This window comes from Chelonia mydas, chromosome 20 (genome assembly GCF_015237465.2).
Source record: "Chelonia mydas isolate rCheMyd1 chromosome 20, rCheMyd1.pri.v2, whole genome shotgun sequence".
In the NCBI taxonomy this organism is placed as follows: Eukaryota; Metazoa; Chordata; order Testudines; family Cheloniidae; genus Chelonia; species Chelonia mydas.
In genome coordinates this window covers 13832710-13955089 of record NC_051260.2, presented here as the reverse complement: position 1 = coordinate 13955089, position 122380 = coordinate 13832710, and the positions used below count along the sequence as shown (strand labels likewise).

The 122380-nt window shown below is 52.0% G+C and overlaps 3 protein-coding genes across 7 annotated transcripts; 1 reads left to right on the top strand and 2 right to left on the bottom strand.

The window, feature by feature from the left end:
* The first annotated feature begins 19950 nt into the window (after positions 1–19950).
* Positions 19951–47324, top strand: LOC114018516 (adhesion G protein-coupled receptor E3). The gene is made up of 20 exons (XM_043533208.1): positions 19951–20063; positions 20664–20720; positions 22001–22138; positions 22808–22963; positions 24677–24832; positions 27511–27645; positions 37285–37416; positions 38445–38521; positions 40197–40301; positions 41029–41206; positions 41714–41946; positions 42270–42300; positions 42735–43129; positions 43298–43492; positions 44033–44268; positions 44886–44952; positions 45733–45824; positions 46093–46261; positions 46378–46485; positions 47011–47324. The coding sequence occupies exons 1-20, from the start codon at positions 19997–19999 to the stop codon at positions 47014–47016; spliced, it is 2733 nt and encodes a 910-aa protein (XP_043389143.1). The 5' UTR covers positions 19951–19996; the 3' UTR covers positions 47017–47324.
* Positions 47325–79092: 31768 nt separating this feature from the next.
* LOC114021616 (hepatic lectin) lies at positions 79093–93863 on the bottom strand. Of its 2 annotated transcripts, XR_005223666.2 has the most exons (7): positions 93556–93774; positions 92816–92905; positions 91793–91855; positions 90006–90151; positions 87302–87408; positions 82427–82719; positions 79093–80614 (listed from the first exon to the last, which is right to left on the bottom strand). XR_005223666.2 is itself a non-coding variant. In XM_037888104.2 (6 exons), the coding sequence occupies exons 1-6, from the start codon at positions 93632–93634 to the stop codon at positions 82575–82577; spliced, it is 630 nt and encodes a 209-aa protein (XP_037744032.1). In that variant the 5' UTR covers positions 93635–93863; the 3' UTR covers positions 79093–82574. The 2 variants fall into 2 exon arrangements, 1 of the variants encoding a protein (XP_037744032.1); XM_037888104.2 differs by having other exon boundaries at positions 79093–82719; positions 93556–93863.
* A 3654-nt stretch (positions 93864–97517) lies between these two features.
* LOC102930454 (C-type lectin domain containing 17A) lies at positions 97518–116213 on the bottom strand. 4 transcript variants are annotated; one of them, XM_037887697.2, is made up of 12 exons: positions 116057–116213; positions 114827–114961; positions 114401–114436; positions 113927–113980; positions 113491–113544; positions 112544–112669; positions 110629–110691; positions 102525–102590; positions 100549–100644; positions 99903–100054; positions 98677–98786; positions 97518–98590 (listed from the first exon to the last, which is right to left on the bottom strand). In XM_037887697.2, exons 1-12 carry the CDS (start codon positions 116130–116132, stop codon positions 98458–98460), a joined length of 1101 nt encoding a protein of 366 aa, XP_037743625.1. In that variant the 5' UTR covers positions 116133–116213; the 3' UTR covers positions 97518–98457. The 4 variants fall into 4 exon arrangements, with proteins under 4 accessions (XP_037743625.1, XP_037743627.1, XP_037743626.1 ...); XM_037887699.2 differs by lacking the exon at positions 99903–100054 and having other exon boundaries at positions 100553–100644; XM_037887698.2 differs by lacking the exon at positions 113927–113980.
* Positions 116214–122380: the final 6167 nt, after the last annotated feature.

Below are 122380 nucleotides of genomic sequence, written 5' to 3'. Positions count from 1 at the left end.
AAAGGGGAAAGGAACCTGGCAGTAATATGGGAAACCCCACAACCAAAATTCAAAAGCTTGTGACCATGAATAAGGCAAAGCTATTTTTAGTAAAAATCACGGACAGGTCACAGGCAATAAACAACAATTCACAGAAGCCTGTGACCTGTCCTGACTTTAGCTAAAACTATACTGACAAAACGGGGAGGCGGGTTCATCTCAGGGCCCACTGCTCCTGGAGCTCCGGGGTCCCCCACCGCCGCTGCAGTGAATGGGAGCTTCGTAGTCCCCTGCTCCCCATGGCAGCTGAGCAGTTGTGGGGGGTCCCATCACCTGCGGCATCAGGGAGCTCCGGTTCCCCGCCACCTGCAGCAACTGGGAGGTTTAGGGTCCCCCACTGCCCACGGGAGGCTGGGCTGCTGTGGGGTCCCCTCACTCCCTGTAGTGGCTGAGAGATCGGAGGGGGGGGTCTCCCCTCTTCCCGCCGTGGTTAGGCAACTGCAGAGGGTCCCCCGCCATCCGTCGTGGTGGAGCTGGGGATACTTGGTAGTGGAGACGGCCTTTCCCATCCATGCCGGCACGCCCCACGCCGCCCCCTTCCATGGCATCAAGAAGATCAGCATCGCGGCCCAGCCCCTCCAGGAGGAGACGGGTCCAGGCAGCGGGGCCTCGCCAAGTAGGGCCCATCGCAGGCGTTGGGGGTGAGGTGACCGGTGGCCTTCCTCCCCCATCAGGCTAGGGAGCTCCCTGCCCCCTGATCAGTTCTTAGGTGGGGATTATTGGGGGGCAGAGCTAATTGGAGGGGAAAGGCTCAAGTCCGTGACCTCCGTGACATAATCGTAGCCTTAACCATGAGCAAACTCCTACCCCAGAATATATTGGGCAGTGTCCTTTGCCTCAGTTTCTCCCCGGCGGTGTGAAAGTCCAACAAATTCTCCTTTAACCTGCCTTTGCGCTTTCCCTCCCCTGCACCCCACTCACAGCTGCTGTCCTTGGTCGGCGAAGGCTCAGCGTTCAGAGCATTCATGTGAGTTCAACTCCCGCCGGAGGGGCGGGAGGTGGGGAGATGACGTCGAGAAACATCTCATATGCTGCGGCCCCCACCGCGTATACAACTGAGGTCTGCTCTGACCTACAGACCTACGTCGGTATAACTACGTCGCTCCAGGGGGTGAGAAAACCGCCCCCCCCCGCCCCCTGTGCGATGTAGTTATCCCAGCCTGACCCCCTGTGTAGACACCGCTGGGTGGGCAGGAGAGCTTCTCCCATCGACACAGCTACCGCCTCCTGGGGAGGTGGATTAACTACACCCACGGGAGAAGCTCTCTCCATTAAAGTGCCACGGTGGCCTCGGTGCAGCTGTGCCGATGCAGCGTGTTCAGCGTGGACGTGCCCTAAGGCTCAGCGGCTAGACCTGGTTCTCAGTGATTTCAGCTCTAGCGATCGCCTAACAAAACAAAACAAAAAGAACAGGAGGACTTGTGGCACCTTAGAGACTAACCAATTTATTTGAGCATAAGCTGATGAAGTGGGCTGTAGCTCACGAAAGCTTATGCTCAGATAATCAGAGCACCTGGGTTTAAAAAGGAGCTCACTTCAGTTTGTGATGTGCGTGTGAGGAGCTGGGAGCAAGAGGCACTAGGAGCTGAGAGTGAGAAACGCGGACTGTTGGAGGACTGAGGTGTACAAGCGTTATCAGACACCAGGAGGAAGGTCCTATGGTGAGGATAAAGAAGGTGTTGGGAGGAGGCCGTGGGGAAGTAGCCCAGGGAGTTGTAGCTGTCGCACAGCTGTTCCAGGAGACACTCTAGACAGCTGCATTCCACGGGGCCCTGGGCTTGAACCCGGAGTAGAGGGCGGGCCCGGGTTGCCTCCAAATCCTCCCAACTCCTGGTCAGACACAGGAGGAGTCGACCTGGACTGTGGGTTCAGAAAAACGGCCAAGCTGAGGGCTGCCATGAAGCTCCAAGGCGAGCAAATTCGCCAATAAGTGCAAGACCCACCAAGGTAGAGGAGGAACTTTGTCACACCTGTTATGCTTTTGGCCTTCACAATTCCCTTTGTGAGTTTTAAACCTGCTGCCTAATAATTTCCTTGGACAACGCCTGGTTCTTGCAGTGGGGTAAATAACACTTCCCTAGTCACTTCCTCATGATGTCACAGCCCTCTATCATATCCCCCCAAGTGTCTCTTTTCCAAGCTGAACAGTGCAAGTCTTTCTAATCTGTCCTCATACAGAAGTTGTTCCAGCTCCCTAATAATTTCCATTGCCCTTCTCTGCATCTTTTCCAATTCTAATATATCCTTTTAGAGATGGGGCACTCAGAATTGCATGCAGTATTCAAGGGGTGGTCGTACCATGGCTCTAAATAGAGGCACAATGATATTTTCTGTTTCATCATCTAGCCCTTTCCTAGTGGTTCCTAACGTTCTCTTGGCTTTTGCGACGGCCGCTGCACATTGAGTGGATATTTTCAGAGAACTCTCCACGATGACGCCAAGATCCGTTTCTTGCGTAGTAACAGCTAGTTTAGACCCCATCCATTTGTGTGTGTAGTTGGGATTATGTTTGCCAATGTGCATTACTTTCCACTTGTCACCACTGAATGTCATCTGCCATCTTGTTGCCCAGTCACCCAGTTTCCTGGGATCCTTTTGTATCTCTTTGCCGTCAGCTTTGGCCTTAACTAGCTTCAATAGTTTTGTGTTGTCTTCAAATTTTGCCACCTCACTGTTCACCCCCTATACTCACACCAGGAAATACTGTGTGATGCTGCCACTGGGAATCTCTTCCCTTGGGGGCAGATTGGGAGCTCCATGGCTAGGGACATTTGCCTAACCCATATGGCCATACCCTGTCTCCCTGCAGTGGTGGGACCCCAGAGGGATGTTTATGAGCCTGCTACTGCAGTGCCTCTTTTAGCTCAGGTCGTAGCAGCTCACCCCAGAGGTCCAGGGTTCAATCCCTGATCCCGACGACCCAACCGGTTATGCCATATTTAAAACTAGCCTGGGGAGAATAGTCCTGCTCTGGGACGATGGACCAGATGGGACCTAACAGAGCTGTTCCCTCTTTGACACTGTGACTCACTCAGGGTCACCACCGCCCGACGCAGGAGGCAGGGTGATGGGGCGGGGCCCTGACATTGCCCACGCAGGCCTCACCACAGGAGCGCCTGAGTCACCGCATGTATAAGACACCCTCTTACGGGGCAGGAAGCCCAGTCGGAGCTAACAGCAGAGCACACGGGGCACCCACCCAGCCCGCTACCCTTGGCCCCAGAGAGGAAGATGCCTGCATGACTGAGTGATCCGAGAGGACCCAGAGCAGATGCCCAACCAGGCTGGAGAACCTCAGCGGGACCAGGAGGACCCAGGAACATGGGCTGGGGGTCTGTCCCCTCCCCACGGTGAGACATGGCAGCTCCTTTGCTGGCTGATGAGGAACCTGCTGCTCCGTGTGTTACTCATTCTCTAGGGGTGGCAGTCTGGTTCCCGCCCTTTTTGCTCCTTCGTGGTGCTGGAAGAAAGTTCAAAAAGCAGTTTGTTTTTTTTCTCTTTTCAAAAACAGATCAGAAATGGGGGTCTCACCTACCCTGCCATCCATGGAAGCCCCGGGGGTGACTGGGGAGCTGGCAGGACTGACAGCATCACACCCTGTGCAGGGGAAACCTCACTGCCTGGCAGGGGACATGATTATTTGCCGACAAAGTTTTAGAACCTATTTGATCCAACATCGGCTCCCATTTACACCAGTGTAAATCCTGAGTCACACTATTGCCTTCACTCTAGATTTACACTGGTGTAACTGGGAGCAGAGTTTGACCCTTCAGCTTCATCCTTTTCATTTTTGCGGGTGCCCTTTTAATTCAAATGCCTGAGACACAGCAGGGAGAAAAGCTCTTTCAGCTAAAGATGCTACACACCGATCCCTGCCCCTTTAATTATTGTCAGGCTTCATCCAAAGTGCGTCCTGCTCAGTGCTGGGGGAGGGTAAGAGCCAGGGTGTGGTCAGGACAGGGTTATCAGTGCCATTTCCCCCCTTTTCAGATCCCCCCTCTCATGAACTGGTCACCCCTGAGCCCCACCCTAGTCATCATGGCCACCAAATTGCGCCCGACAGTGCTGGGCCTCCTCGTCCCTGAGGGTCCAGCATGAGCCAGGCGCTCGAGATGTTCTGGTGAAGGGCTGGGGACTTTGTGAGACCAGGTCGCCTTTGCAACATGATCTGAAGAGCTAGAGATTATTATGGGGTGCAGGGATCTGAGGTGGCATCACCTCCTCCCCAAATCCTGTTCTTTCCTGCCCCAAGGAGGCAAGAGCCCACCCCCCCTTGCGTAGAGCCCAGGTGGGCCATGGAGAGCCCTCCACACACACACTGAGATTCCTGCCCAATCCAACTACAGCAACAACCATAATGGACCAGACCGAGGCGCGGCCAACCCACCAGCTTGTCGAACCATGTCCCATCAGCACTGACGTCCCCGAGGCTGGCAACGTCTGCTCAGTTGCACTGGTGGTCCCTGTCACGGAGTCCCTGGGCGATGCTCTGGAACTGCTCCCCATGAAGCCAGTCAGGACTCTGGGGCAGTCGCCTTTCTGTGAGCAGCCTGTCTTCAGGACACACAGCTCACCTGGCTTCCACCTTCCTGGATCTGACCTGGGAGCATTCAGCATCCTCTGCCCCTCCGTGCGCTTCCCACAGCCAGTCCACCCAGGCTAGGGGCTCCTGGGGAAACCAGAGGGTCCTGCCCCCCAACTCCGCAGTCAGACGGGACTCTCAGCCAGCCAGTAAAACAGAGGTTTATTAGATGACAGGAACATGGTCTAAAACAGAGCTTGCAGGTGCAGAGAACAGGACCCCTCAGCTGGGTCCATTTTGGGGGGCAGTGAGCCAGACAACCACGTCTGCTCTTCACTCCATGTCCCAGCCAGCCCCAAACTGAAACTCCCTCCAGCCCCTCCTCCTCTGGGCTTTGTTCCTTTCCCGGGCCAGGAGGTCACCTGATTCCTTTGTTCTCCAACCCTTTAGCTCTCACCTTGCAGGGGGGAAGAGCTCAGGCCATCAGTTGCCAGGAAACAGGGTGTCGGCCATTCTCTGAGTCCAGACTCCTGCACACACATGCCCTCTAGGGCTCTGCAATGATCATACACCCTTATCGCACCACCTAGATACTTAAGAACTTCATAGGGGAAACTGAGGCACCCCCACACTATTCAGAGGAAACATTAAGAACAGTCCCACTTCGTCACAGTCCCCAGCCCCACACCTGATAGGAGCCTAATGGGTAAGATCAGGGCCGGGCAGTAAGGGAGGGGTAAGTGAGGCCAGATCTTCACTGAAAAATGAGAAGTAGCTACATCAGCACTTGTCCCCCCGAGCGCTGCGGTTAGGTCAAGCTGACCCCCAAGGAGGTGTTCTCTGGGCTTTTATCGTACGTTCCTGGTCTTCCTCTCCTTAATGTCCCAGGCTGAGAACAGGGACAGAGCCCACATGGGTGTGGGCAGGGGATGAGCACCCAGCTGGGATGGGGTGCTGCAGGATACCCCTCTGGTTTAGGGGTGCAGGGCTCTGGGGGAGGATCAGGCTCTAGATGAGCCATGGGATTGGGGGCAGGAGAGTCTCGCTCTGGGTTCAGGAGTGCAGGGCGGTGGGGAGCTATCACAGCCCACCGGCAGCCAGGCCTAATGGTCAGAGCCAGGGTGCTCAGGACCCAGAGGTGGGAGTCAAGCCAAGGATCAGAGCCACAGTCAGAGTCAGGAATAGAGCCTGGAGCTGGAGTCAGCAGCCAGAGGATCTGAAACAGGGCAGGAGGGAAGGGACCGAGCGGACCCAGGAGGCAGGTACAACATGGCAGCCAGCCAGGGACTCACTTTGATTCTCCCGCCGCCGCCTCCTCGCTTAAATAGCTCCTGGGAGCCAATGGGAGAGGCCGGAGGCCACCACCAATGGGGAGCCTCGTGGGCGGTGCCTAGGTGCGCGAGGGTCCCGGCGGCGGCCCAAAGAGCCAGAACCGTAGCGGGTGGGGGCGGGGGGGTGAGTGAAGGGGGCAGGCTTGGCTGGAGACACAGCGCTTGGGGCCAGCTGAGGAAGCACCTGGGCGGGATCGGGGGCCGGGGCTGCTTCCCCCCCCCGCCCCGTGCTACAAACAGGCAAAGCCTCCCCAGCTGGTCCCGCCTCCTCCCCCCCATCACGTGATTCCTCCAGGGGGCAAGAAGCCATGGGGAGAGTGGAGAGGGGAGAGTGGGGGGGCGTGGTGGGCTCGCCTCCTGCCGCACGCAGAGCTCAGGGGCCAGGCTGCTGGAGCCGGGCCCAGCCGGGGTTCCTGCGGGGTCCAGGCTCGTGGGGCCCGGCCGTGGGCCGAGAACAGCCCTGGGGGCCGCTGCGCGGGTCGCTGTCTCCAGCGTCACCCGGCCTGTTCCGCGGCAGCAATTTGGTGAGCGGGGGCTGGTGCTGCGGGGCCTGGCGCGCTGCCCTGGGCGCCCCGCGGGCCTTGCCCCTAAGGCGGGAAGAGATGATGAGCCCAGGGGACACTTCGGGGGGGTGGAGGGGGGCTGTTGTCTCGCGCTCCCTTCTCACTTCCACACCCATCAGTTGCAGCAAAGACTTTTCTCTTCAGGAGGAGCCTTTCTAAGCAACAATCCACCTTTTTCTTGCTCTACAGAAGCATCGCTCTGTGGAGCCACAACAAACTCCCTCTGTGTTTTATTTACATCCAGACTCATCTCTGGCACATTAAGAGGATTTTCACATAACCCCCTTTAAGGCAAGCTGCTAAACTCCAGGTGTGACAGGTTTGGTCACAGAAACCCCCTTAAGACAGTCACTAGATGTGCTGGGATACCACTGAGAACATACGCCCCTGCCAGAGAAGGCTTTCCTCTACTCTTGTCTTGCTGAGTAAGACACTCCAGTCAATTACAGCACAGAGCAAGAGGTTGGGCCACGCCCCCCTGCAGTTCACTGAAACTGAGATCCACTCAGCTCAGGGGCTTCTTCGTTAACAGAGACTTTCCCAGCACCCAGTATTCAGTCTTTCTGGGAGCCTAAACCCCACATGAATTCATTTTACTCTGTATAAAGCTTATACAGGGCAAACTCATAAATTGTCCACCCTCTATAACACTGATAGAGAGATGTGCATAGCAGTTTGCTCCCCCAAGAGTTAGTCACAAACTCTGGGTTCAATAATAAGCAAAAGTGATTTTATTAGTACATTAAGAAACTGCATACAGGTAAATCTCACCCTTAGAGATATTCTAATAAGCTTCTTTCACAGACTGGACTCCTTCCTAGTCTGAGCTCAGCAATCACTCACACCCCTATAGTTACTGTCCTCTGTTCCACTCTCTTTCAGGCATCTCTTGGGAGTGGAGAGGCCATCTCTTAAGCCAGCTGAAGACAAAATGGAGAGGCTTCCAGGGCCTTTTATATTCTCTCCCTTGTGGGCAGAAACCCCTTTGTTTTCCTGTGCAGTCACAGCAACAAGATGGAGTTTGTAGCCACCTGGGCAAGTCACACATCCAGGAATGATTCAGCTTTTTGCAGGCCGACACCATTGTTTACATGTTAGTTTGAACGTTCCCAGGAAAGCTCAGATGTGGATTGGCGTCTCCCAAAGTCCATTGTCAGCTAAGTGTTTCTTGATAGGACTATTCTCAGTAAGTGCCCATTCTCAAGAAGCTGACCAAATGCTTCACTAAGGCTACTTAGAATCAAACATATTGAGATACAAGTATGTCATAAATATAATGGGAAAGGTAACGACCTTTATGTATGCAGTAACGTCAAATCCCTCCTGGCCAGAGGTCCAGAATCACTTCACCTGAAAGGGGTTAAGAAGCTCAGATAACCTGGTTGGCACCTGACCAAAAGGACCAATAAGGAAAGAAGATACTTTCAAATCTGGAGGGAGTGGGAGAGTGGTTTTATTTGTGCTCTCTTTGGTTGCTCCCTCTCTGGAAAAAGAGAGAGATCAAGCAGGTAAACCATCTCCTAAAAAGATATCTGAAATGATACATCTAAAATTACTTGAAAACTAGGGAAGTTTTCTTTTTTTAAGGACACTTTTTTTTCTTTTTTTTTAGCTGAGAGCAGCTGGAGTTCTTTTTCTTTGCCTGGGGGCAGAGTAGTTAAGTTCCTGCAAGGGAATTCACAAGCTGGGTTTCTGGGTTTTTTTGACAGATGACAGAAATTGAGGTCCAAAAGAAACTAGAATTAGCCAGATTTGAAGCTGAAGAGAGACAGAAAGAACATGAAAGACAAATGGCCTTAAAGTGCTTGGAGTTGGAAGCAGAGGAGGGGAAAAAGGCAAAACGCTTGGAGGCAGAAGTGAAACGCTTGGATACGGAGTTAGAGCTGAAGCGCTTAGAGCTGGAGAGGGCTAAGCTGGGTCTAGCAGATAACCCTAACAGTCCTTCTCCAGTTTATTTGAGCATGAGCTTTCGTGAGCTACAGCTCACTTCATCGGATGCATAGCATATCGTGGAAACTGCAGAAGACATTATATACACACAGAGACCATGAAACAAAACTTCCTCCCACCTCACTCCCCCGCTGGCAACAGCTTATCTAAAGTGATCCTCAAGTAGAGCAGAAACTTTATATGGGCAAAACCCACATGTGTGCAGTGTTTTTTCTCAGCGGAAGGTTGATCTATTTGGAGGAAGCATGTTTATGACACAGATTGGACCAGAGCTATTCCTCTAGGTCCTATTCCTCTAGGTCCTTCTAGGAGCCACAAGAAAAGGGAACCTGGTTAGATCCACACATGAGAGTGATCATAGGGGGAGGAGCTTGAGTGTATTTCTCTGCCTCTCTTCACCTTGAGCTCACAGACAATAGGATGGGAGGACTGGAGACCCCAAGTCCTGATGTTCTGTCTGCATCTCCAAGACGACAGCTGCAGACAAGAGCTACGATTACACCTGTGACTTGGACAACACCATCTCACGCATAAAGAGCCACACTGTGATCTGGATAAAGATCTGTTCTTTTGCTTGTTTTTTGTTAAGAAGAGCTACGTCTCAGAAAATGACTTAAGCATTACAACTGCACCACCTTAGAAGACTACCTACAGCAGTAACTGCATTGGGAGCGATAGCTCAGTGATTTGAGCATTGGCCTGCTAAATCCAGCATTGTGAGTTCAATCCTTCAGGGGGCCATTTAGGGATCTGGGGCAAAAATTGAGGATTGGTCCTGCTTTGAGCAGGGGGTTGGACTTGATGACCTCCTGAGGTCCCTTCTAACCCTGATATTCTATGATTCTAACCCCAGGACACTGACACCTCCAACCATTATGTTCGCAACCAACCACTCAGTATGGGCACCTCTTAAGTTTCACTGAATGCAGGATTTAAAAGGTTGTGACCAGATACTTCACACCAGTTAATTTTAATGAGGGGGATGGAACACTGGCCAGAACAGGGAAATAACAGATAAGTTAACAGATTAAGAATATTTAACTAAGTTAGATCTATGCAACTCGGCAGGGCCTGATGAAATTCACCCTAGAGTACTTAAGAAACTAGCTGAAGCAATCTCCGAACCATTAGCAATTATCTTCCAGAACTCATGGAGGATGGGTGAGGTTCATAACAAGGGCACACTTCAAAAAAAGGTAAAAAGGAGCTCTTAGAGAAGAATAGACCAGACAGCCTAACTTCAACACCCAGAAAGATAGTGGAACAAATGATTGAACTATCAATTTATTAAAACATAGAGGATAATAGGTGATAAGTAATAACCAACATGGATTTGTCAAGAACAAGTCATGCCAAACAAACGTAATTGCCTTCTTTGATTGGGTACCCAGTCTAGTGGATGGGGGGAAGGGGATGGGGGCTGGATTGTTTGACCTCCTGAGGTCCCTTGCAACTCCACATTTCTGTGTGAAGATTGTGTGAAGTGATGCTACGTCCTCTGCACCGTGGTTAGTATCCCCCATAGGTACTCAGCAAGGTAAATGATTATGGGGCTGGGAGAAGTGGTCGGGCAGAAGGAAGGAGAGCAGGGCATGCTGAGAAGACAGTGCTCTCATGTGTGCAGTACTGTTGGTTGATACGATATAATGCAACAGGACATGAGTCGACTTGGCTTCCTGTCTAAGTTCTTGAAGATAAGGAAGTTGCAAAGCTCAGAATCCTCAGAACTCGACCTGCCCTGACAGCGTCTTAGCCACCATGGGAACCCGAGGTGACGTGTATCCATTGGGTGAGTGGAACAAAGTCCTTGGGCTGAACTCGGTTGGGGCTAGGAGAGTCCAGAGGGGCCCACGGGTCGGTCTGCAGTGGGGCTGGAAGGTGACTGTTCCAGCTCATGAAGACATAGTCGCACTAGCTCTCATCTAGCTAGAAATAGAAGTGTTGCCATGGGGGCAGGAGGGGCTGGATGGGATCGTAGTCGGGGCAGGGAGCCGCTCCTGTTGCTTGCCCAAGCGTGGCCACACTTCAATTTTTGGCATGCCAACTAGGTCAGAGGATGCCCGGGTATGTCTCCTTGAGCTAGAATTTACACCTAGGTGTAATGCGCAATTTCCTCTGCTCCCTCCAATGCTTATGTTACACCAATTGAGACTCCATCCAGATTCACTGAAACACCCTTAGATTTACCCTTAGATTTACCTGGCCAGATTCCTGGGGCTGGCTGAGATGGGCTCATCTGAGATGGGCTCACTATGAGACCAGAGCATGGAGGGGTCCCAGATGGCTTTCCACCACTTTCACAGGTACTGAATCCCAGGGGATAACTGCGGATCAGTCTGGTCCCTGGAAGCAGAGCAGCCCAAAGCCTTCCCTGATTCATCCTCAACCCTCTGTAGTCCCAAGGAACCATTCCAGCAGCTGGCAATAGCCAGAGTGTAGGACTACATTGGCCATACCGCTCACCTCTGGGAATGCCCACTGTGCCTGGGGGTTGTAACACAGAGTCATTACACAAGGGGAATTTCCAGGTAGTTGGTTGAGCCAGCTTTCTGTCATGGCACAGAGCTGGGGTTCCGAAATATTACTACAGGAATAATAGTTCTTAATGAAAGAATTGACTTCATTGGATTTACACCAGAATCACAGTGGGGTAAATAAGCAAAATTTGGTCCATAGACCTGGGCCAGGAGACACCATCTCTCTCTCTCTTTCTCTGTTGCTTGTTTCTGTGTATAACATTTTTAAAACACTTATTTTTTTATTTCTCTCAAGTATTTCTCCTCCTCATCCTGTTCCCCGCTCTACCACCAGGGAGCACTCAAGTGTCATTCGTTAAGTTCCCAGGCTGGCAGAACATAAGGCTGTATGCGTTACCTAGGGAGGTGGTGGAATCTCCTTCCTTAGAAGTTTTTAAGGTCAGGCTTGACAAAGCCCTGGCTGGGATGATTTAATTGGGGATTGGTCCTGCTTTGAGCAGGGGGTTGGACTAGGTGACCTCCTGAGGTCCCTTCCAACCCTGATATTCTATGATTCTATGATTCTATGTGCCGCGTTTGTGCCAATCATGAGAGTCCCACACAGAATGTGTCTCTGCCATGAAGCTGACACAGGCTTGGCAGCTCTCAAAGGGGTTATCAGCCCTGTAAAGAGGGATGGGGTCATTGGATCTGGGTCCTTAGGACTAGCTGAATTGTTTAGGTGGTGGTTAAATCTATTTCTGAAGTGTTCACCCATATATGCCAGGCTAATATATCACATGATCCCTAGGTATGATTCACATTACATATATTAATATGGATAGTATGTGCTTAATGCATATAACATTCTTTTGTATATAAACTTCTAGCAGTTACATGGCCTGGAATGGTGGCCTGTGTCTTTCTATAGTCTTGTTCACCTTTGCTAAGTATCCCATGATATCTCGCATTAGCCAGGAAACCTGTCAGGATCAGCACATATGTAGTAACAGGCAGGGAGTTACTCTCATTGGAATGTCCCAAAAATAAGGACAATATATACGGGACAAGCCTAGGAGGTGCATCACGCTCTTGGTACCTGGAATTCCTGAGTCCAGAACAAAGAACCAAGGGGTACCGTATGGTACCAGAAAAACAAGGTAGAAAGATGGTAGGTTGAGACTAGCCTCAGAGGAGGCATACAGTACCTCTTTCCTTGTAAACAGGTTGAGTATAAAAGGGACAGCTTTAGGGGTGTGACTTTGGACGCAAGCCTTTGTAAGGTGAATTCAACACTGGTGCAGGAGACGGGTTCCCGGAAACTGGAGTTGTCTTGAACCTCTGTTCCGGTGATATGATATTACTAAGGCTATGTTTTAGTCACAGGTATTTTTAGTAAAAGTCGTGGACAGGTCACGGGCAGCCTGTGACCCGTCCATGACTTATATATATACCCCCAACTAAAACTTGGGCCGGGGGTCTGTGGGTGCTCTTCGGTGGTGGCCTGGGGGCACCATGGGTGCTGGAGGGACATGGCCCGGGGCGAACCATGGGTCCGGGGGGGGCAGCCCGGGAGGCTGTTGTAGTTACTGGTGGGGAGGGAGGGAGATGGTAGCAGATGGTCCAGGACCCCTAATGGTGCTGGGCAGAGGGAGGGTTGGCGGGGCTAGCCGGAGCGGTCCCTTCAGCTCCTATGGGGAGGGAAGGCTGGGGGACTCCACATGCTGCCCGTCCCATGAGCACCGGCTCCACAGCTCCCGTTGGCTGGGAACTGCAGCCAATGGGAGCTGCGGGGTCAGTGCCTGCAGGCAGAGGTAGTGCACAGAGTCCCCTGGCCCCTCTGCCTAGGAGCTGCAGGGACATGCTGGCCGCTTCCGTGAAGCCCCCGCCCCAAGGTAAGCACCGCCCTGCACACCAACCCCCTGCCCCAGCCCTGAGCCCCCTCCCACACCCAAACTACTGCTGCTGCTGGGGAGTTGGGGGTATGTGGTGTACCAAGACTGCCCTAGCCACTTCAGAAATCATGAGTCATGGAGGTCACGGAAAGTTACGGAATCCGTGACTTCTGTGACCTCCGTGACAGTCACTCAGCCTCAGCTATTACAGACTTTTAAGAATAAAACAGACCTATATTGGTTATTTGGTCTCTTCAGCATACTGCATAATGAATCAAAGTGTGGATGAGGAATTGACCATACGGTTTACCAACAGAAGGGAAAACCCAGAGGTGACGCTACGCCCCGTATTCTTCATAGGATATTGTTATGATATCCATATGGCATAACAGATGTGTTCTATGCAAGATGCGTCATGCAAGGTATCATTGGAAAGGTTATGATTTACTGCATATGATTACCCTATTTGTATGCATCTCTCAATTCTGAATCTGAAGTTAGGAATATTGACTACGTAACAATTATAAGAGGGTTTACACCTGGGGAACAGCCACCGGACAGTAGGCAATCAACTTTAATGGACCATTGAAGACGGACAATAGAACTTGGAAGATGCTAATATCCCACCTTCCTGAGAAGCTCCAGCCGTCGGAATTATGACACCTACGGGTAGATTACATGATGCATGACAGAAAGGGGCCATGACCGGGATCCATTGCAGTGCAGGGTCAAAGTGAAGGAGCTGTGGAACACCTACCACAAGACGCAGGAGGCAAACCGCTGCTCCAGTGCTGCGCCCACGAGCTGCCGGTTGTACAAAGGGCTGGACGTGAAACTCGGCAGCGACCCCACCTCCACTGCAAAGACCACTGTGGATACTTCGGTGGCTCGCGTGCCAGTCGGAAGTGGACCGAGCCAGGAGGAGGAAAGCTTGGACGAGGCTGTGGCGGGTGGGGGGACCCAGAGGCAGAGGATGACTCGGAGGTCAGAGAGCCATGCAGCCTGGGGCACTTTTCTGTCCCGGAGGAGGCTAGCCAGTCACAGCTGTCGGATGTTGGCGAAGCACAAACAGGAGAGGTGGCCCCGGTAAGTGGATTTAATTTTGGGACTCGCTGAAACGAGTTGTTGGGGGAAGGACGGCTGCAGAAAGCAGGCTTGTCTCCCCCACATGCCTAGTCTGAGCAGTGGAACAGGCTGTTGATTGACTCCCTCACTTCACGGGAATCTCCCTGAGAGATCTCCAGGAAACTCTCGTGGAGATACTGGGCAATCCGCTGACACAGGTTCTTCAGCAGAGCTGCTTTGTTTCTTGCCCTACTAATGGTAACTTTCCTGGGCCACTGAGCCGTCATGTGGCTGGGGGGGACCATAGCTGCACACAGGTGAGCCGCATAGGGGCCAGGTTGGAAGGCACAGTGTTGGGGAAGACCCTCCCTTGATCCCCAGCCCCTGTGGTTACTCACCATTTTGGAGGTCTTGTGGCTCACATGTGCTTGCCTGGGGTCAGCCAGTTAGTGACAAGTGTGTGAGTACTGGCTGTGTCTTAAAGCACTAAATCAGTGTTCTCTCTGTTGCAAACAACACTACTTCTCTAAACTACTGTGTTTCGTAGAATCATAGAATATCGGGGTTGGAAGGGACCTCAGGAGGTCATCTAGTCCAACCCCCCGCTCAAAGCAGGCCCAATCCCCGACTAAATCATCCCAGCCAGGGCTTCGTCAAGCTGGGCCTTAAAAACCTCAAAAGAAGGAGATTCCACCACCTCCCTAGGTAACCCGTTCCAGTGCTTCACCACCCTCCTAGTGAAATAGTGTTTCCTAATATCCAACCTAAACCTCCCCCACTGCAACTTGAGACCATTACTCCTCATTCTGTCATCTGCTACCACTGAGAACAGTCTAGATCCAGCCTCTTTGGAACCCCCTTTCAGGTAGTTGAAAGCAGCTATCAAATCCCCCCTCATTCTTATCTTCTGCAGACTAAACAATCCCAGTTTCCTCAGCCTCTCCTCATAAGTCATGTGTTCCAGCCCCCTAATCATTTTTGTTGCCCTCTGCTGGACGTTTTCCAATTTTTCCACATCCTTCTTGTAGTGTGGGTCCCAATACTGGACACAGTACTCCAGATGAGGCCTCACCAATGTCGAATAGAGGGGAATGATCATGACCCTCGATCGGCTGGCAGTGCTCCTACTTATACATCCCAAAATGCCATTGGCCTTCTTGACAAAAAGGGCACACTCTTGACTCATATCCAGCTTCTCATCCACTGTAACCCCTAGGTCCTTTTCTGTAGGACTGCTGCTGAGCCATTCGGGCCCTAGTCTGTAGCGGTGCATGGGATTCTTCCCTCCTAAGTGCAGGACTCTGCACTTGTCCTTGTTGAACCTCATTAAATTTCTTTTGGCCCAATCCTCCAATTTGTCTAGGTCCCTCTATATCCTATCCCTACCCTCCAACATAGCTACCTCTCCCCCCAGCTTAGTGTCATCTGCAAACTTGCTGAGGGTGCAATCCACACCATCCTCCAGATCATTAATGAAGATATTGAATAAAACCAGCCCCAGGACCGACACCTGGGGCACTCCGCTTGATACCGGCTGCCAACTAGACATCAAGCCATTGATTACTACCCGTTGACAATCTAGCCATTTCTATCCACCTTATAGTCCATTCATCCAATCCATACTACTCTAACTTGCTGGCAAGAATACTGTGGGAGACCATATCAAAAGATTTGCTAAAGTCAAGGAATAATACGTCCACTGCTTTCCCCTCATCCACAGAGCCATTTATCTCATCATAGAAGGCAATTAGATTAGTCAAGCATGACTTGCCCTTGGTGAATCCATATTGACCGTTCCTGATCACCTTCCTCTCCTCCAAGTGCTTCTAAATGGATTCCTTGAGGACCTGCTCCATGATTTTGTTAGGGACTGAGGTGAGGCTGACTGGTCTGTAGTTCCCTGGGTTCTCTTTCTTCCCTTTTTTAAATATGGGCACTACATTAGCCTTTTTCCAATCGTCCGGGACCTCCCCTGATCACCATGATTTTTCAAAGATAATGGCCAATGACTGCAATCACATCAGCCAACTCCCTCAGCACCCTTGGATGCATTAGATCTGGATCCATGGACTTGTGCACGTCCAGCTTTTCTAAATAGTCCTTAACCTGTTCTTTCGCCACTGAGGGCTGCTCACCTCCTCCCCATACTGTGCTGTCCAGTGCAGCAGTCTGGGAGTTGACCTTCTGTGAAGACCGAGGCAAAAAAAGCATTGAGTACTTCAGCTTTTTCCACATCATCTGTCACTAGGTTGCCTCCCACATTCAGTAAGGGGCCCACATTTTCCCTGACCTTCTTCTTGTTGCTAGCATACCTGTAGAAACCCTTCTTATTACCCTTCACATGTCTTGCTAGCTGCAACTCCAATTGTGCCTTGGCCTTCCTGATTATACCCCTGCATGATCCAGCAATATTTTTATACTCCTCTCTAGTCATCTGTCCAAATTTCCACTTCTTGTAAGCTTCCTTCTTGAGGTAAACTCCCCAAAGATTTCATTGTTAAGCCAAGCTGGTCGCCTGCCATATTTGCTATTCTTTCTGCACATCGGGATGGTTTGCTCCTGCACCCTCAATAAGGCTTCTTTAAAATACAACTAGCTCTCCTGGACTCCTTTCCCCCTCATATTAGCCTCCCAAGGGATCCTGCCCATCAGTTCCCTAAGGGAGTCCAAGTCTGCTTTTCTGAAGTCCAGGGTCTGTATTTTGATACTGTCCTTTCTTCCTTTTGTCAGGATCCTGAACTCAACCATCTCATGGTCACTCTGCCTAGGTTGCCACCCACTTCTACTTCCCCGACCAATTCTTCCCTGTTTGTAAGCAGCAGGCCAAGAGTAGCACAGCCCCCAGTTGGTTCCTCCAGCACTTGTACCAGGAAGTTGTCTCCAACACTTTCCAAAAACTTCCTGGATTGTCTGTGCACTGCTTATGTCTCTCCCAGCAGATGTCAGGGGGATTGAAGGCCCCCATTAGAACCAGGGCCTGTGATCTGGAAACTTCCGTTAATTTTCCAAAGAAAGCCTCGTCCACCTCATCCCCCTGGTCCTGTGGTGTATAGCACACGCCCACCACGACATCACCCTTGTTGCTCTTGCCTCTAAACTTAACCCAAAGACTCTCAACTGGAGTTTCTCCAGTTTCATACTGGAGCTCAGAGCAATCATACCGCTCTCTTACATACAGCGCAACTCCTCCACCTTTCCTCCCACGCCTGTCCTTCCTGAACAGTTTATACCCATCCATGACAGTGCTCCAGTCATGTGAACTGCCTCACCAAGTTTCTGTTATTCCAGTCACATCATAGTTCCTTGATTGTGCCAGGACTTCCAATTCTTCCTGCTTATTTCCCAGGATTCTTGCATTCGTGTTCATGCACCTAAGATAACTAGCCAATTGCCCTACTTTCTCAGTAAAAATCAGGAGGCTTCCCATCTTGTACCCTCCTCCTTGTGTTTCCTCCCAGTATCCCACTTCCCCACTTACCTCTGGGCTTAGGTCACCATCCCCCGGCAAATGTAATTTAAAGCCCTCCTCACTAAGTTAGCAAGCCTGCCTGCGAAGATTCTCTTCCCTCTCTTCCTTAGGTGGATCCCATCTCTTCCTAGCAATCCTTCTCCCCGGAACAACATCCCATGGTCGAAGAATCCAAAGCCCTCTCTCCGACACCACCTGCTTAACCACACATTCACCTCCACAATTCGACAGTCCCTCAGTCCCTACCTGGGCCTTTTCCTTCAACAGGGAGGATGAATTTGTCATAAATATAAAGGGAAGGGTAATCACCTTTCTATATACAGTGCTACAAAATCCCTTCTGGCCAGAGGCAAGGTCCTTTTACCTGTAAAGGGTTAAGAAGCTCAGGTAACCTGGCTGGCACCTGACCCAAAATGACCAATGGGGGGACAAGATATTTTCAAATCTGTAGTGGGGGGAAAAGGCTTTTGTCTGTCTGTGTGATACCTTTGCTGGGAACAGATCAAGGATGCAAGCCCTCCAACTCCTGTAAAGTTAGTAAGTAATCTAGCTAGGAAATGCATTAGGTTTTCTTTGTTTTGGCTTGTGAAATTCGCTGTGCTGGAGGAAATGTGTATTCCTGTTTTTGTGTCTTTTTGTAACTTAAGGTTTTGTCTAGAGGGATTCTCTATGTTTTGAATCTGACTGCCTGTAAGATTATCCTCCATTCTAATCTTACAGAGTTGTTCTCTTATCTTTTTTTGTTCTTCTAATAAAGTTCTGCTTTTTAAGAATCTGACTGGGTTTTTTGGGTCTTAAAAATCGAAGGCTGGTTTGTGCTCATCTTGTTTATTCTCAAGCCTCCCTAGGAAAGGGGGTGTAAGGGCTTGGGGGGATATTTTGGGGAAATAGAAACTCCAAGTGGTCCTTTCCCTGTTCTTTGTCTAAATCACTTGGTGGTGGCAGCATACTGTTCAAGAACAAGGTGAAATTTGTGCCTTGGGAAAGTTTTTAACCTAAGCTGGTAAATATAAGCTTGGGGTGGGTTTCATGTGGGTCCCCACATCGGTACCCTAGAGTTCAGAGTGGGGAGGGAACCCTGACAGGGTGAGAACACAACTTGTGCCTCAAATTCCTTTATCCTTCTTCCCAGGGCCACAGAGTCTGCAGTGATCTGCTCAAGGTCATTCTTGGCAGTATCACTGGTGCCCACGTGGAGAAGTAGGAAGGGGTAGCGGTCTGAGGTCTCAATCAGTCTCGGCAGAAACTCCGTCACATCCTGAATTCTAGCTCCAGGCAAGCAGCAATCTTCTCGAATCTCCCCGTCTGGTTAGCAGATGGATAACTCCGTCCCCATTAGGAGGGAGTCCCCGACCATCACCACCCGTCTCCTATTCTTGGGAGTGGTGGTCATGGAACCCCCATCCCTAGGACAATGCATCCTATGCCTTCTGGCCGATGGGGTCTCCTTCTGATCCCTTTCCTCAGAGGGCTCTTCCAAATCCTTCTCCACAGTAGTACCTGTGCAGAGAGCCTGAAAACAGTTTCGCACCTCTATCTGCATTGGGGGTACATAGGTTCTCTTCTTTTTTCTTCTGGAGGTCACATGCTGCCAATATTCTTCCCCGTTCTGCACTGCACGCTCTCGTGCTTCCAGCACCAAACACTGACTTCTATCCGGAAAATCTTCATATTCTCTGATGCAATGCAGAATTGATAATTGGTTCTCTAGTCCTTTAAGCTTCTCTTCCAATATGCAGACCGGCTTGCACTTCATACAGACGAAGTCGCTTCTATCCTCTGGGAGAAAGACAAACATGGCACATTCTGAGCAGGTCACAACAGCTGATCGCTCACTATCCATGTCTGTGCGAACTCCCAGGCAAACTCCCTCTGTTTTTATAAGGCTGCTGGCTCGAACCAGCTGGCCCGGCTCAAAGCCTTCCCTCCAATCAACCACTCAGGGCCCACCTGGAACAAAGCACTCCCAATTCACACTTTTCAATCAAACACCCACACGGTCAAACAGTCACACTATTCAAACAAACAAGCGCACGGTCAAACAAATGGTCACAGCAGACAGACACTCGAATATTCACCCCACCAGCTCACAACACAGCCCCCCTAATGCAGTACTCACCTTAGCTCCTCTCGGAGGGTTCCCAGGCAAACGCCCTCTGTTTGCCTGTCCTCTGTTCGGTGGTTCTTCACACCAGTGTGTGGTTAATGACTAAGAGCAACAGGCTATAAATAAACACCAGCATGAGAGGGCGGATCTGGGGTGATACCTAAATGAAAAGCAGATCAAAAACAGCCTGTTTTGTCTTTTTGCCCTATACCCCCTTGGTGCTTCCCCTTTCCAAGTGGGTTTGTCCATTGAATGGATGCACTGGGTGACCTTGGGTAAGTCATCACCCCTCGCCGTGCCTCAGTTTCCCCATCTGTAAAGTGGAGAGAATGCTCTTCCCTTTGCCTATTGCCATGAGCCTTTTGGGTCACAGACTGGCCCACTGTGTGTCTGTGCAGCACCGAGTGTGATGTGGCCCTGATCTCGGTTGGCTCTGTGCAGCACCTGGCACAATGGGGCCCTGATTTTGGTGGGCTCTGGGCGCCTCCTGGCACAATGGGCCTAGGGGCGCCGGCATTCTATGGGGTGCCTAAAAATTCAAAGTTTTTTCCTCCCAGGTCCTAGCAGGGGGCAGGGCTGGCTGAGGGGGAGACAGCCCCATGCAGCCCTACTGCTGGAGCGCTCCTCGCTCCGCCCGGCAGACAGTGTCACCTCCCAGGGGGGCCAGTGAGTGTGGGCCGGGGGGCAGGGCTTGGGAGAGTGGGTCTCTGGGGGAGTTCATGGGGCAGCTCTGGGCAGAGGGGGTGGGGGGCGCTGGGCAGTGGGCAAGGGGGTGCTGGGAGGCAGGGCACCTAAAAGTTAAAAGTGGTGGAGTTCCCCTGCCACCCGTAGCAGTTAAGAACTTTCCGGCAGCAGGGGTACCCTGCCGCTCCTGGCCGCCTCCAGGCAGCAGGGCCCCCGGAGCTCAAAGCCGGGGGGGCGGGGAACACCGCTGAGACCCTACACCTAGGGGCGCCCTAAGTATAAATCCAGCCCTGACAATGGGGGCTCCTGGTCTTTGTTGCTAATACACACAATAAAAGACCCAGTTGCCCTGGCCCAAAGTCCAGTTCCCAACTGGAACCAGTTAAAAATATTAACAGGGATCCCAGCTGGGGCTGATTTCCCAGAGCACCAGGTGTCTGCATTTTTAATTCCACCATCATCAGGGCACTGACTGGCCCTTGGCCCAGGATTGGCAGGACTGGGGCGGCTGGGGGGGCGGGTGCATCTGAGTGGTGGTTATCATCTGTCCATGGTGCCTTACCCTGTCTCTTTGCCTTCCAGGGCTCTGCATCGCCCTGTGCCTGTGGGGCACCGTGGCCCAGAATAATGGCGTACAAGGTAAGGCCGACTCCTCCTGGCTAACCTTCCTGAGCGCTCCCATCTGCCCGGGGTCTCTGGCCTCCACCCCCTCCGGTCCCTTCCCTTGTGGAAGGTGAGCAGAGTCAGGGGTCTGGTGAGCCAGGAGCAGCCCCTTGGCGTGGGCGTCTTCGGGTGGGATTATAGAGCACGGAGTGTACATGCAGGGGAGAGGAGAAGGCGCCCTGTGTAGCCCTCACCTTCCCATCCCAGCCCCGTGGCCAGCAGAGAATAGACACTGGGGCCCAGGGCTCTACACTGGGGGCTGGAGTGAGGGGCAGATCCCCACTGTAGCCAAGGGCCATGTTATTGACCAGCCCAAATCAAAGCCCCTGATGGCTCAGATGTTAGAAGTGCCATTTGTACGTGCCCCCCTCCCTCTAAAATCAGGCTGAATTGAAACCTGGAATCCATGTGCCCAGCTGGGGGTGGCGTCTGGGATCAGGACTCTGCGCCCCGAGCCCAGCTCTGCTGCGAATCCCAAGATGGGATTTGGGCAAATTCCCATTGACCCACTGGGGTCCCCCGGTGCTGCACCCACCCTGCTCCGTCTGCTCCCATCCCAAGCCCTGCAGCTGGCTAAGCTGCACTGGGATCCTTCCCCTCACGCTGGCCAGAGGGACGGATCCCAGTGGAGCCCCCAAACACCGGGCAGCTAAAGGATCCAGGAGCGCCCCCCGTAGGCCGGTCACAATCTGGGTCATGGGAGGCAGCTCAGGATCCAGACTAGCCTCGCACCTGATTCCGCTCTCAGTCAATCCAGAGCAGAGCCGGGCAGGAATTTCCCAAGGAACCATTTTTTGCCAGAAAATGCCAATTTGGTTCGGCGGAATGTTTGGTTTTACTCGGGGGGGGGGGGGGAATTGCACTCGGGGAGAGATGAAATAATTTTCAAAACGAAAAATTCCCGTTTTCCGGTTCGAAGCGAGGTTTGGGTTTGAAATTGACGCTAATCAGAGTAACGACGACAGCAACAAAAAGGAGACAAATTGGGTGAGATTGAAAACGTTTCACTTGAACCAACACCCGGCTCCGGCGGCTCTGCCTGTCTGTGCCGGGGGCACCCCCGGGGAGCCAAGGCCTCCTGTGTAGCCGAGGGCAGCTTGTTGCCAGGCGGTGGATGGCGTCGGAGCTGTTTGCCAGGCGCCCAGGGACGAAAATCAGCGAATGGGGCATGTGAAAGGACTCGATCCCACTGTGGGGGGAGGCGGGGGGGCCGCTCTGCACTGGCTGACCCTGCCCAGCTGTTCCCGCCCCTGCAGGTACCACTGAGGACTGCAACAACCATATGTCCTGCCCACCAAACGCCAAGTGTGTGAACAACACCCACTGCACCTGCCTGGATGGGTACCGGCCAAGAAAGTATCGCTTCTTCACCAACACAACGGAGACCTGCAAAGGTAATGGGGCTCCCACGTTGTCCTGCGGGGGGCTGGGACAGAGCAGGGCATTAAGGGCCAGAGCCGCCAACTCCATTGACTCCAGGGCCTGTGGAGGGTGCTCAGCCCGGCTGGGGAATGAGTGGGGGCAGGAGCGAGGATCCTGGGGATCAAACCGGGGGCCTCCAGAGTGAGCAGCAGGAGCTGCAGCAGCAGGAGCCAGGAGTCTTAGGCTCTGTGAATTGGGCACAGGGTGGGGGCCCCACGGATCCCTGCCCAGAGGAGCAGAATGGGGCAGCCCTGGCTACCCTCTCACCCACACCCCGCAGGGATCCAAGGAGGGAGGGGGCAGAGGACAGGCAGCTTGTCATTCCCCAACCCCAAAACACAGGGAGCCTGGAGCCCCAGGGGGACGTCTCCCCACCCTCCCCTCACATGGGGGATCTGGGTGTTTGTGGGGCCGAACCCCGCCCCTTCTGCCCCTGTACCTGGGACTGGAGGCTCAGGGGGCTGTTTATGACATTCCAGCAGCAGAAATGGGTAACTGAGAACCACGGCCTTAATCACTAACTGCTCAGGGCCCCGGTCTCCTGGGTCCCATTACCCAGCTTAGTGCAGGGGACTCGGAGGTGTGATACAGGGAACGTCTCCCTGCCAGGACTGTACAGAGCGTCCCCTCTTGCATTACAGATATTAACGAGTGTCTGTGGCCGAGGCCGCCAGACTGTGGACGCAATGCAATGTGCATGAACACGGCTGGGACTTACTACTGCACCTGCATCGATGGCTACAAGCTCAGCTCTGGGAAAACCAACTTCACAGACGCGAGTGAGAACACCTGCCAGGGTGAGCGCTCCCCTGGCCCCCACCTTCTGAGACCCCCCACACACACACAAATGCTCGTTCCAGGCCTGGCGCTGCACTGGGGCTGCTGTTGGCTTTGGCAGTGGCCTGGGGCCGTCTGCGAGGCTGTGATGAGACGTGGCCCTCACCTGCTCCCGCAGAGCATGGGGCACTTGGACAGGGAATAAACCCTCGGGGTTAGAAACAGACCCACGGAGCAAACTCCTCATGCTGCAGAGATGCGCGGGGGAGAGAGGAGGGGACCCTTCTGGCCCCGGCATGCAGCATCTGAGCGGCTAGTGCCCTGCGGAGCCTGGGAAGTGGCCCCGGGAACAGCTCTGGGAACTCGGCTAAAGCGTTCTTGACTTGGCCCCCGGTCCCCTATTGCTTGAGCTTCCGCTGGGGGCAGGCAGCCATGCTCTCCTCTGGCCTCTAGGGGGTGCAGCTGCTAGTTCGAGGGACCCCAAGTTCCCTGCGTAGGCAGCGCTGTGAGGGGGCATGTGCTGTGACTGGCATTGCCAGCCCAGCCCCGGGCTTCCCTGAGGCACCCTGGCTTCCAGCGGCATGGCTCGGAGACACACGGGCTGGCCAGCTCCGCACTCAGGGACATACGGGCTGGCCAGCTCTGCGTCGCTCCCCTAGGGCAGGGAGTTTGCCCAGGGCACAGACCGAGAGGTCTTTCTGAGCTCACAGTCCAGTGGATTTGGAGACCCCTTTGCATTGGTGAAGCTGGCGCATGCACCAGTGCAAGTCCCGTTGCAGGGGATACCCACATGCTGGTGTCTCCACCGGGGGACGCTGGAACTTCCAGCTGCTAAATCGCTTTGTGCTGGTCCCTGTCTGTGCTCCCTGAGGCCCCGAGTCAGCAAAGCACATGCTTAGCTCCATCCCTGCACAGCTACGCACTTAATTCGGCTCCAGTGGATCTTAAGTGCACGGCTGAGCTCGTGACGACAATCCCAGGCATTAAAAGAAAATCAGATTAGCTTAGAAAATCGCGAGCTTTAGAAAGACCAGTGAGCAAGGGGGCAGCCTGTGGATTAAACTGAATTGAAAAAGGGGAAAATTCAAAGCAGATACAAGGAAATACTCCTCCTCCACCCAGGGCAGCATTAGCCTCTGGAACTCACTGCTACCGGGGCATGGAGGCTGTGAATATGTTGGGTTTTGAAGAGGGACTGGCTGTTTCTATGGGGAACGACAATGCCTGGAGCTGTGCTAGTTAGAAACAAAGCATCACATCCTCTCCCTGGCAGCCTGCAGCTTAACACAGGGTTATTCTTAGAATCCAGAACCCTAGCACACGAGGACCCCAAACAGAGAGAGACAAAGCAGGCTGCTCCTGAAGGCAAACAGGCACAACTAACCCCACTATGCTCTAGGCTGGCTCTTTGGCAGACACACTGCTGGAAACCCCAGATCACCTGCTTGTCACCTGAGCCCCCGAGCATGCAAGAAGCTCCGGGAAAGCCCCTTGCAGATGTAAAGTGAGAGCTTGTGATGCTAACACAGTTTTCAATACACCATATTCTCGAGTGGCCGTTCCGCTGCCGGAGCAGCCTAGCGTGGCCAGAGCATAGCTGAGAATCAGGCCTGTGATTGTTAAGCTCCCAGGGGCCCGGTCGCCTGGGTCCCATCACCCAGCTCAGTACAGGTGGATGATACAGGAGCGTCTCCCTGCCAGGACCGTACAGAGCGTCCCCTCTTGTGCTGCAGGTATTGACGAGTGTCAGGGCCCGAGCCCGGCAGACTGCGGACCCCATGCAAACTGGACCAACGTGCCTGGGAATTACTCCTGCACCTGCATCGATGGCTACGAGCCCAGCTCTGGGAAAGCCAGCTTCACACACGCGAGGGAGAACACCTGCCAGGGTGAGCTCTCCCCTGGCCCCCACCGCACCCTGCTCAGTCCCCCTGCACCCCCCACACACACCCCCGCGCTCGTTCCAGGCCTGGTGCTGCACCAGAGGCTGCTGCTGGCTGCAGCAAAGGCACCTGATCCACTCACCGGGGCTGTGATCAGCCGTGAACCTCAACTCCTGGGGCCAGGATCTCCCCTGCCTCGGTGTTTGGATTGGGAATAAACCCCTAGGTTTGCGGGGAGGCGCCGGGGAGACCGGTGGGGACCCTCGCTGTCCCCAGCACAGAGAATCCAGGCTGCTGGAGCCCCCTGAGCCTGGGAAGGGACCTCGTGTATGGTGCACACACAGCCCAGTGCGCTCTGCCCCTATGGGCCCTGGGGAGCAGGGAATAGCCCCAGCCCAGGGCACCCCGGCCACGCCCCCAATCTGCCCCCTCCCTCACGGCTGGGAGCAGAGCCTTTTCCAGCTCCACACTGACAGAGAGCCCCCTGGATGGGAGGGTGTTTCCTTAGGGGGCCATTATGCCCCCTTAGGCAGCCAGGGCGTCCTGACGGGAGAAGGGGCCAGGGGGTTCCAAGCCCTCATTTGCGACATTCAGCCGGTAGTTAGAGCTTGTACCAAGTCCCAGCCGGCCGTTCCCATGGGAACTGCCCTTTACATCCCCGTTGGGGGGCGCAGAGCCCCGGGTCGGTAGAACTGGGAGAACTCAGGAGCCCATTCGTTCAAACGCTTCCCCTGGCAGAGACCTTGCCCAGCCGTTCCTGCACCCAGCCCCAGCCCGCGGGGGATAACCCCAGCCAGTGTCCTGGGGCGGGTCGAGGCACAAGAAGAAGTCAGCGCCGCAGTTATCTCAGCCAGCGTCCCGGGGATTGTCCGGGGATAGCTGGTATCGGGAGCCGTGGGGAGAATCCCTAGGGCTTGCCCCTGGGGGGAATTGATCGCGATCGCTGTTCTCTTTGGAAGTGCACTGATTATTCCAGACCAGAGTGTCCAGATGGGGAGCTATTCCACAGGAGTTGTTACTGTCAATTTCCCCGTGTACTGAAGCCCCTGGAGACACCCAGTCTCAGCTCCCTGCAACTCGGAGCGAGTCTGGAAGCCTCGGGACACCCGTGTGCCTGAGGGAGGGGAGAGCTCTGGCCACCCCACCAAGAACCCAGCGCATGGCGCCCCGTCTTCAGCAGACAGAGCGTGGGAGCAGGGGGAAAGCGCGTTGGAGCAGCGGCTGTGGCTGGATGTGTGTACAGCACCTGGCACCACGGTGCCCCGTCTGCGGCGCTACCTGCTATAAACATCCCGATCGAACCAGGACAGGTGGGATAAGGATGCTGGAAGCTCCGTTCCCATCCCGCGTGGACTCTTGGAAGCCTTCGGGGGCGGAACCCGATCGTACGTTGTTCCCGGAGTAAAGCAGGGCTCTGGAAACGCGGCGCCGCCTTGGTGCGTTCGGGAGAACCCGCGAGCGGTCGCAGGGTCGAGGGGCAGAGGAGGCAGAACTGGGCAGGACGCAGCCGGTTGGTTCTCCCAGGGTTCAGTCTGCCCTGGGAGCAGCTCAGCTTCTGAAGAGGCGAAACGGAGGCGCCGGCCAGGCTGAGACATAAGTAACGCTGGCACTTGCACGGTACAGACGGGATCAGAGCTGAGGCCCGTCTAGCCTGGTATCCCGGCTCCCAGGGGCCAAAGCCAGATGCTGCCGAGGACGGTGGAAGAGCCCTGCAGTGGCAGCCGGGGGATAATCTGCCCTCACTTCCTGGTCTCTAATACTCAGGTGGGCTGAAGCCCACAGCAGGAGGTTCTCTCTCTTCCCAAACATTTGTGCCCTTTAACTCTGATCACTCCGGCTGTTCTCATCATCCGTATGAGTGTCCAGTCGCTCCTTGAATCCTTCTAAAGTCTTGGCCTCAGTGACTCCTGTGGTGAGGAGTTCCACAGGCTAATCGCACATTGCGCAGAACAGCCTTTCCTTGGCTCAGTTTCGAATTTCCCCTCTTCTAACTTCCCTGACTGGCCCCTGCTCTCGTGTTATGAGATGGGGAGAACAGAAGCTCCCCATCTCCCTTCTCTATCCCCGTCAGTCACGTATAGACTCTTAGCACATCCCGTCTTACATTCACTCTAAACTGACAGTCCGTCTTTTCAATCTCTCTCTGTAGAGGGCTTTTCCAGGCCCCTGATCATTCTCATTGCCTGTCCCTGAACCCCCTCTGGTTCTGCACTGTCCTTTATGCAAGGGGGTGCCCAGGGCAGCTCATGGGATGCAGAGGGGGTCACCCCATTGACTGATATCAAGGCATTAGACTAGCCCTCATGTTGTTCTCTATCCCCTTCCTCCAAAGCAGCTCCCCATTTGTCCCTTCCAGGGGCGGACGGCTCATTCAGGCATTGCCATCTGCACTGATATTGCGGCACGGGGCATCGCCAGATCCGCTTGATAGCTTTAGCAAGCAGCAGGCACGTGTCCTGGGGGGGGGCTGCTTTTCCCTTCCCAGCTGGAGCGGCTCATTCCAGACAATAGCCAACTTGCTCCCGTTCGCTGACCCAGTAACTGAACTCCTGGCTCTAACCAGCCCCGTCTCCCCAGAGCACGGTGCATTTCGGACGCCTGGAGGATCCCCCAGCAGCGTCACCCCAGTGCCCAAGGTACAGCTCCTAGATCAGCTTGACCTAGCGCTTTCTCTCTCCTTGCAGACATTGACGAGTGCCAGCGAAACGCCACAGTCTGTGAGCCCCACGGGAACTGCATCAACATGCCAGGGAGTTACAGGTGTAAATGCAGTTGGGGATTTGGGAAGAGTCAAAGGGATTCGTCTAAGATCTGCACAGGTACAACGGGAGCTGGAAACAGTCGTGGCAAAGGCATGAAGTTTCTGGCTTTTCTGCAGTGTTGCTAACGGGTGGCATTGCCCTAAAGCCCCACCTCCTGGAGTCACGTGGTCCCTTTTTGGCTAAAATCAAAATTAGGGCGTGGCCCACATGAGGGACAAAAACCTGCCAAACGTTACGCTGGGGTGACTGACAGCTCCCAAACCAGAGTCAAACAAAACGAAGCCATAATGGATTTTTTTTTTTAAATCTCATGATTTTTTAAACCAATCTCATGACTTTTTTACAGCCTGGCTCAGGGTTTGGGGCTTTTCTTGATTGCTTGGCGTTGACGATGCTGTTAATGCACGGCCACTGAGCTTACCCAGGACCTCTGAAACTAACCCGCACGCATGGAGGGTGAAATTAACCAGGTTGCCCTGAGGTCTCGCGCTTTCTCTGTGCCACACCCGGGCAAAGTGTCTGTTCTGACTCCCAGCCTGTCTTACAATTGGAAACTGAGCCCAGGGACTGAAGGTCGCCATGTCTCTTGCCATGCTGCTTAATTCCGCCGAGGCTCGAGTGTAAGGCATTGGGGACGTCATTAGAAGCTGCAACATCCCCCCAAACCTGCAGCTGCAATCAGAGCCCAAGATGCTCTTTCATAGCAGAGCTTTGAGGAGGGGAAGGTCAGGTCTTTGCAAAGCAAACTGGGCTGAGACGGAGCCGAGGACTCTATGTTGGACAACCTTTAATAGAGCTTGGGCTCAGAAAGCCCATTAATTTCTGGAACCCCATTAACCTAACCCTCAGCAGCTGCTAAGGCTGGGGAAGGAGCTGGCATCACCAAGGAACCAGCTTGAGTCATTAGCAGGAATCAAACCCAGGACTTGTCTGCTGAAAGCACACAGCGCAGCTGCTGGAGCTAAGGGAGTAACTCCATTAGCTAGTCATTGTAGCAGGCTGTTATCTACTGTGGCGAAGTCGGGAATAAAACGTCGGTAGTAGCCTACCACACCTAGGAATGCACAGACCTTCTTCTTTTGGGTCGGCAGGGGCCAGTTTTGAATTGCCTGTCGCTTATTCTTTTGGGGCTTCACTATGCCCCTTCTCACAATATATCCCAGGTACCTAGCCTCTGCTAGCCCTATGGCACATTTAGCGGGATTAGCAGTGAGGCCAGCCCGCCTTAAGGTGGGAAGTACTGCCTCAACTTTCTCCAAGTGGGTTCCCCAGTCTGGCGTGTGGATGATGATATCATCTAGGTATGCAGCTGCACAACTAGTTTGGGGGCGCAGCAGCTTATCCATGAGGCGCTGGAATGTGGCTGGGGCCCCATGTAGCCCAAAAGGGAGGACGGTGTACTGGAATAGCCCATCTGGGGTGGAGAATGCTGTCTTTTCTTTAGCTTCTTTGGTCAGAGGAATCTGCCAGTACCCTTTTGTCAGATCCAGTGTAGTCAAGAATCGGGCACTACCCAGTCGGTCCACCAGTTCGTCGATGCGTGGTATGGGGTATGCATCAAACTGGGATATTTCATTCAGTCGGCGAAAGTCATTACAGAATCTCATGGTACCGTCAGGTTTAGGCACTAGAACAATTGGACTGGACCACTGACTGTAAGATTCTTCAACAACCCCTACTTCTAACATTTTCTTTACTTCGGCCTTGATTTCTTCTCTTTTGGCTGCTGGGATTCGGTAGGGTCTCAATGTTACCTTGGCTCCGGGGATCGTGCGGATATGGTGATAGGTCTCAGTCGTCCGCCCTGGTTTTGTAGAGAACACATCTCGGTTGCGATTAATCATGTCGGCTGCCTCGATCTTTTGGATCGGCGTCAAGTCGGATGATATCCTCACTTGCTTGTCATCCTCCTGGGGAAGGGTATCCTGCATGACTAAGCATGCCTCTCGATCATGCCAAGGTTTTAGAAGATTGATGTGGTAAATTTGCTCCGATTTCCAGCGGCCTGGCTGCCGCACCTTATAGTTCACCTCTCCCACGGCTTCGATTATTTCCTAGGGTCCCTGCCACTGGGCCAACAGTTTACCTTCTGCTGTGGGTACCAGTACCATCACCCGATCCCCTGGTTGGAACCGTCGAAGCTTCGCTTGGTGGTTATAATGGGTTCGTTGGGTCTCCTGTGCTCTCTCCAAGTGTTCCCGTACAATGGGCGTAACTCGGGCTATCCGATCTCTCATCTGCAGTAAATGCTCAACTATGTTCCTTCCGGGATTTGGCTCCTCTTCCCAGGCTTCTCTGGCTATATCCAGTATGCCCCGAGAGTGGCGCCCATATAGTAGTTCGAATGGAGGGAAACCCGTGGAGGCTTGCGGAACCTCCTGGATGGCGAACATGAGGTAAGGCAATAGGGTATCCCAATCTTTCCCATCCCGGCTCACCACTTTCCTGATCATGGCCTTGAGGGTCCTATTGAACCTTTCGACAAGGCCATCTCTTTGCCGGTGGTATACAGAGGTCCGCAGGGCTTGTACATGGAGCAATGAACAGAGATCTTTCATCAACTTGGACATGAAAGGTGTCCCTTGATCAGTCAATATCTCCTTGGGTAGCCCAACCCGGGCAAAGATCTGTACTAGCTCCTTAGCTATTGTCTTGGAAGCTGTGTTGCGCAGGGGAACAGCTTCTGGGTACCGGGTTGCATAGTTCAGTACAACAAGCACATGTTGGTGGCCCCGAGCTGTCTTCTCTAGGGGCCCTACCAGATCCATGGCTATCCGTTCGAAAGGAACCTCTATTATTGGAAGAGGTATCAAAGGAGCCCGCAAGTGCGGGCGAGGGCTATGTAACTGACACTCTGGACAAGAGGTGCAGTATCGCCGGACATCTTCATGTACTCCTGGCCAGAAGAACCTCCGCAGGATCCATGCCTGGGTTTTCTCTACCCCTAGGTGTCCTCCCAACAGGTGACTGTGAGCGAGACTCAATATGGTTTTTTGATGTTTTCGTGGCACCGGAAGTTGTTGTATCTCTTGCTCCTGCATCTGCACCACGCGGTACAGGAGATCTTTCTTCACTATAAAGTAAGGTCTGGGACCCCGGACCTTCCCATCCACGGGTATCCCATCGATCTCGGCCACCTCTTTCCTGGTGTTATCATACCTGGGGTCCTCTGCCTGGTCCCGCCCAAAAGTCTCTCTCCCGGGACTAACCTGCCCAAGTTCCCAGGGGCCGGCTGCTGCTTCTTCCAACGGCTCGCCGCCGTCATGGCTGGGGGCAGCTTCTGGCTCACCTTCTGTGGTGGAAGTTTCTCTGTCGGCTGCTCGCGTCCATCTGCCTACTAGGGAGGTCTTCTGGCACTGGGTCAGGATCTGGGTTCCCAAGGCCTTCGCGGCCTTCCTCTCTTTTTTTGTCTTCTGGGTCTTTCGGGGCGGCTGAGAACAGATCCTGAGAAATCTCAGCTAACATTGAGGGTTGACATTCCCCCGGTGACGAGTCGCTGTCCTCACGGTCCCCACCTCCCTCCAGCCTCTCCAGGGGGAGTAGGAGTAAATTATCAACCCTGGATAGTCCCTCCCAATAACTACAGGATATGGGAGTTTAGGAACTATGCCCTTGGTCACCTCAGTGGGGTTTCCCTGAACCTCTGTCTCCACTGGGATGGGGGGGTAATGGCTCACGGCCCCATGCACGCACATCACTGCTACGCGTTTGGCTTGTAGCAGCTGACTACTTTTTACCAGCTTACCCGATATGAGGGTGATAGCACTCCCAGAGTCCACAAGCGCTGTAGTCTCTGCTCCATTTATCCTCACTGGCCTGGTGTAATTATGCGGGGCTAATGCGACCCCCGCGAGGTGGATAAGGGAGCATGGGACCTCCCAATCCCCCAAGTTACATTGCATAGGCTCCTCGGTGCTGGGACACTGTGCTGCTATGTGTCCCCACTCCCCAGGCATAACATCTATAATTGCTTTTAATCACTCCCCTATCCCAGGGGCTAGGGGGTTTAGTCCCGGGGTTCCCCCCACTCAGGCCAATCCCTTCCTTCTGGGGTCCCGCTGGTTTTCGGGCCCCCCCACCTCCTTCCACCAAGGACTCCCCGGGGGTTTGGCTGCCCAACCTTCCAGGGTTGGGCTCGGGTGCTTGCTTCGAAAGGGGCCTTCCTTGGGTAGTCGGGTCAGTTCCCTGGCTGTCATCCATATTTCTACCAGTGTGATCATCTCGTCGTACGTGGACGGATCGTTCTGGCCTACCCATTTGCGGAGATCTGGCGGCAGTCCCCGCATGTAATGGTCTATGACCAGGGTCTCCAAAATCTCCTCCTGCCTGCACACCTCGGGTTGTAACCACTGCCGCGCAAGGTGTATGGGGTCGAATAGCTGGGACCTCGGGGGTTTGTTCTCCTGGTATTTCCACTCATGGAACCTCTGGGCCCTTACCACTGCCATTACCCCTGATCGTGCTAGGATCTCTGCCTTCAGATGGGTATAGTCAGTGGCATCCGTGGCAGGCAAGTCAAAGTAGGCCTTCTGGGCCTCTCCACACAAACAAGAATCATAGAATCATAGAATATCAGGGTTGGAAGGGACCCCAGAAGGTCATCTAGTCCAACCCCCTGCTCGAAGCAGGACCAATTCCCAGTTAAATCATCCCAGCCAGGGCTTTGTCAAGCCTGACCTTAAAAACCTCTAAGGAAGGAGATTCTACCACCTCCCTAGGTAATGCATTCCAGTGTTTCACCACCCTCTTAGTGAAAAAGTTTTTCCTAATATCCAATCTAAACCTCCCCCATTGCAACTTGAGACCATTACTCCTCGTTCTGTCATCTGCTACCATTGAGAACAGTCTAGAGCCATCCTCTTTGGAACCCCCTTTCAGGTAGTTGAAAGCAGCTATCAAATCCCCCCTCATTCTTCTCTTCTGCAGACTAAACAATCCCAGCTCCCTCAGCCTCTCCTCATAAGTCATGTGCTCTAGACCCCTAATCATTTTTGTTGCCCTTCGCTGGACTCTCTCCAATTTATCCACATCCTTCTTGTAGTGTGGGGCCCAAAACTGGACACAGTACTCCAGATGAGGCCTCACCAGTGTCGAATAGAGGGGAACGATCACGTCCCTCGATCTGCTCGCTATGCCCCTACTTATACATCCCAAAATGCCATTGGCCTTCTTGGCAACAAGGGCACACTGCTGACTCATATCCAGCTTCTCGTCCACTGTCACCCCTAGGTCCTTTTCCGCAGAACTGCTACCTAGCCATTCGGTCCCTAGTCTGTAGCGGTGCATTGGATTCTTCCATCCTAAGTGTAGGACCCTGCACTTATCCTTATTGAACCTCATCAGATTTCTTTTGGCCCAAACCTCCAATTTGTCTAGGTCCTTCTGTATCCTATCCCTCCCCTCCAGCGTATCTACCACTCCTCCCAGTTTAGTATCATCTGCAAATTTGCTGAGAGTGCAATCCACACCATCCTCCAGATCATTTATGAAGATATTGAACAAAACCGGCCCCAGGACCGACCCCTGGGGCACTCCACTTGACACCGGCTGCCAACTAGACATGGAGCCATTGATCACTACCCGTTGAGCCCGACAATCTAGCCAGCTTTCTACCCACCTTATAGTGCATTCATCCAGCCCATACTTCCTTAACTTGCTGACAAGAATACTGTGGGAGACCGTGTCAAAAGCTTTGCTAAAGTCAAGAAACAATACATCCACTGCTTTCCCTTCATCCACAGAACCAGTAATCTCATCATAAAAGGCGATTAGATTAGTCAGGCATGACCTTCCCTTGGTGAATCCATGCTGACTGTTCCTGATCACTTTCCTCTCGTGTAAGTGCTTCAGGATTGATTCTTTGAGGACCTGCTCCATGATTTTTCCAGGGACTGAGGTGAGGCTGACTGGCCTGTAGTTCCCAGGATCCTCCTTCTTCCCTTTTTTAAAGATGGGCACTACATTAGCCTTTTTCCAGTCATCCGGGACTTCCCCCGTTCGCCCTGAGTTTTCAAAGATAATGGCCAAGGGCTCTGCAATCACAGCCGCCAATTCCTTCAGCACTCTCGGATGCAACTCGTCCGGCCCCATGGACTTGTGCACGTCCAGCTTTTCTAAATAGTCCCTAACCACCTCTATCTCCACAGAGGGCTGGCCATCTCTTCCCCATTTTGTGATGCCCAGCGCAGCAGTCTGGGAGCTGACCTTGTTAGTGAAAACAGAGGCAAAAAAAGCATTGAGTACATTAGCTTTTTCCACATCCTCTGTCACTAGGTTGCCTCCCCTCCCACAAGGGGCGAGAATGCTGGCCCACTGCTGCTGGGACCACACCTCACGCTGAGCAGTCCTTTCAAATGAGAGGAGATATGCCTCTACGTCATCTCCTGACGTCATCTTTGGCAGACAACCAGTGGCCCTCAGGGTTCGCGTCCCGTCGGACCTCCGGGCCTGGGTGGTGAGGATCTTCAGCTGGTCCACCACCTCTCTCAAGAAGGCATGATCTTGGGTCGCCTGGCTCATCAACAATTGATTGGTTTCCTGCTGTAGCTGCATAGACTCCTGTTGTGCCATTGCCTGAACCCGGGTAGCCTCCTGCTGGGCTGCCGTGGCTTGTACCAGAGCCCTGACCACCTCCTCCATTGTGGTACAAAGCAAACAAACCAAAAAAAAAAATCCAAAACCACAGTGCACTTTTTTTTTAAAAAACCTCTTTCTTCCGCCACGCTGTGAATGAAATCCCACTCCTGACACCAGTTGTGACAAAGCTCTGTCCTTGCCTCCGTGGGTCCCGCGTTTCCTGGGGGATTTCGCTAGCCTCAGAGGCTCACCGTGATCCTCCATGTAACCCTTCTCTCTCTAGAGACAAGGGTCACAGTCTACTGAGCCGTTTTCATCATAAGCCAGTGAGGGAGGTGAGGAGAAGTTATCCTTCCTTGCACAGTCTCTGTTGTCTCCCAGTCTCAGTGATTAATAAGGGGGCAAAGGTGGGGCAGGGAGCCTGGGCCCGCCCTCTACTCCGGGCTGCAGCCCAGGGACCCTAATAGTATCAGCTATGGTAGCTGACCTTTTAGAAACATGACAAGTACAATTCCCTGGGCTACTTCCCCCACAGCAGCCCTCACTTCCTCAAGCTCCACTTCACCCTTACCTCAGGGCCTCCTTCCTTGTGCCTGATATGGTGTGTACTACTCAGCCTCTCCAACAGCACAACTTCCTCCCACAGCTCCTGACATGCACCGCCTCCTGACTAACTGGGAGGCTTTTAACTAGTTTCAGCCAGCCCCTGATTGGCTTCAGGTGTCCCAATCAACCTAGCAATCTCCCTGCCTTCTGGAAAGTTCTTAATTGGCCCCAGGTGTCTTAATTGACCTGGAGCAGCTGCCATTTCACTTATCCTGGGACCAGGGATTTGTTTAGCCTGGAGCTAATATATCTATCTCCCACTACTTTTCTATAGCCATCTGGCCTTGCCCCATCACACTACTTATGGGAAACAGCCACTAGAGCAGGACAAACTTGCTCTCTCCTTGTTCCAGGGCTCAGCGGCCTTCACTAGAGGCTGGCACATACAAGCCCCCTCACAGGCATGGCGTAGGCCTGTTGCCTTCCAAGAGGTTTAACAATGGAGCAAAAGTTGAGTTTCCTGCCAAAGGAACAAGGGATTTTTTCCAGCCGTGATGCACTCCCAGCCGTGAGCCAGGAGACACAAAGCTCCTCTCAGTGAGGGGTGGGAGGGCAGAGGGTAAAATCTGCATGGCGAGGCAGGGGAGACACATTCTTGGCCTTCTGTGGAGGAAATAAGCTGAAAGAGACAGACCTAGTGGGTAGGGTATGAGACTGGGACTCAGGAGACTTGGGTTCTAGTCCCAGCTCTGTTACTGCTAGGTGTCCTTGGGCAATTCTGTGCCTCAGTTTTCTCTCCCACTTCTTGTCTATTTAGACTAGAAGCTCTTTATGGCAGTGTGTGTGAAGCACTCTGGGTGCTGCCTTTATGCAAATAACGACCCAGGGGAAGAGGCATAGCGGGAAATAGCAAAACGCTGTCACGGGAAAGAGAGAGAAGGGAGTCAGAGAAGGAGCTGCTGGAACACGGCTCAAGGGAAGGATCCGTGAGCACTCTTGACTCTCCCCACTGATTGACTTCTTTGCTGATGTCCTGGTGAAGGGGATTTTAGCCACAAGGATTTCTGTGAGAAGCAAAGGCGTTATGAATAAATATCAGGGAGAGCTTAGCAGCCACAATGAGTGCGTCTCTGCACGTACAAGCCGGGTCCCCAGGTAGAAAACCCCGCTCCCTGCATGGGGTGAGTGACCCCGCTGCACTATGGAGCCCTGACATCCCCCATGTGTCCCCCTTTGACCAGGAGCTGGCACTATCCGCGTTGGCAGCCTGGCGGGTGTACGGCCCTCCAACGTTTGGCTAGATCACGGCAGGGCTCTCTGCGCCCGAGCAGGGCAGGGCCCGTCTGTCGGATCAGACTCTCCACAGTTGTGAAAGGCCCCAGGACCTGCGAGGGCGGTAACGTCCCCTCCCTTTGGGGCCGGATTGCTGAACTGCTGGGTGGCAGCTCCGGCTGGGGCTATGCTGGGGGTCAGGCTGGGCAGGTCTCCTCCAGCTTCAGTTTCCACAGGCCGGATCGGCACCGAGTGTCGACCTAGCGTCATCCGTCCGAGGGCTCGGTGGATTTCCCCGCAGAGCAGTGGGCCTGGGGGTCACAGCAGGGGCCGGGAATGGACGTTGTCAGGCCGCTGCTCACTGCGCAATGTTAGGAATAGGGGGATCCCCTGGATCCAGCTGGCTTCCAAACAACCCCTTTACCAGCCGTGCAGGGCCTGGCCAAATGTTGGGGGTCTGCGGGCTTCTGCCATAGACCCCCATGAGCACCACAAGAGAGCAAAGAAACTAGATAAAAGGGATACCACCCAATTCCCCTGCATGCCCCTGAGTGCAGCCCACCCACCCTTCTCCTAGTGCTCCATGGGAGGGGCGGTGCTGGGTGTATCCCAAACCGGGAGGGGAGCCACTGGGCTGGGGTCTGTAACGCTGAGCACGGCGCCCCCTTCTGGCGACTAGCTCCAGTTCAGCGCCCCCTTTCTTCTCTTGGAGTCGCAGCTGCCCCGTGTCTCGGCCGTCCGGCCAGGCCATGCTGTGATCCCCGTGCTGGGGGAGTCTTTCAAAGTCAGACCCCTCTCTCCTATTCCTGCCAGCGAAACCCTTTCACCAGGGCTCCTAGCCCTCCTCGGGGCTTTCTAGCCCCCCTTGCCTCAGGCCCCCACCACTGGGCCCAGCCCTCGGGCTGTATAGAAGCCCCCCCTCCCAGGCGAGCTTCCTTCTAGCTACCGCCCTGCACGCAGCCTAAGTCGCTTCCCCTTTGCAGCTTAACTGGCTGATCGGCCCCCCGCCTTAACCCCGCTCTCTCAGGGCTGGTGCAGGGAGATCGCAGGGTCCTGGTCTGGCAAAGGTTGGGCCCCCCGGTCTGGGGGTGAGGGAGGGGTTGCGCTGCAGGGATTGGGGCCCTGCAAATAGCAGGGAAGAAAGGAGAATAGAAGGGGGGGGTTAGATGGAGCAGACAGACTGACCGACAGACCACGCCCCCTGCAATCAGTGGGGGGGTGCCTCCATGGTCATTCGCCCCCAGTGCGCCCCCAGCCGTGCTGTGTGTGACACCACCACCACCCCCCGCTTTCCCCTCTCAGACATCGACGAGTGCCGCAAGACCCCAGATATCTGCGGCCCCAGGGCTACGTGTATCAACACTAAAGGGAGCTACTGGTGTGAGTGCCGGGCCGGCTACGTCCCCTCCAACAGGAACGCGACCCTGTGCCAAGGTGGGTCCTGCCGCTGGGGACATGGAGGGGGCACCTTGGGGGGCTGGGCAGGGCCTGGGGTTACACAGGCTGAGGTCTTGCCCGAGGGGGCAGCGAGCTGGGAACTGGTCTGGATTGGTGCACCAGCCCCCCTGCTCCCCATGGACGGGGTCCCTCTGGGTCTCAGCCCTAGCAGGGGAGGGCTCAGCCTCCAGGCCCTCACCTCCCCCCAGCCCAGCCTGTCCGTCCACTGGGGTCTTTCCGGTTGTCTCAGAGCCACGGCCACCAGCGTGCCCACGTCTGGCTCTGGGCGCGGAGCAGGGGCCAGGCCGGGGAGGGGGTGGGCAGGGCTGCCAGGGGCCGGGTGTCTCTTCCCTCGGGTTGCCAACTGTCTAATCACACAAACCCAAATACCCTTCCCCGCCCCTTCTCCGAGGCCCCGCCCCACTCACTCCATCCCTCTCCCTCCCTCGCTCGCTCTCTCCCACCCTCACTCACTTTCACCAGGCTGGGACAGGGGGTTGGGGTGCAGGTGCGGCTGTGGGGTGCAAGGTCTGGGAGGAGGTATTGGATCCTGGAGGGGGCTCAGGGCTGGGGAAGGGGGCGGGGGTGCGGGAGGGGGTGCGGGATGCAGACCTGGGAGGGAGTTTGGGTGCGGGAGGGGGCTCAGGTGGCGCTTACCTCGGGCGGCTCCGAGGCAGCAGTGCAGCGGGGCGAAGGCATGGGTGAAGGTGGGTTTTCCGCAGTGGGCAGAGGCGTCTGTACCCAGCAGGTCTCTCTGCAGAGTCGATAGAAACATGTCAAGAAGTCTCAGAGACAGGAGCAGGAGGCACAGCCAAAGCGGAGTGTAAATGGAACGTAGAGAGAGACATTGTGAGACGGGGAGGAAGGGAGGGAGCTGCATGTTAAACTATTGGCAGTGCGGGACTGGCACGTGGACAGAGAGCAGCCGTCAGGGCTGGGAAGAGAAGGGGATTTTCCCCCAGGCAGGAGTGAGTTGACATGAAAATCTGATATGAAAGCTCTAACGTCTGCTCCTCTCTACCCAGAACTCCAAGTCCCCAGCATGAACTCCAGTGCTGAGTTTGAGGGAATCAAAGAGACATGCAGGAATTTCTCTCTGCAGGTACATTTGAACCCATCATTCATTTGTTGGGGATTTTGCTCTGTGTTTTGTACCACCAATATGGAAATTCCCAGACAAAACCCTTTGCTCTTGGTATTACGGTGACCCCTGTAAACCCCATCCAAGATCAGGGCAATGCTGTGTTTGTTCCTTTCATCGCTGGGACTCGATCCTCCTCATCCGACTAGTAGAGCGGAAGAATTACTTCTCGTGTCTTGCTTACAACGCTCCTGCTAATACATCCCAGAATCAGGTTCGCTTTTTTTGCAACAGCGTTACCCTGTTGACTCATATTTAGCTTCTGATCCATTATGACCTCCAGATCCCTTTCCGCAGTACTCCTTCCTAGGCAGTCATTTCCCGTTTTGTAAATATGCAACTGATTGTTCCTTCCTAAATGGAATACTTTGCATTTGTCCTTGTAGAATTTCATCCTATTTACTTCAGACCATTTCTCCAGTTTGTCCAGATCATTTTGAATTTTAATCCTATCCTCCAAAGCACTTGCACCCCTCCCAGCGTGGTATCATCCACAAACTTTATACGTGTACTCTGTATGCCATTATCTAAATCGTCGATGAACAGAACAGAACCGGACCCAGAACTGATCCCACTCAATATGCCCTTCCAGCTTGACTGTGAACCACTGATAACTCCTCTTTGGGAACAGGTTTCAGAGTAGCAGCCGTGTTAGTCTGTATCTGCAAAAAGAACAGGAGGACTTGTGGCACCTTAGAGACTAACAAATTTATTTGAGCATAAGCTTTGTGAGCTACAGCTCACTTCATCGGATGAAGTGAGCTGTAACTCCCAAAAGCTTATGCTCAGATAAATTTGTTCGTCTCTAAGGTGCCACAAGTACTCCTGTTCTTTACTCTAGGAACAGTTTTCCAACTAGTTATGCACCTACCTTAGAGTGGCTCCATATAGGTTGTCTTTCCCTAGTTTGTTTATGAGGTCACGTGACACAGTGTCAGAAGCCTTACTAAAGTCAAGATATACCATGTCTACCACTTCCCCCCTATCCACAAGGCTTGTTACCCTGCCAAAGAAAGCTATCAGGTTGATTTGACAAGATTTGTTCTTGACAAATCCATGCTGACTGTTACTTATCACCTTATTGTCTTCTAGGGGTTTGAAAATTGATATCGGACCTTTTAAAACTTCTGTAGCTTTCCTAGTGGCTGGTCCCCAGACTTACACACCCATTGTCTTCCTGCAGAGAGCATTGAATCTACAGACCATATACTCGGATTTCTTCTGCTGATTTTCATGCCGTTTCTTTCCAATATGCATCTCCATGTCTCTCTGCATCAGCTTTCACTTCCTCTTTCCTCTCCCCCACGAGCACTACATCATCTGCAAATGCCACGTCCCAGGAGACGACTCTCTGGCTGCTTTCTGTCAATGCATCCAGCACTGACGTGAACAAAAAGGGGCTTAGTCCCAAGTCTTGATGTATTCCCGCTGTTACTAGAAACTGTTCCCTTTCTCCACACATGAACCTCTTGCTGTGGCAACAGCACCATTGTATATGTCCTGGACACGTCTGATATAAAAGCTTTATTCACTCAATGAGGGGTGTCAGGATCAGGCCCCTGCATAAGGCAAACACCAATGTCGGTCGCCTTTCAGCCCCTGCAGAGCTCACCCCCTGCCCTGGGTCTCTCTGCAGGTAAAGCAGAGCAGCGGAAACAGCAGTTGTTGCAATTTCTTTAATTCGACCTTAGAGATTCTGATGTCCACGTGTGGAGACGGGAGTGCGACGTTATCACTGGAGGTGAGAGGCTCCGTCCCTTGAATGTGCTCTGCGGGCTAGTGCCCCTGAGTGTGCCCAGAGCCCTGCGTGCTGCTGTGCCGGGTTAGGAGTCTCACTGGGGGGCAGGGAGACATGTAGATCCTCTTCAGAAAAGACCTGTGCCCTTCACTGCTGTGGGGCGGGGGGGTGCACCCTCTCGTGGTGTTTGTCTGTGTCTGCGTGCACATGCCCTCCAGGGGTGTGAGTGCATGTTTGTGTTTGTCCACCCACATGCACCCTCTAGTGTTCAGACCAGTTGTTGTTCATCAGAGGTGCTATACTGCTAACGCTTAATGGGGATTCTCCTTCAGCTCATCTGTCATGACCTGAGTTTTTCAGGCAGCAGGATCTGGGCTCTATCCCTGCCCTGCCAGACATTTCTGAGCAGCTGCTGGACGAAGCACAGAGACAGCCTAGGAAGCCATCGGCTTGTGACAACGTTGTTCCCTGTCATGTGTAATGGCGGGATGGGGGAGCAGGAGCGAAGAAGGAATGACAAAGGGTTCTAGCCCCAGTTGGCCTCAGGTCCCAGTGTGGCCCCGAGTCAGCCGCAGTGGACCCCCTTTGTAAAGGGCTCCCCCTCTGGGAGTACTGCAGCCCCCGAAACTGGGAGAGGCTGTGATGCCCGATGCCCCCTGGGAACACATGGGACATGGCACCTCAACCCCCAGACTGCTTGCTCCCAGGGCTTTTCCTTTCCTGTCCCCAGAACACGACTCGCTCTTTCAACTCCCTCCTGAACAGCACCTCCCTCTGGGAGGTCAGAGACAAGCAGGAGGTGGGGTCGGCCGTGACGGTCCTGCTGCAGAGCGTGGAACTGGCCGCACTGGCCACTGCGCTCCAGTCCCCGGAGAGGACAACACAGAACGTGACGACAGAGTCTCTGGGTGAGGGGGGACGTGTGGCTCTCAGCGCCACCTGCTGGCTGCTGCGAGACACGGGGTTATACACTGTGCCCCAAATCCACTGGAAGTTAGAGCCTGTATGCCGTTGTGGATGTGAGCCTGTGTTCAGTACAGACCCAGAACAGCACTGCCCCTGCACCAGGAAACAGAACCCAGCCCCACCAGGAACAGCAATGCCCGAGAAGGGTTTAAATGTAATATTTGGCATTCCACCACGAGGGGCCGCCACGCTGAGCCAGGCACCTACCTCCACCCCTACTACTCCCCCGGGAGACACAGCCAGAATGGGGGGAGGGGATATGGGGGGGTGATCAATGGAACTCACGGGGGGGCTCCAAACTTCCCCCTCCCACAGTGCAGAAGAGCCCTGAAGCCCCCCAGCTCCAAGTGGAGTGGGAGGGGGGTGGATCTGGGCCAGAATGGACAGATTCCCAGGGAAGGGGTTTCACAGCGAGGGGCTCTGTCATTCCTCACCCCCACCCCCCGCAGCTATCCAGACGCGGCTCGTCACTGGGAACTGCAGCCGGGACAGCGAGGTCTTCACGCTGAGCGCTCACAACGACACGATGGAAGTGCACTGTGATACAGTCACCGGGGCAGCCACACAAGGTACCATCCTGGGGATGGCAACACCCAGGGCCCAAACCACGGCACAGAGCAGTTCCCGGGCAATGAACCCCAGTCTGGGTTCCCCCGTTCTTCCCTCCCTCCCCATGGATCCCCAGGCCAGGCCCTGGCCTCTGTCTCCAGCCCTGGAGTTCTCCTTGCTGGCTGACCAGTGGTTCTCAGGCTGTGGGCCATGGAGCTGACACCTTCCTTCCTGGCTGTCCCACAGCTTGAGCCCCAAGCAGTGAGGAGTTGGGGGCACAGAGGGGAGACGGCTCATGAGAGGGGCTCTGGTATGAAGTGGGCCCAGCGAATGGAAAGGGCAGGGACGCCCTAGTCTAGCTAGACTCCCAAATGGAGATGTGGGGAACTAGGGTAATGTGTACCCCTACCCTCAGCGGCCATATTCAGGGCCCCGAATGCCCATTAACCTCTCCAGATCCGCGAACTTCACCCTGCGCCACAGACAGGTGCGTGGAGGAAGATCCCCTCGCTTTACTCCATATCTGGGCCTCTAGAGGGGCATATACAAGGCACAATCTCCTGTCTGGCATTCGGACCGTGCTGCCTTTCTGGCTCCCGATGGTCCTAAGAAGCAGAGGCCTCCTTTTTCCTGACGCGATGGGGCTGTTTGACTAGAGGAGGAGAATAGGGGTCGCACCACGACACACGGCCGTGCAAAGTGCTCTAGGGTAACAGCTCCGCTTAGCTCACCCCTGAGCCGGAATAACTGGACAGCCGCTTTCTACAGATAGTGGAGTTCAGGAAATCAGCATGAAACACTTTGATACGGTGATGCCGTGGTGAGGGTGCATATGTGTTTGTGCGCACAGCACTGCCCCCTGCTGGGTGCAGTCAGAAGTACTCGGCCAATGGCCACGTTCCGTTTCGTGCTAACGGCTAGCAAGGGTTTATTTCCCTTTCCCTCCAACAGCAGGGCCTGTGCGTTTGGAGCAGCAGGATCTGTGCTCTCTCTCGGCTCTCACCGGGATGGCCCCAGTGGGCGCTGGGGCTGCGTGGGGAGAGCCGTGGAGCTGTAGGTGGCCTCGGGTTTGCTATAGACATGTGATAACAGAAACGATGTTTTGTGGTCCCGTGAGGATGAGGATGATTCTGTTGTGTTTCCAGGCCATAAAACAGGAGGAAGAGGCTCTCTGTGTCTACTGGAAAGTAGTGGCCGAGAGCGGCAGCTGGTCTCTGGACGGCTGCACCGCCGTGCACACGAACAGCACTCACACCACCTGCCGCTGTGACCATCTCTCCAGCTTCGCCATCCTAATGGCTCCCACCACAGTGACGGTATCTCACTGTGAGACTCGGATCACAGGGCTGGACCCTGAGCTCCGCGCTCAGCCATGGGCAAAGCTCTCCCTGGAGCGACTGGAGGTTTTGCTGGGGGAAAGACTGAGTCAGAGCCGAGGGGGCTGGGCTGGGGTCACTGGTGATTCTCCCTTTGCTGTGTTACAGGAGAGTGAGCCACTGACCATTGTCACCTACGTGAGACTGGCCCTCTCTCTGCTGTGCCTCTTCCTCGCCATCCTCACCTTCCTCGTGTGCCGCTCCATCCACAACGTCAGCACCTCCCTCCACCTGCAGCTCTGCCTCTGCCTCTTCCTGGCCGACCTGCTCTTCCTCACCGTGGTGACCCGCACCGGCAGTCGGGTACGGCCTGATTCTCCCCTGCTCTGCTCCTCCACTCGCTGCAGGGCTGGGGTGTTGGCTTTCAACCCCTCTATGCTCCCTGGATTCTGGGCTGTGCAGGACACGGGGGATTCCCAGGGGGGTGTTTCCACCCTGTTATGCCCCTTCACACTGGGCACAGTGGTCTGAGTGTCCCCAACCCCTGGAGTTCAGCCAGTTCTATCCGTATATCAGAGTGTCCCTTTGCCTCAATTCCTCTCCTACGTGACTTGCCCATGGTCACCCAGGGACTCTGTGGCAGGGCTGGGAACAGAACCTGGATCCCCTGAGCCCTGATCCCCTGCTCTAACCACTAATCTCTGCTCCCTTCCTGCACCAGCAATGTGCACCCGCAGGACCCTCCATAGACCGAGGAACCTGCCGTCTCTGAGTCACGGAGCACTATAACTGGAGAACTGTGCTAACAAGAATCCCGGTGTGACCCCCCCACACACAGGTCTCCCCCATACTCAGCATTTCCCTTCCCCACTGCAGTGTCCCTGGGCTCTCTGTCTTCCCCAGGTGGCGTGTGCTGTCATTGCTGGCTTCCTACACTACCTCTTCCTGGCCGGCTTCACCTGGATGTTCCTGGAGGGGCTGCACCTCTTCCTCACCATCCGGAACCTGCAGGTTGTGAATTACACCAGCGCCAGCCGGTTCAAGAAGAGATTTATGTACCCGTTCGGCTACGGAGTCCCAGCCCTGGTGGTGGCTATTTCTGCAGCGGTGAATCCTGGAGGCTACGGAACTTCCAAATAGTACGTGCAGAGCCCATCCCGAAGGGGAGCCGGGATGTGGCTTCCATGCGGTTGTCCGGCTCACCCCAGGTCTGACTTGAACCCAGATTTCCCTGCTCACCCTGCCTGGCAGCTGACTGTCCCCCTGGGACCCTTCCCATCCCCAGGGACACTAGGCTGCCCCGAGCGCTGTAGTTGAGTTGCCCACCTGTCAGACATCTACACTCCTCGCCCCACTGATGATGCGGAAGAACAAGCCAGAAAGATCCCAGCTTGACTCCCAGGTCCCAGGCTGGGTTTGTGGGGCTGGTGGGTAGGAAACAAACGCACCTTCTTACTGTGGGCAATCCCTGAGGATCCCCTCTCAAGTGAGCGACTCCATTAAAACAGGGTGTGGCGTGTTCTCGACAGCCCAGTCTAGATCCTCATCTCGTGTTTTCAGGGTAGCTCCACTTCCTGAGGTAGATGGGGAGGGCTGTTAGCCTGGTGCCCGCAAGAGCGTCGGCCATGTCACAGGCAGGCCGAGATCCATCTCGCTTTTGAGAGCCAGCTGCCCTGTGACACCCCCTCTCTACCCCGGTGCTGAAAAAGGGTCGTAATCCCGTTAAAGTCACCTTCTTCTTCCTCCCTGCCTGCAGCTGCTGGCTCAGCCAGGACAGAGGCTTTCATTGGAGCTTCCTGGGTCCAGTCTGTGCCATAATCCTGGTGGGTACCTCACAGAACCACAGGGCCCCATTCTCCTCTCACCTCTGTGACCCCATTGATTTCAGTGAAGCAGGTAGTAGAATGTGGTCCATAAAACACAAGGAAAGACCCAGTTAGGTCCCGCCTGGCTCGTCTGCTGTGGTCAGTCCCGGGATTAGTCCCTGAGCTGTATCCCCAGGCCTACAGCCTTTACTCGGGCACAGCTCCCATGGAAGTCAGTAGGAGTTTTGCCAAGTGAAGACAGCAAGAGTGTGATCTAGTCTAGTTAATGACCCAAGGAACGAGGAAGGGAGAGGGCTACACTCTGCAGTGGTTGTTGTAGGGGGGAAACAAATGTCCCTACATATTCCTCCATAACCCCTGGGGAAGTTGCGGGGAGGGGAATATGTTACAGCCTGAAAGTGGCAGGAAGTATTCTCGAGGCAGGATCTGGAGTCTCTGAGCCAGATCCTGCTCTCAGTTACACCAGTGTAAACCCAAAATAACTCCTGACTCCACTGGAGAGGCTCCATATTGAACTCTGAGCAGCATCTGGCCTCTGTGATCCCATTGATCCATCTCAGCCCTGGCTGTGCTGTCAGCTCCATGCATGGGGAGGGACCGAGAGCTGCCAGGAGAGGGGATGATTCCCACAGGAGAGGGGATGATTTCCACCAGAAATGAGCAGTCCCCATTTCTGCAATGTTAGGCTCGGTCCCCTGGGATAGTTCTCTGCCTCAGCTGGAGTCACCAGCCCCAGATGGGATGTTTTACAGGAAATATTTCCCACTGTTCCCACAGATAAATATAATGTTCTTTGCCCTTACCCTGTGGATCCTGAGAAACAGACTCTCCTCCCTCAATGCAGATGTGTCCACCCTCAGAGACCACAGGTGAGAAGGCAACGAAACAATCCTGGAGGGTCAGATGCCTTGGTTTGGAGGGTCCTTGGCACTGGGAGGGAGGGAGGGATTGCAGGACGGGAACAGCATATCTAGGATCCATGGGAACAAATTCCCACAGTGTTTGCTTTGACAGTAACCCTGTTCCACATAGGAAAGCTGGGGCCGGTACTTCCACCCGACTCTGTCCAGATCCTCCTGATGCAATTGCTCTCCATAGGGTTATTGTAACGGGATCTCTCCATCTGCCTTTATCCAGGTTACTGACCTTTAAAGCCATTGCCCAGCTCTTCATCCTGGGCTGCACATGGAGCCTTGGTCTCCTCCAAGTAGGACCAGCAGGCACGGTCATGGCGTATTTATTCACCATCGTCAGCAGCCTGCAGGGACCCTTCATCTTCCTGGTGCACTGCCTCCTCAATCGGCAGGTAATGCCCGCGGCCCGTCAGCGCCCACCCAGCGCCTTCACCGGCCTCGCGGTGGCCATGTCTGATCTCCTCAGAGTTAGTTACATAGTGCAGTGACTGTGTCCCTCACTCTCCAGGTGAGAGAGGAGTACAGGAGATGGATCAAGGGATTCCGAACGTCCAGCACGAAATCTCAGACATCCGATCTATCCATGTCTGCTGTCCCCACCACCAGCACCAAGACGGTAAGAGGTCCTCTGCTCTGTTCCAATACCAGCCTGTGAAACACTCATCTCTAGCTGGGTCTCCTTACTGCTGTAAAGGTGCTTTGCCCCCCGAATGACTCAGGATTGGTTATGAGCCAGCTGGGAAAGTCACTGGAAGTGTAAGTGAGTCGGTCACTATCGAGGAGTATCCTAGATGTCTTAGGCACCAGAACAGAATGCCCTGTCCTGGCCCCTCCACATTTCCTTCCCTTGGCTCTCCTGAGAGCTCCAGGGGTCACTCACTGTGGACGAGGCAGGCATTGGCTCTTGCAGTGTAATGATCTGAATATATCAGATTGTCCCTGGGATTGAAACCTTGTCAGTGCAGACGAATCATCCCCAATGAGCAGTCAGCACTGTGAAGAATTTCCCTTGGCTCCATTATCCCTATGGGTCAGGATCCAGGGGCTTTGTGTGTCGCCTCCTAGAGACAACCCGCCAGTTTGCACATTCCACTCTCCGTGGCCTTGGAACCTATTGTCATTGTCCTGCTTTTCTTGCCAGGAGTAACCCTTCTGCCAGGTGGAGGCGGCAACAACCAGGGCCGGGTTCAATACCTAGCAGTTCCAATACAAAACAGAACCAGCCGGAGCCCCCTGTGATGTTGCACTCCCTACGCTTTATGGAAATATGCTTCTGAATATGACATAACTGGAATATGCTTTACGCTAAATACCCCTTGTAGGGTGTCTTTAGAAAGCTTGTAATCTACTAAGTGTGTTCATCCTATTTGTTTGCATGTTTTATTTCTATATCTGGAGTTAGGAGAATAAGATATAAACTTGTATCACTGATGAAAAACATTAAGTGGAGGCCATTAAGGGTGCTCCAGAAACAATCAGTCATAAATGGCCTTAGTTACTTGAAAGCCTTCCTGTGTACGTGTGGGCCAGCCCGTGGGGAATGGAGACTAGGGGTATTACAGTGACGTGTGACCATGTCACCTGGTAATGGAATCCATCTTAAACCTGGTACTTTTCCATTTAGAAGGAGGGGTGGGGACCCAGAGAGACAAAAGATTCCCGCCTTGTGCCAAAGCTATAAAGGGGGTGGAGCAGGACAAAGGGGGTGCCAGTCATGAGAAAACCACAACTTACCACCTGAGATGTCTGCTGAATGGAACAAAGACTGTACCAGGGGAAAGGACTGGGCCCAGACTAGGAAGGATTCTAGTCTGTGAAAGAAGCTAATTGGAACATCTTTGAGGGTGAGATATTACCTGTAGTCAAAAACAACGAGGAGTTCGGTGGCACCTTAAAGACAAACAGATTTATTTGGCATAAGCTTTCTTGGGTAAAAAACCCACTTCTTCAGATGCAAGTGGGTGGGTTTTTTACCCTTGAAAGCTTATGCCCAAATAAATCTGTTAGCCTTTAAGGTTTTCACCGGACTCCTCGTTGTTTTTGTGGATACAGACTAACACAGCTCACGCTCTGATACTTGATACCTGTAATCAGTTTCTTAATGTCCTAGGCTCAGACTTGCGTATTTTGTTTTATTTTGCTGTGTGACTTACTTTGTTCTGGCTGTTATTACTTGAAACCACTTAAATCCTACTCTTTATACTTAATAAAATCACTTTTGAATATTAATAAACCCAGAGTAAGTGATTAACACCTGGGGGAGCAAACAGCTGTACATATCTCTTTATCAGTGATACAGAGGGCGAAGAATTTACGAATTTACCATGAGTAAACTTTATACAGAGTAAAACAGATGTATTTGAGGTTTGGATCCCATTGGGAGCTGGGTGTCTGGGTGCTGGAGACAGGTAACCTGCTGAGCTGTTATTAGTTAAAGTCTTCAGCTTTGGGGGCATGGCCCAGACCCTGGGTCTGTGTTGCAGAGGGCTAGCGTGTCTGGCTCAACAAGGCCAGTTTCTGGAGTCCCAAGTTGGCAGGGAAAACTGACTCAGAGGTAATTTCAGCACATCAGGTGACAGTCCCAAGGGGATCTCTGTGACCGAACCCGTCAGACCCCCACCCAGTAATCTGGGAAAACTTCAGACCACCCCAGGTGCCTCTAAGAGGCAATTACATCCCCTGTCACAAGCACTGAGTCTGTGTATAACAAAGAGAACTTTCAATAAAAAGGGGAAAGGAACCTGGCAGTAATATGGGAAACCCCACAACCAAAATTCAAAAGCTTCTGACCATGAATAAGGCAAAGCTATTTTTGTAAAAATCACGGACAGGTCGCAGGCAATAAACAACAATTCACAGAAGCCTGTGACCTGTCCTGACTTTCACTAAAACTATACTGACAAAACGGGGAGGCGGGTTCATCTCAGCGCCCACTGCTCCTGGAGCTCCGGGGTCCCCCACCGCAGCTGCAGTGAATGGGAGCTTCGTAGTCCCCTGCTCCCCATGGCAGCTGAGCAGTTGTGGGGGGTCCCATCACCTGCGGCATCAGGGAGCTCCGGTTCCCCACCACCTGCAGCAACTGGGAGGTTTAGGGTCCTCCACTGCCCACGGGAGGCTGGGCTGCTGTGGGGTCCCCTCACTCCCTGTAGTGGCTGAGAGATCGGAGGGGGGGTCTCCCCTCTTCCCGCTGTGGTTAGGCAACTGCAGAGGTCCCCCGCCACCCGCTGTGGTGGAGCTGGGGATATTTGGTGGTGGAGACGGCCTTTCCCGTCCATGCCGGCACGCCCCACGCCGCCCCCTTCCATGGCGTCAAGAAGATCAGCATCGCAGCCCAGCCCCTCCGGGAGGAGACGGGTCCGGGCAGTGGGGCCTCGCCAAGTAGAGCCCATCGCAGGCGTCGGGGGTGAGGTGACCGGTGGCCTTCCCCATCAGGCTAGGGAGCTCCCTGCCCCCTGATCAGTTCTTGGGTGGGGATTATTGGGGGGCAGAGCTAATTGGAGGGGAAAGGCTCAAGTCTGTGACCTCCGTGACATAATCGTAGCCTTAACCATGAGCAAACTCCTACCCCAGAATATATTGGGCAGTATCCTTTGCCTCAGTTTCTCCCCTGGCGGTCTGAAAGTCCAACAAATTCTCCTTTAACCTGTCTTTGCGCTTTCTCTCCCCTGCACCCCACTCACAGCTGCTGTCCTTGGTCAGCGAAGGCTCAGCCTTCAGAGCGTTCATGTGAGTTCAACTCCCGCCGGAGGGGCGGGAGGTGGGGAGATGGCGTCGAGAAATACCTCATATGCTGCGGCCCCCACCGCATATACAACTGAGACCTACAGACCTACATCGGTATAACTACGTCGCTCAGGGGTGTGAGAAAACCGCCTCCCCCCCGCCCCCTGTGCGATGTAGTTATCCCAGCCTGACCCCCTGTGTAGACACCGCTGGGTGGGCAGGAGAGCTTCTCCCATCGACACAGCTACCGCCTCTTGGGGAGGTGGATTAACTACACCGACGGGAGAAGCTCTCTCCATTAAAGTGCCACGGTGGCCTCGGTGCAGCTGTGCCGATGCAGCGTGTTCAGCGTGGACGTGCCCTAAGGCTCAGCGGCTAGACCTGGTTCTCAGTGATTTCAGCTCTAGCGATCGCCTAACAAAACAAAACAAAAAGAACAGGAGGACTTGTGGCACCTTAGAGACTAACCAATTTATTTGAGCATAAGCTTTCGTGAGCTACAGCTCACTTCACTGATGAAGTGGGCTGTAGCTCACGAAAGCTTATGCTCAGATAAATTTGTTAGTCTCTAAGGTGCCACAAGTCCTCCTGTTCTTTTTGCGGATACAGACTAACACGGCTGCTACTCTGAAACTTAACAAAACAAAGACTCTCCAGTGTGTCTAATCAGCTCTGCCTTCAAACTCCTGTCCCGACCCTCTTTCCCTCTCACTCTCATGGGGATTTGGCATCCCTACCCCGATGCTTAGCGAGTGAGCATCAATCAGGGCAGGCTAAGCACAGTTCTGCTGCCCTTTCCTCACACAATCAGGGTCACCACATGCCATTCCCCTCCGCTCCCTGCTAAAGTGATTTGTAAACCAACAGCAGCCAAAAGGGATCACTTTGGCGAAGCAGTTCCCTCCGCTGAGTTCCTCGGCAGAGTAGGGTGCTTAGGCAAACATGGTCTGCTCCTGGAGTCTGTTCCCCCAGCTCATCGCTCCACATCAGAGGGGAGCTCAGTCCAACCCCACTTACACAGCAGTGAAGAATGTGGAGGAAAAGGGGAGCAGGTCTGAAACACCTCCCTGCTCCAGCCCACCACCAGACACTGCAGTCTTCCCATGGGAGAGGAAGCTGCTGCTTCACCACAAACAGCTGATTGCTGCTCCTCAAGGTGGGCGGAGGGAGCAGGCTCTGTCTTTCCTGGGCGTGGGAAGCCTTGTTCGAACCACCCCCAGCAGCTGGAATATTCCACGGGGAAATCATGCCTAACCCCATTGACTTCAGTAGAGTTACTCCTGCCCCACACCCGGGTAAATGAGAGCAGTAGCTGGCCCACCTCAGCACCACACTGGTGTCCCGCAGCTCTGACTCATCTCCCAATGCCGTGGGAAGTGGGCCAATCTTAAGGGTTGATTCTCAGGGGAAAGAATAACCGACATCCTGGTCAGGAACCCAGAGGGGCATCGTCCCGAGGACATTACGGGGCCTGGTGGTTGAGGAGATACCAAGAGCCTTTCACCTCCAGAGCAGCAGCTGACCCCTTGTTGAGGAGAGGGGCTGGACCAACCTGTGTTGGACCTGCACCCTAATACTACCTACCTCTTCTCTAGCTCATTTCCTCAGAAGGTCTCAATGTCCTTTACAAAGGAGGCCATTTTCAGTATCCCCGTGTTACATAAGGTTCCTGGAAAGCAAGTGGCAAGTTTTGGAATTGAAGGGCTGGGAAGCACAGTCCCTGGGGATTGTAAGATAGTGTTGGCGGACTCTCCACACACAAGTCGGGTGACATGGAGCTAAGCTGCATCCACACTACAGAACGTTTGGGCTCTGACTTGCATGGCAGTGGGACTTCGGCTCTGACCCCACCCCCTAGCAGGCTCTGCAAGCCTGAGTCAAACTAAATCCTGTGTGGAAGTTGGTCTTAAACCTGAGCCAGAGCCCCGGCTTAGTATGCTGTGTAGACGTACCATTGAGGTCTACCCTCCGGCAGGGCCGGATTTCCAAATAGGCATAGTAGGCACATGCCTCGGGGCGCTGGGCATTCTAGGGGCACCTTACCTCTCTAAAATTGTGTGCAACACGAAGGCCAGCTGCAGGCAAGGGGGCGCTGAAGATGCTGTGCCTTGGGGCGCATAAGGTGTAAATCCGGCCCTGCCCTCCGGGGCTTGAGATGCTGCCATTTTAAAGTTACAAACTGATGCGGAAACACCTCTAAGGTGCCTGAGTCACTTTGATTGTCCCTGCCTTTTAAGGGCAAAGCTTGTAAGTTTTTTCACTGCTGCTTCCAGTGTCTGTTGCTTTGGGCCAGGTTACGTCCCCTTCTGCCAGCAGTCGTCCTTGAAGTCCCTCATTGGTTTGTGGTGTTACTAATCTGCCCTGCAGCACGTAGGACATTTCCAACCGAGCCCTAGTCAGCGAATATTTTTAGCTCTTCCACATACGCAGCTACGGTTTCACCTCGCCGCCTCGCTCTGCGATGACACTTGAAATGTTCTTCGGTAGCGCTTGGCTGCGGTGTCTGTGCTTGCTCCGTTCAGATCTCTTGCAGATCTTCCGAAGTTTTACCTCCTGGTTCCTGGGAGTGCAACAAACTCCTAAAGAGGGAGGAGGTTTTATTTAAGCAGCCCCTGAGGAATATCGCTCCGTTTGTCTTTTATTTATGTAACGCTTCTGCCCGTCAGACTTGTCAGCAACAAGGGCCGGGTTCAGTATCTAGGGGTTCCGTTTCACTAACACAATGCAAAACTGGCTCAAGCCCCCACGCAGAGACCTGGGACAAATACATACCACCGCCCTGGGCGCCTCTAAGAGGCGATACTTCCCCTCTCGCTAGGACGGGGTCGGTCCTGGGGCCGGTTTTGTTCAATATCTTCATAAATGATCTGGAGGATGGTGTGGATTGCACTCTCAGCAAATTTGCGGATGATACTAAACTGGGAGGAGTGGTAGATACGCTGGAGGGGAGGGATAGGATACAGAAGGACCTAGACAAATTGGAGGTTTGGGCCAAAAGAAATCTGAAGAGGTTCAACAAGGACAAGTGCAGGGTCCTGCACTTAGGATGGAAGAATCCAATGCACCGCTACAGACTAGGGACCGAATGGCTAGGCAGCAGTTCTGCGGAAAAGGACCTAGGGGTGACAGTGGACGAGAAGCTGGATATGAGTCAGCAGTGTGCCCTTGTTGCCAAGAAGGCCAATGGTATTTTGGGATGTATAAGTAGGGGCATAGCGAGCAGATCGAGGGACGTGATTGTTCCCCTCTATTCGACACTGGTGAGGCCTCATCTGGAGTACTGTGTCCAGTTTTGGGCCCCACACTACAAGAAGGATGTGGATAAATTGGAGAGAGTCCAGCGAAGGGCAACAAAAATGATTAGGGGACAGGAACACATGACTTATGAGGAGAGGCTGAGGGAGCTGGGATTGTTTAGTCTGCAGAAGAGAAGAATGAGGGGGGATTTGATAGCTGCTTTCAACTACCTGAAAGGGGGTTCCAAAGAGGATGGCTCTAGACTGTTCTCAATGGTAGCAGATGACAGAACGAGGAGTAATGGTCTCAAGTTGCAATGGGGGAGGTTTAGATTGGATATTAGGAAAAACTTTTTCACTAAGAGGGTGGTGAAACACTGGAATGCGTTACCTAGGGAGGTGGTAGAATCTCCTTCCTTAGAGGTTTTTAAGGTCAGGCTTGACAAAGCCCTGGCTGGGATGATTTAACTGGGAATTGGTCCTGCTTCGAGCAGGGGGTTGGACTAGATGACCTTCTGGGGTCCCTTCCAACCCTGATATTCTATGATTCTATGACGGAGTCTGCGTGTAGCAAAAGCCTTTTAATAAAGGATGGAAACAATGCAGCGTTATGTTGGGGAAACACCACAAACAGGATTCATAACACAAACCAAGAGCAAAAGACCCACCCCCAAGTAAGTTGGGCAATGTCCTTTTCCCCTCAGGGTCTTAAGTCCAGCAACCCAAAAGTCACCCAACTCACAGTTGCTGTCCTTGGTCAGTGCAGCCCCAGAGTTCAGAAGTTCATCTGCAGAGTTCACCTCCCAGCCTGGGTGGAAGGGGGGGAGGTATGGAGGCACCTCACACTCTCCACTGCTCAGGCCCTCGACCACCAATTGCCACTCCTCTCTGTGGGGTTCTGCTCCCGTCCTCTCCACCAGCCCTTTCGCCAGCCACCAGCTGGCCATGCCTCTCCCACTAGCCACCCAGCTGGCCACATTTCTCTGCCAGTCATCTCACTAGCCACTCACCAATATGTCTTCAGGCCCCCTGCACTTAACACAGCTCTCAGTAGGGGAGCCTCACTGCTGGTAAACATGGATAATTTTCTTGCACCAGAACCATTAGCCCACAGTAGATCTAATGCTTTGACCTAGGTATCAATGATTTCAGCTCTGCTATATGTAACAAGACTCTTACTTCAGTCTAAATTAGCTCTATTATTACACAGTGGAAAGAGAACCACTCAAGGTAGTGTTTCAGACCCCCATACCACCAGGTACAAATACCTACTCCCAATCTTCTCCTAATTCACTGGCCTTTGGAACCCATATCCCTTGCCTGGTCAGTGCTACTTAGTTGAGGGTGAGTCCCTCAGACATAAAAAGCCCAGTACGCTTCTACAGTCCTTGATTCACATAACCAGGATAACAACCTTTATTACTCCTGCCCCAATAACAAAGAGACTGGGGATCCCACAGCAGCCAAAGTGACCATTTGGGCAAGTAGTCCCATCATGTTAGGCAGGGTGGGTGTGCCCATGCAAACAAGATCAGCCCCTGAAGTCCTTTTCCACAGCTCACCACCAGATGTTAGGGGAGAGCTCATTCTGACTCTGCTTATATCTTGAATTATCCAAATGAACAAAGGGCTGGGGAGAGTGTCAACTGCTAGCAGAGCAGCCTCATTACTGGGCCACTAGGGGATAACAACCTACTACCAGTTAATGAAGCTGCTCCTTTGGCCCAGCTTGGAGATAGTACCTTTCATCAGGGGAGAGAAAAGCACTTTACAAAGCATCATTTGGCCATTTTGCAGAAGGAGAACCTGAGGCCCAGAGCGGGGCAGTGACTTGACCAAGGCCACCCAGCAGCACAGTCAGGGATGGAAGCCAGCACTGCTGAGTCCCAGAGCAGGGCTCTAACCACTGGGCCAAGACATTACTGTTACAGGCCCTCAGTTCACACCCATGCAGTGGAGGATGTCACATTATCAGTGGGAGAAGCTGCCACCTACATGGGCTATGGCAGCACAAACTTCTCCTTGCCATGGTGTCTCAGACCTGTCGGGGCGCTGGGTCACACGCCACACCATGCGGCTTGGCCCTGCTCAAGCTGGGGTGCTGGGTCGGGGGCTGCACCACGCAGCTCGTCCCCACTCCGGCTGGCGCGCTGGGTCAGGGGCTGCACCGCACGACTCAGCCCTCCTCCGGCCGGGGCGCTGGGGTGCTGGCCAAGCCGGGTGGTGCAGCCCCGCTCTGACAGGGGAGCAGGGTCGGGGCTGCACCCCGCAGCTCAACCCCACTCCAGCACTCCAGCCACGGAGCAGGGTCAGGGGTTGCACCATGCAGCTCCCAGAAACTATGGAATGGCCCCGCTCCGGCTCCTACACTCTCCAATGGTCCTCTCCCGTGCTCCAATGGGAGCTGCAGGGGCGGTGCCTGCAGATGGGGCAGCATCCAGAGCCACCTGGCTGCACCCCTGCCTAGGAGCTGGAGAAGGGATATTCCACTGCTTCCGGGAGCCACTTGAGTTAAGCGCTGCTCGGCGCCTGCACCCCTCAGCCTCTCCCTGCGCTCCAACCCCCTGCCTCAGCCCGGATCCCCCTCGCACTCTCCAAACCCCTTCATCTCATCCCGGAGCACCCTCCTGCACCCGCAGCCGGAACCGCACCCCTTCCCGCACCCCTGCCCCAGCCCTGATCCTCTGAATATCTCTGTCCCAGCCCAGAGCACCCTCCTACACCCCAAACTCCTCATCCCAAGCCCCACCCCAGAGCCCCCACCCCTAACCAGAGCCCTCACCCCCTCCCACACCCCAACCCCAATTTTGTGAGCATTCATGGCCCGCCATACCATTTCTATTTCCCAATGTGGCCCTAGGGCCAAAAAGCTTGCCCACCCCTTCTTTAAATAGTTTGGGAGCCTCCAGTGGCGCTAACCATGTTCTGTGTGTCCAAAGCTGCCAGAAGCTATCCAAAGCCACGGGTGTGTGCAGCTCGGCCTGGCGTGTCTGTGTACAGACCGTAAGCACCGGGATTTGGGGCCTGTCTGTGACACTGAAATAGGGCCCCTTTCTCAGCAGTGGGAGGCACCGAGTTTGTTACAGTCGGTCCGATACAGTCATTAGGGACTGGAGACCAAGCTTAAAACTCCAGCAGGACACCAGCCTTTCACCAGGGTCAAATTTATTCAGATCAATCCTGCCCCCTCTCCCCAAATCCCAGCAGGAGCCCTTCCTCTCCTCCTGTCAGGGTCCCCTCCCCACTCTGAACTCTGGGGTACAGATGTGGGGACCTGTATGAAAGACCCCCTAAGTTTATATTTTACCAGATTAAGTTGAAAACTTCCCCAAGGCACAAATTCCTTTCCTTGTCCTTGAACGGTATTGCTGACACCACCAAGTGATTCACACAAAAATGCAGGAAAGGGTCACTTGGAGTCCCTAGTCCCCCAAAATATTCCCCCAAGCCCCTTCACCCCCTTTCCTTGGGAGGCTTGAGAATAATATGCTAACCAATTGGTTACAGTGTGAACACAGACCAAACCCTTTGGGTTTTAAGACACTGAAAATCAATCAGGTTCTTAAAAGAAATATTTTATTTATTAAAAAAAGTAAGAGAATCACACCTGCAAAATCAGGATGGAAGGTAATTTTACAGGATAAATAAAAAGATTTTAAACACAGAGGACTCTCCTCTGACTCTGCTTCCCAGTTACAAAACAAGAATTAAACTACCTCTTAGCATAGGGACAATTCACAAGCTAAAACAAAAGATAATCTAATGCATTTCCTTGCCTTTCTTACAGTTTTTGTAAACTTAGATGAATTATTTCAGGTATGTTTTCAGGAGATGTTGTACCGTCCGGACAGGGAACAAACAAAGAGAGCACAGACAAAACCGTCCTCCCCCACAGATTTGAAAGTATCTTCTTTCCTTATTGGTCCTCTTGGTCAAGTGCCAACCAGGTTATTTGAGCTTCTTAACCCCTTACAGCTAAAGTGATGCAGTACATCTGGCCAGAAGGGATTTTATGTTACTGCTTACATAAAGGTTGTTACCCTTCCCTTTATATTTATGACACCCCCACTGCCCTGCCCCGAGCTTATTACACCTGGGCCTCCTCTTTCTGCCAAGCCCTTGAATCTACCTGCCTCCCCTCAGCCCCTAATGGGCCCCTGTGATAAATAAAGGGGGGTAGCTCCCTTTGATGAACACCCAGCCAGCCAGTTAGCTGTAAAATCCCTCTTGGAAGCTGTTCTCTCCTTGCTTTACCTGTAAAGGGTAAAAAAGTCCCGCAGGTAGAGAAAACAAAGTGGACACCTGACCAAAAGAGCCAATGGGAAGGCTAGAACTTTTTAAAATTGGGAAAGAAACTTTCCCTTTGTCGGTTATTCTCTCTGGGCTGCAGGGACAGGGAGCAGCAATGCTGTGTAAGGTTTGAACCAGGTATTAAAAATTATTTTCCATACCTAGCAGGACTCATTGGGACAGGGAATGTTTAGCTAGATGCGATCAGGTTATTTCTTTATTTTGGCTTGTGGCTCTCCTCTCTGCTAACCCCAGATTCTTTTGTTTGCTTGTAACCTTTAAGCTGAACCCCCAAGAAATCTATTTTGGGTGCTTAATTTTTGGAATTGTTCTTTTCAAATTGAGCAAAAGCCTAAGTTCTGGATGTATTTTCTTTCTTTTTGTTTTTAATAAAATTTACCTTTTTTAAAAACAGGATTTGGATTTTTGTGTCCTAAGAGGTTTGTGTATCTGCTGTTGGATTAGCTGGTGGCAACAGCTGCTTTCCTTTGTTTTCTTTCTTAGCTCTTCCCCGGGGCGGACGGGTGAAAGGGCTTCAGGGTACCCCACAAGGAGGAATTCCCAAGTGCTCCTTCCTGGGTCCAAGGGGCCTTTTTTGCATTTGGGTGGTGGCAGCGTTTATCAAGCCAAGGTCAGAGAAAAGCTGTAAACTTGGGAGTTTTAATACAACCCTGGAGTGGCCAGTATTAATTTTTAGAATCCTTGCGGGCCCCCACCTTCTACACTCAAAGTACCAGAGTGGGGACTCAGCCTTGATAGCCCCCATCCCCAGTTTTCTCCCAGCTTTTCCCCAAATGATTCTGGGGCACAAGAAACAGCCTCTCTGTAGCAGCCCAACCCAGACTGTTCCCCAAAGCCCAGACTGGGAACACACTGGGGTGAGAATCCCCGGCACTAAAGGGTTAATCAGCTTCCCGCCCCCCGCCCTCCCCGCCCCGCCATTCAGAATGGGGCCCCTGGTGCACACAGAGCCCTCAGCGCAGGCTCTGGGGGTACTGGGTGCGTCCCGGCCAGGAGTCCGCAAGGGTGGGGCTTGGCCCTGGGTTTCCTGCCTCGATGCCTCCATCCCAGGGAATGAATCCCAAATGCTGCTTACTCAGGCTGGAACTGGTGTGGGGGGGATCCCAGATTGCCATGGCCACCCAGGGCTGGAATACTCCAGCCCCATCTCAGCTTCCTACTCCTGTTCCCCCACCCCGGCCTTCCTCCTCCTGAGCCCTGCTCCACACCCCCGCCTGCCCTCACCTTCTGAAGGAGCTGTGAGTGGGACCCGGGGAAGAGCAGAGACAGAGCTCCCCGGGCACAGAGCTCCCTGGAGGGGCAGCTGTGGAGATTTCTGAGCAAGGAACCTGGCTGCTGGGCCAAAGGGGTAACAACAGCAATACCAACAAACGGACACCTGGGAGTAAGCTGAATTGTTACCACTGGCTCTGAGCACGGATTGATCAGTCCGCATCTGCTCCAGCTCCCTGGACATCTCTGCGTCTAGAAAGAGGGACAGACCTCAGCTGTTGTTTATATGGTTTTGGGGGACTCAGAATAGGGATGGGTTTTCAGTTTGGAGTCATGGCCCAGGGAGGAATACTGCATTTCTATTTCCCAGCTTCCCACTGCTCACTCGTGTCTGGGGGAGACAATCTCCCAGTCCTCTCTGAGCCACCCCTGCCCTGGCGCAGTCTGGCCAACCCCAAATGAGATTGGCTTAAAAATGGTCACGTCACTTTCTCAGGCTTTTCTCTGCAGCTAGAAACTGTCTCCATTTTTTAAATGAAAGCTGAGAGTCTCACCTAATCACATGACTCCAGGAGCTGGGGCTTTAATTCAACCACCTGGAGCTGGCAACACTGCAGCTGTGTGTAATCTCCCGCCAGGTGTCATCAGCAGGGTTTGAATATCTGACCCCTGCAGCAAAGACCTCGAACCACTTGAGCTAAAGGAGCAGCTCTGTTGGCCGGCAGCAGTAGTTGGGCTGTCATCCGATGTGGAGCAGCTGCCAGAGGGGGTCCCAACACACACTGTACTAGCTTGTGGCACATGAGGATACATTCAAGCATCACACCCCAGTGTGTTCCTGCTCAGAGTGCAGACCCTGGGAAGGGGCCCCGTCAGAGGCGCAGACAATGTGATTTCCCTGGGGCTGCTGGTCCTTCTCTCTGACCCAGGCCCCACCCTCATTCCACCCCTTTCAAGAAGGCCCCACCCAACCTCTTCATGCCCCCACCCTGCCCCCTACCCTGCCTCTTCCTGCCCCCCCTCCTCCTCTTCCCCCCTCCAGTGCCTCCTGCAGGCCACTGAACAGCTGATCGTGGCGGGCAGGAGGAGCTGGGAGGAAGCGGGAGGAGCTGATTGGTGGGGCTGCTGGTGGGTGCTAAGCACCCACTAGTTTGTCCCCATGGGTGCTCCAGCCCCGGAGCACCCATGAGTCGGTGCCTCTTGGCCCCACTGCTGTGAGCTGGCGGTCGGGTGGCCTGACTTAATGAGCCTTGTCTTACAATTAGCAGTACTAGGGCACAGCAAAGTGCATTATGGGGGATTATACCCAACACCTGCAGTTTCCCACCCTGGCCATTGACAGAGACACGGGCTGGGGCGGGGAGGGACATGTGGGGTGATATCTTGGCCTCTTTGAAGCCAATGAGAGTTTGACCATTGACTTAATGGAGCCAGGATTGCACCCCTGGGCTTTTCCATTGGGACTGTTCCTCTGTCATGGTCCTAAATCCTCTCCAGGATACTTACACTTCGCAATTGCCATGGCGAGGAGCACGGCCCACAGCACGAACGACATGGCATGCAGGGCGTAAAGGGTGAATATGGACTTTGCTGCCCCCTTCGGGCCCCTAGGAAACTGCAGCCAGGCATTCCCTGGAAGGGAGCAGCAGAGATGGGGCGGTTAGAGCACCAATCCCTGCCCCATGGGGAAGACACGAGGAAAATCAGCAGTCACGGTTATTCGCCTTCACTAACTCAGTGATGGACATGCCTCTGGGGTCAGGCACCTCTGGGCACCGCAGGGCAAGTCACACCCAGAGGTTGGGAGGGACATCAAATAGGAATTGGAACATGATTTTGTGTATTTCCATCCAGCCATCCCCATTCTATCTAATCTCTCTATCCCCAGGACATCTAGAGTCCATCCACCGTCTCAGGCTTCCATCACTCCTTTTGCCCTAGCAGTGAGAGAACCCCATTTCCTGGTGTCAGAGTAGCAGCCGTGTTAGTCTGTCTCCGCAAAAAAAACCAGGAGTACTTGTGGCACCTTAGAGGCTAACAAATTTATTAGAGCATAAGCTTTCGTGGGCTACAGCCCACTTTGTCGGATGCATAGAATGGAACATATAGTAAGAAGATATATATATATACATACAGAGAAGGTGGAAGTTGCCATACAAACTGTAAGAGGCTAATTAATTAAGATGAGCTATTATCACCAGGAGAAAAAAACTTTGGTAGTGATAATCAAGATGGCCCATTTAGACAGTTGGCAAGAAGCTGTGAGGATACTTAACATGGGGAAACAGATTCAATATGTGTAATGACCCAGCCACTCCCAGTCTCTATCCAAACCCAAGTTAGAATCATAGAATCATAGAATATCAGGGTTGGAAGGGACCTCAGGAGGGCATCTAGTCCAACCCCCTGCTCAAAGCGGGACCGATCCCCAATTAAATCATCCCAGCCAGGGCTTTGTCAAGCCTGACCTTAAAAACTTCTAAGGAAGGAGATTCCACCACCACCTCCCTAGGTAACGCATTCCAGTGTTTCACCACCCTCCTAGTGAAAAAGTTTTTCCTAATATCCAACCTAAACCTCCCCCACTGCAACTTGAGACCATTACTCCCTGTTCTGTCATCCGCTACCACTGAGAATAGTCTAGAGCCATCCTCTTTGGAACCCCCTTTCAGGTAGTTGAAAGCAGTTATCAAATCCCCCCTCATTCTTCTCTTCTGTAGACTAAACATCCCCAGTTCCCTCAGCCTCTCCTCATAACTCATGTGTTCCAGTCCCCTAATCATTTTTGTTGCCCTCCACTGGACTCTTTCCAATTTTTCCACATCCTTCTTGTAGTGTGGGGCCCAAAACTGGACACAGTACTGGCAATGCCCCTACTTATACATCCCAAAATGCCATTGGCCTTCTTGGCAACAAGGGCACACTGTTGACTCATATCCAGCTTCTCGTCCACTGTAACCCCTAGGTCCTTTTCTGCAGAACTGCTGCCGAGCCATTCGGTCCCTAGTCTGTAGCGGTGCATGGGATTCTTCCGTCCAAAGTGCAGGACTCTGCACTTGTCCTTGTTGAACCTCAACAGATTTATTTTGGCCCAATCCTCCAATTTGTCTAGGGCCCTCTGTATCCTATCCCTACCCTCCAGCGTATCTTCTTCTCCTCCCAGTTTAGTGTCATCTGCAAACTTGATGAGGGTGCAATCCACACCATTCTCCAGATCATTTATGAAGATATTGAACAAAACCGGCCCCAGGACCGATCCTTGGGGCACTCCACTTGATACCGGCTGCCAACTAGACATGGAGCCATTGATCACTACCCGTTGAGCCCAACAATCTAGTCATCTTTCTTCTATCCACCTTATAGTCCATTCATCCAGCCCATACTTCTTTAACTTGCTGGCAAGAATACTGTGGGAGACCGTGTCCAAAGCTTTGCTAAAGTCAAGGAAAAACACATCCACTGCTTTCCCTTCATCCACAGAGCCAGTTATCTCGTCATAGAAGGCAATTAGATTAGTCAGGCATGACTTGCCCTTGGTGAATCCATGCTGACTGTTCTGATCACTTTCCTCTCGTGTAAGTGCTTCAGGATTGATTCCTTGAGGACCTGCTCCATGATTTTTCCGGGGACTGAGGTGAGGCTGACTGGCCTGTATTTCCCAGGATCCTCCTTCTTCCCTTTTTTAAAGATGGGCACTACATTAGCCTTTTTCCAGTCGTCCGGGACTTCCCCCGATCGCCATGAGTTTTCAAAGATAATGGCCAATGCCTCTGCAATCACATCCGCCAACTCCTTTAGCACTCTCGGATGCAACGCATCCGGCACCATGGACTTGTGCACGTCCAGCTTTTCTAAATAGTCCCGAACCACTTCTTTCTCCACAGAGGGCTGGTCACCTCCTCCCCATGCTGTGTTGCCCAGTGCAGTAGTCTGGGAGCTGACCTTGTTCGTGAAGACAGAGGCAAAAAAAGCATTGAGAACATTAGCTTTTTCCACATCCTCTGTCACTAGGTTGCCTCCCTCATTCAGTAAGGGGCCCACACTTTCCTTGACTTTCTTCTTGTTGCTAACATACCTGAAGAAACCCTTCTTGGTACTCTTAACATCTCTTGCTAGCTGCAACTCCAGGTGTGATTTGGCCTTCCTGATTTCACTCCTGCATGCCCGAGCAATATTTTTATACTCATCCCTGGTCATTTGTCCAGTCTTCCACTTCTTGTAAGCTTCTTTTTTGTGTTTAAGATCAGCAAGGATTTCACTGTTAAGCCAAGCTGGTCGCCTGCCATATTTACTATTCTTTCTACACAGCAGGATGCTTTGTCCCTGTAACCTCAATAAGGATTCTTTAAAATACAGCCAGCTCTCCTGGACTCCTTTCCCCCTCATGTTATTCTCCCAGGGGATCTTGCCCATCAGTTCCCTGAGGGAGTCAAAGTCTGCTTTTCTGAAGTCCAGGGTCCGTATTCTGCTGCTTTCCTTTCTTCCTTGTGTCAGGATCCTGAACTCGACCATCTCATGGTCACTGCCTCCCAGGTTCCCATCCACTTTTGCTTCCCCTACTAATTCTTCCCTGTTTGTGAGCAGCCAGTCAAGAAGAGCTCTGCCCCTAGTTGGTTCCTCCAGCACTTGCACGAGGAAATTGTCCCCTACACTTTCCAAAAACTTCCTGGATTATCTGTGCACCACTGTATTGCTCTCCCAGCAGATATCAGGGTGATTGAAGTCTCCCATGAGAACCAGGGCCTGCGATCCATTAACTTCCGTGAGTTGCCAGAAGAAAGCCTCGTCCACCTCATCCCCCTGGTCCGGTGGTCTATAGTAGAGTCCCACCAGGACATCACCCTTGTTGCTCACACTTCTTAATGGAAGTTAATGGTATCTAGTTTGCATATTAATTCAAGCTCAGCAGTTTCTCGTTGGAGTCTGTTTTTGAAGCTTTTCTGTTGCAGAATTGCCACCCTTAAGTCTTTTACTGAGTGGCCAGAGAGGTTGAAGTGTCCTACCGGTTTTTGAATGTTATGATTCCTGATGTCAGATTCATGTCCATTTATCTGTGTTTTCCCAAGGATCCTTCGGGGAACCAGGCTGGGCGGTACATGTGAGATGCTGTGAGGATTCCCAGGTGTTTCACTCTCCGCCCTGCCCCTGTCTCCTCTGTCCCCTTTGACTAGCTTCCACCATCAGCATCCGGCTCTGTGGCTCAGCTCTCTGTGTACATCTCCCCCCGCAGCCCCAGCCCCTGCTCGACCTGTGATCCCCTCTTGATGGCTGCCTGTACCCCTGCCCTGGCCTCCTCTCCCAGTGCCCGGAGCTTCCCCAGCACTGTCCCCCAAGAATCCTCCCCATCGTGCCAAAGACTCATGCGCCAGGAAGACCCCCAGCCAGCGAGGCTGCCCCCAGCTCTGTGCCGCTGTCCCCTCTGCTGTAGCCTCCTACAGGCAGGGACCAGCCGTTGGCTCAGAAGGATGTTCCCTGCACAGTGCCCTGTGCACCCCAGCCACTCCCCAGCCTCAGCCCACTGTGCTCCTGTCAGCGGGGGGCTGGGGAGGGGAAGGAAGCAGCTGTGTCCCAACCCCCACATCAGCCCCATCCCACCCATCACCCCCCTTTGCTTCCCAGGCATGAAAATAAAAAAGAGGAAGAAAAGAACTGAAAATCTGCTGTAAATGCAGAATTGTTTCTACCCAGGAAGCACGTGACACCTTCCCATTGCACAACCCGGGGCATGCTGCCTGGTCAGCAGGACTCCGGAGCTGAAACGCAGCGGGCAGGACATGTACCTCTGGGCCAAGGAAAGGCACTGGGGACAAGGCTGCTGATGGCACAACCTGGGATGTGTATGAGAGCCCTGCATGGGACAATTATTTTAATCCCGCTCTAGTCCTGCTCTGCAATACGCAGGCCCACCCGCTCCCGCATTGTTACTTGTGTTTTTATCCCGCTCGCACCCATAAAATCCTTAGATCCCGCAAATCCCGCAGGAGACACAGATCCCCCCATGCTACTAAAAATACAAACAAAACAATAACCGTCAGGTAATCTAATCTGTCTAGACAGACAGATCTCAATGAAGTTCAGTTACAATTTTTAGCACTGAAAGAATAAAACTAGATGGTGATCAGACTGAAGTCTTGGACACTCTGTTCACCTTCCCCAGACCTGAAGATGAGCTCTGTGAAGCTCAAAAGCTTGTCCCGTCCACCAAGAGAAATTGGTCCAAGAAAAGATATTACCCCACCCGCCTTGTCTCTCACACATCCTGGGACCAATACAGTTACAAGACTATCTATCTATCTATCTATCTATCTATCTATCTATCTACTATTTATCTATCTATCTGTCTGTCTGCTTTTAGATCCCTCGTTGCTGTACTACCGAAGCACCAAACACAAACATCTGACAAAATGCTGCTGAACCAAGTTGGGAAGTCCAGCCTGGTTCTGTCCAGCGCCCTCCGGCTGCGATGTCTGAAAAGCCACATCCCAGAGTAGAAACCTGCTCAGTTCCCGCCCCATCCCCTTCCAGAGAACAGGGGCCCCTTCATGGGTGAGCACTGCACAGCTCTGTATGTCGGGCCCGATTCCGCAGAGCTCCCTCAAACCGCCCAGCCCTCGCAGAATAAGTACAATGGACTTCAAAAAAGCCAACGTTAACAAACTCAGAGAACGGGTAGGTGAGGTCACATGGGAAGAGAAACCACGGGCTAAAGGAGTTCAGGAGGGCTGGCAGCTTCTCAAAGAGACACTATTGAATGCGCAACAGCGAACCATCCCGATGTGAAGGAAAGAGAGGAAGAATAGGGAGAGGCCAAGATGGCTCCGTCGGGAGCTCTTTGATGAACCAACAATCAAAAAGAAACCTAGAAGAAATGGGAACAGGGACAGGTTGCTCAGGAGGAGAACAAAAGAACAGCACAAGCTTGTAGGGACGACGTCAGAATGGCTAAGGTGCAAAATGAGTTACACCTAGCAAGGGACATAAACAGCAGTAAGAAGAAATCCTTTAAATCCATTAGGAGCAAGAGAAAGACGAAGGAAAGCATAAGTACTCTATTTAGCGGGGAAGGAGAGCAAACAACCAATGACATCAAGAAAGCTGAAGCACTTAATGCCTATTTTGCTTCAGTCTTCAGGTTAATGGTTAACGGAGACCAGATACTCAGCACGATTAATATTAACAACCAGGGGGAAGGAACACAAGCCAATCTAGGGAATGATCAGGTTAAGGGATAGTTCGATAAGTTGTATTCAAGACGGCAGGGCCCAATGCAATTCGTCCTACTTAAGGAACTAGCTGCTGAAGCAATCTCACAACCATTAGCAAAGGAATGGTCTCTCTTGCTTCCTGACTGCGTACTTCTGGTTCCAAAGGAGGTGTGTGGTTAGCAGCTCTGAGGTTCTACTGTAGTGAAAACAAGAATAAGTTTATCATCAAACAGAGATTCCCATAATCGAGAGTGAGAATAATGGAGATAAATGGTTACTGTCACGCTGTCTGGAGAGGCTCACAAACCTGAGTGCCAACCTCAAGGCAGAGACCCCAAACTGGTGGTATGTTCTGTGATTAGCTTTCATTAAACCCGTAACAAGAGTGAATACAGAAGCACTGTAACAGTCTTCTCACGGAGTCACAGTCCCTGTGGGCATTCCAGTCTGTCTCGCCAGGCAAGCTGGACCTTAGATCACACCCCAAAGACATTGCTTGTAGCCAGTCCTGTAATAAACTAACTAAAGGTTTATTAACTAGGCAAATGAAATAAGAGAGTTAAAGCAGGCAGCATGCATACACAAATGAGTTACATGCTGTGGTTCCAAAAGGTGACAGTTGTAGTAACCTGTCAGCGCTGAATGTCTGTTAGGGCTCACCCAGGTTGACCCAGGGGATCTCAGCTCCTGTTTCCTATCTCCAGCCTGTGAGAGTCCAAACAGCAAAGAGAGAGAGAGAGAGATGAAAAAGTTTCTTGTCATCTAGTTTTATTTCCTTCTTCCACAATTCAAGATGATGGGTCCAGACCTTTTGCACGGAGCCTCTCCATGGGTGCGACGGGGTCATTAACAAAGCCTTTGTGTTGTGATGTCCCACAATGGCCCATTTGGATTCAACAGCCCTTCCTGATGGGCAGGAGATAACACCTTTTGTAAGGATTCAGCATTGTACATTAGGTGAAGTTTTTTCCCTGGTTGGTGAGTTACATAGTACAGAACAAGCACTTTATAGTTAATAGAGCAAGCACTCAAGTATTACCTTGTAGCATGGCATACGGACATTATAAGTAGGATTAATCCATGCAGCAATTACAGGCATTTCATAAAAACTGAAAACTAAACACATTGTCGTAAGTCCACTACCCATCTTAACCACGCTAACATATTGGTAAGTGGGACTGGTTGCCAGCAATGAATTTGTCAGTGCTCGGTTGAGGCCTAAAGCTTTGGCAGAGCTGACACCTAGTTTGCCAGTGTCACAGTTACATACAAAGAACAAAATCATAACCCACTTTCTAAAGCCTAAGACTAACGACCAATCATTCCCCTGTCTCCTATGAGATACCTTAGCCCAAGGGCTTTTCCCGGCATGTCCAACCAGTCAGGCAGAGATCTTTTCTCAGAAGATCAAGCCTGCCGGTGGCTTGTCCACACAGATTGAAGGAGTCACTGGGGGTTCATCCGCAACCCAGATAGAGCTTCAAACATTCATTCTCTGACTCCTACACAGGATAACCCCAATGGATTTGGCGTTTCCTGCAATCTCTGCAGGCTAACGATTAGCACTGTGCTCAGACTGTAAATGGGCACCCGTTGTGAACCATCCACTCCTTCATTCACATATGACAAACCCAAATGAGATAAGTATCTCTCCCCCAATCCCATACCCGGAGTACGTGGATAACCGTTTGATGACCTGCCTTAACTCACAGACCTAGAGACGATAATTGCCAGGATCTGTACATACCTGTTCTCCTATTTGCCACACAGATGTCTCACAATGATTACGGTAACCAGTGTGACACAGGCTTTCATTAGTGCTCTCACGTGACACTCTTCAGTGGACTAGTATATCCAAGGGGATCCCTGTAACCCCAATGTGCACCTGTGCCCTCTACCAGTTGGCATCAGCAGGGACTTGGGTCATAGTTAGATTTCTGGATTATGTGGCAATCTGCCAGTAAGAATTCTGTTTCCTTTCCCTATCGCTCTGTGCGTAGGCTGGGAACAGAACACCCTGCGCAGGGGCGAGGGTCCCTTGGCCTCATGCTGGGCCCTAAGCAGGGCTGGGGGGTCAGTGGGAAGTACGGGGGCTTGTGCTGGGTCCTGCCTAGTGTGAGAGATAGAATCATAGAAGATCAGGGTTGTAAGAGACCTCAGGAGGTCACCTAGTCCAATCCCCTGCTCAAAGCAGGACCAACCCCAGCTAAATCATCCCAGCCAGTGCTTTGTCAAACCGCGCCTTGAAAACCTCCAAGGATAGAGATTCCACCACCTCCCTAGGGAACCCATTCCAGTGCTTCACCACCCTCCTAGTGAAATAGTGTTTCCTAATATCCAACCTAGACCTCCCACATTGCAACTTGAGACCATTGCTTCTTGTTCTGTCATGTGCCATCACTGAGACCAGCCAAGCTCCATCCTCTTTGGAACCCCCCTTCAGGTAGTTGAAGACTGCTATCAGACTAAATAACCCCAGTTTCCTCAGCCTCTCCTCGTAAGTCATGGGCCCCAGCCCCCTAATCATTTTCATTGCCCTCCGCTGGACTCTCTCCAATTTGTCCACATCCTTTCTGTAGTGGGGGGACCAAAACTGGACACAGTACTCCAGATGTGGCCTCACCAGAGCTAAATAGAGGGGAATAATCACTTTCCTCGATCTGCAGGCAATGTTCCTACTAAGGCAGCCCAATATGCCATTGGCCTTCTTGGCAACAAGGGCACACTGCTGACTCATATCCAGCTTCTCATCCATTGTAATCCCCAGGTCCTTTTCTGCAGAACTGGTCCCCAGCCTGTAGCCGTGCATGGGATTCTTCCATCCTAAGTGCAGGACTCTGCACTTGTCCTTGTTGAACCTCATCAGATTTCTTTTGGCCCAATCCTCCAATTTGTCTAGGTCACTCTATACTCTATCCCTACCCTCCAGCCTATCTACCTCTCCCCACAGGTTAGTGTCATCTGCAACCTTGCTGAGGGTGCAGGGAGGGGCTTAATTTGGCAGCCTTGGGGTTGGCCACCCTGCCTGGAGGAGGGGAAGGGCTTGGCATTGTGGAGGGCCCGGGGTGGGGGGGACAGGCTTGGCCTTGTGGTGGGCCCAGGGAGGGAGAGGGAGGTGCTTGGTCTCATGGTGGGCCCTGCCTTGGGGGAAAAGAATCCGGGTGGGGAGGGGATCATGGTGGGCCGTGCCCGGGGGTGAGGGTGCTCTGGCCTGCACCAGACGTTACTGACATTTGTATATATGGCAGCCCCCCTTCGTCCAGGCTGTGAGACAACCGCTCAGAGGGGGGGAGCTGCACTGTGCCTTTCACTGGGGCATGGACTCTGAGCCCTGCAGCAGGGGCTCTGCCAGCCCTGCCCGTCAGGGGGTTTTGTGGGGTGGGGGCAGGAGGGTAAGAGCTCAGCATGCCTGCCCCTCCCCGCCCCCCCCCGAGACACCCGGGCTGCCGAGGTAAATATGGGGAGGGCCCCACTGCCCGCTCTGTGGGAGAAAAGGGCTGCTGCTTCTGCTCCTGGGGGGCGGGACGGGGGGGGGCCACGGCTCTGCCCTGTAGCTCTGGGGCAGGAGGAGGGGGGGTGTAGTAAACTGGTCTTGGCAGAGTTGCCCAGACTATTATGGGATGGAACCTTGCCGTGCTCTGCCTTGGGTTGCTAGCTGACAGCCTGTGCTATCGTGTGCCACTTACTTCCTGTTTTCGTCAGTGGGATCCCCTCCCGCCCGCCCAATAGTTCCCCCCCCCGTGGGAATTCATGCACACTCACACACACACAGGCGCCAACTTCCTCAGTTCTTGGGGGGGGGGGTTCAACCTCCACTCAACCCCTTCCCTCAAACCCCCACCACCACCCCACCTCTTCCCGCCTCGGCTCCGCCCCAGGACCCGCCCCCACTCCACCCCTTCCCCCAAACGCTCAATGCACCTCTTCCCGCCCCCACTTTGCCCCTTCCCACCCCTCTCTGCCCCTCCCCCAGTGCCTCCTGCATGCCCCTGAACAGCTGATCACGGCCCGTGGGAGGAGCTGGGAGGGAGAGGGAGGCACTGATCCACATGGCTTCCAGTGGGTGCTGAGCACCCATGGGGGTGGCGGCTATGCACAGATGGAGAATGCAGGAAAGTAAAGCGACGAGTTCCCAGCAGCACTCTTCAGCTCTTATTTTGGTGGCACTGAGCAGTCACTTTACAACATTGGTGGTGAGGAATAATGTAAGGCTGGCGAGTTATGGGAAAATTGAAGAGTTTCCTGTCGAAGGTGAGGATCCGCATTAATCTATGGAAAGCCGGAGCCAGTAATTTCCTTGCAAATGAGATCATAAATAAAAGACAAATGGAGTGATATGCCTCAGGGGCTGCTTAAGTAAAACCTATTCCCTCTTAAGGAGTTTGTTGCCTCAAAACTGACATTTAGACAGACAACACAATGATGATTATCAAACAGCATCTCAAGCCCCGGAGGGCAGGGCCAGATTTACACCTTATGCGCCCCTAGACACTGCATCTTCAGTGCCCCCCCCTTCCTACAGCTGACCTACATGTTGCACACTGGTTTAGAGAGGTCAGGCTCCCCTAGAATGCCGGCACCCCTAGGCACGAGGCTACTGTGCCTAATTGGAAATCTGGCCCTGTCGGAGGGTAGACACCTATGGTATGTCTACACAGCATACTAACCAGGACTCTGACTCAGGTTTATGACCAAGCCCTGCTTCTGTCCACGGAGACATTCGTTTGACTCAGGCCTGCAGAGCCTGCTGGGGTGGGTCAGAGCCCAAGTCCCACTGTGATGCAAGTCAGAGCCCAGACATTTTGTAGTGTGGATGCAGCTCAGCTCCAAGTCACCAGACTCGGGTGTGGAGAGTCCGCCAACTCTATCCCACAATCATAGAATCATAGGACTGGAAGGGACTTCGGGAGGTCATCTAGTCCAGTCCCCCGCGCTCATGGCAGGACTATATTTTATCTAGACCATCCCTGACAGGTGTTTGTCTAAACTGTTCTTAAAAATCCCCAATGATGGAGATTCCATAACCTCCCGAGGCAATTTATTCCAGTGCGTAACCACCCTGACAGTTAGGAAGTTTTTCCTAATGTCCAACCCAAACCGCCCTTGCTGCAATTAAGCTCATTGCTTTTTGTCCAATTCTCAGAGGTTAAGAAGAACAATTCTTCTCCCGCCTCTTTGTAACAACCTTCTATGTATTTGAAAACTTTTCTCATGTCCCCTCTCAGTCTTCTCTTCTCCAGACTAAACAAACCCAATTTTTTCAATCTTCCTTCATAGGTCACGTTTTCTAGACCTTTCATCATGTTTGTTGCTCTTCTCTGGACTTTTTCCAATTTCTCTACTTCTTTTCTGAAATGTGGCGCCCAGAACTGGACACAAGACTCCAGTTGAGGCCTAATCAGAGCGGAGTAGAGCGGAAGAATTACTTCTCGTGTCTTGCTTACAACACTTCTGCTAATACATCCCAGAATGAGGTTTGCTTTTTCTGCAACAGTGTTACACTGTTGGTTCATATTTAACTTGTGGTCCACTGTGACCCCCAGATCCCTTTCCGCAGTACTCCTTCCTAGGCAGCCATTTTCTATTTTGTACCTGTGCAACCGATTGTTCCCTCCTAAGTGGAGTACTTTGCATTTGTCCTTATTGAACTTCACCCTGTTTACTTCAGACCATTTCTCCTGTTTGTCCAGATCATTTTGAATTTTAAGCCTATCCTTCAAAGCACTTGCAACCCCTCCCAGCTTGGTATTGTCCGCAAACTTTATAAGTTTCAGAGTAGCAGCCGTGTTAGTCTGTATTCGCAAAAAGAAAAGGAGTACTTGTGGCACCTTAGAGACTAAATAAATTGGTTAGTCTCTAAGGTGCCACAAGTACTCCTTTTCTTTTTGCAAACTTTATAAGTGTATTCTCTATGCTATTATCTAAATCACTGATGAAGATATTGAACAGAACCGGACCCAGAACTGATCCCTCCAGGACCCCACTCATTATGCCCTTCCAGCATGACTGTGAACGACTGATAATTACTCTCTCAGAATGGTTTTCCAAACAGTTATGCGCCCACCTTCTAGTAGCTCCATCTAGGTTATATTTCCCTAGATTGGTTATGAGAAGGTCATGTGAGAGAATATCAAAAGCCTGACTAAAGTCAAGATATACCACATCTACCGCTTCCCCACTATCCACAAGGCTTGTTACCCTGTCAAGGAAAGCTATTAGGTTGGTTTGACATGATTTGTTTGTGACAAATCCATGTGTTAGCCGATGGCCAGGGATGTTTGGTGAGGTGCCAGCTATGCCCGTTTTATACCATCCGTGACTTTAACCACTAGGACGCACTGTCCCTTCGCGGCGGGCCGCCCGGGCTAGGCTGACGGATGCCCCAAGGTCCTAACCACCCGTGGCTTTAACTGCTAGAGCTCAGAGCTCCTTCGCAGCGGGCAGTCAACACTGACTGACAGGTGCCCCAATGGCAGCGCTAAGAGCCTCTCCACACCCGTGACTTTAACTGCTAGAGCTCAAAGCTCCTTCGCAGCGGGCAGCCAGGATTGACTGACAGGCGCCCCAAGAGTTTGCCCCGTGGAGGCGGCACAACTCAACGCTAGGCTCTTAGTACTCTCACCTAATGGCCAGGCTTTCTAGCCAAAACGGCTGAGGTTCTTTAATTGTGTTGGCTGCTTTACAGTAAACCAGAGAAACAAGTCAGGCTTATGCACAATGGTTACCAAAATTTATTAAACTAGATTCTAATCATGTGGTTACAAAATTGCTAGTGCCTACTTATTTAAATGTAGAGATGTTACACACACAAACAAGTTACAAAACTGAAGCCACAATCCCAAAGAAAGAAAACAAAGTATAGAGCTCTATTTCAAAATATGTGTACACTAAAGATAGGAGATCAGGTGTGGGTGCTTCTTACCCTCCTTGCATCTCTCGATTCCAGCGGTGCCAAGCCAGGATCGGTCACTCAATTCCGCGGAAAGACGAATAAGGGACAAGGCTTAGGGACCCTCTTAGCTGCAGAAGCCTTGGGAGGCTGTCACTTATCTGACCAGCAGATAGATAGTGAAAAGCACTCAAAAATCATGGTGCTGTAGGTCCCCTACTTATACCTCTGTACTCCTTTATTCTCTTTCTCCTTTCTATGCTAAATTGGGGCTGGTCTGTCGGGGTGACGCCAGCTCTCGCAAGAGTAGTTCACACTTGCAAGGGAGAAACAATAAGTTTCGACTACTGGACACTTCTTTTATCAGGGTAAATATTTTCCCACCTAGGATGTTGGTGTGTGTGCATCATGCTGTTTTAGTAAGGGCTAAGAGCCATGTCTGTCACAGGGCCTCTGCCTGCTGTGAGCCTAATCGTTGTATATGTTCCCAGAGGCACATTGTCACAGCACACCTGTGCTTCTCACAGCTTCAAAGGCTGTGCTGGAGTGCCCTGGTGTTTTGGCTCCCGTGTGTTTCCAGCAATGCTGGTCTGAGGGGGGGGGCTGGCTGTCTGGCTACACCATGTTGACTGTTATTTATCACCTTATTGTCTTCTAGATGTTTGCAAATTGATTGCTTAATTATTTGCTCCATTACCTTTACGGGTACAGAAGTTAAACTGACTAATCTGTAATTCCCCAGCTTGTCCTTATTTCCCTTTTTGGGTCTGGTTTACACGACAAAGTTAGGTTGGCATATGCCGCGTTAGGTCGAGTTAATAATGTATGTGTCTACACTACCGAGTCCCTTCCGCTGACCTGAAGGGCTTGTAAAGTCGACTTCTGTACTTCACCGCCACAAGATGCGTAGCACTTCAGTTGACATCCCGGCATTGACATAAAGCTAGTGTAGACCCTCCTCTGTGTAATTCGAAGGGATAGGCCTCCAGGAAGTGTCCCCAAGTGTTCTGCTGTGACCGCTCTGGAGAGCACTTTCAACTCCACTGCACTTCAGCCAGGTACACAGGAAACAGCCCCTCCCATGTTAATGCCCCGGGAACTTTTGAATTTTCAATTCCTGTTTGATCAGAGTGGCGAGCTCACCAGCACAGCTGACCATGGATGCTCAGGGCTGCAAACGGGCTCCAGCATGGAGTACGCAGGAGACACTAGATCTTATTGCTGTGCGGGGAGAAGAGTCTGTGCAGGCAGAGCTCTGAACCAGCAGAAGAAATGGTAACATCTATGCCAGAAATCTCACAGGGCATGGGGGACAAGGGCTACACCAGGGACACACAGCAGTGCCGCATGAAAATATAGGAGCTTTGGCAAGCGTACCAGAAGACAAGGAAGGCGAACAGTTGCTCTGGTTCTGAGCCACTTCTATGAGCAGCTGCATGCGACTCTTGCAGTAGCCAGCAGTTCTGCTTATGTTGTGGCTTGCAGGGAAGTGCATTGAGGGCTGTTTCTTTTATGAAAAGATTTAATATTGCACCTCAAACAATGTATGCACTGTCAGTGCTAGCCTTGTGCTTTGCATTCTTTGCAGCTGAAACCTTGTTCATGGGCGCATCCTCCACAACGGGACAGTGACTTTCCTAGGTTAGAAGGTGGCAAAAGAAGACTCATAGACTCATAGACTTTAAGGTCAGAAGGACCATTATGACCATCTAGTCTGACCTCCTGCACAACGCAGGCCACAGAATCTCACCCACTCCTGCAATAAACCTCTCACCTATGTCTGAGCTATTGACGTCCTCAAATCATGGTTTAAAGACTCGGGAGGACATGTTCAATGAGTTAATGTGTGCCTCCAAGAGTGACAAGACCGAGCTCAGTGCATGGAGGATTGCACTGTTGGAGAGCGTGCACAATGACCACAAGGACAGGAGAGTATGCAGGGAACACAAGCGTGACACGCAGGATGAGATGGTTAAGATTATGAGGGAGCAAACAGACATGTTGAGGCGTCTGGTTGAGATTCAAGAAAGGCAGCTGGACGCTAGAGTCCCGCTGTACCCTGTGCTGAACCTGCTGGCCTTGTCGCCAAGTTCCACATCCTTCTCTCCCAGACTTCCTAGGATGCGGGGGGGAGGAGGGACAGGATGCTCTGGTATCCCTTGTACTCAACTCCAGGGGAGGGTACAAGGAACAGAAGGCATTCCCACAGCTTTTTATTGTTATTGCAGTACAAATTGTAAGCAACCTGTCCTTGTTTTTCCCCGCACCCGCAGTGTTATCGGTCCATTAGCCCCAGCTTATCTTTACTTTTCTTTGCTGTCTCTCATCAGTGTTTGTAATAAAAATTAATGGATTGAGAAGAAAAGGCTCTCTATTCACTCAGTACACTGTGGTTAGCGGGGGTGTAGTTTACAGGGGAGGACATGCAATGAAGGGGGCAGCTTGGTAAGGAACAACACACATAAGTTTCACATCCCTGTGCATCATGAATGAAACTAGTTTTCAAAGCCTCATGGAGATGCAGTGGGCCTCAATGTGCTCTTCTTATTGCCCTCGTGTCTGGCTGCTCAGAATTGGCTGCCAGGCGATCTGCCTCCACCCCCCACCCCGCCGGAAACTTTTCTCCCTTTGTTTCACACATATTATGGAGCACACAGCAAGCAGCAACAACAATGGGAATATTGATTTCACTGAGGTCTAACCTAGTAAGCAAACTACGCCAGTGGACTTTTAAACGTCCAAAGGCACATTCTACCACCATTCTGCACTTGCTCAGCCTATGGTTGAACTGCTCCTTGCTGCTGTCCAGGCTGCCTGTGTACGGCTTCATGAGCCATGGGAGCAAAGGGTAGGCTGAGTCTCCAAGGATAATGATTGGCATTTCCATGTCAACAATGGTTATTTTGCACTCTGGAAAGAAAGTTCCTGCTTGCAGCTTTCAGAAGAGACTAGAGTTTCTAAAGATGCACACGTCGGGGGGAGGGATAGCTCAGTGGTCAATCCTTGAGTGGCCAATCCTTGAGGGGCCAATCCTTGAGGGGGCCATTTAGGGATCTGGGGCAAAAATTGGGGATTGGTCCTGCTTTGAGCAGGGGGTTGGACTAGATGACCTCCTGAGGTCCCTTCCAACCCTGAGATTCTATGATTCTAAATATTACTGTCATATACCATTCATTCCACATTGATGTCTGTGAAACAGTCCTTGTGATCCACCAGCACTTGCAACATCATTGAGTAGTTTCCCTTTTGGTTTATGTACTCTTCGGCAAGATGGTCTGGTGCCAAGATAGGGATATGTGTTCCATCTATTGCCCCACCGCAGTTAGGGAACCCCATTGCAGCAAAGCCATCCACTATGACCTGCACATTTCCCAGAGTCACTATCCTTCTTAGAAGAAGTCTATTGATTGCCCTGGCAACTTGGATCACAGCAGACCCCGCGGTAGATTTACTCACTCCAAATTGATTCCCCACTGACCAGTAGCAGTCTTGCATTGCAAGCTTCCACAGAGCTATCGCCAGTTGCTTCTCAACTGTCAGAGCAGGTCTCATTTTCGCAGCTGCGTAGGGCACCCGAAAATTTGGAGAACCCCTGGGTCTTCGTATCCACCCACCTGCCTCTTCCTATTCCTGTTCTGACCCTTCCTGCAGGCTCCCACCACAGCTGGCTGCTGCAGGCTGGTGAGTCTTCCTCCGGAGGGGATCTAGTAACTTAAAAGTGAAAAACTTTCCAGCCTGCCAGACCTATTAGCACAACATTGAAACTGTTAAAGAGCCATTCAAGTGGTAACGAAGCCATTTAACAGGCATTTGCCAACCCCTAGGTATATACTGTCAGTTTCTGAACTTACTGACAAAAGCAGTTGTGCATTACTGTAATATTTACTCCGAACATGTTAGTCTACAGGACCTTAGTTTAAAATTTGCTTTAAAAATATTTCATTAGTGTGTTGCTGAAGATGATAAAATCACATCTCTAAAAAATCCTTGCATAGATTTTTAGATGCACAATCTGAGTATTCATCTTTAGCTTTAAATGCTTGGATCTTCAGACATATAGTTTTTTAAATAAATACTTCAAAGGACCACCCTTATCTAAAATACACATTTTAATGACTATGGTACAAAAAACTTGCTTCCAAAGTCTTCCTGTCCTTTCTGTCCATCCTTCTCCCTCACTCCCGCGTTGAAGAGAGGCTAGCCCTTAAAAGGACAACACCCCTTTCCTGCCAGATAGCTGGACAAATGAGTTTCCCTTTCTTTTCTTCTGAATGTTAGGTGAGAAAAATTAAATATGAAGCAGTTACACCAACCGAACCAAAGTCAGGCCAATAAAGGTTGCTGGGAAAGTCCCTGAACGAGATAAATAGAATAAAAGAATACTTGTTTAAGTTGCAGGGAGTAAGAAAAAAGGGGAGGTCTGCATTCCTGCATTTTTGTACCAGATGTTCTGGGAACTGTCTTGTTGAGATACGGAGGCACTGTTTTCCACTCCTTGTTTTTGTGTTATGTCTGTTCTTAACTCCTCGTCTCCTGGTTGACACCCATATCGATAAAGTTAGTGAAGCATTATGATTTGCTAAAAGTTATCTACAATAAGGGGGTAGAAGTGCATGCATAATAGAGAAAGAGGATTTTAACTAACATAGGGGAGGGGTGGGCTGCTTTATAAATAAATCTGTGACGTTACGGAACTGTCTATAAAAACCTATGAGTTTTACTTAGAGGCTGGCTGGTTCTCTTTGGAGACGGGCTGCTCCCTATTGTTGTGTGCACACTTCAGTAAAGAGCTTTGTGTTCGGACCTTGCTGGTGTTGCCTGTCTCTCTCCGGTCAGACAACGAACCGTGCCATCTGGGGTTCGAGTCCTTGACATGACTATTTGATGAACTAGTTTTAAGAGAACCCTCCAGCAAAACCAGTACCTTAGTAAGATATAAAATCCTTTGTTATGCCTAAAATCTATGGAAACATATTTTTTAAAGTTGGTGAAACTTCATAAACGTGTCTGTTGTTATGGAGATCACACAAAGTAAATTAGTGTTCCCTTTTTCTAAAAGCAATGAACATTGTTATGAACACCCTAAACCTCTGTGACTGATTAATTTAAAATAATGTCATTGTTTCAGTGAGTTAAATATGTAGTAATCTGGAATGGTTACTTTATGAAGGCTTAACAGTCCATTTAAAAGATAAAATTGTTGCCGGCACAGAGTGCCCGAGGCAAGCAACAGCAGGGTTCGTTGCCCGGTATGCGTCGCGCCAATGACCACAACGGGGTGGAGAAGCCGAGAGTTTTATCTGAAGCTTCAAATAGGGACACAGGGAGACTGAGCTGTCTCAGATCCTGCAAGCCAAATGCAGGTTACGCCATACAATTTATACCTTTGTTTCTACTTAACGACACAAGCATATACAACCAATTACCTGTTGCCCCATACAATAGCACAGCCAATCATCTAAAGCAGCCAGTTACATTTTTCCTGATTAGCATTGTTCAAGCCTTGCCTTATTTGGTTATACTCGTTACTAGCTTTTGCTAAACATTTCTTCCTTATCTATACGTTTACCCGGCTGAAGCTGGTTTCGGCCAGCGAGCTGTGTGCTAACATGTCTGTTTGTGTGTTAGCTTCCTCATAGTTTTGCAGGGTTACAGAAAGTTCTCTGCGGGGAACTGTGACTCTCTGCTGCTGGGAGGCAGGCTGGGCGTCTCGGTATCCTTCGCTGCCTTGTCCCTCCCGCCCCGGGCTGCGAGGGGCACCAGTTTAATAATACTGCGTAGGGCCCCATAAATCCTAAGGACGGCCCTGAATGTCAGTAAGCAGTGTCACGTATGCTTCTTTTACACATTTTGTATGTATAGTTGTGATTATATTTTGCCATGTGCATTACTTTGCATTTAACATGGAATTTCATCTGCCATTTTGTTGCCAAGTCACCCCGTTTTGTGAGATCCCTTTGTAACTCTTCGCAGTCTGTTTTGGACTTAACTAGCTTGAGTAATTTTGTATCATCGGCAAACTTTGCCACCTCACTGTTTACCCCCTTTTGCAGCTCATTGATGAATATGTTAAACAGCCCTGGTCCCAGTACAGACCCCTGGGGACACCACTATTTACCTCTCCCCATTCTGAAAATGGACCATTTATTCCTGCCCTTTGTTTCCTATCCTTTAACTGGAGTGTCTGGCAATGCTTTCAGGATCATCTAATGATCCTTAATTTAATTTAATGACAAGCCTTTTGTTATCTTAATCACCCTGCCTCTGTTTATAAATAGAACAGGAGTCCTTGTGGCACCTTAGAGACTAACAAGTACTCCTGCTCTTTTTGCGGATACAGACTAACAGGGCTGCTACTCTGAAACCTGTTTATAAATAAACTCCCTGCCCCAAGGGCAAAAGTTGTTAGCAGCACAGAATGCGTCACATTCCACACTCAAGCTCTGACTCCTGGGTGCTGAGCACCCACTGTTGTTTTTTCTGTGGGTGCTTGAGCCCTGGAGCACCCACGGAGCGGCGCCTATGCCCCCCCTTCTGTAACCACTAGACTCCCCTCCCTTCCCAGAACAGAGAATAGAACCCAGGAGTCCTAACGCCCAGCCCCCTGCGATAACTATAGTGTGAGGACAAACACAAAGAGCCATGTCTTAAATAGCGATGGGAGCGGGAAGTTCCCACGTTTATTAAACTCCCCACTGCAACAGCTCCTGCTTCTCTCTGGTAACTGTGGAAGGCCAGGAGCTGTATAATTACTCCACATCCCTTCCTTTATAATGAAAGGTTAAAACTTAAATTATTACCCAATGTATATCCCAGCAATTCCAAAGAAACTTGATATTCCTTTAAATGATTTACACCACCATGACTCCTTATCAATTCCATGTAAATGGCCCTGAGCAGCAGTCTAAAGATCAAATTTTTGAGGGGGTCTGATTGGTCCTGGCACCGCATGTTCTCACGTCTCCTGAGGTGCACTCTGCCTGGCAGGGCACCTGCAGGTCCCAGAGCCTCTCTTCATCACATTGGGAAATGCTGAGACCATAGAATCTCAGGGTTGGAAGGGTCCTCAGGAAATCATCCAGTCCAACCCCTTGCTCAAAGCAGGACCAATCCCCAATTTTTGCCCCAGATTCCTAAATGGCCCCCTCAAGGATTGAACTCACAACCCTGGGTTTAGCAGGCCAATGCTCAAACCACTGAGCTATCCCTCCCCCCATAGCAGCTCCGCTAAGGAGGACCTGGGGGCTTCTTACCAGTTCTGACAGCCTGGGAGCTTTTGATCCATGCTTTGTTCCCTGGCCTCAGTTCAGGCAGCTGCTTGTTCGGTGCCAAACGTGCAAGATTTGTTGTGGCCAAATTTTTATCTCAGTGTCCCAATTTTTGAAATCCCTTCAGGTTGGGCCATGCAGGTCGTAGCTGTATCGGTGCCCCAGGGAAAGGCGACCTTCCCATCCAACGTTCTGCTGGCTACAGCGCAGAGGCAAGCTCTCACGGATCCACAGGATCGGTGCCACGCCCCAGGCTTTGGAGCAGTCTCTTGGAGGAAGCCAAACCCCAAAAAGCTGGTGGATATTCCAATACTTAGGTTTACCAAGCCAGCATAAAACAGCTTCTTTATTACCTTCCTGATTACTCAGAAGTCCAAACAACACAGTTCCCTTAAAGTGATCCAGCCTCAGGCCTCCATCCAGGTACCCACATCAAATATGATGATTTCTGAAAATCTTATTTCATCCTATAAAAGAAAAGGTTCTCCCAATCCCGAAGGGTCGGACACGTCACCACCCAGGTGAACTCATGTTTCCGATCTTACCCAAACACCCACTACAGCCGATTCTTATTAACTAAACTAAAATTTATTAAAAGACAAAAGAGAGAGAGAGTCTGGTTAAAAGATCAATATACAGACAGACATGAGTTCAATCCATTGAGGTGCAGATTCACAGCAGAGATGGTGAGCTTTGTAGTGGCAAAGAGTTCTTTCGGAAATAGTTCATAGGTGATAGTCCAATGTCCAAATCTCATATTCAGGGTGTACCTGCATAACTGGGACCTCAGTCTTGTGACTCAAACTTCCCCTGATGAAGTCTAAGCAGATCTGAGATCACAGAATCAGGACCCAAGGTTCTTTTATACAATTTCATGTCCTCTTTGACAAGTTGGGATTTCCTTGGGGAACAAAAGGTAATTAGGATGACTTTGAAGGAGGTCCATCACTGATACTTAGCTATACGAATTAACATAAGGCCTTTTGCTTGTTCCTCCACCATTTACAGTACATTTCAAAGAGAGATGAATACCGAGATATCCCGTTTACAATTCATTTACATGATAGGATGTTCTTTTGACCCCTCAATTATCAGAATACAGCACAGACAGGGACTGTTGATTATATTGTCCACCCTACTCATACATATATAAATACATAAAAACACAAACATTATCTCCCCACATGTCTTTTGAGGGTTATTTATTTTGCAGGATGTTTAACCCTTTCTAGCCATGCATCCCACACACACACACCCCAGCTCGTTTCTGGATTAGGACCCCTGCAATTACAACACCATGAAAGTTCAGATTTAAACAGCTGAAATAATGAAATTTATGATTTTTAAAATCCTATGACTGTAAAATTGACCAAAATGGACCATGAATTTGGTAGGACCCTAGATATAGGGCAGACCAGACCTTAGTCTTCCACTCTCTGCATGTCATGTTCCCAAAGCTTGCAAGGGCCGTTCACCAATCCTTTGTGTTGTGATATTCCTTAACAGCCCATTTAATCTTGCTAGGCCTCCTGAACAAGTGGGCAAGGGGAGGGGGGATGAGTCTCTTGCCTGGGGTCACAAATTCAGAGCCAACATTGTCAAAGTTACAAAGCAAAACGTTCATATGTGCTTAGAGCCTTGAATACAGACATTACAAGTGAGATTAACACAGCCAGCAATTCACGAGTCTACACAATGAATACAGTGTTATAAGACTATGACCTACTTTGAACAAAACTAACATACAGGTGAGCTGGTCTGGTTTCCAGCTATGAGTTTGTCAGGTCCTAATGAACGCCTAAGGCCATGGCCGGAGCTCGTACTTGCTTTACCAGCATCACACCATATCTGTAATGTTCAGCAAGACTAGCAACTGCAGTAATAAAAGTCTCAGCTGATGCTCCCTTGTTCCTGGTGCCTCCTGTTAAATTTGGCCCTTTCACATATAATATTCTGTCTGCCTATGAATTGGGCATCAAAAGCCTCTTTCTCTTTGAAGTTTCGTTCTTTTCCTCCTCACTGAGGGGTAGGGCAGCAGGACCCAAGGCAAAGATCAGGGCATTTAGCCAGTATCCTTGGGCTTTCGCTGTTAAATCAGACGCCATGTGGGGTTGCTCAAATTGCCAGCTCCAGCTACCTGGGTTCCCAAAACTAAGCTTCTCTAATGGAGCCCCTTGGGCTGTGGGCTCCATCACTGCACTGAGACAGGGCTCTGCCTCCTTCCTGCTGCAGCTTGCCCAGGTGTGCTCCTGGATTTTGTACTCACTCACCACACTGGGAGTGCCTCTTCTTCCCTTCACTCGCTTCTCATGACAAAGACAAAGAGCCAAGCCTCAAGCAGCAACTGGTGACCTCTCTGACTGGGAAGTGCCCATGTTTATTAAGCTCCCTGCTGCAGTGCCTCCTAGTTCTTCCAGGTGACTGTGGAGGACCAGGAGCTCAAGACCCACTCCACACTAACCACTAGACTCCCCTCCCCTCCAAGAGCCGGGGTAGACCCCAGGAGTCCTGGCTCCCAGCCCCTTCAGAGCAAGGGACCAACTCCCAGCACCCTCCTCCCCTCAGGACGCCTGCACTGGTGCAGCCTCGTTATCTCCATGAGGGAGGGGAGAAAGGAGTTGTAGTGTTGGATTTCTAGTTTCAGATACAAGAATGATACATTCATACAAATAGGATGACCACACTCGGTAGATTATAAGCTTTGTAATGATACCTTACAAGAGACCTCTTGCATGAAGCATATTCCAGTTACATCATCTTCACACCGATGGGCTGATGCGCAGGCCGTGAGCGGAGCCCAGGCCTCGCAGCGGGGGGATGAATTTCAGCCTGTGTTCAGAGCCGGGGGGAGGGGGAGCTGTTTACACAGTGGCGGCCTTTTCACAGATCCACCTGTAAGAGGTACTACAGGGTTCGTCGTTCCACAGGCCGATCTCCAGCAGGTGGGCGCAGTCCTCGTCACTGAGTCCGTTTCTGAGGTTATTGGGCTCTCCTTTGTTCCACTGCCTGAACGAGAAGAGAGAGACGAGCCCTCAGAGCCCCTAGCCCACCGACTCCCTGTCCCAGGGGAGATACACCCCCAGGAAGCTCGGCCCCACCCTCAGTGTAACCTAGAGCAGCCTCATTTAGGGTTCATTTAACTTATGCTCAGGCCCTGGTGGGGTTCTGAGAAGCTTAGAACAGCCAGAGCCCAGCAGGGCTCCAGCCCCACCCCTGCGCCAGGGTCTGTTGTGCCAGCTCTTCCCCAGCCCCTTTATGCTGGTTATATCCTGGGTGAGGGTGGGGGAGGAGATTAAATATCCTTCAAAATCCCTTGATGCTGCCAGAGCAGAGTAAAGGGCCATTGAGCAACGGAGTATTGGGCCCATTCCATTGACTTTGGCCAGTGCTAGGAGGGATTAAAGCAAGTAGAGGGAACAATATGGCTGCCCATGATGGCAGGCTGAATACTCTCTGCATGGGGCGGGGGAAAGCGGGGTTGAACAGTTTGCACCCCAGTCTCAAGGGTTTGTGACATTCCCCCTAGAGGAGACAGATCTTTTATTCTGAAGTATCCAAATGAATGTGGGGCCAGAGACAGTGTTACCTGCTCATAGGGCAGGCATCATGATTGGCCCACTAGAGGATAACCACCTATTACCAGTTAATGGCATAAGTGGTGGAGGGCTGCGCTGTTGAAGGCCCTGGTACAGGGGTAGAGGCTGCTCCCCACACACGCCATGGCAGCACAAGCTTCCCCTCACCATGGTGTCTCAGATCAGACCAGCCTTGGAGAGACCTTGCTGCTTGCCAGGGGCTAAGATTCGCGATGTGACGGAGAGACTGCCGAGACTCATCAAGCCCTCGGATCGCTATCCCTTCCTGCTTCTCCACGTGGGCACCAATGATACTGCCAAGAATGACCTTGAGCGGATCACTGCGGACTACGTGGCTCTGGGAAGAAGGATAAAGGAGTTTGAGGCGCAAGTGGTGTTCTCGTCCATCCTCCCCGTGGAAGGAAAAGGCCTGGGTAGGGACCGTCGAATCGTGGAAGTCAATGAATGGCTACACAGGTGGTGTCGGAGAGAAGGCTTTGGATTCTTTGACCATGGGATGGTGTTCCATGAAGGAGGAGTGCTGGGCAGAGACGGGCTCCACCTTACGAAGAGAGGGAAGAGCATCTTTGCCAGCAGGCTGGCTAATCTAGTGAGGAGGGCTTTAAACTAGGTTCACCGGGGGAAGGAGACCAAAGCCCTGAGGTAAGTGGGAAAGCGGGATACTGGGAGGAAACACAGGCAGGAACGTCTGTGAGGGGAGGGCTCCTGCCTCATACTGAGAATGAGGGGCGATCAGCAGGTTATCTCAAGTGCTTATATGTGAATGCACAAAGCCTTGGAAACAAGCAGGGAGAACTGGAGGTCCTGGTGATGTCAAGGAATTATGACGTGATTGGAATAACAGAGACTTGGTGGGATAACTCACATGACTGGAGTACTGTCATGGATGGTTATAAACTGTTCAGGAAGGACAGGCAGGGCAGAAAAGGTGGGGGAGTAGCACTGTATGTAAAGGAGCAGTATGAATGCTCAGAGCTCCGGTACGAAACTGCAGAAAAACCTGAGTGTCTATGGATTAAGTTTAGAAGTGTGAGCAACAAGAGTGATGTAGTGGTGGGAGTCTGCTATAGACCACCGGACCAGGGGGATGAGGTGGATGAGTCTTTCTTCCGGCAACTCGCAGAAGCTACTAGATCGCACGCCCTGGTTCTCATGGGTGACTTTAATTTTCCTGATATCTGCTGGGAGAGCAATACAGCGGTGCATAGACAATCCAGGAAGTTTTTGGAAAGTGTAGGGGACAATTTCCTGGTGCAAGTGCTAGAGGAGCCAACTAGGGGGGGAGCTTTTCTTGACCTGCTGCTCACAAACCGGGAAGAATTAGTGGGGGAAGCAAAAGTGGATGGGAGTCTAGGGGGCAGTGACCATGAGTTGGTTGAGTTCAGGATCCTGATGCAGGGAAGAAAGGTAAGCAGCAGGATACGGACCCTGGACTTCAGGAAAGCAGACTTCAACTCCCTCAGGGAACGGATGGGTAGGATCCCCTGGGGGACTAACATGAAGGGGAAAGGAGTCCAGGAGAGCTGGCTGTATTTCAAGGAATCCCTGTTGAGGTTACAGGGACAAACCATCCCGATGAGTCGAAAGAATAGTAAATATGGCAGGCGACCAGCTTGGCTTAACGGTGAAATCCTAGCGGATCTTAAACATAAAAAAGAAGCTTACAAGAAGTGGAAGGTTGGACATATGACCAGGGAAGAGTATAAAAATATTGCTCGGGCATGTACGAATGAAATCAGGAGGGCCAAATCGCACCTGGAGCTGCAGCTAGCAAGAGATGTCAAGAGTAACAAGAAGGGTTTCTTCAGGTATGTTGGCAACAAGAAGAAAGCCAAGGAAAGTGTGGGCCCCTTACTGAATGAGGGAGGCAACCTAGTGACAGAGGATGTGGAAAAAGCTAATGTACTCAATGCTTTTTTTGCCTCTGTCTTCACTAACAAGGTCAGCTCCCAGACTGCTGCGCCGGGCATCACAGCATGGGGAGTAGATGGCCAGCCCTCTGTGGAGAAAGAGGTGGTTAGGGACTATTTAGAAAAGCTGGATGTGCACAAGTCCATGGGGCCGGACGAGTTGCATCCGAGAGTGCTAAAGGAATTGGCGGCTGTGATTGCAGAGCCATTGGCCATTATCTTTGAAAACTCATGGCGATCGGGGGAAGTCCCAGATGACTGGAAAAAGGCTAATGTAGTGCCCATCTTTAAAAAAGGGAAGAAGGAGGATCCTGGGAACTACAGGCCAGTCAGCCTCACCTCAGTCCCTGGAAAAATCATGGAGCAGGTCCTCAAAGAATCAATCCTGAAGCACTTACATGAGAGGAAAGTGATCAGGAACAGTCAGCATGGATTCACCAAGGGAAGGTCATGCCTGACTAATCTAATCGTCTTCTATGATGAGATTACTGGTTCTGTGGATGAAGGGAAAGCAGTGGATGTATTGTTTCTTGACTTTAGCACAGCTTTTGACACGGTCTCCCACAGTATTCTTGTCAGCAAGTTAAAGAAGTATGGGCTGGATGAATGCACTATAAGGTGGGTAGAAAGTTGGCTAGATTGTCGGGCTCAACGGGTAGTGATCAATGGCTCCATGTCTAGTTGGCAGCCAGTATCAAGTGGAGTGCCCCAGGGGTCGGTCCTGGGGCCAGTTTTGTTCAATATCTTCATAAATGATCTGGAGGATGGTGTGGATTGCACCCTCAGCAAATTTGCGGATGATACTAAACTAGGAGGAGTGGTAGATACGCTGGAGGGCAGGGATAGGATAGGAGGGACCTAGACAAATTGGAGGATTGGGCCAAAAGAAATCTGATGAGGTTCAATAAGGATAAGTGCAGGGTCCTGCACTTAGGACGGAAGAACCCAATGCACCGCTACAGACTAGGGACCGAATGGCTCGGCAGCAGTTCTGCAGAAAAGGACCTAGAGGTGACAGTGGACCAGAAGCTGGATATGAGTCAGCAGTATGCCCTTGTTGCCAAGAAGGCCAATGGCATTTTGGGATGTATAAGTAGGGGCATAGCGAGTAGATCGAGGGACGTGATCGTTCCCCTCTATTCGACATTGGTGAGGCCTCATCTGGAGTACTGTGTCCAGTTTTGGGCCCCACACTACAAGAAGGATGTGGATAAATTGGAGAGAGTCCAGCGAAGGGCAACAAAAATGATTAGGGGTCTGGAACACATGACTTATGAGGAGAGGCTGAGGGAACTGGGATTGTTTAGTCTGCAGAAGAGAAGAACGAGGGGGGATTTGATAGCTACTTTCAACTACCTGAGAGGTGGTTCCAGAGAGGATGGTTCTAGACTATTCTCAGTGGTAGAAGAGGACAGGACAAGGAGTAATGGTCTCAAGTTGCAGTGGGGGAGGTTTAGGTTGGATATTAGGAAAAACTTTTTCACCAAGAGGGTGGTGAAACACTGGAATGTGTTACCTAGGGAGGTGGTAGAATCTCCTTCCTTAGAAGTTTTTAAGGTCAGGCTTGACAAAGCCCTGGCTGGGATGATTTAATTGGGGATCGGTCCCGCTTTGAGCAGGGGGTTGGACTAGATGACCTCCTGAGGTCCCTTCTAACCCTGATATTCTATGATTCTATGATTCTATGACCCTTCTGTAGGCTGAGAGGGGCGCTCTGTCCCCATGACCCATTCCGTCCTTGGTCCATTGGCTGTGATGGCCAACGAGCACCCAGTGTGATCTGTGGATGCTTTACCCATTGGGAGCTGGGCTGAGACCCAGCAAGCTCATTTCATACAGAGTTGCACCCAGCAGCAATGCCATTTGGTCACTAGAGACCTGGGCCAGATCTGAACCAGTGATCTGCGGGCGACTGATAGAGCCTCAAGTCGTTCAGTCCTCAGGGCATGAAATCAAACCCAAGCGGCTCCATCCCTGGTCTCAGCCTTGGAGCTACTGAGGTGGAAAGCGCCTGCAGGAGCAGGGGCAGCTGGGGAAGGCCAGGGGCAGGAAGGGGAGAGCAGAGGATCGCCCCATGCTTACGTAAATGCCGCAGGAGTATTGTCCACCCAGTGCCAGACACCTTCAGTCCCTTGGTCTGTGAAGCCGATCCAGTGACGAAGAGAATCAGCTTTAATGCCCAAGTAATTCTAGAGAGGGGACAGCACAGAGGACTGGGTGGTTAGAACTGGAGCCAGATCCTGAGGTGTCTCCCGTGCCAGGAACTAACCCCCGGGGATGGCCTGGGCACTCGGCCATTAGCGAGTGCGCTCAGTGCTGCATACGCCAGAGGAGGAGGCAAGGAGCCCGATTCTCCTCTCCCTCGAGTGGAGGGTGGGGGGGATGGAGAGACGTCAGCGGAGGAGCAGGGGTTGGCGACGGTCTAGGCCTGGGGTGGGGAGAGGAGGCACCGAGCCTAGGGGCGTGGATGGTGTTGGAACGGGGGGGAGGGTATTGGGTCCTGCAGTGGGACAGAGGGGGCTGTGGCATAGATCACACCGCACCAAACAGATCCCAACCTTGCAGTCAAACTTGGGCACATCCCAGCAGGTGCGGGTAATGCACAAGGAGTCCAGGAGGGCCTGTGGTGTTAATTTAGCTGGAATATAGGGGCCTAAGGTGTTACCAGAACCCAGCCGTTGGCCGACAGTAAACAGCACTAACCCGGCCTGCTTTGTTCCCTTGAAAACCCTTTTAACCTTTGATCAAAGATAAGGCAAAGAAGAGAAAACAAGGGAAAGCCTTTGAACTGTAAAGCACTAAGCCAGGTTTTCATTCCGACAGCCTCTCTTGGTCCCGTCCCCTTCAGCAGCCGAGTTTTTAGAAGGAACCCGCCCCCCCTTGTGTGACAGGCTCTTAGCAGGGCCAGATTAATCATTTGTGGGCCCTGGCACCCGGACTGTGGCCCCGCCCCCTGCTCCGCCCACCCTTTGCCGCAAGGCCCCGCCCCTGCTCAGCCTCATCCCCTCCAAGGCCCCGCCCACTGCTCGCAGGGTTGGGAGAGGGGGGAGAGGAGTGAGCGGCAGGCGGGGAGAGGCTGTGGGGGGGGCGGGGCGCTGGTGCAAAGCCTGGGCGGAACACAGGGGGCAGGGCCACAGTCCGGGCTTTGGCGCCATTGTAAACCCTGCACTGTCTCTTAGATGGTATCAGAACTGGTAACAACCGTCCAGCTGCTGAGACGGGCGGGAGCGGCTGCTGTTGTTCCATCCGACCCGTTTCATCCCCGGTGGTGGTTGGGATTAGCTGGAGCCGGTAGAGGCGACGTCATCGGGCTCCCTCTCTCTGGCCCCGTCTGGTCAGCACGTCTCAGGCTCAGGATGGCAAAGGCCCCAGGAGACGCGGGTGGGGAAGCCATGAGGGTGAAGCTCGTTCCAGTACCCTGTTTTTCTCCCCAAAGTCTCTTTCAGGGCCCCAAAAGGGAGCGATGGGTGGAAAAGCCCATCCCCTCGTTCCTTGGGCCACCACGTAGGTTTAATCTCCAACACTGGATTCACTCCTTTCTGGTTCCACACGTTTCTTGTTTGCCAGGCGTGATCTGAACCCAGTCCTTGAGTTACAGCAGAAGGCTCTTTTGTTTGGACTAACTCCGTCTGCCGCCTGTTTGGGACCGTTTTCCATCAGCCCGGTCATTGTGCCATCTCAGGAACGCTCACAAACTTTTACAGCTGCGTTCACAGTGAGGGTAAATTTGTGAGGCCAGTTATTACAACAGGGTCCAGCAGGAGATAAGGGTGAGCGTTATGAATACACCGCCCGAGTTCCTCTTTCCAAAGGGCTGTTCCACTTTGAAAGTGACTGTAAAAAGCCTGCCCCAGATGGGCTCCCCCATCCCTGTGAGTATGAGCCAGAGCTGCTGGCCACAGGGGCTCACCTAAGTCATTCCTGCTTTTCCCTCCCATACGCCCAGCAGAGCCAGCCAGGGCCTGGTCTCGTTCAGGCCTTATCAGAATTGTCACCCAAGTTCCTGTTGCAGGATCTTTGCGCTGGATCCCCAGCTGATGTCAATCGGGATCGCGCCGATGACGGCTGCTGTGCGCCGGCCAGGGTGCTGGCCCATTCCTGGCACTGGAAAGCACTGACCAAAGGAAATACATTCACCACCATAGGCGCCGACTCCGTGGGCGCCCATCAGTTGTTTCGCCACCCCGCCGCTGATCAGCTGTTTGGCAGCCGGCGGGAGGTGCTTGGTAGAGGGGACGGAGCAGGTGTGGGACGAGGTGGGGCAAGGGCAGGGTCTTGGGGGAAGGGGTGGAGTGTAGGCGGGGCCGAAGGGGGGTGGAGCACCCACCCGGAAAAATAAAAGCCAGTGCCAGTGTCCTGGCTCTCCCCTGCCAGCAGACGCCCCTGGGCTCTGCAGTCTGGTGGGAATCCACCTCTGGCAGGATAGTTTCGTGTTCCCAGCCCCCCAGGGAGTCTGACAACCCTGCCGGGTAACCACCTCTCTTATCTGCCATGCAGCTCTGCTTTCCGAGCCCTCCTCAAAATTCCCCACCATTTGCTCCACGTCGTCTCTTCTCTGTGCTGTTGCCCCGAGCCCCTCCTGCCCCAGGCGGGCAAAATTCACCCCTGTGTGGGGGCCAGGGCTAGCCCTTGTCACTGCTGGAGTCCTGCTCCAGCCCTGGGCTGGGGACTCCAAGTCCCACCGTTCCTTTCTTCCCCTCAGGCCCAAACAGCGCCGAAGCCTCATGCCGGCCCACTGTCCAGGGGTCATTACACCCCAGGTTGGGGTAGGGCTGAGGGCTCGTACCTGCTCCCTTGCGTTGTTGATCACCACCAGATCAGCATTCTCAGCTAAGCAGAAGTTTCTCGCTGCTTCCCAGGACCGGTTAGTCCAGGAGAAAAAATAGCACCTTCCTTGGTGCTGGTCCCAGCCCCACTGGCACTGGAGAGCACCTGCCAGAGACAACACAGCTGTGAGCCCCTTCCCCCCACGGGCCAATGAGGGGCGAATCCCCCCCACGCGCCAACGAGGGGTCGATTCCTGCCCCCTCTTGTGCTGACTTAGGGGCCAATCCTTCCCCACACGCACCGACAACGAGTGGATCCCCCAACCTCATGTGCCAACGAGGGGCCAATCCCCCGACCCGACGTACTGACTAGTGGCCAATCCCCCCACCGCATGTGCCGACGAGGGGCCGATCCCTCCCTCCCCACGTGTCGACGAGAGGCCAATCCCTGCCCTGCCACGTGCCGACAAGGGGCTTATCCGTCCTCTCCATGTAACGACGACGGTCCAATCCCTCCCTCACATGCGCCAAAGAGGAGCCGATCACCCCATCCCGTGAGCCGACGAGGGGCCGATCCCCCCACCCCATGTGCCAATGAGGGGCCGATCCCCCCTCACATGCCGACGAGGGGCCGATCCCTCCCTCCTCACTACCAACAAGGAGCCGATCATTCCCTCTCTACACTCCAGCGAGGAGGCAATCCTTCCCCACCACATTCCAACGAGGGGCCAATCCTTCCCCTCCACATGCTGACGGGGGGCTGATCCCTTTCCCCGCCAATTGCTGACGAGGGGGCTGATACCTTTCCCCGCCACATGCCAACGCTCCTCCCCACGTGCCGATGAGGGGCCGATCCCTCCCCACCCAATGCACAAAAGAGATGCCGATCCCCCCATGTTACAGGCTGATGAGAGGCCGATCCCTCCCTCCCCACGTACCCATGAGGAGCCTATCCCTCCCTCCCCACACGCCAACGAGGGGTCGATCCCCCCATCCCGTATGCCAATGAGGGGCCGATCCCTCCCTCCCCATGCTCCGACAAGGAGCCAATCCCTGCCCCCCCACACATGCCGATGACGGGCCAATCCCGTCTCCCCGCATGCTGACAAGGACCTCATGTGCCAAAGAGGGGCCGATTTCCCCACCCCATGAGCCGACAAGGGGCAGATCCCTCCCCCCCACGTGCCAACGTGGGGCCGATCCCCCCCTTCCCACGTGCCGACGAGGAGCCAATCCCCCCATCTCACGTGCCAACAGGAGGCTGATCCCTCACTCCAACATGCCGACGAGGAGCCGATCCCTCCCTCCCCACGCGCCAACGAGGGGCTGATTCGACCCTCCCCACATGCCAACAAGGGGCCATTTTCTCCCCCACACGCTCCGCTGAGGGGCCCATACCACCACCCCCATGCCCCTGAGGAGCCAATCCCTCCCCCAACATGCCGACGGAAGGCCAATCCGTCCCCCCCGCCCCATGCGTCGACAGAGGGCCAATCTCTCCCCCGCATGTGCCTCCCCCCACCAGGCACAGAGCACAGGCCAAACCACAGCAGGTGTGGGTACCCCACAGGAGACCGAAGCCACACGTGAAAGCAGACACTACAGGCGGAGACAGGGGGCACAGGGGGCCCCTCCATCCATCCTTATGGGCTCTGCTCTCACAGAGCGAGTGGCAGGGCCCCATTCCCAGCCCCCAGCCTCACCCCCTGCACTAAAGGGAGATTCCGCAGCCCCCCACCCCAACTAGGGGGGACCCCCCCAACTAGAACGTGACACTGCATTTGCATTCTCCCCACTCTGCTCTTACCTGCTGTGCTCCCTGTGCGGCCAGGGTCTCCTGGCCTGGTGGAAGAAGGGGCAGCCTGTGAAACTGAGCACGGCCTGTGTTAGTCTCAGGGCCATTGATAGGAAACACCCCCCACCCCCGCAGGGTGCTGATCACCCCACCTCCCCGCACCCCAGAGGGTGAGGCTGCAACACCTGAACCTTGCCTAGTGCCTGATCCCCACCTCCCTGCACCTCTAAACCAGATCAAGACTTTCCAGCATCTTTCCCCCCACCTCATCTGCAGGCTAAACCACCCCTGATCCCGACACCCCTAAATTGGAAGGAGACACTGCAGCACCCCCATCCTCGCTGGCTGCTCATTCCCCTCCCTATGCCCCGTGTGGTGCCGTCCCTGTTCCCAGTGCACAGGGTGGGACATTAAGGAAAGGAAGACTAGGAACATTCAACAGGAGCCCAGAGAGCACCTCCCATTTATCCCTCCCCCCCAGCCCTGATCTTACTGGCCGGGCCCCTCTCAGTTGTGGGGCTGGAGTCCCCGGCCACGTCTGATGATGGGCCATCTAAGAAACTTAGCAGAGCCCCAGTGTAAGCCTCAGGGACACATCACACACCTCTCCCAGTGGGCGGGTTGGCAGCTCCTCAGTCCGGTCTGTCATCTCTGTAGCTGGGTGGGGCAGGAATCCCAGCAAGGGGCTCCCTCAGCCCACTGGGGCTCTCACCTCCTCAGGGCAGGGATGAGCAGGATTTGGGGAGGGGGGAATCTCAAACCCTAATCATAATGCCTCCCCCTTCTCATCAGTAGAGCACACAAAGGACTTTGTGAAGGGGGTCAGGCTCATAAGCCCCATTTTATAGATGGGGAAACTGAGGCATAGGGCATTGATGTGACTTGCCCAAGGTCACACAGCTGGAATAGAATCCTGGTCTCCTAAGGCTTAGTCCCATACTTGCTCTACTAGTCCATGCTGTCTCAGAAGGTGACTAGCCCTCACCAGACCAGCTCTGGCTGGGGTAGGGGGCCCAGGTCACGGTGGATACTCACTGCCAGTGAGGACCAGGGTCATCAGGAGAAGTTTGATGGCCACGATGATCACGGTGGTGATCACCAGCTGCCGGTTCGTGAGGGGGGGATCTGGAAAGGGAGGAAATGGCTCTGATAACCCTGTCCTGGCCATACCCTAGATCTTACCCCACCACCACCACCACCCCAAGCACTGAGTGGGATGCACTTTTGATCAAGCCTGACAATAATTGAAGGGGCAGGGATCTGTGTGTAGCATCTTTAGCTAAAAGAGCTTTTCTCCCCACTGTGTCTCAAGCATTTGAGTTAAATGTGCACTCACAAAAATGAAAAGCATGAAGCCAAAGGGCCAAACTCTGCTCCCAGTTACACCAGTGTAAATCTAGACTGAAGGCATTAGTGTGACTCAAGATTTACACCGGTGTAAATGGGAGCAGATGTTGGGTCAAATAGTTTCCAAACCTTTGGAGGAAAATAATCACATCCCCTGCCAGGCAGTGAGGTTTCCCCTGCACAGGGTGTGATGCTGTAGTCCTGCCAGCTCCCCAGTCACCCCCGGGGCTTCCATGGATGGCAGGGTAGGTGAAACCCCCATTTCTGATCTGTTTTTGAAAAGAGGAAAAAACAAACTGCTTTTTGAGCTTTCTTCCAGCACCATGAAAGAGCAAAAAGAGAAGGAACCTGACAGCCACCCCAGGAAACAAGCAACACACGGAGCAGCGGATTCCTCATCAGCCAGCAAAGGAGCTGGCATGTCTCACCGCGGGGAGGGGACAGACCCCCAGTCCATGTTCCTGGGTCCTCCCCGTCCCACTGAGGTTCTCCAGCCACGTCGGACATCTGCTCTGGGTCTCCTCGGATCTCTCAGTCATCCAGGCGCCTTCCTCTCTAGGGCCAAGGTTAGTGGGCTGGGTGGGTGCCCCGGGTGCTCTGCTGTTAGCTCCGACTGGGCTTCTTATACACACGGTGACTGAGGTGCTCCCATGGTGCAAACTGGGTGGGGCAATGTCAGGGCAACGCCCATCACCCTGCCTCCTGCATCGCGCAGTGGTGACCCTGATTGAATCACAGCTTCAAAAAGGGAACAGCCCTGCTAGGTCCCATCTGGTCCTTTGTCCCAGAGCAGGACTGTTCTCCCCAGGCTAGTTTTAAAGATAACATAACCGGGCAGGTTGTCAGGATCACACTGTGGACCTGAAGCCATGATACTCAGATCTCAGGAGACAAATTAAGACTCAGCATTACCCAAGAGAGCCACAGTCGGGTGAATTCGCAGTTTCATTTACTATAGGACTCTATGGTCATATTGAACCAGTGTGTCTGGTTTATACATATATGTATTCTCACACCACAACGACTGACCAAGTACCACTGTTTTATCAACTGCAATTGGTTAAAAGCACCCTGGTTGGTTAATAACTTAGACTGGCCAATAATTACGGAAGCAAGGTCTGAAGCTGCTCTCCTCAGACATCTAGTGATGAGCTGCGGGGAGGGAGGCTACACAGACACACCGGCTCGGCCTGGGTATCCAGCAGACAGAGCTGCATTGCCCACGTGATCAGTTTTGGCTGGTGCTGGGTTACAAATCACTTTCGAACGCGGGGGCCTGAAATGTTTTCCTCCTGATTGTGGGAGGAACGGGCAGCAGAACGGTGCTTAGCCAGCCCTGGCTGACGGGATCTCCCTCAGCTGAACTGAGCTCACAAAGGGGGTTCGGATGCCAGAGCCCAGTGGTGAGGGAGAAGGGCCAGGGCGGGGCCAGGCCAGGCCAGTTTAAAGATAGAGGTACCTAGACTCCATCAGGTCTAAGGGCTGTTTAGATCTGTTGCGGGACAGCGTGTCTGCGGAAGAGACGGCTAGGCCTGCACTAGCGGTGAAGTTCCCCGGCTGAGGTCACAGTAGAGAGGCAGGTGCCAGCAGAAGGGGACAGCACAGGGCCAGCGGCGACGGAGAGGATGGCGCGGTGTGGTGACCGGAGACACAAACAACAGCAGCGGAGTGAATGACGCACAGCAGCGGGCAGTGAAGGCATTGCTCGATGCTCCCCACCCCCCAGGTGTGAACTCACGTGTAGGCACCTCTGGGTCTCTGCGGACCAAGGACAGCAGCTGTGAGTGGGGTGTGGCAGAGGGAGAGGGGAGTGTGTGTTAAAGGGACGTTTGTTTGTTGCACTTTCACACCGCGGTGAAAAACGGAGGCAAAGGACACAGCCCAATGTCCTCTGGGGTGGGAGTTTTGCTCATGGTCAGATGTGTTCGACTCATGGTTGTGGGGTTTCCCCCAATTAATGCCGGGTTCTTTCCCCCTTTTTATTAAGTGTTTTCTCAGCCATGCACAGACTCAGTGCTTGTGAAAGGGGAAGTGTTGCCTCTTACAGGCGCCCCGGGGAGTTTGATTTTCCCAGATTGCTGGGTGGGGGCTCGAGGCGGTTCTGTGGTGTATTGTTAAGAGGGACCCCTGGATATTGAACCCGGCCCTGGTGGCTGCCGACTCCACCCGGCAGAAGGGTACAATTCAATCACACCGTGTTTTAATATCACGTGCTGCGAAGAGCCGCCGGAGAAACATTAAAGAGCTTCTTGCGGCTCACGAGCCTCAGTCTGAGTAAGGGTTGCCCGGTGTCTGGTTTTCAACTGGAAAGTCCAGTCGAAAAGGGAACCTGGCAGTGTCCAGTCAGCAGTGCTGACTAGCCACTAAAAGTGCCGTTAATCGCAATAACCAGCCTCCGCCACCGGGGGCAGGACGAGCAGAAGGTGCTGGAACCTGGAGGAGCACATGGGAACTGGGGATCGCGGTACTGTGGGCTCCCCCATCCTGCCCCACTCACCCCCACGCCCGGAGTGTGGCTCTCCCTCCCCCGCCCTGTCCCACTCAGCACCCTGACCCCCAGAGTGTGGCTCCCCCTCCCCTGTTCTGTCCCACTCACCCCCTATGACCCCCAGAGTGTGGCTCCCCCTCCCACGTCCCGCCCCACTCGCCCCCAAACCTGGAGTGCAGCTCTCCCTCCCCCACCCTGTCCCACTCCCCCTGACCCCTGGAGCGCGGCTCCCCCTACCGCATCCTGCCTCTCTCACCCCCCACCCCACAGCCCTGGAGCATGGCTCTTCCTGCCCTGTCCTGCCCAACTCACCCCCCCGCCCCCGACACCCAGAGCACAGCTCCTCCTTCACCACTCACTCCCATGCCTGGAGTGTGGCTCTCCCTCTCCCATCCTGCCCCACTCACCCCCTATGACCCCCGGAGTGCATCTTCCCCTCCCGCATCCTGCCCCACTCACCCCCCACCCCGCAGCCCTGGAGCATGGCTCTTCGTGCCCCGTCCTTCCCCCCTCCCCCCCAGCCCTGGGAGCATGTCTCCCCCTCCCCCATCCTGCCCCACTCCCCCCCACCCCCACACCCAGAGCACGGCTCCCCCTTCCCCACTCACCTCCCCACCCCCAGAGCGTGGATCTCCCTCCCCCGCCCTGCCCCACTCGCCCCCCCACCCCTGGAGTGCAGCTCCCCCTCCCCCATCCTCCCCCATTCACCCTACACCCCTGGAGCACGGCTTGAATGATGGGTTGCCAGGTGTACGGTGCAGGGGCGGAGGGCAGCTTTAAGTGGGTGGATCCGTTTGGAGCCGGGTCCACCCTTGCCCGAGGGCTGGGCAAGAGGAAGTCACCCACGTGCAGATGGTGAGCACTGCTGCTCGAGGAAAGGGCCACCCACTGGGGCTGCTCTGAGGGGAATCCAAGCCTCTGCACCTCGATCTCCAAAGGGTTTCAAGCTCCGGAGGTCTGAACAGAGACCAACCACTGCCCCAAGCCTGGGGCACCTAGGCTCACTACCAGGGCACAGATGTTCCCTGTAGCACCCCCTTCCTAGCGTTGGACCCTGCTGTCCAGCTGCCTGCCCCTCTGGCCACAGCGCTGACCCTTCAGACTCCCATCCTTAAACCCAGCCTCCCCCAGAACTCCACCCAAAAGGTGCCATGCTTCTGACCTACAGTTTAACCCTCTCAGGGACACGCCTCTGTTGAGAAGCAGTTACACACGCACACACAGACACACACACACGCATGCACACAGACACACACACACACACTCTTTGTTCAGTCTATCAACTTTATGTTCATTATATTTTATCATGTAAAGCCCAGGAGAGGACAATTCACACAAAGCAACGAGAAACGAGGTGGGCGAGGTAATGTCTTTGACTGGACCAACTTCTGGGAGAAGCTTTCGTGCAACTCTGAGCTCTTCTTCAGCTCTGGGGAAGGAGGCAGAGCGAGCAAAATACAAGTTGGCACAGATTGTTAAGCAGAAGGGGTCATACGAGGCGGTCACAGGAAATGAAGTGGGCAATTGGGGGGTAGTGTGTTATGCATAAAGGGCTTGAGGTGGGCCGCATGGTGTGTTACAAATTGTTGTAATGAGCCATAAAACCAGTGTCCCTGGTAAGTCCATGGCTTTTGGTGTCTAGCAGACTCGCCTTTCGAAGGCGTTGTGCCGTTTGCCTTTGAGGACAAGTATGGAAAGGTCAGATAGGGAGCGATCGCTTTGAGAAAAGCGTTCACACACGGGTGATACAGTGTTTTTGTCTTTGATCATTTTCCTGTGTGAGTTCATTGGCAAAAACGAACAATACACATATAAAACAGCCTGAAAGCAATTGCTAAATAGTGTAGTCAATTGCTTGCCCACGCTTGGCTCCTTATGAAACATATTCAAGAGACCAAACAATCAATATCAGTCAGGTTTATTGCAAAAAGCCAGTAATCGTATAATAGAGGAAGAAAAGTTGAACAGTTTACCAGTTTCTGGGCAGCCACATAGTACAGCACCAGGAGGGGTTATCCCATCGCTAGAGGAAATCCACCTCCCCGAGACGGGTAGCGCTAAGGAAACAGAAGAATCATTCCACCAACTGAGCTCTCCACACTGGGTGTTAGGTCAGTTTAACTACATTGCTCAGGGGGGTGGATTATTCACTCATGTTGGTGGGTCAGTCTGATTTTCTAGTGTAGACCAGCCCTTAATCTGGTGCAAGGTGGCTCTGTCCCCAAGAACGCCCCCCCCGGGTGTCCCTTTCTAAACTGCTGCTTCTTTCATTCTGCCTTTTGGTAACTTTCCATTACTTCCAAGCCCCCCTCACCTTGGACAAGAGCAGAAAGCGGCATCTCCGAGGCAGAGGAAACTCATTGTCCCCCGGTGTTTAACGTAATGTTGCATGCTGGTCCGTTCCCATTGTGTCTGGCCTGGCAGAGACATGCCGACCCTGCTACCTCCTGGGGCATCCACACACACGTAGGCATTCCATGACCCAGCCATTTCATGGTACAGTGTCATACAATCATCCAAAATTCAGAAGTGATACAGCCTGAGCCCTTACAAGGGGAAACTGAGGCATGGGGAAGGGAGTTGTCCAAGGTCCCAGGATGAAGCAGGGAATAGAACCCAGGTCTGCTGTGCTCCAGCCTGATGCCCTACCCACTAGGAAACACTGCAGAAATACCGTCCCCCCTAGGGATTCGGAAAAACTCCCGGCTCCCAGAAAGAGCTGCGCGATGGGGAGCATCACCAAGAGAACACGGCTTGGGGAGACTGTCGATCTGGAGGAGGCAGGGCCTGGTCCCTCAGCCCGTGGCTCAGGAAGGGCATGGGCCGGCAGCCGAGCCAGGCTCTAGCAGAGCCAGGCCTTTTCGCAGATCCAGTAGTCGGTCATGTAGCAGTTTATGTCGTTCCAGCGCCCGTCGGTCGCCATGGTGCCGCAGTCCTCATCGCTGGAGTCATTGGGCTCCCCGGTGCTCCAGAAGCTGTGAAGAAGAGCAAAGCTGCATGGAGACCACAGCGGGGAGCAAGGGGTTGGGCAGAGGGGCATGGTGCCTTTCACCCCGCACACCTGAGGTTCAGAGGGGAGCCATCCACCCAGAGCCATTGATTTTCCATTTTCTGGTCACTCAGCCCCAGCCAGTACACCCGGGACGTTGTGCGGGCCTTCACCAAGAATGCCTGCAATAGACAAGAACAGACGAAGGGGGTGAATGGGTGTGGGACAGGCCACGCGCTCTACCAACACCAGGAGCAATGGGACTCAGGAGACCCAGGTTCAAATCCCAGCTCTGCTACTGACTCCCTGCGTGGCCCTGGCCAAGTCCTCTGCATCTCTCTCTATGCCTCAGTTCCCCCACCTGGACAATAGCCCTGCCTCTAAGGGTGCTAGCAAGATAAAGGCATTGAAGAGTGTGATGTGCGGGGGCGGGGGGGGGGGGGAGTGCTTAAATACCATAGATATGTCACCACCTCAAATCCAGCCGTAAGTGAGAGCTGCTCCTGGCAGGTGGGTGAAATGAGTTGGTGTGGTCTCAGTCCAGCTCTCACCCCTGAGCAACAGGAGGTCTGAAGGGGGCGTGGGGCCTGAGCTCCTGGGGAGGTGGGGATGGATGCAGGGAAGAATCATGACCTGGTGTTGGGGGAACATACGGGGTTCAGGGTGGAACCAGTGCTATAGTCATGTAGGTTTGTCTGGCTGATTTCTTTAAAACACCCCAGCAATTCCCATCCCAACAGAAATGGCAAAAACTCCATAGGGAGTCCTAGAAATATGGGGTGGAAGGGACCCTGAGAGGTCACTGAGCCCATCCCCCAGTGCTGAGACAGGACCAAGGAAACCGAGCCCATCCCTGACGGGTGTTTGTCCAGCCTGTTCTTACAAACCCTGCTCCCTGCTTATATTTTCCAGCTCTCGCAGGTTTTTGCCATGCTATTTAGGCTTTTGTTCTGGGAGCTTTTCTGGCATGCTCAGGCCCCAATATTCCTCCGCTGGGAATATGAGCCCGGGCTGCCCTCAGAGCTTGCCCACGGTGGGCTGGTAACACGCGGCACGTTGCGTGTGCTGGTTTGCAGAGTGCCAGGCTGCCTTTGAGACCCAGGCCCGCTTGCGGTTTTTGAAAAACCTGGTGACCCTTAAAAGAGCCGTGTTTTAAGGGCCAGGCGCGGTCTCACCCGCTGCCTGGTCACCTGGGTCCCACCCGCCAGGGATTCCCGGGTAAAGCTGCTGCTGTCGCTGGTAGCTGTCCAATTCCCTGGCCGGTCGGGGTACGCCAGGAGGGTGGCAGGTGGCTTTACCTGCTCCTCTTTGGTGTTAATGATCACCAGCTGTGCCCCGGCATCCAAACAGAACTGCTTGGCCTCATGCCAGGTTTTGGTAGACTCTGAAAAGTAGTAACAGGTTCTCTGGAACCAGCCCCAGCCCCATGGGCAATGGCCGCAGACAGAATCTAGAAAGCAAAACCCAGAATAACCCAATTCAGGGCCAGGCAGGGAATCTGGCAGAGCCAAGAAACGGACCCAGGAGTCCTGACTCCCAGCCCCCTGTTCTAACCCCATTTCCCTCCAGGGACGAGGGGACCGAGTGCAGCCCCAGCCGCAGCGCAAAGCAATAGCCACCCGGCTCTTTTCAGCATGCCAGCGTGAACGCTGCTGGCACCGCTCTGGAGACCCGGGTGTGAGGCTCCCTTCCAGGTCCAGGGTAGACATACGGAGAGAGATCCACAGGGGATGGCTGTAGACAGCAACCACGGTGGGCCTGGGGTTGGCTCAAAGAACCCCCCGCCCTGCAGCTCCCACTGAGAACCACAGAGAATCCCGCAAGGGGAGATGCCATGTGCTGAGAGCTCCCTTGAGCATCTGGCCCTGCGGGCCAGTCTCTACTGCCCCCTCCCTCTGATTGCAGCCCTAGTGCGGGCATGGCAGCTGGCACTGTGCTCCTCACCTACTCTTTTCTGTAACGCCGTGATCTGCTCTTGCATTTTACTGCTAAACTGCTTCATAGAGGCCAGCTCCCCAGATACCGAACGATGGACAGCATCTGGATTGGTGGAGGAAAGGAGGTTAGCAGCCAATGCGCAGCATGGTCATCTCAGAGCTTCCTGCACGGCCTCCAACGTTGGGCCGCTTACAGACTCCGCGGGCCCTGCTCGAAGTCTCCTCTGAGATGCCTGGAACCTGGACCCCTGGCGACAGTCAGAGCAGCCTCCTGGCTGCTCTAACTCACACCCTGCCTCCTCTGGGAAGCAGGGAATACCCATGGTGCAGCACACTCCAGCCAAGCCCCTGATCCATCCCTTACACCAGGGGCTGGGAGCCGAACGGGTGCAAGGCTCTGACGCCAGCTCCACACTAACCTGTGATTCCCCCCTGCCCAGGGCAGGGGCAATTTCCACCCCCTTCACACCACCAGTGTGGCCCAGTGTGACACAGGATCGGTCCCTTTAGGGGACTGCAGAAAGCCAGTACCAGGCCGGTTAGGTCCTACTTAAAGACCCCAAATAGGGCTTTGGCAGCCCTTGAGCCAGGTGCTGGCTACTGGGCAGATGAACCAGCTATTCGAGAACTGTTAACAAAACAATTTTCTGTGTGTGTTTCTTTAAAAATGGATCACTCGGGAGGGTTTTTAATTGCTTCTGCCCTAATTAAACCATCAAAGCTCACCCCTAAGAGTTCATCTAAAATGCTTCAGGGCAGCCACTGCTCGGCAGAACCCCACCAGAGGTGGGTGGGTACCAAACCTACAGAACTGAGCAATGTGTGAAGGAGGCAGGGTGAGCTAGTGGAGACAGCACTGGCCTGAGGCTCGGGAGATCTGAGTTTGATCCCCAGCTCTGCTAGTAACCCACTGGGTGACCTGGGGCAAGTAATTTCCTCTCCCTGTGCCTCAGTTTCCCCATCTGTCAAATGGGGATAATGATACTGCCCACCTTTGCAAAGTGCTTTGAGACCTACTGATGAACAGCACTATACAAGAGCTAGGGATTATAATATCTTCCTTGCCCTCTACTGTTTAGCTGTGTGTTGTAGACCCTATACTGCTGATGGAGATTCTCCTTAAGATCTGCCCTACCCCCAGCCTTTGTATTGGTATAACTATTTTGTTTAGGGATATGATTATTTTTTAAACTGCTCTAGGTATTCCATTACAACCCCTAGAGTGGATCCAGTTATACTGAGTCGAAGATAGCTTTTACAGGTAGAGTGTATTCCGTCCCTGTATAGGAATGGCTTTGTTGGTATAAGTACATTTACACCAGGATAACTGGACCTCCACTCGGAGGGTTGTACTGCTTTAAATGGACGAATATAACTCAAGTAGCACACTTTTGTGTGTAGCCCAGGCTCAGCTGGAGAGGTAGGGACTGTGCTTTCGGAGTAAGAAGGAGATTCATAGAGGGGCAGGGCAGAGGGGAAGAAACCCTTCTGGATTCCCGGGGGGCCAGGATTTCACCCACAGATATTAAGGCCAGAAGGGACCGTTCTGAGCATCAGGGCTGGCTCCCTGCATCGCCCAAGCCAGAGAATGTCAAAGACCCTCTCTGCATCATCCCTGCAGTGTTCTGAGAGCCCCAGCTGGGCAGGCCAGGGATAGCCGCACAGCCCTCAGTGGCTACAGACTCTCCATCCCATGGACACCGGGGTCCAGAGACGTGACTTGCTTAGGCTGGAAGAATTTTGGTCTGTGTTTGTACAGGCTGGGGCTTCTCAGAGCTACCATAAAACACCTAATTACATACAGCACCTAGCACACTGGGGGCATGAGCCATGACTAAGCTCCAAGGAGCTACCATAATACACCTAATAAAAAACCTGCCCAAGTCCACAGCCCCAGGTGGATACAAAGCCCACAACCCCGACCTCGCAGCCCCTCACTCTCGCTACTGATGAGAGGCAGAAGCGTCTGTGTCATTCTCTCACCTACTGTTTTCTGCAGTGCCGCAACCTCAGCTCGGATCTTCTCCCAATCCGCCAGGTTCTGGGACACTGCAAACACAAACGCCTTTGGGATCAGGAGAGGGGAAAGGTCGCCACAACCAGGATGATGTCCTGAGTGGCCCCTGTAACACTCGGGGATGGCGGCAGCTGTCTGTCTCCATGGAGAGGAATAATTTGGTAATGGAGGGGTTTGTTGCTGACCATGGGGATTGTGACGCATGGCTAGAAAGGGTTAAACATCCTGCAAAATAAATAACCCACAAAAGACGCGTGGGGAGATCATGTCTGTGGTTTTGTGTATTTACAGGTGTCAGCAGAGTCTGAGTGAGCTCTCCCCTGACGTCTAGTGGTGAGCTGTGGAAAAAGACTTCAGGAGCTGATCTTGTTTGCTTGGACACACCCACCCTGCCTAGGTGCTCAGCATGATGGGATTGTTTCCCCCAAATGATCCCTTGTGGCTGGTGTGGGCTCCCCCAGTCTCCTCGTTATTGGGACAGGAGTAATAAAGGATTGTTATCCTTGTTGTGTGAACCAAGGGCAGCAGAACTGTACCTGGCACGCCCCAATGGAGGGACTCACCCCCAACTGAATGACACTCACTAGGCAGGGGACATGGTTCCAAAGCCCAATTTGCTGGGAGAGGGTGGTGATAGGTGGTCTTGGTTGGTGTTGTGGGGCCCTGTTTAAAGATCCTGGACACCATTTGATCCCTTCTCTCTCCATGTATAGTAAAAGAGCTAATTTAGACTCAATGGAGAGTCCTGTTATACGCTGCAGAGCTGTAATCACTGATGCTGATGTTGTAATCACTGATGATGTAATCACTTAGGTCTAAGTATTGGATCTCCTTTGGGACAATGTCTCTATTGCAAGAGACTGCCCAGTGTGCACCAGCTCTGAGGCTCTCCCACTAACAGCTGAAATCCCTGAGGGCTATGTTAAGTAGGGGGAGAGGGCTGAAGACACCTGAGTGAGTGGCTAGCAGGGCAGCTGGTGGAGAGGTATGGAGAGGTGTGGCAAGCAGCTAGTAGTGTGCTATGCGGAGAGGCATAACAAGTGGCCAGCAAGCAGCCAGCAGGGAGGCTGGCAGAGGGGCGCGGCTGGCAGAGAGGTGTGGCTAGCAGGGTGGCTAGCGGAGAGCCGTGGCGAGTGGCCAGCAAAGAAGCTGGTGGAGAGGGTCAGAGCAGAGCCCTGCAGAGGTATGGCAATTGGCCATTGGGGCCATGAGCGAGTGCCCCAGCAGTGCAGTGTGTAAGGTGCCTTCTTGCCCCACCTCTGCTCCCCCGCCTTCCACACAGGGTGGGAGGTGAATTCTGAGGATGAACCTCTGAACTCAGGGGTGCACTGGCCAAGGACAGCAACTGTGAGTGGGGTATAGAGAAGGGATGGGCATGTTAAAGGGACTTTTGTGTTGCTGGACTTAAGACCCTGAGGGGAAAAGGACAATGCCCAGCTTACTTGAGGGTGGGTCTTTTGCTCATGGCTCATGTTTATCAACCATAGTTGTGGTGTTTTCCCAACTTAATGCTGAGTTACTTCCCTCCTTTTATTAAAAGTTTTTGCTACACTCAGACTCTGTGCTTGTGAGAGGGGAAGTATTGCCTCTTAGAGGCACCCAGGGGGTGGTGTGTAATTGTCTCAGGTCACTGGGTGGGGGCTCAAGCCAGTTTTGTGTTGTATAGTTGAAAAGGAGCTCCTAGATACTGAACCTGGCCCTTGTTGCTGCTGGCAACACCTGGCAGAAGGGTTACACATATGAGGTAATAAAGGAGCTGTTTTATGCTGGCTTGGTCAATCTAAGTATGGAATATCCACCAGCTTTTTGGGGTTTGGCTGCCCCATTCTTTGCAGTTCACCCTAATTTAGTGACCACAGCTGGCTCCCCACTAGAACCCAGGTCACAGTGGCGTAGTCATGCTTGGATGCACATTACCACAGGTTAAGTGGGTTTTTGGATCAGAACCACATGCTTGTCAAAAATCAATTTTGATATTGGAGAGTTTAAGGGTTAAAAATCATTTACAATGAGTGACCCATGATCAAGTTCCTGACAGAAAAAAACTGGAAGAATTGTGCTTACAGAGGGGGTTGTCTTTTAAGAAAAAGGCCCTAGAGCAGGAACTGAGAAATCTGTTAATTGCCAATGATAAGGAAGCAGACCCAGCAAAACTGCTTGCAGTGAGAAATCAGCAGCTAGAACTTGAACGAAAGCAAAAAATAGCTGATATGGAAGGAGAAGCTGCTGAAAGACAACATATGTGTTTTGAACATGAACAAACACAAGAAAGTATTTTTTCACGCAACGCACTGTCAACCTCTGGAACTCCTTGCCAGAGGGTGTTGTGAAGGCCAATACTATAACGGGGTTCAAAAGGAAGCTAGATAGATTCATAGATATTAAGGTCAGACAGGACCATTATGATCATCTAGACTGACCTCCTGCACAATGCAGGCCACAGAATCTCATCCACCCACTCCTGCGATAAACCTCTCACCTATGTCTGAGCTATTGAAGTCCTCAAATGGTGGTTTAAAGACTTCAAGGAGCAAAGAATCCTCATCAAGTGACCCGTGCCCCATGCTACAGAGGAAGGCAAAAAACCTCCAGGGCCTCTTCCAATCTGCCCTGGAGGAAAATTCCTTCCCAACCCCAAATATGACGATCAGCTGAACTCTGAACATATGGGCAAGATTTACCAGCCAGATACCCATGAAAGAATTCTCTGTAGTAACTCAGATAGATTCATGGAAGATCAGTCCATCAATGGCTATTAGCCAGGATGGGCAGGAATGGTGTCCCCAGCCTCTGTTTGCCAGAAGCTGGGATTGGGTGACAGGGCATGGATCACTTGATGATAACCTGTCTGTTCATTTCCTTTGGGGCACCTGCCATCGGCCACTGTCAGAGGAAAGGATACTGGGTTTGATGGACCTTTGGTCTGACCCAGTATGGCCGTTCATATCTAAAGAATGGCATATATTCGATTGCAGCAACTAGAAGCTAAGGAAAAAATGGACAAATTTAAGCTCCAACTCAAGAGAATAAAGGAACAACAGGAACTGTATCATCCTGGAAAGCCAGCTCCTCTCAACAGCAAAATGGGGATAAAATCTATCCAGTTTGTAACAATGTTGGTACGTTGTTTAACTCTAAGGAGTTACCTGTTTGTAACCAAATTTACCCCAACATGGCCACCTTTTATGTAAATGCTTTTTCTGTGAGCTCAAGTGAAGGTAACCCCATAACTTGTGCAGAGAATGTAAAAGTCAATGGTAAAAGCTGCTTAGGGCAAATTACAGCTTCTAACATTACTCTTGTTAAAGCAGATCTTGTCAAAGAGGAAGATTACTTTCCAAAGAAGGTTGTGAATATTGTAATCCTCTATGAGTTTACTGTAAGTGTGCCTTTAGCCAGAATCCATCTTGAATGGAATAGTGTTAAACATGAAGTTACAGCTGATGTAAGGAAGCTATTGCCTAAGGATCTTTTGATTGGGAGTGATATTAAAACTTTGTTCAATCAAGTTGATGACATAAACCGGTCACAGGAAAGAAATAGTCCTGAACCTGCGTCTACTAGGGGTAAGGATTTGCCTGTGGAGAATTTATCCAAATGTTTGTCCGAGGAAGATGGCTGTTTGTCTGTGCAAAGAAGCAGTGCATATGTGGAAAAAATTTGTGAGTGTCTTTCTGGTATCTCAGAAGTGAATCTGGCATTAGATAAGACTCAGGAAGATGTTTCTCTAGAGCAAATTTAAATTGGTGATTAGGTTAAAGCCCTAACTGAGGAAGGAAGGGGGACAGTCTTGGTGAGTGACACATTGTTGGCTACGTGGGAAAGTAAGCCTGACCCAGGTAAAAGTGATGTGATTAAAAGCAGCTCAGTGTAATAAGACACTATTTGTGGAAAACAGCAGTTTATCTGTTAAGGGAGGGAAAGGCAAAGAGTTTAGATGAGCACAAGCAGCCTTCTGAGCTGATGGCTTTGTCTAATCAGCAGTTTGGGAAGGCAAGGTTAGTGGAACATGAGTATCCCCACACCTTACCTGTTACCAGTGTGGAGAACTGTGACAGTGAAGGAAATGTTCCTGTGTCTGTTAGGGGTAATGACTTACCCATGAAGGGAGCTACCCCAATCTCCAAGCAATTGTCCATGAACAGCCATGTGTGCTGGGACAAGGGAAATGATATCCCAAGCTGTGCGTCTGTTAAAGGGGAATGTTTCTCCAGGTCTTTTCTGTCTGTAAAGCAGACAGAAGAAGCCTTTCAACCTATGATGGTTGAAAATGTATCAATTGACCCAGAGTTGATTCTGGATACAGCTAAAGCCCAGGAAGGAAGTGGTCCTGAATTTGTGTCTGCTAGGGATGATGACATTGTAACTAGGTTGCATCCAGTTAATATCACAAATAGCTCCCAGAGACCAAGCGATTCTGGTGCTTCTATTTTGCCTGTTCCTAGTGTGTTGCTGGGTGAAGATATGACAACCTTGTCTGATCAGGGTCATATCATAGCCAGGGCACAAGGAAAGCATGAAGGTGATTTGACTATGTTACCCACTGACAGCGTGAAAACTTGTAACAAGGAAAAGAATGCTTCTAATCTTGTGACTATGAAGTCTAGAAGTTTGCCTGAAAGGGGTTTTTGTGAAAATCCTCCTGATGGGACAGAGGTGATTCTGGATTTAAGTGAAGCCCAGAAAGAGTCTGTTGTTGTTCAGAAAAATTTTCCTTTAGAGCAAGTCCTAGTTTGCTGCAACTGATGGGTGTGCAAGTGATTTGATTGAGTTAACTCAGGGTGAATCACTGTACAGAGAAAGCAACAGTTTGTTTGGGAGACTTGTTCCAGTTCCTAACTGCCAGAGTCTTTCTGAGGTGTATAGATCCACTGACTTTGCTTTAGAAAGACCCAGTGTGGATAGCTTTGAAAAGGTTTCAAATGAAATAAAAATTGTTAGGGAATTTAAACAGCCCTAAAAGCTTAACCAGCTTGTTGGGGAGACAATGTTGTTGGAACATGAATGTCTCCATGTTGACTCTTTAAGTAAGCAGTCTGTGACTCGGGTACTGAGGAAAGATCGGGATGATTTAATTGGGGATTGGTCCTGCTTTGAGCAGTGGGTTGGACTAGATGACCTCCTGAGGTCCCTTCCAACCCTGATATTCTATGATTCTATGATACTGGTTACTGGGTTACAAGAATGCAAGGGAGAGCAGGCAAACTCTCATCTCTAGATATTTTGGATATGACTTGTAGTCTCTTAGTGGACTTGACATCTGATTCCATGTGGAAGCAGAGGTTGGTAATGGAAGGACAAAAGAACCTTGAGTGTAACATGCTAGTGAAAATAGATGGAATTTCTTCAAGACACAGTCCAGCCGTGGAATTGGTAAAGGTTGAGAATCTGAAAACTAGTAAACAGGTGAGTGTCTGTGTTGATGCAAATTACCTGACTGACGGGAGGGAGAAAGACTTGCCTGTAGCTGTTAGCAAAAAGGACATACCCAGCCGGCCAATGAATTCTGTTAAGCAAAAGACCTCAGATTTTGACCCTCTGGAACAGGGAGAAAGGGGAAAAGTTTATCATGCAAATAAAGCCACAGGTTAACCCTTAAATACCAAAACCCCAAGGAAGTGGTTAAACTGAAAGCCTATGTTAAGGAAGACCCCGAGGTCAAGAAAAAGCTGCAAAGGTTCAAAAGGGATATTGAACAAGCTGACCTAAAGAATGATTTGTCTGAACCAAAGACTTGGCACGACAAAAATGATTGTAAACGTACACTTGTGATAGAACTGATGTTAATGTTCTTGCTGATGATTGCAACTAACTTGTTGCTGATACCAAGAACTGTAAAAATGTACAATGTGCATGGTCTTTTGGAAAAGCCCGTGATCATTTTAAGAGTGGTACATAATAGAAACCCTTATGATTATGTGGTTGGTTCAACAAAAAAACACTTCGTGTTAAAAAGCCTAATAATGTTGAGGCTTCACAGCTAATGCATAGACATATTTCTAAAACTTTCCACAGCAGAAAAACCACTACAAGCTTGAACTGCTGTGCATGAAGGGAAACTGAGGTACAACAGCTCCCAGCCTTCAGGGCTGAATACCAGAGTAAGTGCTCTCCGAAGAACATTAATGGCTATGTTAAGTTAACACATAGACCAAGCCCTGGAGTCACTGAAGTGTTTCACAAAGTATGGACTAAGTTTTTGGCTGGAGCCAAAGCATGCCTCAATAATTTGGCCTTACAAATAATTCAGTGTAAGCACAGCTCATATCAATGTGGGGAGATCCTTAAGGTGTATCCAGGACCTCTCATTTCACCCTTCCACACCAGTCTCACGTTCAGGGTGTGACACATGGCTAGAAAGGGTTAAAAATCCTGCAAAATAAATAGTCCCCAACAGGCATGTGGGGAGACAATGTCTGTGGTTTTGTGTATTTACATATGTATGAGTAGGGAGGACAGTGTAATTAACAGTCCCTGTCTGTGCTGTATTCTGATAATTCAGAAGTCAAAAGAACATCCTACCATGTAAATGAACCGTAAACAGGGGATATCTCAGTATTCATCTCTCTTTGAAATGTACTGTGAAACGGGGAGGAACAAGCAAAAGGCCTTATGTTAATTCATATAGCTAAGTATCAGTGATGGACCTCCTTCAAAGTCATCCTAATTACCTTTTGTTCCCCAAGGAAATCGCAACTTGTCAAAGAGGACATGAAATTGTATAAAAGAGCCTTGGGTCCTGATTCTGTCATCTCAGATCTGCTTAGACTTCATCAGGGGAAGTTTGAGTCACAAGACTGAGGTCCCAGTTATGCTGGTACACCCTGAATATGAGATTTGGACATTGGACTATCACCTATGAACTATTTCCGAAAGAACTCTTTGCCACTACAAAGCTCACCGTCTCTGCTGTGAATCTGCACCTCAATGGATTGAACTCATGTCTGTCTGTATATTGATCTTTTAACCAGACTCTCTCTCTTTTGTGTTTTAATACATTTTAGTTAATAAGAATTGGCTGTAACGTGTGTTTGGGTAAGATCGGAAACATGCATTCACCTGGGAGGTGACATGTCCGACCCTTCGGGATAGGGAGAACCTTTTCTTTTATATGAGGAAACAAGATTTACAGAAATTTTCATCATATTTGATGTGGGTATTTGGATGGAGGCCAAGGCTGGATCACTTTAAGGGAACTGTGTTGTTTGGACTTCTGAGTAACCAGTGAGGTAATAAAGAAGCTGTTTTATGCTGGCTTGGTCAATCTAAGTATTGGAATATCCACCAGCTTTTGGGGGTTTGGCTGCCCCATTTTTTGCAGTTCACCCTAATTGAGTGACCACAGCTGGCTCCCCATTAGGACCCCAGTCACAGGGATACAAACTGAGTCTGACCTCTCTGAGTAGCAGGAGTTATGTAGAGGTTTGTGATCAAATGGTGCCTTTGGAGGGAAGGTTATTGCTGGCTTATGGGTGGTGCATAAGAGAGTCACGCATTCGGGTCTATGATGTTGAGAATTAGGATACGGAACCATTTACTATGGCTGATAACACTAGTAGCAGCTAGAGCTGGTTACAAGTTTTCATTTAATTGTGTTAATGAAAATTAGCCTTAAAAAGTAGAAAACTTGGGAAAACACTGACATTTTCGTGATGTTTTCTAATTTCTTAACTGAAAATGTGTTTTTGGTGCTTGGCTACTTGAGGTCTCGTGTGAACATGCCCATGTGCCCCCCTCCACTCCATGGTATCTCTTACTCACCTACCCCCGCCTGACTGGCCACATTAGCTCCCCAGTGGCATTTCTTGAAAATCAAAACTTTTTGGCTTTGGAAAGTTTCCAAAAAACTCTTTGAGAGACAAACACCTTGATGTGAAAACTACTAACATGGAAACAAAAAAACCCACCAATTTGTGTCTTTTTGAAACCAAGTGAGAATTTCAAAACTCAGGCTGCTAAACAATTCACTGTAATAAAATGACCAGCTACAGCGACCCCACCCAGCCAGCGTCTATGCTGAGCCAGAGACAAGCATGCTGGGCTAGCCTGGGATTGGGAGCTTTTACTTACCATTAGCTGCCCTCTGGAAAAGGTGGAAATTCAGCTCCTCTGACTCCTGCTGCGGCTCTGGGCCTGGGAGATGAACAAAGAGCAAACAGCAGAGCTGTGATCTCCCAGGGCATCCTTTACACTAGAAACTCTCCAGGCCCCAATGGCTGGGTTTCTTCCCCTGCTAGGGGAATCGGTTTGATGGGGAGGAAGGGGAGTTGCTGAGTGCTGTCAGTGACAGATTTTCCAATGCCAGGTGTTCAAAAAGTTATGAATCATGCCCCCCCTCCCCAAAAAACAAACCATTAATCCTTTTAAAATAATTTTGGGGATTCTTCTTGTTTGCCCTCTGGTCTCTTGAGCTATTAGTAATTGTGTGTACAAAGGCAGTGCGTAAGGAACAGCCAAAATCGGCGCCCCGTTGGACCGGGCACTGCACAAGCTCAGAGTAGACAGACCCTGCCCTGAAGAGCTTATGATCTACATAGCCAAGAGAGACGCAGAGTAGGGGGAAAGGGTCTAACACACAAGACCCCTTGGGGATTGTGTTCTCCAGCTATTTCTTTCCCAGCCATGAGGGCTAAGCATTTATTGGTTTATTTGGAAATGAGCTAAGAGTCTCCCATCATCCCAGGACTCCGGGAGCTGGGGCTTTAAGGGAAAATGCCAAATATAGTGAGGGTTGGCATCACTATTAACACCACCCCCTTACTCTTAGGTGGTGATTCCTCACGTTTATAGACCAGGTGCTGAGTAGAGTAAATCCAGAGTTACTCCCTTGCCTCTACAGCTCCTTCTGCTGCACTTTGCTCTTCTGCTGCTTAGCCTGGGTGCTGATCCGTTAGGGTCCGGCCCTGCTGAGTGCTTCCCTTGCAGGCTTGGGCTCTTCAGTTTGGAGCAAGGACCCACCCTGCCTTCTGGGCCGGATTCGAATCACACTCCTGGCACAGCTACTCCGCTGGTTTCAGCGGAGTGATGCCGGATTTCCATCGGGGCCAGTGAGAGCAGAATCGCAGTGTAACACTTTTCAGGTACGAATTCTGGCTCCAGGGGAAGAGCGTCCGCTACTGAGATGCAGAGTTGCTCGAGATTTGCCCCCCACCCCCTTCAGATCTGGTGACGCTTGAGTCCGGGTGGCCTTGCCTGTGGACAGAGCTTGCTGGAAAATGCCAGACTAGTCCCCCCAGACATTTTTTACACACACACACAAAACCTTAATTTTTGACTAAAATTCATGGAAAATTGATTTTTTTAAGTCCTTTTTTCTTCCTATGGTGGAAATCCAAATACTGAAAAACTTTGATTTGGAAATTCTGCCCCGGCACCTCATGGCAGTTGTAGTTTGGATGCCTCATGCCCTCTTCCCCAGTAGGAACTCGTCTCCCCACCCAGACTTCATCTCCCATGATGCACCACCACCAGGCCCCATGATGCACTGCCTGTCCTCTCCAAGAGGGGAGACCGTCACACACCATGTGAGATTTTAATGGTCCAATCAGGGAGCCTTCCCTCTCTCCCATGATGCACTGCAGTCTCCCCTCTTGGAAAGTGGAGGTGGTGTATCATGGGAATCCCTGGCAGGGGTGCATTCTGGGAGGTGTAGTCCAGTTGAGGAGACCAGCCCAGAGAGGAGAATGGGGACGCGTGGTAACTGAACTCAGCTCCTTTGAGGCACCATGGCAGCATTTCTGAATCAAAATATTTCTTCTTTCCAGTGCTTGTTTTTTCTCTGAAAAAGGCAAAAAATTTCTGTGGAAACCAACCCCTTTTTGCGAAATTTAGTGGAATCAAAACCTCAATTTTCTGCCCCAAAGTCTCACTGGGAAATTCCTGAGCAGCCCCGTCCCTGTGAGGAATCATTCCTGGCACGGAGAGCCCAGCCTGCATGACCCCACTTGCAGCTGTCCTGACACACCCGGGACCGTACCACACTCACGTTTCATGAGGGCCAGGATGAGGAACACGCTGCACATGAGGAAGCAAACCCCCAGCAAGACGTAGGTGATCAGCAGAGACCTTCCAGGGCAGCCTCTCCGTGAGGCAGGCTTAGGGAGGGGAAGATCTATGGGGAACAGCAGCACTTAGCTCTCTGAGGGGCGAGGGTATCAGGACAGGGGGGAAGCAGGGAGGGCTGGGTAGGACAGGTTATAGCGAAGGACTCTCCCTTCAGTGGGTGACTGGGAAATGTCGGCAGGAGGTACTTGCTGGTACAAATGGGTTTATGGAAAGGAGGAGAGGTTTATGGGGCATCCCACCAGATAGCTGGGTAACTCTACAGAGAGCACCTCCATTTGGCAAGAGCCAAGAAGCCAGACCCCCAGCTCCCTCTTCCCAGCTGTGTCCATACAGGGATCGCTTGTCCCAGCAGGTCAGTGCAGCCACCTCTGGGGCGGCGTGCTGCAGCCATTGGAGAGTTGTGTAGCACAGGGCCTGGCTGGAAGGAGAGTTCCCTGGGCGGTTGACAGGGCAGGGGGAATCCAGGGAGAGGGAATGGAATTCCCCCGCAATGGGCAGGACGCGGGGGTGAGCACCCGACTCTCCCAAAAGCTGCCCCAGGAGCTTTGCTACTTGGCTGTGTTCGGGCGTAATCGTCTGATTGTATGCTTGCCTAAAAGAGATCACAGCGCCCCCTATGGCACTGGGGCCAGCCCTGACTGCGAGGAGAGAGCCCCCTAGCGCTGCACTGTGGCACTGGGGAGTCAGCATTGACAGTGAGGGGAGCGCGCCCCCTACTGAGCCCCTGGCCCACTCCCAGCACCATAGTGCCCCCTTGGGCCGCATTGGGGTCAGCACTGACGGGGAGGGAAGAGAGCCCCCAACAGAGCCCCCACCCTGCAGCACAGCACCCCCTAGTGCCCCCCTGCCCTGGCAGACTCTACTCACCTCCTCCCGGGGGCTGGAAGGCAGCTGCCACGGCTGCAGACGACAGGTCCAGCCCTGGGCATGGGGGACAAAGAGCGTTAAATCTGCCAGCTCTGCTGGCAAAGACAATGAAATCGTACCCTCCATCCTGGGCTGCAGAGGGGGCCGTGCACACAGCCCCTACCTTGCTGGGCTTCACCCTCCCCACGCACCCTGGCTTGCTGCTCTGGGACAGTCTGTGCCCCAGTCTGGGGTGCTCCTGCTGGGACCCCCCATCTCCCCACCAACCAGCACTCAGCTACCCCAGCCACCCTGGAAGCAACCGGGCCCCACGGGATGGACCAGCCGGGATTGATAGCCCCGGGGAATAGACTGGAGGGACGGATCCTGCCCTGGGCTGGGATGTGGGGTGCAGGGGGCGTTCTGTCTCAAGCCGAGCAGAGCTCCGAGTCCTCACCGAGCTTGGAAGGCCTAAAGGCCGGGTCCCCCGAGATCACTGAAATGGCCAGGTCTGAAAGGAAACAGGAGGGATTATACCGTGCGAGCTCCCAGCGCCGGGATGGGGGTTTGCATGGGCGAGGGGCAGCCCTGAACTCGGACAGGGGATGTTCCTTCCAGTACCGTAGTGAGCAAGGGGGTGCCAGGGAGGTAAAGCCTGCGATGCCCTGGAAATGTGGGGGGGTGGGACACACACTGCACAGCCGGGACGTGTCAAAGCAGCTCGGGTATGTGGCGCTGCCCCCTGCTGGCTGGGACATGTCACAGCTGCGTTAGGCCAGCAGTCGTGAGAACAGAAGGTTGCGAGTTCTGTCCCCCGATGCTGCCTGTACATGACAAGCCCTCAGCTGCATGGACCTGCTGCTGGATGGCGGGGGTTGCTCTGTACCCAGGCCTCACTTGCTCCCCAGCAAAAAACTGGAACATTTCTCACCGGTTTTGGGGGGTCTGCCTGGTGTCGCTGCCGGACCTGGAGAGGAGAGAGAAGGGTGAGTCTGGCTGGTGGCTTGGGGCGCCTAACAGAGACGGGTGCCTGAGTCTGTGCATCAGGGACCCGGGCAGTGCACAGGGGTCAGGAACTGAACCCACCTGCCCACACGTGAGCCACAGGCCCGGCCTTCCCCTCCGTGTACCCAGCCTGCTCGTTCTGTGCTACCACGAGCCACTGTGGGCTTGCCCAGCCGTTCCCACCGGGCCGGTTTGTGAGCAGCCAAGCCAGGCCCAGACTCACCGGCTCCCACGGACCCAAAGGTGGCTCGGGGCTGGATGCTGAGTTCTGTGCTGACACCCCCTCCCCAGCCTCTGAGCAGTGGGGCAAGAGCGATCCCTGCGGAGCGGGGCAGCTGGGGCTCCCTGGTACCTGCTCCTCCTTTGTCCTTCTGGTTCAGCGCGGCCGCCTTCGCCTTCTTCCCGCGCGGCAGGGGCGGGGGCTTGGGACAGTTCTCCAGGGACACGTTCTCATAGTCATCGTCATTGTCGGACTCAGCGGCCACACCTGGAGATTACAGAGCCACTCAGTCTCACCAGGACAGGCTGGGCCAGCATGGGGGGAATGGGAGAGCTCCACGGGAGGGAGCTAGCCATGGGAAGAGAGGCTGGCTGGTCACATACCCTCCCTTGGGTGGGAAGGAAGAGGGAGGGTGGGGGCTCTTTTTGGACAGCAGACGAGCTGGCTCAGCTGGAGGAGGGGGCTGCTTCACCCAGGGTGGGAGCGTGCTCACACACACTGATACAGTCTCTTGACTCTCCCTTTCACCCCAAGGCACTTCATGGGCTCTGGGTATATTTCTATTGATCTATCACCTCACCCATGCCTGAGATGCAGCCACCTCTGGGGTGGGACACAGGGCTGTTTATACAAGGCTCCCGCACCCAGCACTGAGATGATGCTGCCTCTGGGGTGTGGCATAGAGGCTGTTTATACAGGGATCCTTCAGCCTGAGATGCAGCCGTCTCTGGGGTGGGGTGTAGGGCTGTTTACACATGCAAATCCTTCATCCAGCATTGAGATGCAACCACTTCTGGGGTAGGACTCAGGGGTTGTTTATACAGGGATTCTTCACCCAGCACTGAGATGCAGCCATCTCTGGGGTGGGGGCACTGAGGGCTATTTAACAGCTATCCAGGGTGGGAACAACGAATCCAGTTCTCAGTTGAAACCACAATGGGGCTTTGAGGGGACAGCTGGAATTGCCTAGGCTGGAATTTGGCCAGGACACAATGGGTAACACCCAGACTCTTATGGAAGGGGCCAGAGGATCTTTAACAACCACACATGGCAAGACTTTGGGTGTACAACTTGTGTGAAAGGCAGCCCTGCACCCTCTAGCACCACGCTGGGGCATTGGGGTCAGGCCTGACGGGGTGGGAGAGCACCCACCCTGTGACACAGCATCGCTTAGCACCATGCCAGGACATCAGGGTAGCACAGACTAGCAGGGGAGAGAGCCCCTACTAATTTCCCCAGTATGCAGCCTGGGTTTTCCTCTGAGACCTCCCATCCGAGTACCTAGCAAGTGAGATCTGCCAACCCAACAGCCCCCGGAAGGTCTGGTAGCCAGGCCCCCACTCAGATTACTTGGCCATTTACCTCTGCACTCCGCTGGCTTCTTGCCCTTTGACTGCGAATGACCCATCCAGTTCCCATAGTCACTTATGTGAGCCATGCCGATCCCCCACCGACGGACTCGAAGGACGTCTGTGGGGACCAGCGACAGCCTGGCTCTGCCAGGAGCTCTGTGATTTTCACATGCATGTAACTTCCTTCCTCCCCAGCCCCACCATGGGTCACTGCCCACATTACCATACGTACCACACCCTGCTCCCAGCTGTGGGTTCAGTTAGCAGTAGAGGAACCCAGCCCATAGCCTTGCCCTTTAGATGCCAGAAAACAGAGTGACTGAAGGTGAGTCCCGCTCTGCAATGCTTGGGCTGCCAGGATTTCTTATACGGCAGCCGTTGTCCTCTTTTTCATCTTCTACCAAGTGGCATCCAGTCAAGGGCTCGTCTAAGAATACATTTCTTTGGCATCCATGTAACAGGCCCAAACCACGTCAGCCTTCTTTCTCAAATCATTGGCTTTACGGCTGTTGGCCAGGCCTTTGTGACACATCAACGTTTGTCACATTTTCCCGCCTGTGGACGCCAACTATTCTCTGCAAGCGTCTCTGATGGAATGCATGTTTCCTACTGGGGGCGTCTCACATTTCCCAAGTGCCAGAGGCATATCCCAATGTGGATATCACAGCCATATTGTACATCTTCATCTTGGGTCTTGCGTGAAGCTCCTTGTTTTCCGATATATGCCAGTCTCAGAACAGTTCCGCTTCCCTTCCCAGATCTTACTTCCACCTCCTTGGCCATCAGCACTGATTGTGCTTCCAAGATAAACAAACTTGTTAGCCATGTCATATTCTTCACTGTCAATCACAGATGCCCCGTCATGGCTGGTTCCTCTTTCAACGAGCACAACTTTTGTTTTCTTTCAGCTAATTCTTAATCCTCCTTTGGTGGTCTCATGTTTGACTTTGGTGAGCGTCATCATCTGTGTCCAATGGAACAAAATTGAGATCTTGAAGTTTCCCTCTGCTTGACATAACTCCGGTATCTTCCTTTGATGCTGCGTTTCACTTTCGCATCACGTAATCTATCATCACGCCAAAAAGAAGGGGTGAAGAGATGCGACAGTGCTGCGCTCCAGCAATGATAATCAGCTCCATCGGCCTCCCCACTTTCTGTCCTTACGTAGCATTTTACCCTTTGTACAGCATCTTAACCAGCGATACGATCTTTCTAGGAAGCCATATTGTTGCAAGATTTTCCATTGCAATTCTGGATGAATGCAGTCAAACATTTTGATGGACTCTGTGAAAATCTCAGAGTAGCAGCCGTGTTAGTCTGTATTTGCAAAAAGAAAAGGAGGACTTGTGGCACCTTAGAGACTAACCAATTTATTTGAGCATAAGCTTTCGTGAGCTACAGTCAAGACTAATTTTCTCTGCCAGGCAAGCCCTTTCTCTATCAGTCATCTCAGGGCAAATCTTGGGGCTCCACACACTCTCTTTTCAGTCTAAAACCTGCGTGCTCATTACAGAGTTTTTCATATATAACCAATTTCATTCCATCCAATACTACACTACCAAACACTTTTCCAGGTACTGAAAATAATGTTATTTCTGGCCAGTTATCACACACCAAATAGTTGCCTTTCTTTGGTAATTTACAGATCACACCTTTCTTCCAGTCCTCTGGGTAAAATTCTTTCTCCCAAACTATATTACAAAGTTTATAGGTCTCAAATATTACCACATCTTCACCGGCTCTGAGCTTTAAAGGTTCCTCTCTCTGAGAGCCCCTGGCAGGTGGCAAACACACCCACAGGGACCAGAATAGAAACCCCACCAGCTGCAGCCACCACGCTCCAGTGGAGGGAAGACCCTGGTTTGCGTAAACGCCTATTTTACAAAACAAGTGCAGCTCATTAGAAGCCAGGCCTGAAGTGGGGCATCGGGATATTCTCAGCAGGATTGCAGGGGGTAAGGGGGGATGCGAACTGGTAAAAGGCCTGTAGCCACCCCACCTTGGACTGAGAGCTCATCAGATCCCACAAGGCTGGGTCTAAAGATCTACAATTTCCCAGGAACAGGCGGGATGCTGGGGGAGGGGGCAACACAGATGACTTAATGGGGGTGAGATTTTGTCTAGTTAACTCAGAGACCAATGCCCAAGCATGGCACTAGAGGGCGCTGTGTGGTTTCCTCAGAAATGGGATCCGAGATGGCTGCGTTTCAATGCACGAAGAGGCATTTTTCCACAAACCATGCCTAGAAGCCTCAACCCTGGCCCAAAACCCCATAGTGCTAGGCCCTACATGTTATTTATTAGCTGTATTATGGTAGTGCCCAGGGCCCTGTAGTGCTAGGCACTGTACATTAGTTATTAGATTGTGACGTTCCCCTGGTGTTATCGGGACTGGTGATCTGCTAGGTCACTCCAATCCTTGACTCTGGGAGCCAGCCTTACCTTGCTCTGCTGTGAGAACCCCCACTCCGGGGCTGTTCACGCACAGCCTCTGGCATGGAAGCTGCTCCCAGCTACGTGAGTGAGCACTTTGGGCCAGCCGTTGCTTGGATTGTGCAACCGAATGACACTAGCCAATATCTCCAGTCCCAGACACAACCCTAGGAACCTCCGTCTTGCAGTGTCCAATTATGCCCACTGGACGCTGCAAGCTTATATGAGTTTGTCAGTTTAACACAGAAATTGATATATACCAGGCTTGTTATCGCAAGGGGAGCCTCTGACACACTTCAAACCAAATGCACTGCTTCAGGTAGAATAAACAAACAAATTTATTAACTATAAAGGTAGATTTTAAGTGATTAGAAGCCAAAGCATAACAAGTCAGATTTGGTCAAATGAAATAAAAGCAAAACGCATTCTAAACTGCTCTTAACACGTTCAGTGCCCTTACAAACTTAGATGCTTCTCACCACAGGCTAGCTGGTTGCCCTTCAGCCAGGCTCTCCCCTTTGATCAGCGCTTCAGTCGTTTGGTGTGGTATCTGTAGATGGAGGTGGAAGAGAGAGAGACATGGCAAACATCTCTCCCTTTTATCATGTTCTTTCTTCCCTCTTGGTTTTGCCTGCCCCCACTCCCTCTGCCTTCAGAGTCAGGTGAGCATTACCTCATTATAGTCCCAAACTGACCAAGGGAAGGGGGGTGACTCACTCGTGAGTCCAACAGATCTTTTGTTGCTGCCTAGGACAGTGTCCTTTGTTCCTGTGAGGCTGGGCTGGGTTTGTCCCATACATGCCCTGATGAGGCGTGAACTGCCCCTCTGCTCCTGGAGAGTGTTTGCCTGGCCTTGTTTTAAGCCATGAGGACACATTTTCAGCCTCATAACTATATACATGACATTATAACCTATAACATCACTATAACAACAATGCTCAGTGCATCATGAGCCTTCTGAAGACACCCGACATGACAAACTTTGCATTGGATACCACACAATCATTTTATAAGGATGAACATGGGGGTGCAGGGTGTTCCCCTGAGGCACAGAGCATCACATAGGTGTATTATGGTAGCGCCCAGGGCCCCATGGTGGTAGGTGCTGTACGTTAGTAATTAGGGGCATTATGGCAGCACCCAAGGCCCCGTGGTGCAGGGCACTGTACGTTATTTAGCACATAAGAACATAAGAATGGCCATGCTGGATCAGACTAAAGGTCCATATAGTCCAGTATCCTGTCTTCTGACAGTGGCCAATGCCAGGTGCCCCATAGGGAATGAACAGAACAGGTCATCATCAAGTGATCCATTCCCGTTGCCCATACCCAGCTTCTGGCAAATAGAAGCTAGGGACACCATCCCTGCCCATCCTGGCTATTAGCCATTGATGGACCTATCCTCCATGAATTTATCTAGTTCTTTTTTGAACCCTGTTATAGTCTTGGCCTTCACAACATCCTCTGGCAAGGAGTTCCACAGGTTGACTGTGTGTTGTGTGAAGAAATACTTCCTTTTGTTTGTTTTCAACCTGTTGCCTATTAATTTCATTTGGTGACCTTTAGTTCTCGTGTTATGAGAAGGAGTAAATAATAATTCCTTTTTTATTTTCTCCACATCAGTCATGATTTTATAGACCTCTATCATATTCCCCCTTAGTCGTCTCTTTTCCAAGATGAAAAGGCCCAGTCTTATTAATCTCTCCTCATATGGAAGCAGTTCCATACCCCTAATCATTTTTGTAACGCTTTTCTGTACCTTTTCCAATTCCAATATATCTTTTTTGAGATGGAGCGACAACATCTGCATGCAATATTCAAGATGTGGGCGTACTATCGATTTATACAGAGGCAATATGATATTTTCTATCTTATTATTATCTATCTCTTTCTTAATGATTCCCAACATTCTATTAGTTTTTGACAGCCGCTGCACATTGAGTGGATGTTTTCAGCGAACTATCCACAGTGACTCCAAGATCCCTTTCTTGAGTGGTAACAGCTAATTCAGATCCCATCATTGTACATATATAGTTGGGATTCTGTTTTCCAATGTGCATTACTTTGCATTTATCAACATTGAATTGAATCTGTCATTTTGTTACCCTGTCACCCAGTTTTGTGAGATCCCTTTGTAACTCTTCGCAGTCTGCTTTGGACTTAACTTTCTTGAGTTGTTTTGTATCATCTTCAAATTTTGCCAACTCACTGTTTACCCCTTTTTCCAGATCATTTATGAATATGTTGAACAGGACTGGGCCCAATACAGACCCCTGGGAGAGACCACTATTTACCTCTCTCCATTCTGAGAACTGACCATTTATTCCTACCCTTTGCTTTATATCTTTTAACCAGTTACAGACCCATGAGAGGATCTTCCCTCTTATTCCATAACAACTTACTTTGCTTAAGAGCCTTTGCTGAGGGACCTTGTCAAGGGCTTTCTGAAAATCCAAGAACATTATATCCACTGGATCCCTCTCATGCACATGCTTGTTGACTCCCTCAAAGAATTCTAGTAGATTGGCGAGGCATGATTTCCATTTACAAAAACCATGTTGACTATTCCCCCAACAAATCGTGTTCATCTATGTGTCTACTAATTCTGTTCTTTACTATAGTTTCTATCAGTTTGCCCAGTACTGAAGTCAGGCTTACTAGCCTGTAATTACCAGGATCGCCTCTGTAGCCTTTTTTAAAAATTGGTGTCACATTAGCTACCCTTCAGTCATGTGGTATAGAAGCTGATTTAAAAGATAGGTTACATACCACAGGTATTAGTTCTGCAATTTCACATTTGAGTTCTTTCAGAACTTTTGGGTGAATACCATCTGGTCCTTGTGACTTATCATTGTTTAATTTATCAGTTTGTTCCAAAACCTCGGTGACGTTGCACCCTCTACTGCTTTATAGAAATATGCTTATGAGTGTAAATATGACATAACTGGAATATGTTTTATGCTAGATATGCCATGCAGCATATCTTTGCCAAGGTTGTATGTATCTTCTGCATGTATTCTTCCTATTCATATGCATGTATCATTTTTATATCTGAAGTTATAAGTGTTGGCTCTATGCTTGTATTTAAAGTGCTTGCTGTAGAAAGCACCTAAGGCAAACTTGATCAACATAGTGTGAGGGGATTATTCAAGTAAATGAAAGTACTTGGCAAACTATGGACCTTGATAGACACCAATCCACATCTGAGCTTTCCTGGGAACATTCCTGTAGAGAACTAAGTCATGCATGGACATGTGACTTGCCCATATGACTCCAAAACTCTGTCTTGTAGAAGGGATTGTACGCAGGGGGAGGGAGGGGTTAAGACCAACTAGGAGAAACCTATATAACGCCTTGGAGACCCCTCCATTTGTCTTCAGCTGACTCAAGAGATAGCTTCTCCACCCCCAAAGCATACCTAAAAGAAATTGGAACAAAGGACAGTAACCACAGCTGGACCCAGACTAGAAGGAGGCTAGTCTGTAAAAGAAACATATTCGAACTTCCCTGAGGGTGAGATTTCATCTGTAATCACCTTCTTACTGTATTAGGGAGTGTTTTATTTTATTTTGCTTGGTAATTCACTTTGTTCTGTCTGTTGTTACTTGGAACCACTTAAATCCTACTTTTGTATTTAATAAAATCACTTTTTTACTTATTAGTTAACCAGAGTATGTATTAATACCTGGGGCGGGGGGGACAGCTGTGCATATCTCTCTATCAGTGTTATAGAGAGCAAACAATTTATGAGTTTAGCCTGTATAAGCTTTATACAGGGTAAAACGGATTTATTTGGGGTTTGGACCCCGTTGGGAGTTTGGTATCTGAGTGCTGGAGACAGGAGCACTTCTTAAGCTGTTTTCAGTTAAGCCTGCAGCTTTTGGGGGACATGGTTCAGACCC

What these genes read in the sequence shown, in the direction of transcription:
- LOC102930454 (XM_037887697.2), bottom strand. Translation starts at nt 116,132, where the DNA reads ATGGCTCACATAAGTGACTATGGGAACTGGATGGGTCATTCGCAGTCA. An exon ending in AGGCAGACCCCCCAAAACCG is followed by an intron (nt 113,981 to 114,400) that starts GTGAGAAATGTT and finishes GTTTCCTTTCAG; the next exon opens with ACCTGGCCATTTCAGTGATC. An exon ending in GGCTCCCCTCTGAACCTCAG is followed by an intron (nt 98,591 to 98,676) that starts GTGTGCGGGGTG and finishes TCTTCTTCACAG; the next exon opens with CTTCTGGAGCACCGGGGAGC.
- LOC114018516 (XM_043533208.1), top strand. Translation starts at nt 19,997, where the DNA reads ATGCAGCCCTACTGCTGGAGCGCTCCTCGCTCCGCCCGGCAGACAGTG. An exon ending in GAACGCGACCCTGTGCCAAG is followed by an intron (nt 37,417 to 38,444) that starts GTGGGTCCTGCC and finishes CTCTCTACCCAG; the next exon opens with AACTCCAAGTCCCCAGCATG. An exon ending in GCAGGAATTTCTCTCTGCAG is followed by an intron (nt 38,522 to 40,196) that starts GTACATTTGAAC and finishes GTCTCTCTGCAG; the next exon opens with GTAAAGCAGAGCAGCGGAAA.
- LOC114021616 (XM_037888104.2), bottom strand. Translation starts at nt 93,634, where the DNA reads ATGTCCGACGTGGCTGGAGAACCTCAGTGGGACGGGGAGGACCCAGGA. An exon ending in GACCCTGGTCCTCACTGGCA is followed by an intron (nt 91,856 to 92,815) that starts GTGAGTATCCAC and finishes GGCCGTGCTCAG; the next exon opens with TTTCACAGGCTGCCCCTTCT. An exon ending in AATACTCCTGCGGCATTTAC is followed by an intron (nt 82,720 to 87,301) that starts GTAAGCATGGGG and finishes CTTCTCGTTCAG; the next exon opens with GCAGTGGAACAAAGGAGAGC.